The sequence below is a fragment of the Heptranchias perlo genome, chromosome 9 (assembly GCF_035084215.1).
Source record: "Heptranchias perlo isolate sHepPer1 chromosome 9, sHepPer1.hap1, whole genome shotgun sequence".
NCBI classification, from domain to species: Eukaryota; Metazoa; Chordata; class Chondrichthyes; order Hexanchiformes; family Hexanchidae; genus Heptranchias; species Heptranchias perlo.
In genome coordinates, this window is record NC_090333.1 from 61,913,019 (window position 1) to 62,057,197 (window position 144,179).

Sequence of the window (144,179 nt, forward strand, 5' to 3'; positions counted from 1 at the left end):
TCAAACATAAAGTTGCAAGGCCAAGCTTTGACCAGGCTCAGAAGTTTAACATCCAGGAGGGTAGTTAGCAATTATTTTGTTTATGTCAAGTAAGATTATTGTACGCAGGCTGCCGGACTTCGATGTAGGGAAGCGTAGCGTGTTCATTCTTTTTCTTAATTACACAAAGACAAGTTGTACCGATTGAATGAAGTGAATCTGATCATAACTGTTACTCTGTATGTTGACTTGCTGTTGAATAAAGTAGTTTAACGATTTGTATCTGGCCTTGTATGTATCTGGCCTTTGTATGTGCTCCTAACAAAAGTTTGTTAGGAGCACACAACCACCTCCACCACCTAGAAGGACAGGGACAGCAGGCGGGTGGGAACACCTCGAAATCACACACCATCCCGACTTGAACAAAGATCACCGTTCTTTCACCGTTGCTGGGTCAAAATCCTGGAACTCCAGACCTAACAGTAATTTGGAAATACCTTCACCACCTGGACTGCAGCAGTTCGAGAAGACCCATCATCAGCTTCTAAAGGGCAACTGGGGAAGGGCAATAAATGCCGGCCTTGCCAGCGACACCCAGACCCTGAGAATCAATAATTAAAAAATGAGGGCACATACGAAAGACAGGCTAGCCAGTTCATGTGTTAAAGGGTTACTTATCACAATGTGGTTGATTATAAATTGCCCTCTGAAATGGCCGAGCAAGCCACTCAGTTCGCTAAAGAAAGTCATAATAAGAATAAAACCGGACGGACCACTCGACATCGAACCACTAGGCACCGGGCACGACAAAGGCAAACTAAGCCCAGTCGACCCTGCAAAGTCCTCCTCACGAACATCTGGGGACTTGTGCCAAAATTAGGAGAGCTGTCCAACAGACTAGTCAAGCAACAGCCTGACATAGCCATACTCACAGAATCATACCTTTCAATCAACATCCCAGACTCTTCCATCACCATCCCTGGGTATGTCCTGTCCCACCGGCAGGACAGACCAACCAGAGGTGGTGGTACAGTGATATACAGTCAGGAGGGAGTGGCCCTGGGAGTCCACAACATTGACTCCAGACCCCATGAAATCTCATGGCATCAGGTCAAACATGGGCAAGGAAACCTCCTGCTGATTACCAACCATCTTCAGCTGCTTCATCAATGACCTTCCCTCCATCATAAGGTCAGAAATGGGGATGTTCGCTGATGACTGCACAGTGTTCAGTTCCATTCGCAACCCCTCAGATAATGAAGCAGTCCGAGCCTGCATGCAGCAAGACCTGGACAACATCCAGGCTTGGGCTGATAAGTGGCAAGTAACATTCGCGCCAGATAAGTGCCAGGCAATGACCATCTCCAACAAGAGAGAGTCTAACCACCTCCCCTTGACATTCAATGGCATTACCATCGCCGAATCCCCCACCATCAACATCGTGGGGGTCACCATTGACCAGAAACTTAACTGGACCAGCCATATAAATACTGTGGCTACGAGAGCAGGTCAGAGGCTGGGTATTCTGCGGCAAGTGACTCACCTCCTGACTCCCCAAAGCCTTTCCACCATCTACAAGGCACAAGTCAGGAGTGTGATGGAATACTCTCCACTTGCCTGGATGAGTGCAGCTCCAACAACACTCAAGAAGCTCGACACCATCCAAGATAAAGCAGCCCGCTTGATTGGCACCCCATCCACCACCCTAAACATTCACTCCCTTCACCACCGGCGCACTGTGGCTGCAGTGTGCACCATCCACAGGATGCACTGCAGCAACTCGCCAAGGCTTCTTCGACAGCACCTCCCAAACCCGCGACCTCTACCACCTAGAAGGACAAGGGCAGCAGGCGCATGGGAACAACACCACCTGTACGTTCCCCTCTAAGTCACACACCATCCCGACTTGGAAATATATCGCCGTTCCTTCATTGTCGCTGGGTCAAAATCCTGGAACTCCCTTCCTAACAGCACTGTGGGAGAACCGTCACCACACGGACTGCAGCGGTTTAAGAAGGCGGCTCACCACCACCTTCTCGAGGGCAATTAGGGATGGGCAATAAATGCCGGCCTTGCCAGCGACGCCCACATCCCATGAGCGAATAAAAAAAAAACCTACTGTCCTCCCTCAGCTGATGAATCAGTCCTCCTCCATGTTGAGCACCACTTGGAGGAAGCACTGAGGGTAGCAAGGGCACAGAATGTACTCTGGGTGGGGGACTTCGATGTCCATCACCAAGAGTGGCTCGGTAGCACCACAACTGACCGAGCTGGCCGAGTCCTGAAGGACATAGCTGCCAGACTGGGCCTGCGACAGGTGGTGAGCAAACCAACATGAGGGAAAAACCTACTTGACCTCGTCCTCACCAATCTAACTGTTGCAGATGCATCTGTCCATGACAGTATTGGTAGGAGTGACCACCGTACAGTCCTCGTGGAGATGAAGTCCCGTCTTCGCACTGAGGACACTATCCAACGTGTTGTGTGGCACTACCACCGTGCTAAATGGGATAGATTCAGAACAGATATACCAGCTCAAAACTGGGTATCCATGAGGCGCTGTGGGCCATCAGCAGCAGCAGAATTGTATCCCAGCACAATCTGTGACCTCATAGCCCAGCATATTCCTCACTCTACCATTACCAACAAGCCAGGGGATCAACCCTGGTTCAATAAGGAGTGTAGAAAAGCATGCCAGGAGCAGCCCCATGCATGCCTAAAAATGAGGTGCCAACCTGGTGAAGCTACAACTCAGGACTACATGCATGCTAAACAGCGGAAGCAACATGCTATATACAGAGCTAAGCGATTCCACAACCAACGGATCAGATCAAAGCTCTGCAGTCCTGCCACATCCAGTCGTGAATGGTGGTAGACAATTAAACAACTAATGGGAGGAGGAGGCTCTGTAAACATCCCCATCCTCAATGATGGTGGAGTTCAGCACGTGAGTGCAAAAGACAAGGCTGAAGCGTTTGCAACCATCTTCAGCCAGAAGTGCCGAGTGGATGATCCATCTTGGCCTCCTCCCGATATCCCCACCATCACAGAAGCCAGTCTTCAGCCAATTCGATTCATTCCATGCGATATCAAGAAACGGCTGAGTGCACTCGATACAGCAAAGGCTATGGGCCCTGACAACATCCCCGCTGTAGTGCTGAAGTCTTGTGCTCCAGAACTAGCTGTGCCTCTAGCCAAACTGTTCCAGTAAGTACATGAGTCAAATCCAGCACATAATAGACGTGGGAAATGCTAACAGGGTCAACTTGCTACTGACTAGGAGAAGGTATCGATGGTCGACCTTAAACTTGTAACAATGACATTAAGGCCAATATCAGGTGACACCAACATATTTAGTATTTTTCTCCTAAAAATCTATAGTTCAAAAAAGAACCTGGTTTCAGATTTTGACCTCATCTTTTAAAAGATATTTTGGAAAGATAATACCCAGATTGTGTGGCACACCTTTAGCCATTTCTCCTCAGTAACAGAGTGAAAAACAATACATTCAAATTCACCAAAAGCACAAAAAACCCTTCTCTTATTATCGAATCTGCTTCCACCACCCTGACCGACAGTGCATTCCAGAATATAACAACTTGCTACACAAAAAAAAAAATTCCTCATGTCGCCTCTGGCTCTGTTACCAATCACCTTAAATCTGTATCCTCTGCTTACCAACCCTTCTGCCACTAGAAACAATTTCTCCTTATTTACTCTATCAAAACTCATGAGTTTTAACATCTCTCAAATCTCCCTTAACCTTCTCTGCTGTAAGGAGAACAACCCTAGTTTCTCTGGTCCCTCCACATAACTGAAGTCCCACATACCATTCTAGTAAATCTCCTCTGCACCCTCTCTAAGGCCTCGACATCCTTCCTAAAGTGTGGTGCCTTGAATTGACCACAATACTCCAGCTGGGGCCTAATCAGAGTTTAATAAAGGATTCGCATAACTTCCTTGCTTTTGTACTTTATGCCTTTATTTATGAAGTCAAGTATGCCTTTTTAACAGCCTTCTCAACTCATCCTGTCGCCTTCAAGGACTTGTGTACATACATCCCCAGGTCTCTCTGTTCCTGCACTCCCTTTAAAATTGTAGCATTTAGTTTATATTGCCTCTCCTCATTCCTTGTACCAAAATGAATCACTTCTCTGCGTTAAATTGAATCTACCACATGTCTGCCCATCTCACCAGTCTGTCTATGTCCTCCTGAAGTCTGTTACTATCCTCCTCACTGTTTACTGCATTTCCGAGTTTCGTGTCATCTGCAAATTTTGAAATTATGTCCTGTATACCAAAGTCTAGGTCACTAATACAAAGAGCAGTGGTCCCAACACCAATCCCTCGGGACACCACTGCACATTTCCCTCCAGTCTGAAAAACAACCATTCGCCATAACACTCTGCTTTTGGCCCCTTAGCCAATTTCGAATCCATGCAGCCACTACCACTTTAATCCCATGGGCTTCAATTTCGAAGGGCACACGTTCAAACTAGCAAAAGGACTGCGGTCAGGAAGTTCTTCTTCACACACAAAACAGATGGAATGGAATTACAGTAGAGCAGTTGACAAAAGCCACTGGAATCATTTCAGAAACTGTCGGACGGCCTTCCTCCTATTTGTGACTTTGCAACTGAAAAGAAACCCTTACTTATTTCCTAGCCACAGGTTCAGGCTTGTACTGCCAGCAAACCACTTAGGGAGCTGGATACTCCAAAAAAAGGGATTCAAATTGCACAACACAGTTTTACTACTGCGCACCTGTGGTAGAATTTCCATAAGCCACACAATTGCTTAAGTTGCAGCTCCAGGTATGCATTCCATCAAATCTCTCAATAGGTGTCACCTATAAATTGCATTTTATGGTATATATATGTATTTAGCACATGTGCTGGTATTTAATATTGTGCTACGTCATTAATTCAGGTTAACCATATTAACAATTACCAAGGTATTCAGAATGTAATTACTTCTAAAGATGGTTATCGATTCAATAATATTTTTAAGCAATACTTGGACATTAGTGTTGAGTCTTGTTTCCAGGGTGTCTGTCATCCAGAAGCTGTATTTCAGTTGGCTTTCCTGGTTCTGCTGGTCTGAGGTTATGGTATGCTCCAAATTGTTCCCTTGTGTTTTGTGGTCACATCTCACTCAATGTTTCCTCTATGTGTCAGACTTGGCTCAGTGGGTAGCACTCTCACATCTAAGTTGGAAGGTTGTGGGTTCAAGCCCCACTCTAGAAACTTGAGCACATAATCTAGGCTGACACTCCAGTGCTGAAAAAGAAGTTCTGCACTGTAGGAGGTGCCATCTATCGGACGAGATGTTAAACCGAGGCCCCGTCTGCCCTCTCAGGCAGACGTAAAAGATCCCATGGCACTATTTTGAAGAAGAGCTGGGGAGCTCTCCCCAGTGTCCTGACCAACATTTATCTCTCAACCAACATCACTAAAACAGATGATCTGGTCATTTATCTCATTGCTGTGTGTAAATTGGCTGCTACATTACAGCAATGACTATAATTCAAAAGTACTTCATTGGCTATGAAGAACTTTGGGACATCCTGAGGTCGTGAAAGGTTAGGACTTTATTTCTCAATAAATATATCCCGCTGCACCCAATTCACATTATGCACTGGGAAGCTGCAAAATGCATTAACTTTATCCAAGCAGTAGCAAAGCTGCTTTGTGCAATTTTAATCCATTTTGGAGTTATATTACCATTTATTAATAGTAATTAATTCATCTGAGGACAGCAGCATTTTTACAAAACAGGATTTGAAATGAATACTAGTCTACTCGACCAAGGCCAACACATTCAGAAACAGAGCATTGGCATAGGGAGTGTTACTGATGAGGTAGATCACCACAGTGTATTTCAGTGTTCGAGCATGCACTGTGCGTCAACATAAAGAAAGCATCTTGTGCAGCCTTTTTACAACCTACTTCCACCTGTGCGCATAAACAACATCTTTAGTTTCTGTTACGTTGGTAGGCTTTTTTTTTAATATTACAAATCAATGACTTTTGTCACTAATCCATTCCACTGTCTAATGGTTTTCAGGCTACTTTTTTGATTTCTGACTAAGTTGCCACGTTTTTTTTCTCTCTTTGCTTAATTTCAGTTTCCCATTAGTTGGGATATGCCCATTTACTTCAGTAATAAGATGGTGGTGCTGTATTGTAGTCTAGCAGCCTGAAACAACCTATAGAGCTGGCCACGTTACTATCTACATAAAACACACACAGTTTTTCTCCCAATAAGTCCACTTACATCAATGCAGTCTCCATTTGCAGGGAGTGAGAGCCAGATCTGTAATGTAATCATAGCATGTTTTGAGATTCCTTTCATGAATTTAAAAGATGGGTCCTTAAAAAAAAAGCTTATTATAGGAAATCTATTTCTATGAAATAGCTATCATGATCTGAGAATTATTTAATATTGATGACTTCACTACTTGCAGCCTTTAAAAGACAGAGTTTCTCATCTGGTTGTATGAAATTGGGCTCAATGCATTTGCCAGTGCGTGAATCTTACATAGAATTACACAAAATGTACAGCACAGAAACAGGCCATTCGGCCCAATTGGTCCAGCCGGTGTTTATGCTCCACACGAGCCTCCTCCCATCCCTCTTCGTCTTACCCTATCAGCATATCCTTCTGTTTCTTTCTCCCTCATATGTTTGTCCAGCTTCCCCTTAAATGAATCTATGCTAGTCGCCTCCTTGTGGTAACGAGTTTCACATTCTAACCACTCTCTGGGGAAAGAAGTTTCTCTTGAATTACCTGAACTTTAGAAGCACAATACATGAAAACACTATGGGGCCACTATTATGGGTCCTTATTGCTGGTGAAGAAGGCTCTCTACTGCCAGTGCAAATCGGAAATTTTGCCACATAGCACCCATCGTTTTTGACCATTCATTTTAATAGTCAGAAAATGGTGGGCAGTATGCACTCAAATTTCTGATTTCTGCTGCAAGCAAAGCTTCCTGCCAGAATTGTAAACTTGTTAAATTACCCGGTATATCTATAATATATTAAAACCTTATGCCTGTGTGCACTCCCCGTCAACTTCTATGTCCACTTTTATACTGGAAAACCCGATGTATAACGGTCAGGTTACAATGACACACTCCCTCTGGTGGAGGGAGGGAAGTGCCACCACTGGCAGGAAGCTGCAATTACAGTGTGACATGTTTACATAGGCAGTTTCCATTATAAATGTGGACATAGGAATTTATAATGGAAATATGAAAATATGGACAGAATGTATGACTTTAAAATGGGGACTCAATTATGTCTGCACGTCTTGGTGTGTGAATTACCTTCCACCCTCGACCCGCACTTCACCTGAATACCACGCCTCGAGAGGCCATGTGCGACACGACGGGCAATATATTAGTTTCAGAAGGGAACATATATTGTATTGCACAGGTAATGCTTTCTGCAATAACTATTTCCATTTATCTTTCAAGAATGGATTAGCAAAAAAAAAACCCTGTAGTGACTACCACTTATACATGCACAGGTTTTTTTTGTTCCTCTCCACATTGAAGAGTCCATAAGCACAAGGGTAGGCAACATGGATTTGTTGTAATGGAATACGTGTGTGTGCGTGTGTGTGTGTGTGTGTGTGTTTGTTGAGCTCTATATCCTCCTTATCAGATTCTGACAAACAGCTGCAAATTAGTTTTTCCTGCAGTGCTCAACTTTTCTTCATACACCTGTGGTAGAGGTTGACTTGGGTTAGTTACAAACATCAGATACTGTACATTAGCAATATATAAAACACTCTTCTAGTCATGTGGCATAATGCATTTGGCGTCAACACGCACCAGGCTTCCCACATAACAGACTCCACTTCTCAGGCAGGCTTTGTAAAGAAAAGAACTTGCATTCATATATCGCCTTTCACAACCTCAGGACATCACAAAGCACCTTACAATCAATTAAGTATTTTTGAAGTGTAGTCACTGTTGTAATGTTGAGAGGTTCTTCCTTACAGAAACTTCAGCTGCTAAGTTCCACCCCTCTCCCCACCTGAAGCTACTTTCAGGCTAATTTTTGTAGTCAGTTCGTAGCAGGCATAGTGTAGAGTTCCACTTAAAGAAGATCTAAGATATACATTATTTCTTTACAAGCAGTTGTTGTTTAACATGAGGGCTGCAATAGCTATGCAAGTAGATACATCACCTGATGTAGTACTGAACATGTTAGAAAGTGCCTGCATGTGGACATGAGGTAAAGGACAGGATCAGACTCTGTTGTGATGCCCCCCTCTCCACCCCAAGTTGAATGGGCTGCTGACATTCACCAACTGGGCCACACATGACTACTTGAGCAAGGTACAAAAGAGCCCCAAGTTCTCCATAGAACATATGCCTAGGATGAATCAGTATCCTTGGGGGAGGAAGGGACAAAACTGGGAAAAAGGAACAAAATGGAATTAAAAACTTTTTCTCAGATTATTTTAAGGTTGAAAAGTTTCTGACAAAAAATGCCCAGTGATATTTTAGGTTATTAACTGGACCACAGGTTTTTCAATTAATGATAAAACACAACTTCCAATTATTTATTGATGTATTAAAGATCCAGGCACTTGAATAATTATTGGAATTAAGGGTCTGATTTTCAAAAGTTTGCAATTTTTCCACACTGCTGCTTTGCCAATAGCTGCAATCTTTCTCAAGGCCAGTACTTTCAAAGGACTTGCATTAAAACTGTGACATCCAGATCTGAAAATCCCTGCCAAAACACGAGGCACTCTATAACCAGCCACATTATTGAGGTCTGGACAACTGAGCAAAACCCGAGAAAAATATCTGAGGAATCTTCTCCTGGGTTGAGATAATGTTTCAACAACTGACCTTCCACTCTGCAACTTGGGTTTAACCAGGCAGATTGATGGGGTGAAGGTCCCCTCTATCTACTGACAAGTATGCGTATGCTACAGTCCTTTGAGAAGGAACTTGACAAGCTTCTGAGGAGGAGGAAAGATTAGGGGCCAAAGGGAACTGGCTAAGTATTTGAAAGGAAAGAATGTAAAAATATATGGTGAAAAGGCAGGGAAATTGGATTAGATCAGATAGCTCCAGTTTAAGAGCTAGTGTGAGCACAGGCACGATGGGGTTCATTGGTTAGTTAGGTTTATCTAATTAGCGGGTCATGGGTAAACATGGTCTTCTGGAGCTTGCTTGATTTTGGGATTGGATTTCCTGGAGCTTCACACAAAATGAGCCAGAGTTTTTTTTTCCACCTTTTTTTAAAAAGTTTCCCACAGTAAAGTTAATGCATTTGCAGTGCTGGGAAGAGTGGTGAACAAGGTTGTGTCTTCTAGTGGGAAGTGTCAGCATTGATGGCCTGACTTTTTTCTTGCCCATCTTTTCATATGTCTGCTGTAATTTCTACCAACTGGAGCTAATCCGATTTCTCTGCCCTTTCCCTGTATCCCTTTGTCGTCTCCCTTTTCAGGTGCTTATCGAATTGCCTCTTAAATGTTATAATTCCTCCCTTAACCACCATTTTTGGTAAAGCACGTCATGTTCTAATAACCTTCTGTTTGAAAAAAAAATCTTCTAGTTTCCCTTTTCATCCTTCTAGTAATATAATGAGTCTATGCACTCTTCTTACTGTTGTAATAACCAGTGGAAACAATCTTTCCCTATTTCACTTCTCAAAACCTTTCATAATCTCAAAAACCTTATAAGATCCTGTTTAGCTTTTTCTGTTGAAGTGAAACAAAAAACAATTTTTCAAGCCTTTCTTCATAACTATAACCTTTCATTCCTGGTATTATTCCAGTGAATCTTTGCTGTTGCCTTTCTATCACTTGCTCATGCGATAATCGAATGGTGGCCTAACCAATGTTGTGTACAAACAACACGACCTTGCGTTTATATTCAGCCCCGCTATATAATAAACCCAGAATTCCACTTGTTATTAATGGCCCCCAATATATGTAGCCTCACTCTTAATGACCTACGTATTGCTAGATCTCTGTTCCTTCACTCTTCAGAATCTTACCATTTAGGGTATACTTTCTTTCACTATTCCTTTTTCAAATAAATTACTTTCCATTTCCCTGAATAAAACTGCTTCTTGCCCAAATTACCACAGGATGCACTGCAGCAACTCGCCAAGGCTTCTTCGACAGCTCCTCCCAAACCCCCGACCTCTACCACCTAGAAGGACAAGAGCAGCAGGCACATGGGAACAACACCACCTGCACGTTCCCCTCCAAGTCACACACCATCCCGACTTGGAAATATATCGCCGTTCCTTCATCATCGCTGGGTCAAAATCCTGGAACTCCCTTCCTAACAGCACTGCGGGAGAACCTTCACCACATGGACTGCAGCGGTTCAAGAAGGCGGCTCACCACCACCTTCTCAAGGGTAATTAGGGATGGGCAATAAATGCCGGCCTCACCAGCGACGCCCACATCCCATGAACGAATTTTTTTTAAAAAATTCTCTGCATCTGCCACCTGTCTGCCCACTCTGCTAACCTGTCTGTGTCCTTCTGCAATCTCTTGCATTCTTATTCATAATTTGCTATGTCCTCTAATTTGATATATCAGCAAAGTTCGATATCATTCCTCTTGTGGCAAATCTAGAGCCCCCTGGATGTCAAGAAGCATTCAGGGTAAGATAAGGCAGAAAAAGAAAGCTTATGATAGACACCGGGAACTCAATACTATGGAAAGCTTAGAGGAGTATACAAAGTGCAGGGGTGAAGTTAAAAAGGAAATTAGGAAAGCAAAGAGAGGGCATGAAAAAATATTAGCAGGTAAAATCAAAGAAAACCCAAAGATGTTTTATAAATACATAAAGAGCAAGAGGATAACTAAGGAAAGAGTAGGGCCGATTAGAGACCAAAAAGGAGCCGGAAGATGTGGGTATGGTTCTTAATGAATACTTTGCATCTGTCTTCACAAAGGAGAGGGATGATACAGGGATTGAAGTTAAGGAGGAGGAGTGTGAAATATTGGATGGGAAAAACATAGTGAGAGAAGAAGTAGTAAGGGGATTAGCATCTTTGAAAGTGGATAAATCACCAGGGCCGGATGAAATATATCCCAGGCTGTTAAAAGAAACCAGGGAGGAAATAGCGGAGGCTTTAACAATCATTTTCCAAACTTCACTGGATACAGGCGTAGTACAGGAGGATTGGAGGACTGCTAATGTTGTACCGTTGTTTAAAAAGGGAGCAAAGGATAGACCGAGTAATTACAGGCCAGTCAGCCTAACCTCAGTGGTGGGCAAATTATTGGAATCAATTTTGAGGGACAGGATAAACTGTCACTTAGAAAGGCATGGACTAATCAAGGACAGTCAGCACGGATTTGTTAAGGGGAGGTCGTGTCTGATTAACTTGATTGAATTTTTCGAGGAGGTGACAAGGAGGATCAATGAGGGTAGCGTAATTGATGTAGTCTACATGGATTTTAGCAAGGCTTTTGACAAGGTCCCACATGGCAGATTGGTCAAAAAAGTAAAGGCCCATGGGATCCAAGGGAAAGTGGCAAATTGGATCCAAAATTGGCTCAGTGGCAGGAAGCAAAGGGTAATGGTCGACGGGTGTTTTTGTGACTGGATGGCTGTTTCTAGTGGGGTGCCACAGGGCTTGGTACTAGGTCCTTTGCTTTTTGTGGTTTTCATTAACAATTAGGACTTAAACATAGGGGGCATGATTAAGAAATTTGCGGATGACACAAAGATAGGCCGTGTGATTGATAGTGAGGAGGAAAGCTGTAGACTGCAGGAAAATATCAATGGACTGGTCAGATGGGCAGAAAAGTGGCAAATGGAGTTCAATCCAGAGAAGTGTGAGGTAATGCATTTGGGGAGAGCAAACAAGGCAAGGGAGTTCACAATAAATGGGAGGATACTAAAAGGTGTAGAGGAAGTGAGGGACCTTGGAGTGGATGTCCACAGATCCATGAAGGTAGCAGGACAGGTAGATAAGGTGGTTAAGAAGGCGTATGGAATGCTTTCTTTTATTAGCCGAGGCATAGAATATAAAAGCAGGGATGTTTTGCTGGAACTGTATAAAACACTAGTTAGGCCACAGCTTGAGTACTGTGCACAGTTCTGGTCACCACATCACAGGAAGGATGTAATTGCACTAGAGAGGGTGCAGAGGAGATTTCCGAGGATGTTGCCAGGACTGGAGAATTTTAGCTATGATGACAGATTGGATAGGCTGGGGTTGTTTTCCTTGGAACAGAGGAAGCTGAGGGGTGATTTGATTGAGGTGTACAAAATTATAAGGGGCCTAAATATAGTGGATAGGAAGTACCTATTTCCCTTAGCGGAGGGGTCAATAATCAGGGGGCAAAGATTTAAAGTGATTGGTAGAAGGATTAGAGCAGAAATGAGGAAAAATGTTTTCACCCAGTGGGTGGTGGGGGTCTGGAACTCATTGCCTGAGAGGGTGGCAGAGGCAGAAACCCTCAACTCATTAAAAAAAATACCTGGATGTGCACCTGAAGAGCCGTGATCTGCAGGGCTACGGACCAAATGTGGGAAAGTGGGATTAGGCTGGGTGGCTCGCTTCTCAGCTGGCGCGGACACGATGGGCCGAATGGCCTCCTTCTGTGCTGTAAATTTTCTATGATTTGTGCCTATGTCAAAGTCATTTCTATAAATGGAAAACAAAAGAGGTCCCCTCACTGCACAGATCCCTGGAGCACATCTGGTTGTAAAAAAACTTCCATTCACTCCTTCGCTTTGCTTTCTGTCCTCTAGCCATTTCTCTATCAATGCAACCACACGCCCTTTAATACCATGTACCTTAATTTTGTAACAAGTCTCTTATGTAGCACTTTATCAAATGCTTTTTTTGCAAATGGATATATACAGCATCCACCACATTCTTTTTATCTTTTCACTGAAATTTCTCAAAAAATTCTATTAAGTTCATCAAGCATTACTTGCCCTTTCTCGATCCATGCTAACTACCTTGATTAACCTATTTCGTTCCAAGTGTTCGTTAATTTCATCTTGTATTATGGACTACTGATAAGATAAAGTGATCTGTTATTCCCTGGTTGATTCCTTTCTTTAACAGGATAAAACATTTGCTACATGTTGTCCTTTGGCATAATTGTTGCTTCCATAGATTTTTGGAAAATTATGTTTAGTACCTCTCCTATTTCAGTGTTCTATCATGTCTACCACCTGAGCTGCTTGACCTTTGTCCCATTAACTTTTTAATATGGTTTCATTTTGAATGTTTTTTCTCCAGTAGAAGCTCTTCTGTATCCTCCTCAGATTCTCTCTACAGTCTCACTTTCTCTAAAAACTGACACAAAATATTTATTATGCTCTTATTGTCTTAAAGCAGACAACTCCTTTCTAAATTATCCTTTTTAATTCTTATGTGCTTATGATAAGCCCTTGCTGTTTCCCTTTATGTTGATCACTATCGTCTTTTATACTCTTTTACCTAATTAATCTTTTTTGTTTCCCTTATACACTTTTTATATTTGCCACTTCTAAACCATAAACTTTTGTTTCATCCCAATCTACCTTAGGATAGTTGAAGTCCCTCATTACGACAACTCATACATCTGCAAATCTCTTTAAATTGTCTACAAATCTGATCCTGAATTTATTTTTTACTATTCATTGGTCTACAGTGTACTCCCGATCTCATGGTGGTCAACAAAAGAGATATAATGACTGCTTGAAGAAGACTCTGAAACAGTGCAAAATGGACGTCCATAAGTAGGACAACTTGCTCAAGATAAGAAAGCATGATGAAAAACCATCCATGAAGACACCTCCTACTATGAGGCCTGTCGCATTGCTGATGCTGAAACACCAACTAAGTCCTGCCTGATAAAATAAGCTCCCCAGCCTGGTAAATCCGGAATCCAACGTTCACTCCATGGACGCTCATTCCCAGCAAAAGTCGGTCGCATCAGTCGTCAAAAAAACTCACTGCTGGAAATGAGATGATATTTTGGCTGTCTGCTTCGATAGCGAAAGATGAACAAACTCCCAATACGGTAACAATTATTTGTTAACTCAACCCAAACAGACTCTATCTGAACACCATCATCAATAAGAACTTTACTTTTTAAGGCTGTAATGGTGTCATTAATTAATTAATAAGGCCATTCCTCCTCTCTTTTACTTCGCTATCCATGCTGAAAATGTTTACGAGGAATATTTAGTTCAAACACTTACCCGGCTGAAACCAAATTACCACAAAGGTTACAATATTATGGGGGTGATTTTAAACCCCAAGAACGGGTGGGTTGGGGGCGGGTGGGAGCTGAAAATAGTTGTTTTTTGGGTTGCGATCGCAACCTGACTTTATTTCCGGGTTTAATGTCGGCACATAAAAGTACAGGCTTCCCACTGGGAATCCAAAGTCCGAAAATATTGCGGTTGTGACCCAAAAAAACAACTATTTTCAACTCCCACCCGCCCACAACCCACCCGTTCTTGGGGTTTAAAATCATCCCCTATGTCTTTCCATTCTAATTAGTGCCTTTGGTCCCCGAAATGTATTTCTCATGCTTTGCACATTCCAATATAAAACAATGCAGCACTCACCCTTCTAAGTATCTCAGTACCACATTCCCTTATATTTTTTCTTATTATATGCTTCTCATGTACCTCTTTCCTACCTCATCCCCCTTGAGCTTAAAATGTTAAATTGCTATAAACCTTCAATATACTTACTCTCAATTCTTCCCCCCGATATAATCAAAGATTTTCCCCTCCCCTCTGCCTCACTAGTTCAATCTCCTCCAGTTCCAACCCAGCTCCTGGTGAATATAAACTACAAAACTATCTTTAATTTGGCACTAATGGGCATTCTCACTCAGAACAGAGGCTGGCATGAGGCATGGAAAATATTACAATGGCGCAGTAAGAGTTGAAGCACGCCGTTAAGGCAAAGAAGAGGGAGCTTCATCACACTGCATCTAACCAAAGTAAACCTGATGTGGGGTTCCTTAATGTTGTCAGTCAGTACCTGAAATGGGACAGTATTCTTTCCAATCCCTGACCTTGCTAAGCACAACATTTGACTGCCCCACATAAACTCTGTAAACTGGACACATTTGGCCTCCTTCTCCCCAAAATATTGGAATGTAACACATGTAGCCTTGCACCCAATTGGTCGGGCACAATTCTGCAATTCCGATAAACATACAAATCACTAAAGGTGAAGTTTTTGTCCAATTCTGCAGGCACCACAGATGTAAAACTGCAGATGGTGTTGACATGTAAAGGTATGCAAGAGTGCCATTGACTTTAATGATAATGATGGAATAATTACATAATGGCACATTGACCTCATCCTGCACCTCACTGCTTCATCCCAACGATCAGCAGAAATTTTTTAAAAAGTGCAGCACAAATTGCATAGAGGAAAACTTGCTAACCTTAGCATTATAAATTAAGATAATAATTGAAGCTACATCTGGCCATTGAAGGGATATTTTGAGTTTATTTCTCTCCCACCCCCGCCCCAAGCACACAGTAATCTTTATAATCATAAGAAGTTTTTCTGTATCCAGGACCTATGCCAGATTGATACGGACATGATAACATTTGCATAGGAAAGGGCTGTTTTCCATTGTCATTTAAAATACAGTAAAAAGGGTCCCCTAAGTGGTTCTTGTGATACAATAATGACCAGAGGTGTCAGCTGTGGCTCAGTTGGTAGCACAATCACCTCAGAAGGTCGTGGATTCAAGTCCCACTCGATTCACTCCACGTGATATCAAGAAACGGCTCAGTGCACTGGATACAGCAAAGGCGATGGGCCCCGACAACATCCCGGCTGTAGCACTGAAGTCTTGTGCTCCAGAACGAGCTACGCTTCTTGCCAAGCTGTTCGAGTACAGCTATAACACTGGCATCTACCCGCCAAAGTGAAAAATTGCCCAGGTATGTCCTGTCCACAAAAAGCAGGACAAATCCAATCCGGCCAATTACCACCCCATCAGTCTACTCTCAATTATCAGCAAAGTGATGGAAGGTGTCGTCGACAGTGCTATCAAGCGGCACTTACTCACCAATAACCTGCTCACCGATGCTCAGTTTGGGTTCCGCCAGGACCACTCGGCTCCAGACATCATTATAGCCTTGGTCCAAATGTGGACAAAGAGCAGAATTCCAGAGGTGAGGTGAGAGTGACTGAGTGTGGCACCAAGGAGCCCTAGTAAAATTGAAGTCAATGGGAATCAGGGGGAAAACTCTCCAGTGGCTGGAGTCATACCTAGCACAAAGAAAGATAGTAGTGGTTGTTGGAGGCCAATCATCACAGTCCCAGGACATTGCTGCAGTCCCAGGACATTGCTGCAGGAGTTCCTCAGGGCAGTGTCCTTGGCCCAACCATCTTCAGCTGCTTCATCAATGACCTTCCCTTCATCATAAGGTCAGAAATGGGGATGTTCGCTGATGATTGCACAGTGTTCAGTTCCATTCACAACCCCTCAGATAATGAAGCAGTCCGTGCCCGCATGCAGCAAGACCTGGACAACATCCAGGCTTGGGCTGATAAGTGGCAAGTAACATTCACGCCAGACAAGTGCCAGGTAATGACCATCTCCAACAAGAGAGAGTCTAACCACCTCCCCTTGACATTCAACGGCATTACCATCACCGAATCCCCCACCATCAACATCCTGAGGATCACCATTGACCAGAAACTAAACTGGACCAGCCACATAAATACTGTGGCTACAAGAGAAGGTCAGAGGCTGGGTATTCTGTGGCGAGTGACTCACCTCCTGACTCCCCGAAGCCTTTCCACCATCTACAAGGCACAAGTCAGGAGTGTGATGGAATACTCTCCACTTGCCTGGATGAGTGCAGCTCCAACAACACTCAAGAAGCTCGACACCATCCAGGATAAAGCAGCCCGCTTGATTGGCACCCCATCCACCACCCTAAACATTCACTCCCTCCACCATCGGTGCACCGTGGCTGCAGTGTGTACCATCTACAGGATGCACTGCAGCAACTCGCCAAGGCTTCTTCGACAGCATCTCAAACCCCGACCTCTACCACCTAGAAGGACAAGGGCAGCAGGCACATGGGAACAATACCACCTGCACGTTCCCCTCCAAGTCACACACTGACTTGGAAATATATCGCCGTTCCTTCATCATCGCTGGGTCAAAATCTTGGAATTCCCGACCTAACAGTTCTGTGGGAGTACCATCACCACGCGGACTGCAGCGGTTCACGGCGGCAGCTCACCACCGCCTTGTTAATGACAATTAGGGATGGGCAATAAATGCTGGCCTTGCCAGTGACGGCCACATTCCATGAATCAATAAAAAAAAACTCCAGAGACTTGAGCACAAAATCTAGGCTAAAACTCTCGTGCAGACTGAGGGAGTGCTGCACTGTCGGAGGTGCCATTAACAGAGGCCCTGTATGCCCTCTCAGATGGACGTTAAAGATCCCATGGCACTATTTAGAAAAAGAGCAGGTGAGTTCTCCCCGGTGTCCTGGCCAATATTTATCCCTCAACCAACATCACTGAAACAAATTGGTCATTATCACATTGCTGTTTGTGGGATTTTGCTGTGTGCAACATTGGCTGCTGCGTTTCCTACATTACCTCATTGGCTTTAAAGTGCTTTAGGACGTCCTGAGGTCGTGAAAGGCACTACATAAATGCAAGTCTTTCCTTTCTTTCTTTAGTCTCATGTTTGATCCCTGGTTTGGGAAGATTCAGTTAATCTGAGCAAGGGCATTGGGAATTACTACAAATGACCATGGGCTTGGAAGAACAAAAACAAACACAGTCTGGGTTCCTGCCCCGAACGTTATCACAGCCTTGCACAAGAGTTTCCGTGATGGCCTGTTGGGCTGGAGGCTCCGCTCTTCCCCAAACAAGGCCTTCGGCATGAGAGGAGGCAGAGCCGGGGACAGTCTGGGAGTGAAATTGGTCTTTGGCAATAGCGCAAAATGGACAATGGTGAATCGGTAGTCTGATTTACACCCCGCCCGATATTCTTTACTATTGACTTCAGTGGAGAAAAAGAAAATCGGGCAGGGTGTAGAACAAGCTACCGATTCACCATCATCCATTTCACCCCCTCTGCGTGAGGAGTTCCTGCATCTCCGGCCCTTAGGGGGACCCAGTGTCATGCTGTTCTGGCCAGCCGAAGGGTGGAAGTGGGCCTCACCTGGGGATCCAGGATGGGAGCTTGACATAGTCCTGCGAAGATCAAGTACTACTTTTAAAATTTATTTTAACTTCAGCTTCTTTCCAAATGTATATAATCCTAGGCTAAAATGAAGGTCAAATTCAACCCATTCAACATTGATCTTAAAGCAATTTAAACGTCAGACTGTTGGCTTGCAGAGTAATATTTTATAATGCACTGATTACTTATACATTATTTGATCTCATCAGAATTGATTTAGATTGCATGTGAGATTTCTCCCATCTGAAAGTTATTTGAGTTCAGTGTTGACCTCATCATTCCCCCTCGTTCTGTCCCAAGTGCAGGTTAGCCATTCACAAACCAGCAACAATGATATAAAAAGATAGTCACTGTTGAACCAGTTAAGCTGCTCATTCCTCCGCCCCTGACCTCAGCCTAATGATGGCTTCAGACCTTTTCCCAGCTAATTCCCTTGTCAGTCTAACTCCCACACAATCATTCTTCTGCGAGAAAAAAGAGGCTTGGACTGGGAGGAACTGCATGCCTTCAATCTTCCAATGCAGCCAATGGAAGAAAAAAATGTCTCGCTTAAAGATTATCAGCTGAGCCAATGGTGTGCCTCTATGTGCTTCACGTGACTACATTTCCCCTGTCTTTCACATGGGTATTATATAGTTCAATTCAGTGCAGCAGATAGAAGCAATACTAGAGCACTGGGATGTCTGCACACAAGTGTCTGACTAAAGTGACTTTAAACTGAAGCTTGTTTCTTTGTATAATTAATGGAACTTCCTGGTCCCTTCTCACCTTGTACTAAAACTGAAAGAGGCACTGTACAGCTTTAAGAAGATTGATAAGAGTCTATTCTGGCAACTGAACTGTAAGTATTTCTTTTAATACACTTGCATTTTGAGGTAGCTTCACTGCACAGATCCAGAACGATTTGGCGTGTGCTGATTTCTGTTAAACGGCCAAATGCTTGCAAAATAAATATTTTGGAAGAACGTTTGAAGTTTGATGAAAACAGCTTACATACCGCAGAGTAACCTTAGATCACTTTTTTTGGGGGAAAAAAAAAGTCGGCAGCCTGAGGGAGCTGTCTGTCTGCTGACTGCAGCACAGACTCTTAAGCATAGGCAGCCCACTACATTATTCAGGGAGCAGGATCAGATGAAGTATGCTGCTTGTGATAACACATTCGCCGTGTCCAATCAGTTCCACTGTGAGCACTAAGTAGAACAAACTCAACTGACCCTTTGGCAAGGGGGTATGGCCCTGTCCAGCCAACTCAAAGAGTTCAGCTCGTACAATGAGTTGCTGAAAGGGCAGGAGCTTTCAGGGACACAGCTGCAGAGCTTTGAAATTCAAACAAAGGGCAAGCAGGAGGGAATTTTTTTTTTTGTTTACATTAATTAATCTTTCCTACATATTTCTACATACAGCACTGAGCAGTGCCCAATAAATCCTGAAGCAATCTGGACTTCTTTATACAGACAAGCTTAAATCCGTCTCCCATTCTTGGGAGGCTGCTCAGATGAAATCGAGTACATAAATTCATCTAACAAGGGAATATATTATGTATTTTTTTTCTGAGCCGAGTTCATTTTTTTCCCTTTTCTTTGTCTGCCATCATGTCATCTACGACTCCACCTCCCCCCCCGCCCCCCTCCCCTCACCACCACCACCACCCACTGTGAGCTGAGACACCTGAAGGCTAGACATAATGATCAACAGAGCTCTCGCCTGTCTGGACTGCAGCCAGCTTTTTTCTACAATCAAGGAGCCTGCACGCAAAGCATGACGAGTCTGTTCTGCTGCATCGAGAGATCGGCAACAGTGGCCTTCCATATGCTGCAGATAGTTAACTGTAAACGGGAACTGGCTTTTCCTTTGTTTTTTTTTTACACAAATTAATAAGTAATTTTTGAGGCACCCGCATTCATAGCAATGCCAACAAGCCCTCTCGATAGAACTACAGCTATAAACTTTGTACAGAGTTTGACCAGACCAGATGGCCGTGTGCCCTTTTATTATTTAGATGAGACTCTTCCTTTCAATAACATCATTCTTCCTGCTCATAAGGTCCTGCTTAAAATTTCCAGCAAATGGAATCAGCTGAGTATTTTCAATACTAATTGACCATATGCAGAGGAAGGGCCCGTGTGGCAATCAGTGGGACCATTGTAAGACTAACGGGATCAATCTGGTCTTTGTCTAGTTTGCAATAGCGAATGTTGAAAAATTGTACAAAAATTTAAATATTTTTGCAATCCTGACGTGCTTTATTTCAGGGCTGCCTCATTCCTGACAACTCATTTATATTAAAGCACTGTGCCGTCTGGGGCTGCTGCTGAGGAGAAAACTCATTGAACTAACTGATCAGTTCCAGACATTTCCATTCATTTGTTTCAGTATCGCTGCAATAAAATAAATTCCTCTGTCGTAACACGCTGCCTGCTATGGACATATAGCTTTCTACTTCATAACTTTTTCGCAGCTTTGAATTTTGTTTTTGATGGTGGGGGGAAGGAAGGGGAATAATTAATAAGTGCCAAAAACAAATAGTAATATTGAGTTAGGTGTGTGATCCGAGTGCCTTGCATGCAGCTCCCAAGCAAACTGATCTCAGTCATGCATGGGATGATTTATCTCAACTATTTGCATTTTTTTTTAAAAAAGCTGTCTCGAGTGGCGCATGGTTGACACTGTTTCAATAATAGGCCTTTAGAATTGCTGATACCTTGCTAAGTTAGCAGACATTCCACGCCACCATCTCCAGACAAAATACCTACTTCACTTGCCAGCATGACTGGGTCTTTGAAAGCAAATGACTTGCACCAAGGAAAGAATTTTACTTCTTCTATGGTGATCAACTGAATCGTGCTACAGCTGTGCTTAAGTGCACACAGACAATTTGGGTCTTCAAAGTCCTGGGCGCTTGCACGACTTATGGCCCTTTTAAAGCCTTACAATGCAAGTGTCCATTACCCGGACCCTTCCTTTATTACACCTTCCTCCTCTACCTGGATTTGAGTGCAAGTCAGACAGACAGATAGTCATTTGCCAGCAATAGGCCATGTTTGATTAAAGGGGGTGGGAGGGGTCGGGGCAAAGGTGCTTCATCCATTATGGAACGTAGCAGGGGAAATGTCACCAAAGGTAGCTGTAGTTTACATAACCTTCGAGCAGCCAGGTGTGTCTGAAGACATTGGGAAGAGACTGGACAAACAGGCTTCACTTCTCCCAAGATGGAAATTAAACAAAAGAGGTGCAACATATTTATCTATCTATCCATCTATGCGCCCTAAATAACTCCTGCAACAAGAGACAGCCTTAAATGATAAAAGTATCTGACAGCTGAAACAAATCATCACCACGCCCGAAGAGGAGCTGTGGCTTTTTCACTGTATTAGTTCTGCCGTCAAAGCACCAAAGAGCGTCTGCAACCTCTCCAGACTCCAGCTCCTAATAATGCAGATTTAGATCGGTTTGATGGAATTAGGAGGTAGTCATAACAAGGGATTCCTGTGAAATCTAATCTTTTTTTTAAGAAAAAGCACCGCCTATTAATGCTCGGAATCCTTCCAAAGCTGAACGCAAGAGGGGGTGAAAATGAGAAGCTGGTGGATAATTACGCTGCTGGTGATCTTAAGTATATTCTTTGGATTACCACGTCTGGAAAAGAAGAAAGGCGAGTGTCGCATGATGAATCCGCAGGGGTTGTCTGGACCTTTCATACAGTGCAAAGTCTGTGTAGTCAGTGCCCTAGCCAGGGTCAGCCTTTGCCCTCACACGCTCCTCCCTGTTCCAGGTGCAGCCACTTGCTGCTGCCTTTGCACGAACTGAGCAGGATTGTGATGATGTATGCACGAGTTTCAGCCGCTGAATGCTGGTGTGCGGGCCAAATTAGGGGTCTACATCTGTACAAACCCCTGCGCAAGCAACAACCTACAGCCAGGCTGAATGCATGATGCTGCCGTAGTCAAATCTGCATCGTGAAGTATCCCGCTGGCCTATTATCAGCCAGCATATCGAATATCATTTTACAATTAGCTTAAACCTTTTTGAGGACCCCAGGAGTTTTGCTGTGCCACAAATGGAATTTTAACCAGCTCATATTTTCTTTCAGCCAAGGAAAGACACGCTCATTGTCCTCAATATTTGCTTAATTCTGTTTCGTGAAAACTCAATGCTTTCAAAGTACATAAAATAATTTTATGAAGGATTTGTGGTTTTTTTATAAACCTTTTGAAACCCGAGACACAGTCCTCAAAGGGTTAAAGGCACCAAGCCACCCCACGGGAAGGGGGAGGCGACACAACATTAGCTCAGAATAGCACTAAGCTGTTACCATGGCAAATGTTCCGTTCAGTTAAATCAAACATGGCGCTGGAAGTGGGAGTCGTCGTCACTCACCAGCTTAGGTTGGACAGATTCAAATGGAAAATGTTCACCCAAAAAGCTGTGTTTGAGAGGATTGCATGTTTGCAGTATCTAGAAGAATCCTTGTTGCAAGAATTGTGGAGGAATTGCATTTTCACCAATAATTTTTTCACAAACATGCTACTATGTTTGTAAACAGAAATATCTGGCCAGACATTTTTAGGCAACGGACTGTCTTTTGGCTTACAGTTGAAGAACTACCGTAAGAGTTCAATAATGTAAGAAGTCCCACACTGCACACTACATTGTGGAGACGTGTCCAATTAAATAGACTTCTTCTCAACAGTCTGTAACGGGCCGTTACTATTTCCCATTAATCCAATGACTCATAAAAAATAGACCTGGGGAACTTGAAGAAGAAAATCAAATCAGGTTACACAGCATGGAACACATTCAGCATGAAGAGTTGATTGGCTAACTCAGTATTTTTTGGTCTTTTATTGCATTGCTTCCTATTTCCAACCATCGCCCCACCACCCCTCACCTGCTCCCCCGCCCCCCCCCCACACCCAATCCCATTCACAATAGTAATTTCATTCAGGCCATTTATCTGCACAGTTCTGGTCAATACATTTTTACCACAGATTTGATCATCAGCTTCTGATGCATTTCTTCATAAGAAATGTGTTCCCTGTAATGCATTTTGCCACCCTCTGTCTGAAAGACAAAGCTAAACCTCGCGACAATCAATAATTGAGCAGCCAGCAATTGAATTCTGTGAAGAGATGCATTTAAAATCAAAAGCCCAGACATGCTGTGAGCCTGACTGTCTGGTTGGATTGCAGCAGACATGCGGACCTGTCTGGAGAGCTTTGCTGAAAAGCTGTATCGCTCCATTTAAACCTAGCATGGGAGAATTCCTCCATCTCCTGTCTTAATCTCATCCCTTTTCAGCAAAAGCTGGATATTATTGCACTGTTGCTGAATCTGAAAACAAAAAAAACATACAGAAATGGGCAGCTACAAAACAAAATACTTACCTAAATCCATGGGGTAAAATCTCACTCTTCTGATCAGAATGTGTGGACACAGAATATTGCTGCACCAAGATCACAGCCATTCACCCATATCCGATATTATCAGCTACTGAACAACCCGCCATTGAACAGCCCATTTTGCCCAATTGTCCCATTTTAAGAATACCTGATTATTAACAATTTAGCTCAGTGGGTTTAGATTAAAAAAAACAAGCAAAAGAATTCCAACAGTAAGTCAAAATGCACTCATCCCTGATTTAAAAACCTAAACTGTTTTTGAGAATTCATTTGGAAACAAAAGTGCCCAGAAGCAGAATTTAATATTTTCCCCAATTTGAAGTGTCCCTTTTGCTGTTTTATGGCGTGGAAATATAAGATACTTTTTTTTTTGTTTAAAAAATAAATTGCTTGGTTGTGACCAAGGGGCATCCTGTAAAGCTAGACCTGTTTCATTTGCTGTGCATTAGTTCCACTCTTGGTCACGCAGGCTTTTCACCAGGGTCTCCGCCAGGGTATTCAGTTTCCTATTTGTGGATCATGATTTATATTTTATGAGGTTGTACATTACAAGGATCAACTTTTTTTTTTTAAGTGCCCCGAAGCTTTTTTGGCTAGAAGCAATCTTTTGGCTTTTAAGTTCCAGAACTGGCTGTGCAAGCACAGGCAGAGTCAGAAGTGTTTAGTTTTAAGGCAGGAAAAAGAACATAGTGGAATTGTGGGTTTTCTAAAGGAGTTGAGGAGTGCACCCAGTTAGATTGAAGAAAAGGTCAGTCAATGGGATTTTCAAACATCAATAAGTACCTGTTAATATACAGGATATAAATTCAGGACTGTTTCAACCTCTTCTTTTAATTTTTGCTCCCTTTGTCTTCTGAAGGTGTCAAATCATGTTTAACACATTCAGAAAAACACCAAGAGCCCTCTGGTGTATTTCCCAAATCACCATTCTTCATGAGGAAGCATGGGCATCGAGTGTTGGCGGCTGTTTGGTCAAGGAAGCATTGCAGTTCTCACATGCACACTTCCAGCAGGGGTTGCTGTTAGATAGTAATCGGGAGCACGGACCCCAAATGTTGTTTTGCCTCCCCCAGGACATTGAGGCCAATTGTGTGTTCCACCACCACTTCAGCTGAGGTCAAGGATTATGCCAGTGACCCTCCTAGCCTATTTGGCTTGGTATCACTACAGGTAGTGCGTTCCTCCACTGAGCCATTTGTGACAAATAACATGAATTGTAGCAGTTACACTTTTTCTCAAAGGGATTTATAATTATTGGAATCAGTGCATTTTTAAAAAAATGTATTCTGGAACTCTGAATGAACATGAATTAAATTTCCAGGGAAATTGGTAGTCAATGGGCTAAAGGTCAGGTGATCTCCTAGGTGAAAGGGCAGGGACGGGGAACATGAGGAGGTGGGAATGAGGACAAGTCCTTTCTACTCCAACCAGTTCACCTCAACGTTCAGCTCCACATCCAGGACCTGCACAGAAGATTTTCACCTCTCCCTAGTTCTGACACTGAACTTTCATCTTTTCCCATTCCCTCGCTTTCCGTTGTACTCTTCAACTGGGTGAAGGCAACAGTCTGAAATACAGAATTATTTCATTATATACTCTGGCAAAAAAAAGTAGTAAAAAGAGCGAGTGGAATAACCTTGGTAAATTGTCAAATAATCTTATGACGAAGAGTAAACCCTGATGCAGAAAGAATCGAACAGTTAAGAGAAAAAAATTCGACTCAGAGATGGACTTAATCATTTCTTATCTTATACTGCACCCTCTGTTTGACACCAGTATTTGTTAAAAAAAATTGCAGAGGTAAAAACACGATTAAACATGACAGAAACTGTACTAGTGAAACTGACGTCTTTGTACAGCCATTTTATCAGAAACAACAGGAAATGGGTTGCTGGAAGTTGGAAAATTAAACAAAACTGTACCATCTAAGCATCTTTTATGATTATGAAATAATTTCAAACTGTACAGTACAGGGTTCCTTTAACGACGAGCAGTGTCTTTGTGTTTAACAAATTGAGACTAAGCACTGTAACCCAGAGAGTCAGTGTGGATCTCATCCTTAAGATAATTGGTGTATGGAAGTGCCCAACTTGCCAGTCCATTCACACATTTAGAATTGTGGAAGAAATTTAAGCAATAGTATAGAATTACTACTCCCTGACTTTCATCAGTTTTCCTTCCGAAAGCACCAATAAAACCCGAGTTTGTTTTGTAGGAAGTCAACTTTAAAAAAAACTCCTCTAAAATGTACAGATTTTGATATTAAAGACAACCTAATGAGAAATTATTATGGAGAGAGTCTAAAGAAAATTGCTTAATTAATATGTTGGATTCTCAAATCTTTTACCCAAGACATCAATGTAGGAATAAAGTATTGAATGTCAACTGGGGACCAAGTCGGGTCATGGCTTTGATTCTGAGTGCTCTCAGATCTTTCTGCAATCTGCCAAACATCCTAAACTGCCATAACAAAGCAGTTATCATTCATAACAAAGACTTTTGGTCATTGGAGCCCAATATAATGTTTACTTTTTAAATTTACAGTGCTTTCAAATTTTCCTTTATAGATGATGTTTAATACACCCTATTGTTTTGTCTGAAATTAAATGTCTGCGAGGCTTCAGCCAACAGTTTTCTCACCCTCGTTGACAGTCATAAACACAGGGCACTGCAGAAATGCACTGCCATCTCCCACCTCAGTGGAGGAGCATAGGTCGATGTGTTATAGTATCCAAGCCAGACCATCGCAGAATCAATCAGTTAACAGATAAAGGCACATCCTCTTTCTGCTCTTCCTAGTATCTCTCATCAAATGTGGATGAACTTGGTTAGTCCGGCTCGTTAATACTGTGAATTATAAGTGGAGCTCCCTTGCTTTTCCTTGCACTGCGCAATAGCTGCCGATATGACCCATCTTCCAAACACAAAGCTGTTAAAAAAAAACGATTATGGGAGATTTACCAGCAGTGTAAGAGGGAAAAAAACCTGATAGTCATACCACTGCATTAGTATTGATTTCTGTCCATCAAAGCTTGTTCCATTTATTGTGAGAAAAAAGACTGGGTCACTTTGATTTAACTACAATGCCAGGTGCAAGGCCATTACCAAGACTTTTAAGATAAATTTGTACAGCAAATTTCTTAGATTCATGTTTGGAATTCTGACATTATCCTTGTACAACAATTAGAGATCCGAATTGAATTCCATCCCTTTGTGTATTTCAATGTTAATTTTACAGACGGCTATTTTCAATTACACAAATCGTTGCTTAGGCTAGAGGCGACCTTTTACTGGGGCTTTTGATTGTATTAAAGACACCGTGTAAATATAAGAAGTTGTTGAGAGAATGCAAGTGCACAGCCGGTTAATAACTTTGACTACATTAGTTAATACAAGTAAAAAAAACAAAGATTCCTCAGACTAGGAGTTTAAACTGTAATGGTACAAAGCTACCTTTCACTGGGTTGGAACAGTTGCTGAGATGAAAAATAAAAGAAGACTGTCAATAATGCATGAAACAACCCATGCTTTCTCTGCATAACAGCTTGTGGCTGAAAGGATAAATTTTACACAGTTCAGTGAGAACAGTAACATTGAGGAATTCTGATTTTTCAGCACTTTGCTTTCCCCTTTCGCATACTGTTTGCAGTTATTTGAAAACACATGTACATTCTTAATCCTTCAAGTACAGAATGTCCTTCACAGATTTCAGAATAGCCACATGTTTCCTATCATGCAACATCTGCAAGACTTGACTGTACACTTTCAATGTGGAATATTGCAAAGTTGAACCAGAAGAATGTATGGAACCAAAGGAAACTGTTCAGTCATGGTGTTCTATAAAGAAACTAAACATTGTTTTTTAAAAAAATTTTCCCCCTGTAGTCCTCGAAAGGTTAATAAAAATATACTTTGTGTCACAGTATAATAACTTCTTTCTTTCTCAGCCAGCTTTCTCATGAAGCAGAACGCCATGGATCTGCATAAAAATTGTTCCAATGTTTGACCTTTGACCAACTGAAAATGTGAGAAAGTTTTTGGGGCTGTACTGCAGTTTTTCATTTTAAATTTCACTATGTTCAGCCAAAACATACAGATACATAAAGTATCATATTGTTAGTCCCGTGTACTGCACGTAAACAGCCTAATAAAATAGATCCATTTAATTAATCCAAAGATGGACTAAATCCCAATGATATTTGCCTTGCTAAAATTATTATGTTGCATATTATCAATTCGACGAAGATCACAACTAACTTTGGCTAAATTTAGTCTAGATACGGAGAGGAAAGTTCCTGCTGACTATAGCCCGTCAACTCTTGAAATAGATTTCATCGACATGCTATATAGCATACATAGGCCTTTTTTTCATTCCAAGTGCCATTACACATCATGCTCTCAGTATTGCCATACTTAGTCCACATTTGCTCCTTGATTGCTTAGGATAGGTCCACTGACGATCTCCGTCAGTATTACAGGCTCAGGATAAATCAATAATGTATTTAGAATAGAACCTTAAGTACGATTAGGTAAACCAATGTTACACAGCATGCTTCCTTCTGACTATGGACTTGTTATTTATTTAAATTGTTAACCCAAGCCAATTGATCCTCAAACATTATGAGGGAGGGGACGCCATATTACCAAGTACATTCGTGTATCAGAACAGGTGTGGAATTAATTAACTAGCATCATATAACACTAGTTTAAACAATCATGTTCAAGATTTTAATCTGAAGATCATGATGGATTAAATTTATTTGACATGAGTAGAGGACTGAAACTAAACAAGACAAAGGTGTAAGGAATCTACCTCCTTCGTCAGGTGAACGATGTGAAAATGAAAACCTCGAAATTTTCACATCGTTCACCTGACGAAGGAGGAAGCCTCCGAAAGCTTGTGAATTTAAAATAAAATTGCTGGACTATAACTTGGTGTTGTAAAATTGTTTACAATTGTCAACCCCAGTCCATCACCGGCATCTCCACATAAGGAATCTAGGCAAAGACAGTGGAAAGTTTGGAATATCATATAGAATTTTACAGCACAGAAACGTGTCATTCAGCCCAACAGGTGGTGTTTAAGTTCCACTCAAGCTTCCTCCCACCTTACAAGAAAAATAAACAGAAGAAACAATCTGGAGCGTTCTGGGTATTAATCAATGCACCTGACTCATGACAAAATGCTTGTCTTCAAATTGGGACAGCAAGAGAGTAAGACTGAGGTCTCAGATAAGGAGTTCATGGATGTAAGAACTAAAATATTATCTTGAAATATATCAGTGCCCTAGGGGCACAAAAGAGCTAACCAGTCTTTGACTTTGAGCATCATCACACACCCTTGATCACTACTGGAATTTTATATGGTGATACATTAGTTTAAATCCTTCAAAGTTATCCCGTGCTATCAACGTGAATATGTATTTGTGCGAGTTGTTTTCATATTCAGCAAAGATGAAGTGGTGATTCCTGACATTGTCAAAGCACATAATGGAACAAAGTATCTCGCACTTCTGTAACATTTTTTAGGGTGGGTCTCATTTTCTATTTGCAGGTCCATATGATCACCTTGCTGATTAGTGTCTACTTAATACATTAAAGAGGTTTATTGGAATGTTTTTAGTTTAGTCTGACCAATTAATTGGAGTGATGACTACCCTTGATCATGACAGTTAATCGTGCCTTATTTGTATGTACTGGAGTGGCTAAAAAGTATGCTCAATTTTCTGTTTATGATAGTTCGTATGATTAATGACAGTTTAAAGATATATGGTGTAAAACTGCCCACTGCCTGGTAAACAAGTACAAAATACCAAAACACATGGAATTGAATAGCTAAAACCTTTAGATGTGACTAAATAGAATGCATGGACTTTGAGCATACTGTCTGGAAAATTGATGATTAGATTTGAAGATTGATGGACTTGACCTTGAGGCTTTTCCCTTAACCATTGAACTTATAATTCGTTTGGCAAGACAATACCTAAATGTCTATTGTTCCTTACCGATATGTGAAGAACTTCTGGTAGGAACAGTGCTGAATAGGCCAAGACAATCCGACTGGGGACAAGTACAAATGTGACCCTAAACAATGGGCTCACTTATATTTTAGAATGGGGGAAGCTTGAGGAAATCTAGTGACTGTAATTACACGCTGGACTTCAATTTGTGTGTTTTTTTAAAATATCAAATAGTTGTAAATATAGATGTATAAAGTTCTGCATGTATATAGTTGCAATTTTTTCTATCTTGTGAGTCTCCCTTCACCCCTTGCCCCTCTTGGCTTCCTGAACCCTCCAGCACAATCCAGAACTGAGCCATCATAGGTGCCAGACAACAGTGTGTGTGACAGCAATATTAGTTAAGGCACTTCATGCTCCATTCCACGGTGGTGTTATTTAAAATGTTATTTTTCAGTTTTTTATGCATTGATCTCTCCCAATTGGCATGTTGTCAATAAGGTGATGCCAGGTCTAACTCGCTAACATTATTTTTCTTAAGCTTCTCTGAAGTGTTTGTTAAAGGTGCTATGTAGATGCAAGTTTATATTACTGTTGGTTGTTGTTGATGATTGCTGTCCGTGATGGTTGTTGGAGGTGGTTATTGATGGTGGCTGTATGTGGCTGTTGATGGTGATTATTATTGGCGGTATTTAGTGTTGGAGGTGGTTATTGTTGATGGTTGTTAGTGGTTGTTGGTGGTGGTGGTTGTTGGTTGTGATGGTTGTAGGTGGTTGGTGGTTTGTGGTGATGGTTGTTGGTGATGTTGGCAGTGATGGTTGTTGGTTGGTGTTGATGGCGGTTGTTGGTTATGGTTGTTGTTGGTGTTAGCAGTGATGGTTGATGTTGGTGGTGATAGTGGAGAGGGTTGTTGGTGGTTGTTGTTGATGGTTGTTGGTGGTTGTTGTTGGTGGCGTTGGTGGTGATGGTTGGTGGTGTTGATGGTGTTGGTTGTTGTTGGTTGTTGTTGGCTGTGATTGTTGTTGGTGGTGGTGTTAGCGGTGATGGTTGTTGGTGATCATGGTTGTTGGCGTTGGTGATCATGGTTGTTGGCGGTGGTAATCCTGGTTGTTGGCGGTGGTGATCCTGGTTGTTGGCGGTGGTGATCATGTTGGCGGTGGTGATCATGTTGGCAGTGGTGATCATTTTGCTGGTGGTGGTGGTGATCATGTGGTTGTTGGTGGTGGTGATCATGTGGTTGTTGGTGGTGGTGATCATGTGGTTGTTGGTGGTGGTGATCATGTGGTTGGTGGTGGTGATCATGGTTGTTGGTGGTGATCATGGTTGTTGTTGGTGGTGATCGTGGTTGTTGGTGGTGATCATGGTTGTTGGTGGTGGTGATCATGGTTGTTGGTGGTGGTGATCATGGTTGTTGGTGGTGGTGATCATGGTTGTTGGTGGTGGTGATCATGGTGGTGGTGGTGATCATGTTGGTGGTGGTGATCATGTTGGTGGTGGTGATGTGGTTGTTGGTGGTGGTGATCATGGTTGTTGGTGGTGATCATGGTTGTTGGTGGTGATCATGGTTGTTGGTGGTGATCATGGTTGTTGGTGGTGATCATGTGGTTGTTGGTGATCATGTTTGTTGTTGGTGATCATGGTTGTTGGTGATCATGGTTGTTGGTGATCATGTGGTTGGTGATCATGTGGTTGGTGGTGGTGATCATGTTGGTGGTGATCATGTGGTTGTTGGTGGTGGTGATCATGTTTGTTGGTGGTGATCATGTTGGTGATCATGGTTGTTGGTGGTGATCATGTTGTTGGTGGTGATCATGGTTGTTGGTGGTGATCATGTTGTTGGTGGTGATCATGTTGGTGGTGATCATGTGGTTGTTGGTGATCATGGTGGTGATCATGTGGTTGTTGGTGGTGGTGATCATGGTTGGTGGTGGTGATCATGGTTGTTGATGGTGGTGATCATGTTGGCAGTGGTGATCATGTTGTTGGTGGTGGTGATCATGTGGTTGTTGGTGGTGGTGATCATGATTGTTGGTGGTGGTGATCATGGTTGTTGGTGGTGATCATGGTTGTTGGTGGTGATCATGGTTGGTGGTGATCATGGTTGGTGGTGATCATTTTGTTGTTGGTGATCATGGTTGTTGGTGATCATGGTTGTTGGTGATCATGGTTGTTGGTGGTGGTGATCATGGTTTTGGTGGTGGTGATCATGTTGGTGGTGGTGATCATGTTGGTGGTGGTGATCATGTTGGTGGTGGTGATCATGGTTGTTGGTGGTGGTGATCATGTTGGTGGTGGTGGTGATCATGTTGGTGGTGGTGATCATGGTTGTTGGTGGTGGTGATGGTGATGGTTGTTGGTGGTGGTGATGGTTGTTGGTGGTGGTGATCATGTTGGTGGTGATCATGTTGGTGGTGATCATGGTTGTTGGTGGTGGTGATCATGTTGGTGGTGATTGGTGGTGGCTGTTGGGGTTACATCTGTAAAGTAAGGACATCGTCTGGCACGTTTTCCATGTTTCATGTTTGCTACTGTGTCATATGGCAATATAATCATGTGCATGTTGGCACTATAATATTGTTACCAGTTTGACAAAAAGTATTTCAATTTTAGCTCTAAAAGTAACTTATAATAATTGGTAGTTTATTAATGTTCCAGGCCAAATACAAAAAATACTGTTCTTATGGTAAATTAAGCAAAATAGCACAAAGAAGAGCAATCTACTCTGCCCAGCATGTATCTATTTGCGAGAAAAAACTTTTTCCAGCATGTTTTATACAAATGAATGGATAAATCAATCCTTTCCACATGATATTAAACTGCATAGTCTCCGTAGTTACGTATACTATGTACAATTTTGGTCAGTTAAGTAAAGATATCATTTTTATCATAGCTGTAAAAAGATTTTGAAATATTAAAGAATGGCTTGGCTTGGTTTACATAAGCAAGTCTAACAATTTGGCTTAAACTGGTTAAAATATTGTTACAATTACTGAGAAGACGGGGCAGCCCATAAACTGCCAAGATTCATCCGTCACTATAATTAGGTTGCACCAGTTCTGCCAACAAGTGCCATGTAGATTTACAGAGTTTTAATTCCGTCTGACATACAGTTGGTTCAAGATAGTATATCGCTTTTAATATAGTTCAATATACTAACTCAAAACGAAGGGGAAGCTAGATAAGTACATGAGTGAGAAAGGAACAGAAGGTTATGCTGATTGGGTTAGATGAAGTAGGGTGGGAAGAGGCTCGTCTGGAGCATGAACACCAGTATGGAACAGTTGGGCCGAATGGCCTGTTTCTATGCTGTAATTTCCATGTAATTCAATGTAAAATCATTTGGGCACAGTCTATAATTTGAGCTGGTGCAATCTGACTGGAGTCAGTATATTGTGGGGCGAAACTGGCATGTACAGCTCAAGATCTTTCATCTAAATGGCCAGTTGCACCATCAGACCATAGCCATGGCCTGTAGACAGCTCAATACAAATCAACCCAAGTACTCAGAGCAACTGCCATTAGAGCCGCTCTGTGGTTACACATTATTTGATTTCTGATACTCACATGACTTTGAATGTTGTACATTTTCTTCCCTGTCCCCCCTCCCCCTCATTGGATCAAATGCTTGACTGATTTGGTTACATACCAGGATTTGTTTTTAAACCAGGAAAACTATTATCCGGTCATTACATGTCCAAGATTTGTGAATAGCCTTAAACAGAATACAACATGTATGTGAAATGATACAATGCAAATAAATGAAACCTCTGCTAAACACGGGCATGCTTCCATCATAGTCATAAGTTGTACAGTATAATCATGATGCTGGAGAAAAATCATATGGGGGAAGAGAAATCAAGACAACAACCATAAGAAAGACTTTTTGCCCAAGTAAGAAAAAAAATGGAATTTCTTTGAAAAACCGCTGGATTCAAGGAATTCCATAAATGTTTGTCAACATGCATTTAAGAATTATATAATTGTATCAATAAAATATTCATTTAACATACTTAATGAAATTTCATTTTCAAAATTTTGAGTTAAATCTCAAGTAGGCCTGTGAATAAGGACAGTCCAGTTGTAATTTGATCTCCTGGGGTTTCTTCAAACTGATGAGTGCCGAATTTCCTTTGCAGTGTTGAACAGATCACATAACAACTGCAAAAAGTGGTTTTCTGTAAATCACTGGCTATTGTAAAGTACTCTCAAATGGATTAAACCACAGGACATTTTTAGTTTGTATCATTCTGCTGCCAAAACGATGATCTAGGCTTCAAAGCTTTGGAAGTCCATATTCTCCTGATCAGATCACTTCTTGCTTACTTCATGGTGACTTCTATCACCAGACTGAAGAGGGCCAAGTACGACCTTCTTGAAACGGGTGTCTTTTGTGAAATTCTTTCATGGAATCATAAAAGTTACGCCAGTGTGCATTTTGGAAGGTTCTGAAAGTAGCTGATGAATCTGAAGTTAGCTGTGGAAGGTTATGTTATCTATGTCAGAGTAGAGTGGCTGAATGGTCTGGGATGAGTTTAAAGGTACTTATCATTAGCCTACTATTCACAGATTTCTATTGTGCATTCAACTAAGCTTTCAGCAGGCTATCGCTTAACAATTCTGGTTTAAAATTGCATTTCAAAACAGCAGCACACTTCCATTTTCCAAACTGCTCTGAAGACCATGAGTTGGGCTTGCATCACTAGTGGTTACAATTAGTCAGACAGGAGGAATTGAGCACATCGGCGCAGAATGGTAGACATGAATGGTTATTCCAAATATCTGATGTCATTTACATCAGTTACTAATTATTGGAGTAAGTCATTTCCCCATTTACTCTAATGTGAACCAAAGAGTCTCCCTTTCTAGTGGCAGGATATGAAAATAACCTTCCACTTTCCTCATCTGTCACACTGATTAATTAACACTGATTAATTAACAGCTCACTGTAATCTCCAAACTGAAGCAGCCTAAAGGAGGTGCCTACACTGTGGCAGAAAGTTCCAGGGGACTTGCTTCTGCCGTGATATGTTGGTGTGTGAAGTATAGAAGGAGGGATGGAGGTAAAGAAGGAAATAAATTTAAAGTTAAAGCTTTAAGTGCCGACCGAGGCACAGGATCAAGGTGAGGCCAGCAGGTTGGAGGATTTATATGTCAGCAAGCAGCAGTCAGAACCAAGCTGGTTCTCAGGTTATTCCCTACTTTTATTGGTTCGCTCTTGCTACTTTACTGCAGAAGACTGATTGACTCTTACAAGTTTTCTCAGAGGTTTCCAGATGTTTTCAGCGCTGGCTGTCTTAATTAAATTACACAGGAGATAACATTTCTGGATCAGTAAACCCATTAGTACTCCTACTATCTAAACAGATCTCGAGAGTTTCTGGAAATTATGATTCTGGAGTGACATCATCAATTCCCTTTTGCTCGCCCCTCGAATAGCGCCAAGTTGACAGAAATTTCAGGGTTGGGAGAACCTGACAAATGACTGCCTGTCCCCTCCTCCACCATCTCAGCAATACTGAGCTCTCGTCAAGACATGCCTGAGAGCTAACAGTGAGACAAAAGCAAATAGACTGAATTTTTCCATGAATACGAGTGCAATGTTGCCATTAAAATCCCACAGGAAGGAGGAAAGCAGGACAAATGTTTGAACAATAATGGCTGCTGAGAACTAAATGAAAACCACTTAACTGTTTTGGTCAGATTGAACACTTCAGGCGAGAATCAGTTTTCTTTTCTTAGAAAGATTTTGCTCCTCATTTACAAAAATCAACTGGCACATTTGGTGCGTGGAATATCATACATTTAAAGTTGTACATTATACAAATTACTAACACAATGGTGTGATTTGAGGCTTAGCTTCAAAAACCTACAGAGTTCAAAATGCCCATTTGTAACATTTATGGGACAATATTTTATTCATCATTTTAATACTGAAGATATTACAGAAATGTGTTCTGACACATAATTCCACTTGTTTGTCCTTCAGGCCACTCCAGTCTCTGTGATTTTAGGTCAGCAGTTAAGTCAAGCATGACAGCAACGTGACTGAGGACATCATTGTCAGTTCCACATCAAGGTAGGTGAGGCATATTATCCAGCATATTTGCCCTGGAGGCACAGGCACAGATTAGTGTGTTGTGTTGGAAAAATAGGAAATGATTGAGCTAAGCCATTTTTTCTGACCCAGATCTAAAGCCTCTTGCAACTGGAACGTAGAATTTTGCTACCTTCTTATTTACTGCACATCTGCTGTAATTGCTATTTACTGTAGCTTTAAACTGTCTGCCACAAAGCAGGTGATGAGAATCACGGGCGCCTTCAAAAAACCATTGGAGGTGTCTGGCATTCCAGAGGGAAAAAAAATCCACCTGCCTGGACTCTCGCCCATGCGATGTTCTTCCTATTTATAGCACGTAAAAACAAACCTTTCATTAGAATGTCTGGTTTAAACTTTTTGATCTCTTGTTCTCTTCCGAAGCACATTCTACGCAGCATTATTAAAAGGATTTTTTTTTTTTTACAGCCGTTTTTGATTGGACCCCAAGCTATGTAACTGTACTGACTGAAAGACAAAAGAACATTAGCCTCTAAGTATTCTGTCATTTGCTCCCCTGTCCCCCTCCTTCAAAAGGTGGTCTTTGTCTCGTCAAGTGTTTTCAGACTTGCTTTTATGTTGGTCTCTCCTACAGTAAATGTACTGCATATTTTAAGCTGTCACCATGATTAAAACAAAAATCAGCCTGTTAAGTGGTCAGACAGACAGAAACTTGAAGATTATAGGTACAGAGAATAAGAGATGCTGGCAGTCTGAAAGCTACCATTTTAATGATAGCCTTTCTGCGGTTGAAGCAGCTGAACCAGCTGTGAAAGATGGCAAAATTAAAGATGCTGCTGCTTAGCCTGCTATCTGGGAGCAGAGAATTACTGAGCCCAGTGAGCAAATCCTCTGTGTCCGATTTTAAGATGCAAGAAGTGTTCAGGGTCCCTTTTTACAAGCTTCACACCCTCCAGCTGCTTTACATCCTGTCTCTCCTCATTCACAAGGAGATTCCATTCGCCGTCTTCCCCCAGCTTTTTTTTGTCCTACTGATTTAACAGTAATTCTCAGCCTTTGACCACTGTTCCGTGCTGGGAGTTTCCAATCCTTAGCAAACAAAAGAGGATGTTTTAAAACATGAAAGGAAGAGGATGTGTAGACATCCACTTTACAATTGAGAGCCCCCTTTGGTCCAGGTTTCTAAGCATGTTCAAACAACTTTCCTCATAACGGCAGTTTCAGCAGGAACACACTGCTCAAATCAATCATCCTATCTCAACCTAAGCCCTAGCTACCTTTGTTTAATCAGGAGAGGCCTCTCTTCACCGATCCACGATTTTTCATACCAAGTAGCTTGTCAACCTTTCCTGAACCCAATCTTCTCCATGGTTCACAGAATGCAAACTAAGATAATGTGGCCTTCATTCATCAAAATGTGTTCCAATTGCTGCCTTCAAAAGGCAACTCTGACTGTGTACAAACAGACAATTTTAGTCTGCTTCAGGTTCATTTCATTGTTTTGTTTTGGTATTTACCCATTGTTTGTCAGAAAGCCGTTCAAATTGACTTTACAGTTGCCCTGGAGGTATGTAAAAGTGATTGGCTAAAAATGAACTTGTTTCTTGCATATTTGGGACTATATTCATAATAACACAAACAAATACTGAGACGTCTCTTTAAATATGCTGATTGTCACCGTCAGATGTTTAAATAAATGTAGGGACCGTATAATGTTCATTCATTGACTAATGTTCTTCCTGATCCTCAGTACTAAGGATGAGTGCAGATCTGGGCCAAAGTAGATCAAGTGTGGGCTAATCCAAATCTGGTTGGTTTGATTAAATTGGGATAAAAATAAGCTTTGCTCGGTTCCATCCTGGAGAAGGTTTGGTTCATTAATCTCATTAAATGCTAGACATTTTAGGTACTGGAAACATCGTTGATTCAGATTTGGCATTTTGTTTGGGATAATAACTAGTAGTTTACTCCTGGCCCCCAGTTAAATGAGTTTGGGTTTTGTTCAGAGTGGATTAAAATGAAAATCTTATCCAAGGCCAGTACATCATCTCTATTTAGTGCAACTCTTCGCATATTTTAATTTTCCCTATGATAATGCCTTTTATCTAAAGTTCTTAACACTACATACAAGCGGTAAGCAATATTTTGTTCCAGATATTTCAGATTCCTTTAAATAAAATCCAAAACAAATACTGAAGAGTTGGAGGCACAAGACATAGGGGTGCAAATACATTATTCTTTGAAAGCATGAGTGCAGATAACGCTATATAAAAACCAACAGCATTTTGGATTGTATAATCATTGAGTACAAGAGTGAAGAGGCAATGATAAATTTGTACAAAACATTGGTTAGGCTACAGTTAGACTATAGTGTGCAATTTGGGTGCCCGGTTAAAGGAAGGGCATTATGACCACACACAGCATACTATATAGCTGCATCAGGATGATGCCAGGGATGAGGATCTATAGAAGAAAGACTTGAGATATTAGGGCTATTTCCACCGGAGCCAAGAAGGCTAAGAGGAGATTTTAAAACTATGACATTTTCTGAAATGAATAGACTGAAGCTATTTCTTCTATTTGGGAAGTTGCTGAGGAAGGGTCATCAATTTAAAATTGTCACCAAGAGTGAGGTCAGGAGAAATGTATTTACGCAGGGCATTGTTAGGGCATGGAATGCTTTGCCACAGGGAGTAGTTGAGGCAGAGAGCAGATAAACGTTTGAAGTTGGAAGATGATACATAAGACAGAATGGGTAATGGGATTAGTGTTGGATTGCATTAAGCAAAGAACTTGCACAGACATGATAGCCTGAATGGTCTCCTTTTGTGCTGTAAACTTTTCAGGCTCTTTGGTTTTGTACTATTAGCATTCTGTTTAGCTTTATTTTTGTCAATTCATTAATTTCCAACCTCCACTAACATGACCTTCCACTAAGAGTGCAGGTAAGTGGAACTACAAAGATTCAACCCCAACACGATTGACATGAGTCAGCCAGTAGGAGGTATATATATTTGCGTGAGTGCGGTTATGGGTAATTAGGAATCCCGTCAGTTTTTCCCCCGTTTGGAATGCCCCCTAGCAGCAGGGAGCAGAGAATCACCGAAACTTATCACATTTTCGTTTGGCAAGTTGAAAGGTCAACCAGTCAGAGCTCAAGTCCATGACCACAGAGACCGGAGGTGAACATCGTAAATCTTCGCCACCAAGGTGCTCAACAAAACCAAACCTTTTAGCATTTTCGAATGTTGAGTCCCAGCCTGCAGCGTGCGTAGGCATCTGCATATGTACTGATGAGTCTCAAGTAAAATGACACCATTTGGAAAACTTCAGAATCTGATTAACTTGAAGTTGTGTTAAAACAATAACCGCTCAAAAATGGGGACTGCACCTAGACCTACCATGAAGAGAGGAAGTTACCTGACCTTTTCAGATTTTTATTTTTTAAAAAGTACTTCAGAATTAAGGCACATATGGTTGTACTCAAGATGTAATTTGGAATATCTTTTGAGTTTAAAGATTATTCTGGGGTGATTTAGGATGTTCACTTGGCTACTGTAATCAGCTATAATCCATCATAAGCAACTCATCAACAGTGGCTCAACAGATTCTATACCAAGGTACTCTAAGTACCTAAGCAACAGTGTAGCAAACTTAAATGCCTTGTGCAGTCAAGTATGTAGTGAACTTCCATTAATATATCTGTAACCTTATTATACACAACTTGGACCGGTTACTCTCAACCCTACAATAATTCCCAACTTAATCGCATTTCTTTACTCCAAATCTCAACTTTACATTGATATTCAGTTGCATTAATTCTCAACAACACTCAGCCAGGTGGTTTTTAAACTGGTTGACTAAATCCTTCTTTTTTTGGCTTCCTGTTGGACCTGTTTGAGTGAGAGACCGACAAGATTTGCTTATCTTTCGTCATTAGACACGAAGATTAGTTTTTAAATCAATCAGCATCGGATACGAGTGTGAATCTGAACAGTTTATTGTCACTGCTGTTTACCGATGCAATATTTCATGTAATGTTTGGGGGGTTTTTTTTGCAATCAATAATCAGCTAGTGCACTCATTTCTAAGCCATGGGTTTTTCTTTTTATGGATTGGAGCTTTTTTCCTCTCAAGTAAACTCTAAGGTTCTCTTAATGCATGACATTTCACTCAACTGTGAATTATAGTTTTTGAGAAATTCTTGTGACAGACACACATCTCTCCCTCTAATCCCTCTTTCAGCAGGCTTTACAGCTGCTGATGCTTAAAATAACAAAAGGAAGCCTGAGGCAGATAAACATGCATGTCCTTTATACCCCAAAAATTATAGGGTCGGTAGGGTATAAAATCCAATTACCGTAGTGACAGGAAACCAAGCTTTTTGGGCCAAAAAATAAGCCAATCCAAAGAAGATGCAGTGGTGTCTATCTAGAAATGATTTTTTAGTTAAGGGTTTAACTTGGTGCTTGCTGGCTAGAAGTGAGCCTTGTGGTGCTGCACATTCAGTGCCAGTACAGCTCAATCTTGAGCACTACACCAGTGTCAAATAAACAGTATTGATGCTGCTGATGTCTCATCATCTGTAGTGGGACCACCTGGAAGAGACGGCCTTCCATCTGTATTGAGAGTGCCACACTGTCAGAGGTGCTGTCTTTCAGATGAGACATTAAACCGAGGCCCCATCTTCCCTCTCAGGTGGACATAAAAAGTCCTATAGCACAAATCGAAGAAGAGCAGGGAAGCTCTCCCCGGTGTCCTGGCCAATATTTATCCCTCAACCAACATTCCTAAAGTAGATTATGTGGCCATTTATCTCATTGCTGTTTGCAGGACCCTTGCTGTGTGCTAATGGCTGCTACATTTCCCTACATTACAACAACGACTACACTTCAAAATACGTACTTAATTGGCAGTGAAGCACTTTGAGACATCCTGAGGTTGTGCAAGGTGCTATATAAATGCAAATTCTTTTTTCATTCCCACAATCACAGGAAATCTGAAAGCAATGCAGAGCTCAGTTCTTAAAGCTTAGAGTTAAATAGAACTCGGGCAGTCCACTGAACCATTCTTACATATATTATGATGGAAAGAAGCTGACTCTCTAGATGTTTCACTGACAGTTAGAGTCCATTGAGCAAAGCTATGTGCCCATGTTTAAGTATCCAGGATGAAGCTCTGCTTTTTTGATTCAAGAGTTGCATCACAGGTAGTCTAACCATGGCTGTTGGCCTTCACCACTCTCAGGAAGGCTTCTGAAATGGAATAATATACTTGGGCCATTAAAGAAAATTTAGAGGAACAAGTAATGTTCTGGTGATTGCTGGTAACTTCACAGTCGCCCAATGTGAGAATTCGTACCAAAGGAAATACCAATGGGATTAATCATTTAATCGGCCGCGTCATGTAAAGCGCTTGGGACCTTTTATTTAATAAAAGCCTGGCCAATCAATGCTGAGAGTATAAGTAGTTACTGTATTGGACTCAACGACACTGCATTCACATTCTTCTTTCATTTCTAAGAAAGCCTTTCTGAACTCATTCACCCCTGCTGTGCTCATGAGATATGGATCTTTCACACTGCAGAACAACAGAACCAGTGTAGTATATTGTACAGTACTGAAAGAAGTATAACGTTCCGCCTTTTTTGTGTAACTGGCTGTAAGAGTGAAAATTTGCGAAGGGAATGCTGGACTAATTATTTCATGGCCGTGTTGTGGGTAAAGCACGGACTTAGAAACCGAGGATGAGTTTTACCACCAGTTTAAAATCAAACAAATAAAAATTTTCTCTAATGGACTATTTTTTATTGAGGCAGTGCATACTGGTAAATTCATTCCAGGAAAACTATTCGCTGTGCCTGACAAGGTGAAAGGAACTGAATTAACATCAGTTGAGGTGCAGTTATTAACCTAAAGTGCTTCAACAATCTGATTTCAATGTTATATGTTAATTAAGCTTCTTCGCACTGTGGGCTCAGAATCTCTTCAACCGATTACCCCAGTGCAGTCATTAGTGCTCAAAACTTAAATATTATTTTTAAAAATCAAAAAGAATTAACGAAATTAACAGTAATTCCTTGTAACTGTTGGATTTATAAAGGTTCCTTCATGATCACAATTGCAGTTTCAGATTGAACAAGAACATATATAATGATTCTTTGCAGATTATATCAATTTAATCACAAGTATGAAAGCTTCAGCAAGTCATAGGTATCACATGGGATGCCTGGTTCATTTGAAACCCTCAAGACGGTGGGGAGGGGGATTTCTGCTAAAAATTCCGTTCGTTATAATTTGGTGATTTCAAAAAGGGGAAGAAATCCCACAGAGAGTGGCCCACAATAATCTTTTTTTTAAAATTGGAAAGAAGAAATTAACCAGTTTCTGGTAAGCCTTTCAGTGGAAATAGACATGACCTTTTACTTTGTCACATGCCAGTGGTTATTAAGTCACCATTTGATGCCATGTGGAAACAGAAGCACCCATGTTCTTTGTGAACACAAACATATTCTTCATTATAAAAATTGAATTTAACCTAAAGTATTTCAACTAACTGCAAATATTGAGATAAATGTAGGCACATAAAGAAGTCAGTGGATGTCATTTAACAGTTCCCAGTAATGGTGGTCACTCATGACCTGGATATTGGCATCAAATATTAATGGCTGAAAGGGGAGAACATTCTGGAGGAGGAAAGCAAGAAGTTGTTAGCTTCACCCAATAGCTGTCGGTATTTGCTGGTAATATACAAAGATAAATGGTCCTTATTTTTTTAAGGAAAAGTCCAAATGTGGTTTCTTTCAAAAATTCACTGATTCTGCTGTCAGGTGTTTTTTGCATGTGAATAGGATTGCCAAGCAACCACTGTAAGGTTTATTTACTTATCATATCTGGTTATTAAGTTAATGTTTAAAAAGTAATATTTTCAAAGGAATGTTACGTACTCAAAATAGCTGAAAGGTGTTGGAGGAACTACTAAAGCCTATGACTGATGTGAAAGGATTTTTTTTAAACATGCAGCTTTCTTTTAAGCAGACATGTTATGGGTTACGAATACAGTAATAGTGACCAGCTTGTCCATTCCTGTTTTACAACTGTAGCAGTGTGTATGTGCGCGAGTGGGAGAGAGTGAGAGAGATGCAAACCATTGTACCTTCACATTCCTCTGTAGAAATCCATTTCAGTCACAGTTCCCTTCATGGATAACCCCCTTTGAAAAATGCTTTACATATATAGTTCCAAGGGCAGTATTATACAGGTACATTGTACTTTTAAACCACAGGCATCCATATATCAGTGTATATATGACACTTTGATGCAGTACTGAAGGAGTGCTGCACTGTCAGAGCTGGCATTTTTCAAATAAGACACTAAACCACGACCCTGTCTCCCTGCTCAATTAGAAGTAAAAATTCCCATGGCACTATTGGAAGAAGTGCAGGGAATTCTCCAAGTGTCCTGGGGGATGATTCAACTCCCAACAATTTGCCAGATCGCTCGACATTATTTTAGTACCATGATTGTCCTTTAAACATACAGATCAGTGGATACTGTACAAAATAAGTCTGCCTTATAGCATCATGAACATACCATTCACCTGTAGAGTGAATCTCAAACCAAACACGGGGTAAAATGCTGCAAGTCAGACAATGGCACCACAGAAAGGATTTGTAGCTTCAGTCATCAGTGATGACACAACAAGCGATGACAGTTGTGTATCTCCTGATCTGGAACACTAAACCTTCGAGTATACTAATGTTAACAGATATGTTTCTTATGAGGCAAATGCTGAGTTTTAAAATTGCAGCTCATCCACGCTATTATCTCTCACAAAAATAAGGAACTGATTTTGAGCAAATTGCCAATTAACTCCTATAAATCAAATCCTATATGTTAAACCACGAGACACCACTTTTATCAAAGCAGTACAGAAGCTATGTGTTTCACTGGGGTTATTATCACTAATGAGTTATGACATCATTCACATTCATTTATTAAAAGGAATAATTCCCACCCTATTAACAACTTCCTCACAAAAGAACACAGAATGATGATTTAAAAGACAGATATGGCATTCACAATAGTTGGCTGCTTGCGTCAACCGTTTGAAATGGAGCAAAACTTAAAACTGTGCTGCAACTTATCCCAGAAAATTAGAAAGGGGTTCACATGAAACAGTGCACCTGCAACTGAACATGTATAATGGCAAATAAATGGCTTTAGAATAGTTTCAACAAGTACTTAGTGGGCACGGGGCAGCCTATTGGCATCCATCACTGGCTCGCAAATGTAAGATTAAATTACATAGACAGTCTTGTAAGTTTGCCAGAAAGCTCTTATGTGTTCAGTGTACAGTAATTACCAACATTACCTCTAATAAATGTGATATGATAACATCAGGACTCAAGTAAGGTTTTATATGATCTAATCCCATGGCCATTCTGAAAAGATCTTACACTAAGACATATTCAAACAAGGTATCAAATGATATTCCCAGAAGAACAGCCTGGACTCAAACTTTTCATGCTGAATGTGCCGTTTTTTGTGGATTCTCCAGCCTGAGCAATATTCCCATGGCTGGGGTATCAAAATCTGAAGCTCAAAAAATATTAACCTATATTAATAATGGCCCATAAATTGTTTGGAGCAGCGATCCAGCCGTGCTCACTGCTCATTAGAATTAAATTCACCCAATAAGTTACCGTGTTCTTTTTGGCAGCAACTTCCTTGAAATGTGAGTTCAAATAACATCAACATTCTTTCCCGCTCTGTGAGTGGTGAAAGGATCGCTAAGGCCCCTCAACCAATCAGCTTGAAGCAAGTCACGCCGTGAGAACCAGGAAGTGAAGTTCATTCACAAACAGCGCAGACTAAAAACCTGGATGTTCCCGATAAGGTATTATAAAATGACATAAAGAAAGCGAAAGAGAGAGAATATAAGATTAAAAGACTGAGATTAAAGAGACAGAAGGAAAAAGTAAAAACATTTATTAATTTAATTTTTTAAAAATGTCCAAAAACTATTAAAATCAGGAGTACTGAGACTCCACATTTCTAAAAGTTAATTTTTAGTGCCAGACTGGTTGTTTGGCAGACTTACCATGCTGTTAAAACTTAGTTTAGACTTTAAAAACGGAGCGTACCTGTTTTGTGGTGAGATTAGTTAGTTTCAAGCTAGGCAGAAGAACAAGTTGGCGCTGGTCCATTGATTCTATTGGTTGCAGCCGGCGATGTCCCTTTAAGGTGCAGCGGTCAGATCGCCGGCGAACCAGCAAGAGCAAGTTCTGGATTTCCACCTTTACTCACGTCCGGTCTCCGGAACTTGCTCTTCAATTTCGCCACGATTAACGGTGAGTGCTGTTAGGCAATTTCCGGCCTAATATTTACAATTGATTGGAAATTTATATCAAAAAGCTGGCCTTGCCATATATGCTTTTGTCTTCTAGTTATTTTAACATACAATAGATAATTATTAAAGGCAACAATTAAATCAAAATTGGTTATTTAGCAGAAAAAGACTCAATTCAACATGCAGACCCCAAAGAAGCAAAGCATATTATATTACTCAGACTAATATGTATGTTTCATTATTCTATTCTGTGAGAACATTTTCGATAAGCAACCAACACTGGAACAGAAATGAATCTACTATAAAAGTGGTTATGACCTAATATGTCTGTGGAACTTAAGTGCTCCCCTGATACAGCAGCAGAAAAAAAAACTGATGACTCTTTAGTACTGCACTCAAAGCTATAAAATGTTTGCTTAGAGACAGTTCTCAGAGAAAGAGCTTGCAGACATTGCTTATTTATCATTATAACTTAAACAGAATGCATGTGGTTTCCATACAAGAAGCCACATCACTATCCTTAAATAGGCTGAATGCCAGGCGATGGGATAAGATAAATGGAAATCTTATTTTAATCAGGGACACTTTCTATACAGTCACAATCAGAGGCCGAGAATCTCAGTCATGATGGCTTGGTTAAAGAAGTTGGTCGCACACTTGCCTGAGTCCTGAGGTGCTGGGTTCAAGCCCCACTACAGATGTCACCACATAATCAAGTACTGAAGGAGTGCTGCATTGTCAGAGTTGGCTTTTTTCAGACAAGACGTTAAACCGTGGCCCTGTCTCCCTGTCCAGCTGGAAGTAAAAGATTCCATTGCACTACTGGAAGAAGAGCAGAGACTTCTCCCAGTGTCCTGTGAGATTTCTTCCTCAACCAACACACAAAAAACAGATTACCTGGTCTTCATTCATTTGTTGTTTGTGGAACCTTGCTGTGTGCAAATTAGCTGCTGTATTTGCCTACACAATGACAGTGACTACACTTCAATCGTAATTCATTGGCCATAAAGTGCTTTGAGATGTCCTGAGGATGTATATGAATACAAGTTCTTTGTTTCTTAATGGGTAGAATTGGTAGTAGAATTCTGGAATTCTCTCCCCCAGAAGCTTAGGGATGCTGGGACAATTGGAGCTTTCAAGACTGAGATCAATAGATTTTTGTTAGGTAAAGTTATCAAGGGATACAGAGCAAAGGCAAGTAAATGGAGTTGAGTACAGATCAGCCAAGATCTATTTGAATGGAGCAGGCTCGAGAGGCTGAAAGGCCTACTCCTGTTCCTATGTTCCTAATGCTGAAGGACTAGCTAATATTGGCCCAGAAATTGCTTTAAAAAGAACGGTGAGCTCAACAGCGCTCACCGTTGTTAGTGGCGAAATCAAGGAGCAAGTTCCGGCATTCGTACATGTGCAGTGAAATGTGGAAATCCGGAACTTGCTCCTCCTGGTTTGCTGGCAGTATGGCAGCTTCGCCTTAGAGAGATATCACCGGCTGCAATCAGTGGAATCAATGGACCAGCAGCAACTTGCTCTTCTACTCAGCTGGATAGTAACTAATGTCGCCACAAAGCAGGTACGCTTAAAAATACCAGGCCTAAACTAAGTTTTAACAGCATGGTAAGTCTTAGACTGCCAAACAACTAAAAATTAACTTTTAAAAATGTGGAGTCTCATTATTTTAATAGTTTTACTTTAATAGCTTTTGGTCTTTTAAAACAAAATTAAATTAAATTTCTTTACTTTTCCTTCTGTCTCTTTTATTCAATTCGATTATTTCTTACCCTCTCTTTTTTCACTACCTATAACTGTTCTTACAAATTATTCTAGTGTTGTACATTTCACTTCCTGGATTTTACATTCCAGCGTGCAGAAACTGTTCGCAGCTTGTCAAAAATGCTGCAATCTGATTGGTGGAGGGGAGAGAGTGATCCCCTCGCTTCTCCCATGGGTCCTAGCTTCCCTGGAATTAACGCTGGCCTCTCCTCTGCTTCTTATTAGAGGAAACGCCTGCAGTAAAGTTTGGGAGTTAGTATAAATCCATGGAGTTGTGAGCAATGTTGGTTTGCCGCTAGGAGCAATTTCTGGGCCTTTAATATGTGATTAAAATAAATAAACAAATAACCTAAGGCGGTATGACTCTTAAAAATTTTTAAAAAAATAACCCAATAAAAGGTGGTATTCATTTAACAGGGAAAATATGATAAATGGGATGATTGAATTTTCATTAGAGTATGTAGTTTAACATATCCAGAAGGAGCCAGTTGACAGAGCAGCGCATTGTTTAACTAAAATTGGAAAGAAATGATTCACGCCTACTTTATATCTTAGTTTGGTCAGTATGATTTTAAATTAATCAGGGAATTGTCACAAGAGAAATAATTTACAGTGTGAACAGAAGCAAAGAAAATGAGTGCACGTGATGAGCTTAGCTTAAAATAACTTTTCATTATCTGACAGACATAATTATTCAGTGACAGAACTGCAGAGTCTGTGACAACAACAATACCTATTTAATTTACTGTCAAATCACAGGCACCAATTTGATCAGGCATCTAAGTGGGGACTGCAAGCTCGGTCATACTACTTCCAGTCTAATGTCCTTCTACTTTGCAGTCCTAATAATGGTACTTAAATTGCACACTTGTAGATGTTTTGTAGTCACAATAAAACCTCAGCATATTCTCCGGTCTCTCAATGCAGTCTATCTGTGCAGCACCAACCCTCTCATCTTTTCTTACTCCTCAGCTGCCTTCAACTAATAAAATCTTCAAGGTATCTCAGTGGAATAGAAACTTCTATGTCTCTCTTTTGGCCAATATCACAGCACTGTATATGTCTTATTTTAATTTCGGTAAAGTTTTTTTTTACATTTCGGTTGAACAGGTTTGAGGAATATAAAAAAGCCAAAGCAGCTTTTGAAAATATTTACTTTTGAATCCCCCCATGGAATTGTTTTATAATGTGGGCCCTAGTAAGCTGTCTGTCCCTCTCCAAGCAGAGATATTGCCTCCCAAAAGGATTTTCCCCTTGCTTGAACCCATTCTCTCCGCTCAACAGAGTGCCTCTCTGATCCTTCACCTTGCCTCAGGATCAAACCCCATCTGTAACTGGGTATCAGTTCCTCTCTCTTCTAGACTCCATTCAAAAGGGTCTGTGTCTCTTTCGCTGTCTCCTTCCCCAAAATAGGGCTGGTCTCTGTTTGTCTTTTACTCTCTCTTACATTTCAAATGGATGTGTCACTGCCGCCTTACTCAATCATATCTTAAAAAGGATCTCTCTCCCTTCTCCACCTCCACTCCCTCTCCCTCCTCCACCTCCACTCCCTCTCCCTTCTCCACCTCCACTCCCTCTCCCTTCTCCACCTCCACTCCCTCTCCCTCCGACAGTGTCCATCTCTTTCACTCTCCTTTTCCCATTGCCAGTGCCACAGTACTGTTGAAATAAATAGTGTTGGGAGTTAATATCAGAGGTGGACTCCTGTGCACATCTTTCTTCCACTTTTCATTTATTTATTTTTACTTTCCTGTTTTCTATTCCTTCTTACTGTTCTGTTTCACCTCTCTTTCAGCTGTTTGCTTTCACAATACTTTCCCCAACCCATTTTTTGCAGCATTTCCACTCATGTGTGAATAGACTCTGTGGGTTGCAAGGAAAAAGCACATAGAGGTCATGAAAGAACAGTTCATAGTGAGTCTTATTGGTAAGATGCTCCCAGGCATGTAAAGCTGGGCAATGGGGCTGGGATGCAGACAAACTCCAGCAAATGGATTTCTGGGCAAGCTTGAGGGGGTGGGGGGGGGAGGGTGGAGGAGAAGGGAGGTAAGATGGCTGCATGGTGTCCCCTAACCAGTTCCTCTGCTAAAGCTGGGGTGGCTCCTCAGAATTTTAGTCTTAGGATGCTGATGGACAAATGTAACACATTTAGGCCAGTTCTTACCAGGCGAAGGGAATACCTCGAGTCCAGGAAGTTCAGAGGCCCAGTAGAATGTGTTGTGCTATTTGTGGAAGTATGGTGAGATCGGGAGAAAGAGAGGAAGTTGTTGGAACCAAGTTTATATGCGATGTGATAAATTTTGTTTTATCAGGGATATAGTGAAGAGTAAGGAACTGTCATGGTGGCTGTATCTTGGGGATTTTTTTTTGCTGCAATGAGATTGAATAAAAATTTATCGGTAGAATGCGATTGAGTAGGACGTTCTTTTAGGTGGAATTCACTGGGGAGTTTGGGGAGATAAATTTTACGTAATGAGTGGCGAATAATGAAAGTATGACAAAAATTGAAAGAAAAAAATTAAACAACAGTGAGGAAGGAAATTGGACAGATAGGCTAAATGGTTATGACATGGACAATGGTCACAACAGAGACAAGAAAACTTTAAAGATTCTAAACTCACTGAAACCTGAAAACTTTAGAGCTTTGTCCAAGCTGAATTTGGGAATTGTTAGGCCAGATTTTGGTTTGGGGGGTGGGGGGGGGGGGGGTGGAAAATTGGATAGGGCCTATTATTGGGCGCGGGTAGCGTGATCTGCTATTACCCCATGCCCAGTGGACCCTGCGCAGGCAGCACGAGACTTTCATGAGACCTGAGGACATACTTTCAAGCAGCATTCCGAATCAGCATTGACATGAGGATTCAATGAAATTCGCACTATCCATCTGCAGGGGGAGCCCTACTCTCTTAAAGGCAGGCTGTCTCTTTAAAGGTAGCTGGTACTTGTTATTTGCTGAAAATAACAGTCTGCTGTCTGCACGGAGTCTGAACGGAGATCAAACATTGCACATGCCAAACATAGATGCAGCTCCCGTCCCTATGTTTACAAACTGATGAGTTATGTTAAAACATTGAATAAAGGTTGTGCACTACTAATTCCCACTTCCTCCAACCTTCATGCCAGGCCTCACCAATCTGCCGATCTGAGTTTGTGCTAGACCTGCGAAAGCGCATGCACCAAGGTTCTCTGCTGATGCACTAGAGGCCTTGGTGCAAGAGGTGGACAGAAGAAGGTAAATCCTATATCTCTGTTTGGGGGGCGGGGAAAGAGGCCCTCCAGACATATACCCAAAGCCAGTGGGGACGAAGTCAATGCCAGGCACAGAGCATCGTGAATATGGATGCAGTGCAGGAAGAAATTCAATGCTTTGACACAAGTGGTCAAGGTGAGTGAGGTGAACTGTCAAATTGGGTCTACTACCAACTACACCACTAGCTGCATCCACTGCTCCACGCACTACACCCCCATCATCCACATACCAACAAACTCTTTCCATCAGTACTCAACTCTTCCACAAATGCTTTCTCTCACTCTTACACATTTCCACTGTTGCAAGCCACCCATCCACTACTCACAGGCCACACACACTGGCAGCTATTCAACCATGACAAGCACATCACCCAGACACACGTCCCGCTTTCTTGTGGGAAAAGGTGGCGCGCATCAGGAGGCAGCAAGTGGCAGTGGCATTTAGCCCCTCGAGCCTGTTCCACCATTCACCGAGATCATGGTTGATCTGTGACCTAACTCTATATACCTGCCTTAGCCCCATATCCCTTAATACCCTTGGTTCACAGAAATCTATCAATCTCAGATTTAGAATTCACAATTGAGCTAGCATCAATTCCGTTTGCAGAAGAGTTTTCCAACCTTCTCCCACCCTTTGCATGTAGAAGCATTTCCTAACTTCACTCCTGCTCTAAATGTTAGGCTATGTTCCCTAGTCCTAGTATTCAAGCATAGGAGACCTCCAAAAACAAATGTCTTGGCAGCCAGAAGCAATAATCCAACCACTAACCTGTAAATCCTGCATGGTTGGGGTTAAGACTGTACGTTCTAAAGTCCCAAAATGGTTTCTATCACTTTAAATCAGTGTTGCACATCGATTGTACCCATTTTCTCCTTACTTTACATGCTTCCGAGGTTTGGTATTTGCACATGTGCTAACTCCTATACCAAGATGGCGTCCGGAGCACTTCACGCTGGAAATGTAGCGCTACACAACCCTGTGTCTCTAGCAGGGTTTGGGAATGATACATATACACAATATAATTTCCATTGCAGGATGGCAACTTGTAGTCCCACGACCTCTGCATAAAACCTTTAAACCATTAACCAAGGTCATCTTTCATTTCAGCCATCAGCACTGTGACCTTCATCAATTTTTAATTCTCCTACATGCTGCTGAAGCAGGAGGATTTAAGTTCTGGTATTGTCTTTCTGTGGAGAGTTTCTGGTCACATCAGCAACTCAAAATTCCTTTTACATTGAACTTGATAAATTAGTTTCCATCCAAGCCCGTGCTCTGAAAAGTAATTTCCTTCAACAAAGACAATTCTTTTCAGAAATGGAAGCACTTTAGAGAAATCTAAACATGGTCATTCTTGCCAGAATTTTCAAAGTGAACTTTACATCTCCAGTTTAATCAAGCTGGTATGTAGACTTATCATTTGGAACCAGTTTTTAAAAAAGTAAGACAATCTGAAAGAAGATGACCCATGCCATCTTGGTTTGAGTACCAAGTCAATAATTTGGGAAATCTTTGGATTCAGATCCAATTTACCATGAAGAACTTAGGTCTACATTGTATTGTTCCTTTTGAAAAATGACTTTGGTTCTCGGCAAATTCATGATGGTATCCTTAGTTATCTGTTTTTAGTCTTCCCTCAATAACTTTAGAACACTTGTACATTTGCACCAAATCTAACATTTCACAATGTGTCATCACTGTGCAAGTGACTAATCTCCAGGAATTCAAGTTGCCCGCCTCTGGCAGATTAGTTTCTAATGCCAATAAATCTTTTAGGGGATATATACAAAATGTGATGGGTGGATTTCTCTTAACAGTGTGTTTATTCCTTGTAAAAATGGGATGATTCTGGTGTAATGTCAAATTGTAGATTAAACTGTTATTAAACTCACTAGCTCTGAATTTCCTTCAAGGTTCAACCAGACTCTCATTATAATTCTGGTGGGAGTCCAGTGGACTTACTGGATAAAGGCAGGAGCCTGGTTAAGCTGGTTTCTAGCCAACTTCATGAATTCCCAGTTGGCCTCATCAGAGGTGGAATCTCTGCCTGCCACTCTGAAGACCATTGACTTTGTAGAGCCAGGGGCGGACAATCTGTAGTTCTTGTTTCCCTGGTTCAAAAGGAACCCGGTGCGACATTGGAGGCCAGTACTTTGAGAGAGATGAGGAAAACAAGCCTCCAGAAGCACTCCAGGCCCAAGGAAGGGATACAAACTAAACCCCCGAAGAACAGGATTGGTGATATTTTTGAAAAAAAATTGAATCAGCCCCTTTAAACAGGAGGCCAAGGGGTGGGGGGCTCCATTTGTCTGACACCTTGTCCCACCCCATGTGTTGGATTTTCCAGCTATATGGGCTGGGTAGGCATGAGGGATATGCCCATAATGCCATGGGTGCCTATTGGCCCTATATAAATTAGATGTCCTCTAGCTGGCCCACAAACCTTCAATGGGGTCATGCTGGAGGGCACTGAGATCATGGCACACAGATTTTTAGGGTCACTAAAGCCAAATGCAAGATCATTAACATCCTGATAAAAGACTGCAAAAGTAATTATCTCCCCCTCTCTAAGAAATGGTCAATCATGGCAACAGTGCAAGAAACTAACCTAAATATGGGAAGTTGTATATACAGCATTATTAAAAACACAACAGTACACTGGAAAATGTAATGCAATCTTTGGGTTAGATGACTTCTATAAACAGCTCAAGCTTTTGTTGATCGGGTTAGATGAAGAAGAGTGAGAGGAGGCTCTAGTGAAGCATAAATACCAGCATGGACCTGTTGGGCCGAATGGCTTGTTTGTGTGCTGTACATTCTATGAAATACTATGTAATTTTCTCTTATCGTTTGTGACATTATCTGACCCCCTCAATTCTGTTACAGCTTCGTAATATTCTGCAAGCCAACCAGTATTCTGAGTTTATTGTAAGCTCAGTACCTTGAAAAGCGTTGATAGATTTACACCAGATTTACTGAGCAGAGAGATACAGCTCTGACACTTTACTAAAGAGAGAGAGAGAAACATTCTGTTTGTATTGACCAGGTTTGGACAGATTAAAATATTGATGGAAATACGATTTTTCAATCAGTTCTGGTCTAGATGAAAATCAGCCCAATTACTGGAAATTTGAGCGAACTATTATCTCAAACTCTAACTGAAGACAATAAAATTTCAGTCAGTAATTCCATCAAATTTTACCCTTCTCAGAACATTTCTTACATTCTACTTTTTCTTTCTTAGAGAAGACATTTTCCTCTCTCTAAATTTTTCCAAGGACTTCAATTATTTTTTCCTCAGCCAAATCTAGACCTGGCAGAGAAGAAGCATGTAGGGAAGCCATAGAGAGACTGTGAGGGCCACCATTGGTTCCTGAGCCATTTAGTGACAACCACTGCCTTGCAATCTGTAATAGTGTTACTAGGAATAATCAGTGAGCATAGTGCCTATGCAGTAGTTAATCAGCCATTCTCCTCTGAGGTACTTTGTAGGCACTTCCTCCTGCTTTTTACACTACATTGCATTGTTTCTGGTTTTTCGAATTTGATTAAATCAGTTATCAGCAAAAGTTGTAGAATTTACTGTAATATATTTTCAAATACAAGATTTGTAAAAGGTACAACAAGAGTCCGATAAGCCCCGATGATTGAGCGTCAATAGGCCCAGGGCTATAGGAGAACGATGAGGCTTCAGCACTTCCTGATTGGCTTGTAATAAAATTTGTGGTTTTAGGCCCATTACAAGCTTTCTGTGAGCTTGTAATATTACAATACCAAAGGTCACTGTTTAAGCACACATCAATGGTTTTGCAATACAAATCAAAGGCATCACAATGAAAATGTTACTTTATGCTCTCAGTTACATGTGCACTGCACGATTTATTAATATACGAAACAATGCACATCAACACTTTTACTAGGGACAAGTTGAAGATTTATTTGAATGGTTTACAACATGAAAATTAATTTCTGGAAGAAACTTATGAAGAAAACAAATTTCAACTTGAGTGCACAACATCTGCCAAAGCTCGAGTTTTGTCTTTGACAAAGAAAACTCAAGTGATGGAATTTGTTGGTTGCTTATTCAGTGCTCCAAGGACTATTGGAAACCATATCTGATGGATCATTGAGCTAACGATAGCAAAACTATATAAATTGGTAGTATGTTATACACAGACAGTGCTCTGCGCTATACATTACAGAACTAGGTGATGCGCCACAACTGAAAGCAACTGGTAAGTGTTAAAGTGACTATTGGGCTTTAGGATTGAAATGTGCCTTGCTTTTGTGGCTGATCTAAGATCTGTTATGCCAGTTGCTAGTTATCTGTAGACTGCATGAATGAAAATAAAGAGCTCCCAAAATCTTGTTTACACTGAACTGGCTGAAGCCATTTCTGTACTGGGGAGAGAATTCAAGATGCGTAAAATTCTCTCACGCAATTGGAACCAGTTATCAAACATCACCATCAGCCAACGGCAATTCTGAAGAATTCAGTGCCTTCCCTGCTGTCAGACCTCATTGTATTTAGTCATAATGCACCCTTTTCTTACAATGACTGCATCTGAATCATTCCATTCCAGAACGATAAAAGTCTAAACATGTCTGCCGTGTTTCATTCATGTGGAACATGGCCAGGGTCTATGATAATAACAGCATTAGTTCTATTTGAGATATTTTTCTGGAAGTACTGTACGCACGGTATGTTTTCTGTATGTTATTACTGGTATTACTGTGTGATTAACATTCCTTCAATGGCCACCAAAACATTTCACCTCTTTGTTCCGAATGGTCTAGAATTTCAAACATTATATTGCAGAATTGTCCTGCCAGAGACAAATGTTTCAATCTTGCCTCACCCAGAATATTGAGTTAACTGAAACACTTCAATTTTACATTCTTCACCCTACCCCATAAGAAATGTCACATGACCACATTTTATTTCAGAATTTCAAAAAAAACTTCAGGGGAATGAAAGACGATGCAACTTCTCAGAGAAATGTGCATCAAACCTCCCTACCACGGCACAAAATACAAAATGTGCATCTGCTGGGAGAGTGGCGATACCAAAGGAAATCGAATCAAAGTGCAAACGCAGTAACCAATAACCCCAATTTCAAAGTTCATTATTGGTTTTCCGAAAAATTGGTAATTCTGACTCTTGCCCTGATCTGTGATGGAACACTTTAGTATCCTTGTGCATGTAAGAAAGGACAAAAGCAGAAAGGACTTTTAATTCTCCCAGTGAAATACGCTGGGGGTGAAATTGGTCTTGGTGGTCGTGCAAAACAGGCGATAGCCAATTGGCAGTCCATTTTACACCCCGCCTTTTCCATTTAAGACCATTCGGACGTGTCGTATAACAGGCGGCAAAAGTGTTTCCGTCTGATTTGCGTCCCCATCCATTTCCAATTTCTCCCCCACTTCATTCACCCTTTGAATGAATACGTTTGGTCATATTCAAAACACAGCATAAGCACATGGGGCTACCCAATTGCCTGACTGCCAACAGATAGATGTAAACTGTGGTGCACAGCTCCGAGCACCAATGGAGCTATTTCTGCCTGTTTCTAATAATATGAGGCACAGCTGTGGTGAAACATTTTTTTCAGAAGAGGAATAAGCCTGATATAGTCTACCCATTCCAATCTGTGAGCATCATACACTGCAAGTGATGGAGTGGCACGGTCAATGGCTGTGGAGAAACTCATGGTTTACTCTGTGCCACCCTCATATTTACCAGACCAAGTGGTTCGTGCAAGGATTTAAGTGCCTGGAACTTCCACAGGGTTTCCCGCGATCTCCCACTGTAACTTTGGCGGAAGATTGACGGAAATCTCGTAGAAAGATGTTTTGGTTGAAGAACTGAAGAAGGAAATAAATGCTCGGAAGTACATTGATTCCACCTCAAAAATAACATCTTTAAAAAGTTATCAGCCTATTTTTTTTAAACAAGTTCCTGATGTTTGTGATAGCCACACATCCAAGAATTAAGATTTAGGACATTAACCATGCATTTTTACACTGTAACTTCATCGCACACAAATCAATTCCTTTTGTCTACACACTCCTCTTTTCTGCTTGTATTTTATATTCCATTAAGGAGTCAGGTTTCCATATTTCTCAAATAGCATTGTAAACACATGTTCTCTTCATGATGTACTTCTTCCCATGATATTCAGGGTGAGGCACAATTGAAACGTTGGTCTTTGGCAGGACAATTCTGCAATATAATGTTGAAATTCTACACCATTCAAAACAAAGGATCACTTTGTGAAATGGTTTGGTGACTATTGAAGTGATAATAAATGATTTCTAGAAGACACTGTGAAGAATATTTTCTCATGCAGAAACTACGACTGATCTGTTTGTCCTTAAGTAAAAAGAAAAGGTGAGAAAAGACTGTCATACCCATCACTACTCACTCTATTTAAACACCATCCAACAACAACTTACATTTATATAGTGCCTTTAACGTAGTAAAATGTACCAAGGCACTTCACAGGAGTGTAGTCAAACAAACTGTGGTCCAGGTGTGGTGAGACCGCACCTGGAATACTGCATACAGTTTTGGTGTCCATACTTAAGAAAAGACATACTTGCTCTCGAGGCAGTACAAAGAAGGTTCACTCGGTTAATCCCGGGGATGAGGAGGTGGACATATGAGGAGAGGTTGAGTAGATTGGGACTCTACTCATTGGAGTTCAGAAGAATGAGAGGCAATCTTATTGAAACATATAAGATTGTGAAGGGGCTTGATCGGGTGGATGCGGTAAGGATGTTCCCAAGGATGGGTGAAACTAGAACGAGGGGGCATAATCTTAGAATAAGGGGCTGCTCTTTCAAAACTGAGATGAGGAGAAACTTCTTCACTCAGAGGGTAGTAGGTCTGTGGAATTTGCTGCCCCAGGAAGCTGTGGAAGCTACATCATTAAATAAATTTAAAACAGAAATAGACAGTTTCCTAGAAGTAAAGGGAATTCGGGGTTACGGGGAGCGGGCAGGAAATTGGACATGAATTTAGATTTGAGGTTAGGATCAGATCAGCCATGATCTTATTGAATGGCGGAGCAGGCTCGAGGGGCCGATTGGCCTACTCCTGCTCCTATTTCTTATTAAAAATCGACACCGATTCAAAGAAGGAGGTATTTGGAGAGGTGACCAAAAGCTTGGTCAAAGAGGTAGGTTTTAAGGAGCATCTTAAAGGAGGAGAGAGAGGTGGTGAGGCAGAGAGGTTTAGGGAGGGAATACCAGAGCTTAGGGCCTAGATGACTGAAGGCATGGCCGCCAACGGCAGGGCGAAGGAAGTGGGGGATGCACAAGAGGCCAGAATTGGAGGAACCCAGAGTTCTTGGAGGGTTGTAGGTCTGGAGGAAGTTACAGAGACAACCCCTACCACTAGTAATGCTAACACCAGAGGGGGAAAGCCCATGGTTTAAAATGATTAAGAACCTAAAGAGCAGAGATGGTGCAGCGATGCAGCATGAAGGAGTGGCCACAGAGCAATGGCATGCAAGAACATAAGAAATAGGAGCTTAAGTAGGCCATATGGCCCCTCGAGCCTGCTCTGCCATTCAATAAGATCATGACTGATCTTCTAACTCAACTCCACTTTTCCGCCCGATCCCCATATCCCTTGATTCCCTTAGTTTCCAAAAATCTATCAATCTGAGTTTTGAATATACTCAACAACTGAGCATCCACAGCCCTCTGGGGTAGAGAATTCCAAAGATTCACGACCCTCTGATTGAAGAAATCTTTCCTCATCATGGTCCTAAATGGCCGACCCCTTATCCTCATAGTTCTAGACTCTCTAGCCAGAGGAAACAGCCTCTCAGCATCTACCCTGTCAAGCCCTCTAAGAATCTTATATGTTTCAATGAGATCATCTCTCATTCTTCTAAACTCCAGAGAGTATAGGCCCATTCTACTCAACCTCTCCTCATAGGACAACCCTCTCATCCCAGGAATCAATCAAGTCTGCCCCCCCCCACCACCCCGACAACGTTGCTGAGTTGCTGATCTCCACTGAGCTGATACGAGGGGATGCCGAGCAGAGGCCAGCTGCCTCCCATGTAAGAGAGGGGAAGTCAGGAGAAGAATCATTCCTGAACTGCGGACGCATGTTTCCTACTGGCCAAGTTAGAGCAGCATTGGCAGAAGCCTGGGACCAGATCACCTGCCTGGCCTCTTGTATACAGATGGTAAACAACCCAAGGAGAAGATTAAAATAAATGCTCAAATATCCTGAAAAGGACTATTACACAATGTGACCTCGGCACACAGCAGGCTTTATTGTTAAATTTTTTTTTCATTAACATTTTCTGTTATTTATGTAAAATTATACCTAAATGCTGAGGAATAGAAGAATGCAGAAACATCACATTCCATTTTAATGGAAGTCCTTTGTAAACCACACTTCACCTCTAAGCTTAATGACAACATCTCGTGTAAACGTTGGTAAAGTCTACATTTCTCTTTGTTTGCCTGGCAACCCAAAATTATTTTAAAAGACCTCCATAAAGCACAATGTGGGGTCCTGCTTCGACTGACTCAAGATCTTTTCTGTGTGTATTCAGATTCAGAAATTTGGTTAGGTTAACTCATTTGAATTTTGAATTTCCATTCCTTCAGTCTATTGGTGCTGCATTGGTCCTTTTTTCAGTGCAGCTATACCTGTTCTCAAAAAAAGCCTGAGGCACATCTACTAATCTTCCATCACTCTCATTCAAGTGCAAGACACAAAAAGGATGTGAATTTGTACATTTCCAGCAAGGAAATCACATTGAAGTTGCATTTGAACCTAGGCCAACAATCGGTATTCAAGGGAAGGCCACCCTTCCCCCCCAGCAATTCTTGTAAGAAAAACAGTGAGTAAGGGAGTTACTTTTTAGAAAGCCCAGGTACATTTCCAGGTAAAGACAGGGATTAGACTGAACATAATGTTCTTCCATCAAAAAGTGAAATGACATGCTTATTATTTCATAACACAAGGGAGTGAATTACCACGGGGGTTCTCCCGCTTCTCCGCAGTAATTTCAGCAGAAGAGCTACAGAAACCCCAGAGATATAGTACAAAAACAGACTGTGTGGCTCTCCTGCCAAAGTACAGTGAACAAGAGAGGACCTGCACAGAAATAAACCCCCAAGAACTTACAGAACCAGAAAAAAATCATTAGGGCCAAACAAGCCCGTCTCTTTCTCATAAATATCAACCCCTACCTACCTATCTTGGTATCAAACCCTTCCATCTTCACACATGCAGATGTAATTGCTTCTTCAATTCACGTATATCATTTGTTTCAACAGCTTTATTTGGTAACTTATTCCACAACGTTGCATATAACAAGTAATTCTGCCAGAGTCACCTTTTTATTCCAACTATAACTTGTGACCCTGGGATTTGAGTTTCTCACCATCGTGAACAATTAGACTGGATCAATTGTGTCAATCACCTTCATATTCTTAAAGCCTTTAGAAACTTCACCAGATCCCCAGTAGTTTCTGCATTGATATTACAAATGGTTTTCCGAACACTGGGGCATGTAAATTATCAAATTACCCCAAGGCATCAATAATTTCCCTTCATTATTAATGGGAACTAAGGTTCCTTGCTCTTGTTCCAATATCACTTCAACAGTACAGTATTCTCATGGCAGAACTCAGCCCAGTCTCGCCTTAGTTAAAAAGTTAGGAAAATTAGAAGGAGACTGAAATAAGATACACAAGATCTTCAGTCACATGATCTGTACAACTTACAACAGCACGTTGATGATTGAGGAAATTTACTCTGCCTACTTGAGAGAGAACTAATCCAAATCAAGATTCCAGATAAGTGGACATATCCTCACCTAGCTGCACTAAATGCTATGGCTGGTGAAGGGTTGGAACAATTCTTGTCTTGCATCTGTTTACTACACTTACAAAATGACTGGAATGGTGTGTCCGTGGGAGCACACCGAAAACTGTTCTTCATTGGGAAAGTGAATGTTTGGGAATAAATATTTTCTTAATATGTTGATAGGGTGAAATGAAGTAAGGTGGGAGGAGGCTTGTGTGGAGCATAAACAGCAGCATAGACCAGTTGGGCCGAATGGCCTGTTTCTGTGCAATACTAATATTTAGAGAAAATGTTCAACTGGTTATTTATTTATTGAAGTGATTAGTTGGACATGACAAAAGGCCCTGCCGCTGAATACAAGTAAAGGCAGCAGTGTTGGCGATGCGAGGTGATGTAATCATTTTGGCCTGTCCCATGGGAGGACTCATAAAACAAAGGTTCAGACTTCGGAAAGGTTCCGCTCCAGCAGCAATGCTCCAACGGTGGCCAGGAGGCCATTTGAGCACGGGCCGTTTCTGGATGTCTCAGGGGTTAAGCATGCCCAACAATTCTCCCAACGAAATGAGACAATCCCTTTACAAAGTGCCTGTAGAACAGTAGTTAGGCATTTGATTCATGTGCGTGGTACTTGGTGCTTGGTTTCTGTTCGTGGCAGCAATCCAACCATGCGTATGTGTGAGGAGTGTTGCCAGTTCTCAGGCTAGGCTGCTATGTTGGGACCATCCCAATCTTTGAATAGACCAAAAAAAAATTACAAGCGTCTGCTTCAATCCCAGGCTTCCCATTAGATATTCCATGAAGCAGCATTAGTCAGGGCTCGGAAAGTATCCACTCACTCTCATGACTATGTCCAGAGTACTGGAGAGGCTCAAAAAGGGGCAAAGTAAGAGAATACAAGTTCCAGAAAGCTGTCACACTCATATCTTGGTTTTAGTAGTTGATGACCTATCATTGTCAGCCATGAAATAAAATTTATATTTCACAGGTGAATTGTAGTTAGCTTCACAGTAGAATACAAGTCATGTTTCACAGATTGCCATGATATATTCACTTCACACCAAAAAAAATTCTTCTACAAAATATTGTCTTTAAAAGTCCACATTGTCATGTAACTACAAATCCATCGGCATAAATGGCCAATAAGGACAATTATGGCCCGGAACTATTTTAATTGTCCCAGAGCCACCTTTAAATTCCAAATCCTTGCTGGTTAAAAAACAATTTGGCTGTCCGGTAAACTACCGATTTGCTGCCTTGCTCCTTTTCATTATAAATCATAACCTTCCCTCAGGTGCTGAATAAAAAACTTGACTGCACAGCCTTTCTGCTAACAAGAACTAGTTATACAAATACAAACTTTGAATTTTTTTTTTGTGCTGAAGCTGGGGGATTCTGGGTTCAGGCATCCATTGTCAACATCAAGCCATTTCCGCTCCCAGATTGGATAGAACTCAACTAATAAAGCTCCCTCTCCTCTGCTTCAAGAGGGTCCCTCAGCCCCAACCTCAGAAGTACACCTCTGCTGCACAAACATCTAATTTTTTGTCCCACTTCCAACCATCCTTAGGCCTGTCGAAGTCATAATGCCTCTTAGTGCTGAATCAGAGGTATCTTTGTCCACTAGGAATAAGTTTGAGACTGGCCAAACTTATTTCTCATAGGACCCTTATAGCAGGCCAAGAGAGGAGACTTTTATCCCTTCAATTTGGATGAATTTGAATCTAGGTCCCGTAGGTAAAAGGCTCATGTCTAATCTGCTGCACCATCCAGCTCCCTGAAGCAATTTTGTTTTAAGTCCTTCCTGAATGTATATTATGTTCACGGTTTGCCATTCACCCAGGCAAGTTACCCTTACTGAATCAAAAAATAACTCTTAAAAATGAACCCCGAGATTCCTACAGCCCTAGTTTAACAGGTTAACACAATTGAAATAGGGGACAAAGGAATCTGATGCAAATTCATGAATGTGTTCATCTGCTTATGTTGCTCAGCGCGATTTCACTGCAAATATTTTCAGAACAGATTCAGAAATGCCAGTACAGAAGGATGTCATTCAGTTCTATGTGCCAGTGCAAGCTCCACATTGGAGCTAACTACCCTAAACCCATTTCCACACGCTTTCCCCATAAACTCGAGGATTTTTCTTCAAGTATTCATCTAATTCCTCCTTAAATGTTGTGATTGTCTCACCATCAATAGCTACTTGTAATGCATTCCATATTCAAATAAGCCTTTACATGAAAAAAAATTTCAACCTCTCTATTTTTGCTTTCATTACTAATCCTAATTTTATAACTCCTCCGTAAATCACCAACTCCTGGAAATAACATTTCACTACTTATCTTCTCATCATCTTGAGCACTTCGATTATGTCAGTCCTTAATCTTCTCAGCTGCAGCGAATGCAACACTAACTGTAGCGGCAGAATTGATCATTTCTGCACTCAAATTCTCTCGCACACTTCATCATCTTTACCATTTAATGGAAATTAGTGTCAATTCCTCTTAAGAGCAAGACATGGTAACAAGAAACAGTGTTCGTGGTATAGTTCCGTTTCTGAAGCAGTCCGCACAGGAACCACCATGATCTCAGTTGCCAGGTGCAGTACACAAAAGCAAATTTTAGTTCAACTACAGTGCACTTTTTTGCAATGTTGATATTTTCTCTTGGTTCAAACCTTGATAACAGTCAACACAATTGGCAATAGGATAATTGGGTCACTGTGTCACTGTGCACATCTCCATTTATAAGCACTGTAGTATCTTGAGAGAGACTTTACCAGGTGGTAATACTTCTGTAACAAGAATCTCTCAGTTGAATTACACACTCAACATATAGGGAAAAGGTTGATAAATTATTTTACACCTTCATTTTGCACTGTTGCTAAAGGAGGAAGAAACAAGCTTGCTGTAAGAATGGAGTTACATTAAAATCAACTATCAGATATACAACAAACTTGATCTCACTTTGAACCTGTTTTTAAGTGGAGTCACCTGTAACTCAAACTGTTGCTAACACTTCACCATTAGCCCTACTCCTGTCCAGAATTAGACATTTCTACAATTTTCAAAGACAAAATTATTGTTTTTAAGTCAACTCTAAAATTGTTCGTTTCAACATCCTGAGAACTGCTCTAAATAAAGATGGAATTATCCAGAGATGTGTTATTTCTAAAGGAGTTTGGTTGCTTTAGCAAAGCAATTTATACAATCTATGGAAGGGAGTGATGGAACTATTTGTGATCATTTTTCTCAATAATCTATTTTATGTATTGGTGCCATTCACTGTTTCAAAAATAAGTTACATTAGTATGATAGGCTCATAAATCAAAGCCGACAGAATATTCGAAAGAGTGCAGTTATGTATGTACCATTAGAAAGATTATATTGCACTTCTAGCCTCTCCGTCCTACCTTCCACTTTAGAATGCAGTACCGAAGGGAACATCTATTGTAAAGCTGTGAATTTTGTGGATTTATTTGGATTAATTCCACTCATAAATCTATATGATTTTAATCTGTTCTCATCACCGTAGCTGGGTTTAGGTTATCTGAAACCAGTAATTGTCTAATGCAGTACAGGAAGTGGGACAAGGCACAGTTGGAAACTGAAACCATGAAAAGTTTAATGTCATTAGCTAAGAATGGATCAACTAAGGGGGTCTAAAATTATCAAATGCAGCAACCCACAGACACTTGAAACTTCCGTGAGTCTCCATTTTCAGTCTGCTGCAATCCCACACCTAGTAAATGACTCCAGGCTGTAGACAGTCAGTGTTTGATGGTATCGGCTGCAGCTGAGCCCTTGTTGCTGTGTTTTTTTATTTTGCTGCAGACACACTGTCTCGGATTTGCTTGAAGTGCCTCTGGAGGGCTGCCCATGTGGAGCCAGTACATCCCCGAGGCCATGCAGTTTGACTTGGCTGTCAGTCCCATCACCTGAGCGCTGTCACAGTTGCAAAGAAGCAGAAAGGTCTCTGGGAACAGGCACACGTACAAGAGCCTACAGAGAACACATCTGCTGTGCCTTCTGCTATTTGAGCCTTTTCTAAAATGAGTCACCAATGACTTAGTTTAGTAATTTATCATCACAGACAGATCCTCCTTGCACCTCATGCAGCACTGCAACTTCAAACACAATAGGTTGAGTTATCGGGACCTTTGATCCACATCCACAGTTGTGAAAGTGTAAAGTACAAGGGTCGATTTTAATCCTACCCACCCGGCGGGTGGGCAGTTAAAAACGAGGAGGTTACTTACCCACTCAAATCGTGAACGTTTGCAATGTTGACCTGCAGGCTTTTATGGCAGATGAGGTACCTGCCTAAAGCAGGCTGGGGCCTCATAAATCTATGCAAATCGGGGTCCTCTTACGTCAATAGGACCTCGATGCAATTTTAACCAAAGCCCGGGCAGGAAAGCAGCGGCGGCATTCCCTCTAGGCAGAAGCTGGTCTAAAGACAAAAGAGGTCCTTTTCTTGTAAGACCAATACTTTCCTCAGGGCCCCACAAGGAAAGTTGCGGCCTCCTCAGTCCCAGACTCCACCCTCTTCCTTCCCACGAGACCCACCACTTACCTGGAAGCCGTCGGGCAGCCAAGGGCACTCTGCATCCTCTCAACCCCTGCTCCGGGTGGGAAGGGGACTATGACATTTAAATGAGGCCTGGTGGTTGAAATCTCTGTGACCTCCTGCTGTCTCTACTGGGTGGGAAGTCAACTTGCTGGAAACTAGCACCAATTAAAATCTGCCACATAAACTTGGATATCAACGAGCTCCGTTTAGGTTGAACATTCACTAGCTACAGTACAGAATTCCTGATCCTCATCCTACCATTTAGCCATCTCCATATTTTCCATCAAGTCACTAAGGGAAGAAATGATCGTACACTACATATTGTGACATTACCTTTTGTGAAATAAAACCATGACGCTGATTAATATGTTCTGGTGGATTCAAAACCACATTAATTAATTAACGTAGCATTTAGGTGGCAGCTTCCTAACATATATAGGTTTACATGAACATAACATAGATAAGAATACCAGAAGGCTACCATGTTATGGTTTGGTTTACTGAACCTCAAAAAGATTTAAAACCTATTTGCAGCAAATTCACCTGTACAATATCATATATTTATATCCTTAAACTAGGAAAAGGGAGAGGTAGGAATACTGCCCTCAGTGCAATGCAGTGCAAGTGATTTGCAGTACCTGTCACAGACTACAAGACTAGCATTACAACTATTTTGCTTTTATGGGCCAACATAGATTAGTGTGGAGGATTATTTGAATGAATTCTAAATGCCTCTTATATTGAATCAATGTGTAATAAAACTCACATTAATGGCAACCTATCAAATTATTACTTGCCTTTACATGATCGGGAGCTGATACCTGTAATAAGCAAGCAATTTTCAAGAGTGGAAGAAGCACATCTTCCACATCCAAGCTCTATAAGTTAAAATCCATGTTGACTTTCCCAATAAATAATCACACTGATGCTACTCGTCATTATTACAATGCTGACAGACAGGACAATCAATTTTAAGCATCATTACTCAGCTGGTTTCTTCCTGAGCCTATGAAAGAGATGGCATGTGAGGCTGAGCAACATGGATGATTCGCATTGGGTTTTTGCTACTTTTTCATCCTGATGAAGACCTTTGCACTGAAGAACTAATTTCACACAAACACCCAACAAGAAACAGTAAAAAGAACTCACCTCCCCATTAATGTATCCGCTGAAGCATTTAGTGTAATTTAATACTTGCGGACCAAAGTTTAATGATAATTGAGGGTGTTTTCTGAGAAAATTCTGAAAAGTTTTCACATTAGGTAAACAGAGATAAAATGCAACTTATTTTAAAATACATATCTAGATGGATGAATTTTTTTTTACAAATCTAGAACGCCCAACTTATTAGGAAAATTGAGTTTTGGGAAGAATTCTCCAACAAGCAGAGATGGGTAATTCTCTGCCCCTCATCCCGTGCCACCTTATAAAGATAAATGGTAGGACCTCTTCTGGTTGGATCCCGAGTACTTCAGGACAATAATCTTCAGCTTTATTTGATGCATTCCAGAATGATCATATCACTGAACATCTGTGTAGCATGCAGATAGGAAAGATTAAAATCAAGTGACCACTGCACGAGAAATGTGGCATTGCTGTGTCTCAAAGCGATACATAGAAAAACTGGATTTGTTGCTCGGTGACTAATAACATTCATGCATTACTTGGAATGGCAACACTGCTGAATAGAGTGCGGCCATTTTAAAACAAATTCATTGCCAATATACTATTAGCACAAAATGCTGAAAGATGCTAATCGCTGAAACATTGATTCCTGTACGAAATTTCTCCTCTTTTTGCCTTTCAGAGATCGAAGGAAAAGATAGGCCGCAAGTGGAATGAGATCGTACAGTGGAACAGCCTGAAATGAGCCAAAGCAACTGTGAAAATAGATGAAAAAGGTACTTTTTAATGTATTTTTTTACTCTTCAATATTAGTTGGCTCTTCAGAGTAAATCGAAAAAAGATCCATTGTAAATCTTTTTTAAATCACAGTGTTTTTGTTTAAAGTACAGATTCATCCCCATCCATTTGATACAAGGCTGACGGGGGAAGTAATCACTTCCTGCAAATTGGAAAAAAAGTGAACAGAGTGCCTCAGGGGTGTAAAACTGGATCATTGAATTCTTCATTGAGCTCTCACTTGGACAGTTAATTTCACTACTCTTAACTAGATCATCTGTGGAACAGTTTGAACTTTGATAGCACCCTGCATGTAACAAAATGTGGAGATGCCGGTGATGGACTGGGGTTGACAATTGTAAACAATTTTACAACACCAAGTTATAGTCCAGCAAAATAAAATTGCTGGACTATAACTTGGTGTTGTAAAATTGTTTACAAATGTAACAAAATGGTTCAAGGTCTTTAACAGGGCACCTGTGCAGGAAGAAGGAGAGAAACGGTGAATCAAAAAGTTAGGTTTTGGAAGAAACTTTAGAAGGTGGAGAGGAGGAGGTGTGGGCAGGGAATGAGGGAGAAAGAGAGACAAGTGAGAGAAAGAGAAAGAAAGAAAGGAAGGACTAGGGGAGTGAGAAGAACTGGGGTAGGGAAAAAATAGGAGAGAAACCCCTGAAGGGGTATCAGCTCTCTAGGAGCAGAGCAATGAGGAGGAAATAATATCCTCTGCTGATGATGGCAGCCACAGAATTATCCACAGTTCAGATCATGTTACCGGTTCCATTCCCAAACACAGGACAGGGCAGCAATAGATGAGGAAAGTAAGAGTGAGTGAGAAACTAGAACGGGCAAAAATTAGGATGCCATCAGTTTATAAATCATATAATTGCATACTAATCTAAAAAAAAATATACAAAGTGATTACAGATTAAACAATGAAATTCCTTTGTGCCTGAGTTTTGCCATCAATTGCCATTCTGGCACCAAGCCTTCTTGAATTTTCAAAATAGGAACATCTGGTGCATCATGCAACATCTGGTATTTTGTTTTTCACTATATTACCAACAACAAATGTTTTTTTAACCTTTGAAGTATTATTATAGAGTACTTTCTTTACATTATTTCTTTCCACTTTTTTCCTGAATTGAACATACAAAATTTACCACATCTGATGCACACGAACGTGCTCACAGAATGGATGGTTCATCCTCTTACTAAAAAAAAAAGCTATTGGTGAGATTTATCCTCAATTTTTAAGTGTCTGTTTTCACGTTGCTCAGCCCCAAATCTGTTTTAAATGTAATAATTAAACTTGGTCAGCAAAAACATGTTTCTCACGTTTAAAAATTGATTTTTTTTTGTATCTAAGACACAAGACTATTATTTACAGATAGAGCTCTCTTTTGATCAATCAGATTAACCTACACCTTGTGACAAGTTCTCCCCCATTTCGTCAATCAATTTAAAGCCACATTAAACTTTGCAAAGCTGATATCATAGTACGTGATCGCACCAAGGCAGTTGGTAAATAAAAGTGTTAGCAACTGAATCGGTTTAATGGCATGACATGGGGCACTAATGCTGTATGGTAATTTGAATTCCCTCGCCTCCATTAGTTTTGGAGCATGACGGAGGGACAGGGCTGAAGCAAAAATCCCCTTCAATGGAGTTTGGGTCCAGAATGGCAATAGTTAGTAATAGTTAGAGTTGGCTTCAGCTTCCTTTGGGCTAGGAAGGGGGAATTTAGCCGGGGTTGTCCACTTCTGAATGTGATCCAATGAATCCTGCTGGATAGTGCACGTGTGTGGATATCGGGCAAGGACAGGATTGGGCTCAGCTGTCATTCTCTCTGTGGTTGAATTGGCTGAAAACACTCAGAGTGAAGCTCAAAGTGAAGGTCCACACATGTAGAATGGGGACTTGGGTCGGGTACCACAAAGCCAGATATCAGCAGAGGTCCACACCTCACACCTCGACGGAAGAAGGGGTGGAGAAAGGGAAATTGGCAAAACAAATAAATTAGCAGCTTCTGCTATCTCAGCCTCCCAGACGTAGTGATTTTAGCATGGGAAATGGGAGTTTAAGTAGTAACACTAGATAATACACATTCCTCTCCAGCACCCCAGCATATTAATAGTGGTACCATGAAGGAACAGAAGTAAATTTCAGTTTCATTGAAATATTATCCAGCAGCACACTACTTCATATCACAGCATCGAATGTTTTAGTGCAATGTATTACAAATTCTAACACAATTGCCATTTAAACTGATTTGCGGATTGAAGATGAAATCTATTGTCTTAAGAAATCAAAACATGTTAAGCTTCTGAACTTAAAAAGAGCAAACACTTTAAAATAAGACAAAGCGGCATTCATCGTTGGAAACAATAAGACATTACTTTTTGCTTGAATAAATTGAAAGAAAAGACTTTGGGCTGGCTTGTGAGACAGTTCGTCAGGAGGTATTGTTAACTATGGTGTGTTGAGAGCAAAGTAAATTGTAGACATCATTCTGCACAAATGTATTGGGAAATTGCTTTGTTTGTAATACATACAGACATACAAAATTGACAGGCAGGACAAGACCAATTGGTCCATCAAGCCTGCCCCACACTATGATGGTTGGAACATCATGGATAAACACTTCCCTCCCCCCTCACACCCACCCCCGCAGCCATGTAATCTCGTGGGAGAGGCAAAAAACAGAAAAAAGCCATCTAATATTTTCCTTTATCTTTCAATTGTGGATTCTTTCATAACAATCTGTGTGCGTGTTTATTGCAAGAAGTAGAAGAATAATCTGTACCGTATACTTATCTCCACCCCAATGATACAAATTGATCAATGCAAAGACCAGGATAAGTAAAGGATTAGCTCATTACTTGACTCATTATGGAAGTAGGATACAGCAAGTAATATGGGCTCCAAGTTGGGTCTAGTATAGACCTTATCCCATCGAAGATTTTATATAGATTCTTACCCCCATAAAAAGGGCTCTCGCATACAACAAACTGAACTATACTGTCACCTTTCTAATGCTGTTACAGTACCAAAAATAGATCCATCACCTTTCTAATGTGTCTAACATCTCGAAAGATCATTTAGTAACTGTAAAAAATGATCACTAAGATAAGCTAAAAGAGCACTGTCTGGTAAAGACTGATCCACGTGAAACACTTCAACTAAAACATCATTGTATAACAGGCCAACATATAATTAATGCCAACATTTGAAAAAATTTGTTAGAGTAACAACTCCATCCCAAAAAAGTTCACTGTTGCATTCATCTATGCTTCAGTCCCATCTGCCTCTTCTGTTTGTTGACATGGACATTGACGATCCCAAGGCACTATTTGAAGATCAGGGAATTATTTCAGTATTCTCACAGTAGCTTCAGTATCCTCCCTCAACCAACACTACCAAAACATTCACATTAACTAATCATTATTCCCACTGCTGTTTGTTGGATCATGCCACGCACAAAATGACCTTGCCACATTTGCCAACATAACAACCAGCCCTGCACTTCAAAGCAATTCATTGTATGTGAAACATTTCGAGCCATGATAAGGCATTATTTCTATGCAGGTCTTCTTTCTTTTTTTTTTAAATGGTCAGGCTAGAGCAGGCAGCATTTCTCTTGAAAAAACACAACCCAGCCCATCAACGTAAACATTCAGCGGAGTTTACAGATGAGCTATTGTCACATGCTGAAGTACTTGATTTACTCCAAATCCCCTACTGCCACGATACTGTCTCTTTAAATACAATTGTGGCAGAGAAGAAAGAAAAAATCTGTGTTCCTGAGTCACTATTTCCTTATCATGTTGAGGTTTGAAATTTAGGGATAAAAATTCCGATGGTGCTGCTCCTTGGCACAAATCAGGAAACCGCATTGCAAAATTGTGCACTCTTAGACCACAATATTCAGTCCACTAAAATGCCTGGGCAGAAAATCACAAGCTAGGAGTGCAATATGGGCTCCTGGTATGCACCAAGGAGAAGCTCATTGGAATTTTTACCCCATCGATTTTAAACTCTCCAAAATCCACTCACAGCAAATTACCAAAAAAGATCAGCATTACAGTAGAACGGATGAAAATCTATTATGAATGCTTTTATTTAAAATGGAAATAACTGCACAAAATGCATCAGCTTAGACATTTCATTGCTGCATTGTGTTTATTGTTTAAGTGCATAGACACGGCACTTTGTCTCCGATAGCCTGAAATTGAATGTATTTTTGAGAAAGGCTGAGGCAAGCAGCCAACTGGTTATACAACAGAATTTGTAATGATCCTCCTACAGACAATGGAAATGTTCATCCACTGTACTTGGGCCTACAGTAAGCTTCCTACAAGAGAAAATGTGAGTCAGTGGTGAGTTGCTCATAGACAAAACCTCATCTGCACGCATGTTTCTATTTCAAAATCAATTTGAATCACAGGATTATCGTAAAGTACCTGTGCTTACAATAGGTTACACTTTAAAAACCCCTCACCTGGAGCCAGTGCTGCATCCAACCTTAAACTACTAAGCTACACCATTAAATGCATCTCTGTACTTCAAATCTCATCTCAGTACATAGTGCATAACCATCAACTTTTGGATGAAACGTTAAACCAAGGCCACGTTTGCCCTCTCTTGTGGACGTAAAAGATCCCATGGCACTATTTTGAAGAAGAGCAGGGTAGTTCTCCTCAGTGTCCTGGCCAATATTTATCCCTCAATCAACATAATTAAAAAATGGACTCTGGTCATTATCACGTTACTGTTTGTGGGATCGTGCTGTGCACAAATTGGCTGCTGCATTTCCTACATTACAACAGTGACAACATTTCAAAAGTACTTCATTGGTTGTAAAGCACTTTGGGACGTCCTGAGGTTGTGAAAGGCGCTATAGAAATGCAAGTTCTTTCTTTTTTTCTTTCTATATTCAGCTTTCATAAATGTGCGGTCATTTGTTTGCTTCTATTCAGATGATGATTGCAGCTAAGTGCATCCCGCCTCAATTAGCACATGTCCCTTGGGGACCAAGCATTCCACATGTCACAATGAGGTGTAAGCCATAATTAGTGTCCCCTATCAAGAATAAAAGATAATCAGGGCAGTCCAACCTAGGGTCATAAATAGAAGATAGTCACGAATAAAATCCAATAAGCAATTCAGGAGAAACTTCTCTACCCAGAGAGTGGTCAGAATGTGGAACTCGTTACCACAAAGAGCACTTGATGCGACTAGAATTGATGCATTTAAGGGAAAGCTAGATAAACACTTGAGGGAGAAAGGAATAGAAGGATATTCTGATAGGGTTAGATGAAGTAGGGTAGGAGGAGGCTCTTGTGGAGCACAAACACTGGCACAGAGCAGTTGGGCTGAATGGCCTGTTTCTGTGCTGTAAATTCTATGTAATGTAACCACACAATTTGAAAAGCCAAGGTAGATCGGCCTGACAGCAGAGCTGGCCATTAAAGCAAAGGTGGATGCAAAGTGAAAGAGGCGTCAACCCCATCACAAATCATCTGTTACTTTTGTATTGTAAGTACGAGAAAGTGCCTCACTAATGCAGTCTCAGGCCTCGGCATCATCCTGCACAACAGCCTTCAAAACGGCAGCAGAAGTGATTCAAAGAGCAAGGACACATGACCAAAAGCTTTGAAGATATTTATCACTTTGGTCTGTGCATGTGATTTGAAATTGAAGTTAGAGCTTCAGGTGGTAGTGTAGTTATAATTATAGTTGGGTCTCGCACACACAAAGTACACATTATAGAATGAAGCACTGAATCAACAGTTCTCCTACCACCCAGTAAATATTAAATAGGTCATTTTCATCTCTTTCTGCTGTGCATTCACGCTAGAGCTTTATCAGTCATTGGGCTAGAAACAACCTCATTCGGTGCACTGAAGCCTAAAGAGGCCTTTTCACCTTAAGGGAGAGGAGCAAGAAAATAATGGGTGTACAAACCATTTGAAAACCCATGTGGGGTGGAAATGAGTAAACTTTACACTGATATCATACTAACCCTTCTGTAAAAGAGTGCTACAGATTAAGTAAAATACTACACAGCAAAGTCGGAGGAATAGAACCAAACTCTGCACAGTGGCAAAAATGCATTTGTGCAGGCAGAAGAATTTTTAACATGATACAAAAGGCATTAAATTTAGCTCCTGGGCTTCTGCTCAGTGATGAACATCACAGCCTTGGTCGTTTGGAGGAGGAAGGGGAAGCTGGTGGCGGAAGAATCTCATCAGGCATCAAACGCACCTCCCGGTGGGTAGACTATGGAGCATCTCTGATTGCGTCCACCTGACTTGCTGTGGGCTGGATTGACCCATTCTCCCAACCAGAGGAAAATAGGGGTGGGTCCAAAACTGGCAATCTCAACCCTGATGGAAAGCTTGAATCAGTCCAGATGGCTTCATTTAGATGACAATGCCGTAGATACTAATCAGCCAGTAATGCTTACGGCTTCTGTTTTTATTTTTTGCAGACTGGCAAAAGAAGAGGGGAAAACAATGCACTTTTTGACGTTATGCAACGACTATAGCTCAACGCCTGATATTTTCAGAGTAGGTTTTAGATTGTAGTATGGGAAATTGACTACATTATTTCAAAAAATATTTTTAAAATGTTTGGAATTTTAATTTTGTCATGCAGAGGGCACAGCATGTTTTGGCTTTTACAGACTGAATTCCCCACTTGAAAATCCAAGCAGTTTCTCTATTTGAGTGTTACATAGAATTACATAGAATTTACAGCACAGAAACAGGCCATTCGGCCCAACAGGTCTATGCCGGTGTTTATGCTCCACACGAGCCTCCTCCCACTTTACTTCATCTCACCCTATCAACATATCCTTCTATTCCTTTCTCCGATTTATTTATTTTTGGATTATGCCTCTATGAGGTACTTTGAGATGCTTTTTTACGTGAAAGGCGTTGTTATTGTTGATCTACACATCATTACAGATCCGGTTTAGTTTCAGTTCTCTTTCCACCGACTTTCCATTCATTCTCCAGTGTTATGTACATCATTATAAAGTCCCAGTGTCAGCACATGATTCATGTGTACGTTGTAGAAACTGACACGACAACTAATGCATCGAGGAACAAGCTACACCGATTAGGTTGGTTTGGTCCAAGTTTGGTTCACTTCTCTGAGTGACTGAAAGCTTGAACTCTGGATTCAGCATCATTTGGTGCATTGGAGCCTAAAGAGACCTTTCCACCCGAAGGGACGGGAGCAAGAAAATAATGGGTGTACGAACCATTTGAAAACACTGTCAGAATAGTGAACGATTCGCTATTAGAGCATCATCCTTCATACACAGCAGAGTGTAGTATAGTTTAAATTTTCCAGGGAAGTGAAATCAGAACCGTTGCTATTTTTACTTCATAGAATTGGTCTTAATGTAAACATGCAGGTAAAATATGGTCATTGCTCTCGACACTTTTTATACAATAACATTTCAACATGAGGTGTGGGGTTTACCAGTACTGCTCATTTTCTGGAATCTAATCCAGACTGACAGCTGAGATGAAAGTATCCTCTCTCTAATGGCTGCTAAGAGCCCTGGCTGAAATGAGGTTTCGGCATCTTTAAACCAGGCCCCCCCACAATGGGCACGAGTCTGTACTCAAACCACCCTCAGAGTCGGCACAGTTGGCAAGAGATTTGTGCTTTCACTCCAGGGCCATAAGGATAGTCAGCATGGGGAATGCAAAAAAAAGTCCCTTTGCTGTGGTGTCATGTGGTGCCTTTCGGAGGCTCAGATTTAGAAACATTGTCGGTGGTGGTGGGAATGCCAGGAGAAGCTCTGCATTGTAACCAAGCCAGTCTTTCACCAGGCCTGGCAATGCTTCATATCTTCATAATATCATTTTGGCACCTTGTTACTGTTAACATTAACATACACAATACATATACAAATGTTTGTAATTCTTATTTCAAACCAAGTGCTGTGCAGTCAGGATTATGTCACAAACCTTCATTTCCAACCACATACAAAAATCAGTGCCGACAAATGCACTAACAGACTTTTCTACTGCTATTTTTAAGGCCTGTTCTCGTCCTGTAGGCTGCAGGGGAATTTACGTTGTTATCAGAGCAGCCTCTTTTTTTTCTGATGTCACACAAAGGATTACAAGGTACCCAGTGCAAAAGGTGATGGTGGCAGCGTTCTTGTTTTACAATGACGAAGATAGTTATCGAGTCTTTGATCCGTCCTTCCTCTCTTCCTCCCCAGTAAAACTAGATTCTGGGATCTTCTTATGTTACCATAATGGACCAAACCACATCATGCAGCCACATAAGATGTTAGGAACTGTACTATTATCCTTTGTAAAGGTTAGGAGAACAGATACTTCAAGAGAATTTCAAAAACAACAGGGAAGATTTAATTTGCATGCTATGTATAACAAACCAAAAATACCGAATAACTGTGTTTATAATTTCATTACACAGAATGGATCTTCCCCTTTATTCTTGGAATAATATTCTGAGAAATGGTCCATGAGTTGTGACTGTCAGTTGAAACAAACACAGTAAATAACATGAAAAACACTTTTGAAAGATGAACAAGAAATCACTAAAGAATCATCATCAACAGGATGAAGTACCAGCATCATGATTTAAATTTGCCTTCCTCAATAGTCCTCTTTTGATCTGTTAGATAGTTAGCATTATATTCCAAAGAAAACACTGTGATTCACACAAAGTCAGATACTTGTATCATTTAACATTTCAATGGTGCTCAATTAGAAGGTCCAACTGCTGCTTTGCTCTTCAGTTTGAGTTTGTTCCAGTTTCATCACGCAGCTTGACAGGTTTAATTTCAATACAGATTTCCATGTTCAGGCATTGAGCGTGCTCTGTAACATCTTACAGTAGCAATTAGTCTAATCTCGCAGATCAAAGGAAGCAGACTGCTGGAGAGAGAAAGCCCAGGGTGCAGTTAATGATGGGCAGTAAATCTACTTCAGAAATTACTCTTCCGTCAGAATCTAATTCTTTGTACTTTGAAGTCATGTTCCTTTGCAAAACTGGTTGGTACCCTTCATTTTATTCCATTAAGGAGTTTCAGTGTCATTCCCTGAGCATCTGAATCAAGTAGACAATTTCCACCACTTAAAAGAATATTGATGAATATTTTCTCTACATCTGCTTGGAGTTGAACAAGTTATTTTAAGGTTGGTTAAGGTACCTCAAGGTTTTTGATGAATGCTACTATTTCAGTAAAGAGGTGTCACTTTTGGTCCAGCAATGTTTTAACCCCTTTATTATTGATTATTTTGACTCAAGTGTCAGTGATATCATTTCCAAAATGTTCCTTTATTGGAGGGATGGAAGATGGTATTGACTTAAAGCTGTCCCTCATCTCTTTCATACATTTATTTGTTTCATTTTTTGGGGTGGGGCGGGAGGGGGGGGCGAAACCATACATCATTTTGTAGGAAATATTAAGGATCAAGTATTAATAAGAACATAAGAACATAAGAAATAGGAGCAGGAGTAGGCCAATCGGCCCCTCGAGCCTGCTCCGCCATTCAATAAGATCATGGCTGATCTGGTCCTAACCTCAAATCTAAAATCATGTCCAATTTCCTGCCCGCTCCCCATAACCCCTAATTCCCTTTACTTCTAGGAAACTGTCTATTTCTGTTTTAAATTTATTTAATGATGTAGCTTCCACAGCTTCCTGGGGCAGCAAATTCCACAGACCTACCACCCTCTGAGTGAAGAAGTTTCTCCTCATCTCAGTTTTGAAAGAGCAGCCCCTTATTCTAAGATTATGCCCCCTCGTTCTAGTTTCACCCATCCTTGGGAACATCCTTACCGCATCCACCCAATCAAGCCCCTTCACAATCTTATATGTTTCAATAAGATCGCCTCTCATTCTTCTGAACTCCAATGAGTAGAGTCCCAATCTACTCAACCTCTCCTCATATGTCCGCCCCCTCATCCCCGGGATTAACCGAGTGAACCTTCTTTGTACTGCCTCGAGAGCAAGTATGTCTTTTCTTAAGTATGGAGACCAAAACTGTATGCAGTATTCCAGGTGCGGTCTCACCAATACCTTATATAACTGCAGCAATACCTCCCTGTTTTTATATTCTATCCCCCTAGCAATAAAAGCCAACATTCCGTTGGCCTTCTTGATCACCTGCTGCACCTGCATACTAACCTTTTGATTTTCTTGCACGAGGACCCCCAGTTCCCTTTGTACTGCAGTACTTTCCAGTTTCTCGCCATTGAGATAATAACTTGCTCTCCGATTTTTCCTGCCAAAGTGCATAACCTCACATTTTCCAATATTGTATTGCATCTGCCAAATCTCCGCCCACTCACCCAGCCTGTCTATATCCCCTTGTAGATTTTTTATGTCCTCCTCACTCTCTACTTTCCCTCCCATCTTTGTATCATCTGCAAACTTTGATATGTTACACTCGGTCCCCTCCTCCAAATCGTTAATATAGATTGTAAAGAGTTGGGGACCCAGCACCGACCCCTGCGGAACACCACTGGCTACTGGTTGCCAGTCCGAGAATGTACCATTTATCCCAACTCTCTGCTTCCTGTTAGATAACCAATCCTCCACCCATGCCAGAATATTACCCCCAATCCAGTGATTCTTTATCTTGAGCAATAATCTTTTATGTGGCACCTTGTCGAATGCCTTCTACATCCACTGGTTCCCCTTTATCCACTCTGTACGTTATATCCTCAAAGAACTCAAGCAAATTTGTCAGACATGACTTCCCCTTCGTAAAGCCATGCTGACTTTGTCCTATTAAATTATGTTTATCCAAATGTTCCGCTACTGTCTCCTTAATAATAGATCCAAAATTTTACCCACCACAGATGTTAGGCTAACTGGTCTATAATTTCCAGCCTTCTGCCTACTACCCTTTTTAAATAACGGTGTTACATTAGCAGTTTTCCAATCTGCCGGGACCTTTGCCGAGTCCAGAGAATTTTGGAAAATTATTACCAAAGCATCCACAATCCCTACTGCCACTTCCCTCAAGACCCTGGGATGGAAGCCATCAGGTCCAGGGGATTTATCCGCCTTGAGTCCCATTTATTTACTGAGTACCAATTCCTTAGTGATTTTAATCGTATTTAGCTCCTCGCCCCCTAGAGCCCCCTGTTTGTCCACTGTTGGGATATTCTTAGTGTCCTCTACCGTAAAGACTGAAACAAAATATTTGTTCAGCATTTTTGCCATCTCCATGTTTCCCACTATTAATTTCCCGGTCTCATCCTCTAAGGGACCTACGTTTGCCTTAGCCACCCTTTTTCTTTTTATATAACAACCCTATTAAACCCAATGTACAACCATGAGGCTGTGCAATCTCATATTGTTAATACATCCCCTGTGATATCATTACCCTCCCGTCAATGTATCTTAACCACTGCGTAAAGATTTAGGTGTACAGGGGAATCTCACTGAAGGGCAATTGGTGTATAACTGTAGCAAGTCGACTACTAGGCCAGAATGAAGTTATGTATAGTAAACATATTTGTAACATTCAGTTAACATTTCCCTGCTAAAATCATGAAACTTGTTGATCTGTAAGCCTTAATACTACTTTACCAATAATTCGGAACCAAAGTAAAACCCTTCAAGTTGGGGTAGTTTCTGTTCTCTGCTAGTTTTTACGTTTTTAAAATTACTTTGCCACTTCTGTACGTTAAGTAGCTACTAAAATATGAAACAGTGCCACCGATTGATAGCATAACCTAATCACCATTATTTTTTAAATTCAACACTAGCACTATCCCAGAAACTAGGACACTTACAGAATCTCACCACTTAGAAAGGAGGCCATTCAGCCCATCATGCCTGTGTCAGCTCTTTGAAAGAACTATCCAATTAGTCCTTCTTCCCTGCTCTTTCCCCAGAGTCCTACAAATTTTTTCACTTCAACTATTTATCCAATTCCCTTTTGAAAGTTACTATTGAATCTGATTCCACCACCCTTTCAGGTAGTGTTTTAACTTTTAAGGTATGTTCCTTGCGTACAAAAGAAAAATACTAAAAGGAACACACAAAAAAACACGTTTTTTTTTTTAAGATGGAGCAATATTGTTTCTATTGCGAATATCAAAAGCCTTTTATTTAATGTTTGGGTGGTTACTGAGCCCACTGACTTCCCACATGGAAACCAGCTCATCTTAAACCAGCCCTTTATGATTCACCTACACAGCCGGCATATAAAAGCTTTCTACTTCACTGTACCGCAACTCAAGCACATCTGAAGCCCATTTAAAGTCCCGAGCGTGCTTACTTTACAGCACAGTATCTCAGCAAAGTCTCCTGTTAATGCACTAAAGAGTTTAATGCCATCACAGCAGGATCATCGACAGAGAGGATGAGCATGTAATGGAGGTTTGTTCAGCTTTCCTTAAAATATATTGCTGTATCTTCTAATGGATCCTGTATACCATTCAATTGATTGATTGAACTTAGTCGCTAATTTTTTTTTTTAGCAGCTAACTGATGGATCTTATTGAGATATGAGTAAGCTTTGTGTAAATGTTAACGCATTGGGTATTTAATTAGCTGAAGCTGGGTAGAATTACTAGACATTTTCTATTGGTTTTTTTTTCACATTTTTAAAATCCTAATGAAAGCTTAACCAACATCTGAAGAGTTTTGTGTTATGAACTTGCTGAAACTTGATAAAATTGTTGAAGTGACTGAAGTAATGCAATACGTTCTGCAGGAGATGGGTGTGTAGCCCTTTGGGCAGTGACTGTGGTCGAATGTGGCGCCTGAGTAGGGAACTGTTCACCTAACCGGTTTAGGGAGAAATGACTAGATAAGGAATATGAGGGATGTGAAAGAAAAAAACGTCAATTTTCAATTTAATATTCACTCATGGGCAGCGACTTGGTTGCGATTGGCCACATTAAAATATAGTCCCTGTGTTACAGGATCGCAACGCAGGGAATGCAACCTTGTGGTGTTCTCTTTAAAAGGGTGGAAACACTGGTAGGTGCAGTTCCGTGCAGATCTCATTTCTCTTTAAACACGCAGGGGTCAAATCAGTCCCTTCTCCCAACTAGTTATCTACAGATTATGTAGTAGACTTAAACAAAACGGAGAGAGAAAGAGGAGACTCTCCCACCCCTGCCATTAGAAAATCGATTGTCTGGGTCGGGAACCGAACCCGTGACTTTCTGTGCTGAACTGGGCGATGTCGACTGTGGTACCAGTAGGAAGTCTACGATTAGCCTCAGCCTCCCGCTGGACATCTGATGATGATAAGATCGGGCCGGGCTACGATGCCCGCCACGGTCGAATAGCTCAACACTCACTTGATAAGCTGACCCGTAAAGAAAGACCACTTAGGCAGAGTAATCAGAAGGTGCCTGCAACCATGGAGCCAATAAAGCAGCTGGGACCTAAGCCTTTGGAAGAGGAAGGAGCTGGGGGAAGAAAATTGGGAGTTTGGGGTGGGGGGGGGGGGGGGATTGGAATTAAGTGCATGGCTTGTACGTCAAGGTGCACAGCAAATGACAAATTAACACTTTTCATTTAAAGCATTCAAATTCAAACGACGGACACATCAGCTGTCACAACATTCACAGAAACGATTGTGTAGGTTTTAATTTTCATTCTTGAACAGATTTTGAAGAAATACACACAGAAAATATCCTATTCTGAATTAGAGCTGAACAGAATACGAGTGTTTGTCAAATCAACATGAACTTAGTCAAGATTTACTTGCGTCTGGCACATGATCCAAACAGAACTGCTGATGTATTGATTTAACTCTATATTGACCAAAAAACAGATTTTAATTCAGTTATCAGAAATGAAGGATAAAAAAAAGCTGTAACCGGAGATAACTGTCCATTGGGGTAACTGAGCTCACATCTGTATTGCTGGCAAATGATTAGCACATGTCCTTTTAGCTACAAACTGTTACATAAGAACATAAGAACATAAGAAATTGGAGCAGGAGTAGGCCAATCGGCCCCTCGAGCCTGCTCCGCCATTCAATAAGATCATGGCTGATCTGATCCCAACCACAAATCTAAAGAACACAAGAAGTCGGAGCAGGACCCGGCCACATAGCCCCTGGGCCCTCTCCGCCACCCACAGGGCATTGACCGATCCGAACTCAGCTTCATGTCCAATTTCCTGCCCGCTCCCCATAACCCCTAATTCCCTTTACTTCTAGGAAACTGTCTATTTCTGTTTTAAATTTATCTAATGATGTAGCTTCCACAGCTTCCTGGGGCAGCAAATTCCACAGACCTACCACCCTCTGAGTGAAGAAGTTTCTCCTCATCTCAGTTTTGAAAGAGCAGCCCCTTATTCTAAGATTATGCCCCCTAGTTCTAGTTTCACCCATCTTTGGGAACATCCTTACTGCATCCACCCGATCAAGACCCTTCACAATCTTATATGTTTCAATAAGATCGCCTCTCATTCTTCTGAACTCCAATGAGTAGAGTCCCAATCTACTCAACCTCTCCTCATATGTCCGCCCCCTCATCCCCGGGATTAACCGAGTGAACCTTCTTTGTACTGCCTCGAGAGCAAGTATGTCTTTTCTTAAGTATGGAGACCAAAACTGTATGCAGTATTCCAGGTGCGGTCTCACCAATACCTTATATAACTGCAGCAATACCTCCTTGTTTTTATATTCTATCCCCCTAGCAATAAAAGCCAACATTCCGTTGGCTTTCTTGATCACCTGCTGCACCTGCATACCAACTTTTTGATTTTCTTGCACTAGGACCCCCAGATCCCTTTGTACTGCAGTACTTTCCAGTCTCTCGCCATTAAGAAAATAACTTGCTCTCTGATTTTTCCTGCCAAAGTGCATAACCTCACATTTTCCAATATTATATTGCATCTGCCAAATCTCCGCCCACTCACCCAGCCTGTCTATATCCCCTTGCAGGTTTTTTATGTCCTCCTCACTCTCTACTTTCCCTCCCATCTTTGTATCATCTGCAAATTTTGATATGTTGCACTCGGTCCCCTCCTCCAAATCGTTAATATAGATTGTAAAGAGTTGGGGACCCAGCACCGACCCCTGTGGAACACCACTGGTTACTGGTTGCCAGTCCGAAAATGAACCATTTATCCCAACTCTCTGCTTCCTGTTCGATAACCAATCCTCCACCCATGCCAGAATATTACCCCCAATCCCGTGATTTTTTATCTTAAGTAATAATCTTTTATGTGGCACCTTGTCGAATGCCTTCTGGAAGTCTAAATACACTATGTCCACTGGTTCCCCTTTATCCACCCTATACGTTATATCCTCGAAGAACTCAAGCAAATTTGTCAGACATGACTTCCCCTTCATAAAGCCATGCTGACTTTGTCCTATTAAATTATGCTTATCTAAATGTTCCGTTACTGTCTCCTTAATAATAGACTCCAAAATTTTACCCACCACAGATGTTAAGCTAACTGGCCTATAATTTCCAGCCTTCTGCCTACTACCCTTTTTAAATAACGGTGTTACATTAGCAGTTTTCCAATCTGCCGGGACCTCTCCTGAGTCCAGGGAATTTTGGAAAACTATCACCAAAGCATCCACAATCCCTACTGCCACTTCCCTCAAGACCCTAGGATGGAAGCCATCAGGTCCAGGGGATTTATCCGCCTTGAGTCCCATTATTTTACTGAGTACCATCTCCTGAGTGATTTTAATCGTATTTAGCTCCTCCCCCCCGAGAGTCCCCTGTTTGTCCAGTGTTGGGATATTCTTAGTGTCCTCTACTGTAAAGACTGAAACTAAATATTTGTTCAGCATTTTTGCCATCTCCATGTTTCCCACCATTAATTTCCCGGTCTCATCCTCTAAGGGACCTATGTTTGCCTTAGCCACCCTTTTTCTTTTTATATAACTATAGAAACTCTTGCTATCTGTTTTTATATTTTTTGCTAATTTCTTTTCATAATCTAACTTCCCTTTCTTAATCAATCCTTTAGTTACTTTTTGCTGTCTTTTGAAGAATTCCCAATCTTCTATCCTCCCACTAAGTTTGGCTACCTTATATGTCCTTGTTTTTAGTCGGATACTATCCTTGATTTCTTTACTTAGCCACGGATGGCTGTCATTTCTTTTACACCCTTTTTTCCTCAGTGGAATATATTTATTTTGAAAGTTGTAAAATAACTCCCTAAATGAACACCACTGCTCATGTACCGTCTTACCCTTTAATCTATTTTCCCAGTCCACTTTAATCAATTCCGCTCTCATACCATCATAGTCTCCTTTATTCAAGCTCAGTACGCTTGTTTGAGAATCAACCTTCTCACCCTCTAATTGGATATGGAATTCAACCATGTTGTGGTCGCTCGTTCCAAGGGGATCCTTAACTAGGACATTATTAATTAATCCTGACTCATTACACAGGACCAGGTCCAAGGTTGCCTGCCCCCTTGTAGGATCAGTTACATACTGCTCAAGAAATCCATCCCTGATGCACTCAATGAACTCGTCCTCAAGGCTGCTCTGCCCAATTTGATTTGTCCAGTTAATATGATAATTAAAATCCCCCATAATTATGGCTGTTCCCTTATTACATGCCCCGACTATCTCCTGATTAATACTTCTTCCAGCAGAGTTGCAACTATTAGGAGGCCTATATACTACGCCCACTAATGTTTTTTTTCCCTTATTATTCCTTATCTCCACCCAAACTGTTTCATTATCTTGATGCTTTGTCCCAATATCATTTCTCTGTATTACAGTGATTCCTTCCTTTATTAACATAGCCACCCCACCTCCCCTTCCTTCCTGCCTGTCCTTCCTGATTGTTAAATACCCTGGCATATTTAATTCCCAGTCGTTGTCACCCTGCAGCCATGTTTCTGTAATGGCCACAAGATCATACCCATACGTAGTTATTTGTGCCGTTAACTCGTCCATTTTATTACGAATGCTACGTGCATTCAGATAAAGAACTTTCAAATCTGTTTTGTGTCGCTTAGTTCCTGCTTTTTCCTTTTTTAACACTTTACCTATTACTCCATACCTTCTGTCCCTTCCTGTTACGCTTTCCTCTCTCTCCCTGCTCAGGTTCCCAACCCCCTGCCACTTTAGTTTAAACCCTCCCCAACAGCACTAGCAAACACTCCTCCTAGGACAGCGGTCCCGGCCCTGCCCAGGTGCAGACCATCCGGTTTGTACTGGTCCCACCTCCCCCAGAACCGTTTCCAGTGTCCCAGGAATTTGAATCCCTCCCCCTTGCACCATTCCTCTAGCCACGTATTCATTTGAAATATCCTCCTATTTCTACTCTGACTAGCACGTGGCACTGGCAGCAATCCTGAGATTACTACCTTTGAGGTCCTATTTTTTAATTTACCTCCTAACTCCCTATATTCTGCTTTTAGGACCTCATCCCCTTTTTTACCTATATCGTTGGTGCCTATGTGCACCACGACAGCTGGCTGTTCGCCCTCCCCCTCCAAAATGTTCTGTAGCCGCTCCGAGACATCCTTGATCCTTGCACCAGGGAGGCAACACACCATCCTGGAGTCTCGGTTGCGGCCGCAGAAACGCCTGTCTATTCCCCTTACAATTGAGTCCCCTATCACTATAGCTCTGCCACTCTTTTTCCTCCCAGCCTGTGCAGCAGAGCTACCCGTGGTGCCAGGAAGTTGGCTGCTGCTGCCTTCCCCTGATAAGTCATCCCCCCCAACAGCATCCAAAGTGGCATATCTGTTTGAGAGGGGGATGGCCACAGGGGACCCCTGCACTACCTGCCTGCATCTCTTACTCTTCCTGGTGGTCACCCATTCACTTCCTGCCTGTATACCCTTTACAGTAAGTATGCGGCAGCCTGGGAACACTGGATTTTTTCCCCTGTAGTAGTAAAATGTTCCCACCTCAATCAGAGCATTTGCAATGCTATAGTGAAGCAAAGTTGCATGAATCTGGGTAGGGCATTTAAAAATAATCACATTACAATATGGAACATATTAACTCAAACGACCCTCCTGGCTGCTGGACTGCATAATCCTAAAATAGCACAACCACATTAAGTACAAACCTGGCTTTCTTGAGTGTGGGTGGAATGTGTCTTGTTAATGTAGCTTCGAGCTTCTTTATGTGGGGTGTTCTCATGGAAATACATCAGTCAAGATGCTCCCAAACGAACATGGCATTGAATGAACCGTTTTTTTAAAAAAAAGAATTAAATGTTGGCACTTTCAAAATTGAAAACATTTAACATTAGGCTGGCCCAGGACCACTATAGGAGAGAACTGACTTCCAACCAGAAAATTCAGAGTGTTCAAGTCACTGACTCAATGATATTTGAACTCTTTGTGCATCATTGGTTGGGTTTTCCAAGTCCTTAGCCAGACCACGCTGGGGAGTGGGGACAAGGGGGAAAAAAACTGGCAGGACCACATCTTTCTCACAGCAGCACATTACTCCTCGTCTTGTTTCCAGAACATTCCTGCTGGCAGTCCTGGAGAACACCATGGTCAAATCTATCTTGTCCTCCCAGCAAAGAGAAGGAATAAGAAATAAAATGATTATTTTTTTTTAAAACTGGTTGATCTGGAAGGGAAAATGCTAATCCTGTTGTCTGAGCTGCAGCTGTGGTTGTGACCCAGAAGATTAACTGAAGAAATGACCTAAGCTCTTAATAATTAAAGAGTAAAAGAGACCATGTTGATCCATGCAGGTACACAGATGCAATCAGGGATAGAAATTATGATTTCCCACCCCTCCCCACCCACCCGTCCCCGGGAATAAATCTCATCTTCTGTTCAGTCAGAGCAGCAAATTTAGGTCAGGATATTTGAGCTCTGCAATGCCAGACAATCCAGGAGGAGATGCTCTATTTCACACACTCGCCCTCTAGACGGACTAGTTAAGACAGTTACCTCAATTTGGGACAGGTCACTGGCCATTCCCATGACAGATGCCTTTAGCAGTTCAAGGCCCCCGTGGATATCAGTGACAAACACAAACTGATCCCAGATTCACTTCTGTCACTTCTAGTTTGATGTCAGATTGTAAGCAGTGGAGGGGGGAGGCAGGGTTGGGGGAGTTCAGTGCGGGACTTAATGCCTGGGCAGTTGCTGAGAGCTAGAAAAGCTCTTTAATTTACGAATGACCCACTTATCGAACATTACCACTGGTTGGAAGAAAAGGACTGAAAATCCTTTCTTATCATTATTATCCTTATTATCTTTAGGGTTCATGAATCCTATGCACCAAGAAACAAATAAGTGCTTGTGTTTTAAGAGGACTTATTTTTATTTTGTTGCTTTTTGTAAGAAGAATTATTTGAATTTTGCTTTGGGTGTATTTCTGTAATATCATCCAAGAAAGCATTTTGTGTGTCCAATTTTAACCAATTTAAAATTAGAATACAAAGTCTCAATCCCTCATCTGTTTGCAAACAGGGCACCAATACTAACTAACAGTGTGTGGTTAGAATATGCATCTGATACAAGTGTATTTGCATTCTATTTGATCCAAGAAAAAAAATTAAGCCTATTCACAGTTTAAAAAAAAATCTGGAATCACACCAAAACATTTAAAGACAGGTTAGTATTTCCCATTTTATAACATATCATTCCACAGTTAATCACTAGATGACTGTAGTTTTTCACATTACTAATTATACTGCTGATTTCACAGAGACTATGGTTATAGGTTTCCTTGGTTTAGAACTTTAAACTCAGTCCGTGTATATACATTCGTCAAAACAAATCCACATCGTAGATCAAAATGCAACTTCCGAGTACACTCACTCAGACTACCTGTTACCCACTTCTTCCATACATTGGCTTCGAGATTCATTTCATACCTCCTAAGAAGACACATAATTATTAGTAATTAGTATGACGTAGCATGTTTTCTGGGGCTTTGATGCGGTGCGGGTTTTCCAATCATCTGGCCTCCAAGCAAGTGTCTGAAGGTCAGTTGAGCTGATTCAAACAAGGACTGAAACTTGACCTGCCGCAGAAGCCACAGTTGCCGGTACTCGCAAGAGATAGAGTTCAGTTGGAGCCATGGTGGTGAGCTGTGGGAATGAATCATTGGCTTTGCTACAATTGATTCCACTGATCAAAAAAAACCCTCAAATCATTAGCTGTTTCAACCTACAACTTTTAGCTTCCTCACAGGCTTGATTTGACATCTGCTCCGTAAGACTAAAAGATAACTAAAAAAAAGAAAGCTTTTACCACTTGAGGGCCACAAGATAATCATTGTTCATTGAGATGTCCTGCAAGAGTTTTTTTTTTAAATGTTGTTGAGAAAATAGTTTAGAGTATCACAGTATCTTGATTAACATGATGCTGCAAATTCCGTGCCTGCTATTTGCCTACAAGCAAACTGCCTTTTTCCAATAAAAACACCTTCACGGTGGCCATCTTTACCCATTATCATGGCCCACAGTCAACCAGATATCGCCATAATACCAGAAGATCACACCCTTGGCTAACCCAGCATCCATGTTGTAATCTATATATAGGTTTCCAAATAAGTTAAAAGCAATATACTGCAGTTGCAGGAAATCTGAAACAGCAACAGAAAATGACGGAAAATCGGCGTCTGTGGAGAGGAACAGACAAGTACGTTTCTGGTGCGGACTCTTCTTCAAAACAGCCAAGGGTTTCCAAAGATATTGACTGGGCTGCTGTGTGTTACAAGCATTTTCTGGGAGGTTTTTTAAGCTTTCAAAATGTTTCAATTACTGCAAAGTTGACCCACTCAGATTTCATTTCTTTATCTCCTCAGATTTCTACTGCAACCCTTATTCTTGACCACATAGGGTGGAGGGCTGTTGAGAGTGGACTTCTTTGCGGCCATGATCAACGCTATCCCTTGACTGGCCAGCAGGAGGTGCACTTCTGCAGACTGGGACTAGGAAGCAGACCTTCACCAGGAGGTCCATGTTTAACAGTAAGTAGTTCTATGTATTCAGTACTAGACATTCCTCGCAGCTTCTAAGAACTTTGGCTGCCCTGGAGCTCTAGCCTACATTAGGCATTATGCCACTAACACATACGTACAGGCTTCTCTCCAGATTCACAACACTATAAATTTCAATATCAGGGCACCTCTGCTTATACATTATATAAAATAGGTTAAACCAATCCTTCAGTTCAGCGAAATGTTTCAAAGTTCTGATTTCCACTGTAACCATTTGTTAAATCTAAGAGCTTACATGTTTAACATGCAAAATAGACAATCGGGCCCATTCCAAATTGGTTGTTCACAAAGACTTTCAACAAATTTCCACATCTTGAAAATCGCTCCCTCTCTTCCCCCATAAACGCTTTAATTTTGACGCTGACCAGGAAGGGCGATAATTCAATTTTGACAGAGTTACTTACTGCTTTCAACATATCTTTTAAGGACCATTTGGTGTCTGAGAGATCTTGGTTATGTTTTAATTGATTTGAAAGTCAGCCACTGATGCATTGTACCTAAATCTTCCTAGAAAAACAAGAAAGGGAAATTGCATTTTAAATCATCAACATGGCAGCTGCACCCATGCCAGACATGAACCTTTGGGTTACACGGTACGAGCAGCAGCCCCGTATTTCTCTCCCACGTGGAAAGCAACATTTACAGATAGCTACTTAAAGTTATGTTTCACCCCAATAGTTAAGGAGAGTATCCCTGTGTTTGTTGGATTTAAAGCCCCTATTCTGGCTGGAAGGAAGCAGACAAATCAAATCCTACTGTGATGACATCTTCGCCAAGCACTGACATCTTCTATTAGCCTCTGCACATGAACATTAGCGTTGGAACAGTGTCAAAGAGAAGATACCATTGAAATAAATGTGCCAGGCTCTGGTATTCCAAGTAAGGCCCTCGCCAATAGTGGGTCAACCCAGCACCTTTAAAAAGTCAAAATCTTTTTTTTTTAAATTAATTTAACCCCCCTTAAAGTAGGCATGTCATGTACAAAAGCATGTTGATAATTATTGTGAATCAGTTTTGCTTATTTTTCAGCAAACATTTAAGAATATATTAATTGTGTCAACTTGATCACAAGTTTTAAGTCAGAAGGCTGTGGATTCAAGCCCTTCTCCAGAGACCTTGAGTACATAACCTAGGTTGACGGTCCAGTGCAGCGCTGAGGGAGTACTGCACTGTCTGAGGTGCTGTCTGCCCTTTCAGGGGTGGGGGAGCAGGGCAGTGTAGGAAGGGGTGTGAAAGATCGTGTGGCACTATTAGAAGAGCAGAGCGTTCTGGTATCCTGGCCAACATTCCTCCCAACTACCACCACTCAAAACAGATTGACTGGCCATTTATCTGTGTGAGGGAAATGCTACCTGGCAATTGCCTGATGCATTTGCCAACAGAACAAAAGTAGTTAAGCATCAAAAGTAATTCATGAGACATGAAGCGCTTTGGAGCATCTTGAAGATGAGATAAGGCACCATTTAAAAGCAAGTTCTTTCCATCTATATTTGTGTTATTGCCGAGTTCATTTTTTTTAAAAAAAAAGGATTGATGCAGAGAATTCAGGCAGAACGTACATCTTCAAGGTTCTAGGTTGGGCTATATGCTGAGGAACTGCAAGGAAAAATTTATAGACCATAAGTGAACTGCCTTATTAACAGATGGGTGACAAAACTGTGAGCGAGTTGTGGTCAGCATCACTGGTAAGATGACAGTTCATATCCCACGGATCCTCTTGCGCACTATGTCTACATTTTATTTACATCTAACTTTAAACACAGAGTATGGTGATATGTTGGATTGCAGAAGGGATCCTGGGAATATCATTGAATTCTTTCCTCTCCTACTGCCTTCTGTATTCCATGACATAATCTCCTCAGCATGTTTCATGGATTGGCATCGTCACTCGCAGTAAGTGGTTTTCAAAGAGCTCTAGATCCCTGCCTGCCCAGCCCTGTTCTATTATTGTTCAGGGAATACTGTAGATTTCTTTTTAAAATGAAACATTATTTCAGTTTTTTGTTTTGCTTTTCAAATGAAATTGAACATCTTCCTATCTCCAGCAATTCAAAATAAAATAAAATGAAACAAACAAATATTTGCAACTCTGCAGCAACACTTAACACAAGAGACATTTTTCACGCACTTTTGTTTTATTATGATTTAAGCCTTGAAGTAACCACTATAACATTTCCCTTGTGTCTGGGTCACCCTAACCTTAAAGTCCATGTTGTGCAAGCTACAGCCCCAGCAATTCCTTTATAATTATACACAGAGCACAAACTAGATGAGTGGAAAATTGAGATCATCCCTCATAACAACCAAAATGGATGTAAACAACCCACTGCTTCAGTGCTATGTTGTGCTTTTCATATACTGCTCCTTATGGTCTTGTACAGTAATCTACACATGCACACATATACATGTACACACACACTTTTACAATGTACTATGTAAGAAAGGTGTAGTTACAGGGCATTTCATTGAACGCTAATGGTACTTTGCACAAAGTCAACATACTGGCCAGCTAGCTGCCATCTATGTCACAAATCCACCATGGAAGTCATTCTATTCTCTTTAAACTTCAATCCAATCCCCAGACAGATAAAGCAATTTTCTCCCACTTATTTTGCACTTAAAACCTGTTGGAAGTTTTTCTGTACTTAGCTGGACTGAGATGTGAAAAGACAACGTCCCCTTTGTTTACTTTTTGCTTGCTGCATGCACAGAGAATTTACAATTATTTAAACAGATGCCAAGTCGTAACGTAGAACCCAGAACCAGAGTCTGTCACACTAACCTACTTTACCATAAACAGGCTGTAATCACACAAAACAGCATAATTCACTAGTGCTGTGATCACCCTGTATTCCATCTAACCACAGAGAGCCAAGTTGATGAAAACTGCTGTGCATTAAATATTCTATATGGATTCTGGCTTTGTATGTACATTTTAAATACATCCTTTCAACGTCTGTATGATTAATCATCTGTTTCCTTTGTGCAGATTCCAGACTTATATCCACAGGCAATGCAGTGTATTATTCAAAAAGCATGCCATTTGAAAAGGAATTTCTTTGTAAGATGCTTTTCTTGCTGTCACCATTGTACATTTAATTGCCTTTTCTACCAAACTTTCCATTCTCAATAGCTGGATTTTTTTGGGGGGTGAAAAATATCTCTCAGTGAACGCAATCAATCATTGCCTCCTCACAGCTGCAACGACATTGTTAACACTTTAAAGATTATAATAGCAAGAGGTTTTTTTGCACCAAAACAGATTTCATAAATCCTAAAACAAGTTATTCAACTGCAGAAGAAATCGACAGAGGTTCTGTATATTCTCCTGGCTCTGAATTCTCACTGTTTTTGCAGATGTTAACTGATTAGACACCTTTGCTTCAGAAAACTGCAAAGGAACTGCACTCCGCAGACCAAGAATGATTTGGCCTCCTTTGCTAAAAGTCTCACAAATCCAGGATTTTTCCCATTTTAAATTCTATTTAATTTACTGGTGGTTTCAGGGAACATTCAACGCTGTCGGTGAGTTTGATGCTATTGGAGAAACCATCGACCGTTGATTGTACCTTGTAGCCAACCTCCTCCACCTGCCTTTGGGCTAGTTCAGGCCGTGTGGATTGGTCCAAAGTCTATTTGTTATGACAGATACTAACACGATCATTATAGATAATTTCAGGGAATGTGAAAAACAAGTCCCAGCAAAGGTCACAATCAACATTCATTGCTGTCGGTGGGTTTAACTATGTGGTAAAGCTCGCTGAACAATGAATGCAACTGTGGCCCAGATTTTAGCAACGGCGCCAATAGAATCGACATTGGACAAGGCAGAACTACGATAGCCAGTGATCCAAGGATGGGTTTGTACAAAGAAATTAGCCTTATTTAGACTTTACATTCTGGAATGTGTAGATAAGACATCAAAATCAATCTGTAATCTATTCATAAATTACCATGAATCATGTGATGATCAAACCCCTGTCTGGAATTGATAGACTATTTTCTGGGCATTGCAGCTTTAACACTGAAACCTGAATTTTTTTTTTTAAGTACTGTGCAGACTTCCTGAAAGCCTTGGTCTGTGCGACTGAGATACTCTGTTCAGTTAAGAAGTGTTGATAACAAAAGAGTAGTAAGAACACATCCCAAAGTGTACACATACCATTGTGAAAATGGCCGACTTGACAATCTTTCCAAATACTTCACCATTGAAAAGATAATAATTCCTGTTTGTTATAAGACAGATGTCATAAATTGGGATGGCTATTTGCCAGATGACTGTGTAGAAATAGCTGAATCCGCCTAAAGCAAACAAAGGTTCATTCAAGGAATTGAACTAAACATAGTATCTAAATAGTTGATCCCAGTTAGACCAGATCACAATCCTTTCCTTTCCGATCCGAGCCGTTTACGTCAGCTTTTGCCCGGCTCATGCTGAACTTGGTCTCTGCCCTCATGGTTGGTGTTCAATTCAGCTGTTGTGTCTGGCTTGCTCCCAGCTCACAAAGAGTCCAACCTCTTCTGTTTTCCACACCTCTCTAGTAATGTCGCATATAGTATTGGACGACCATTCCCGATGCCTCAAGAATTCCAGCTCACTTTGCAGAACGTACCACATCTTTTACTAAATGTTTTCTTTCACTGAGCTATATATTTTCATATGATAAAAATGTTACGGAAAATAAACTATGGATTTGTCTTAAAAAAAACTCTCCAGCTTCCCTTATTCTATCCATATGCCAGATGGCACTGTCATACACATCAGATGATGATAATGAAATGTTTGTGGTAACTTTTTAAATAGGCATACTGATAAAGAAAATGTGCTTTGCTGGTATTTGGAATAGTTTTAGGGTCTAGCTGCCAAAACAAATATTTAAAGTGTCAAACTGTATGATAGCACATTCAGCAGAGCTTACTCTGGGCTATTAGATCTGAGATACAATCGGGCAATCTTTCTAAATCTGGAATCATGTGAATCGCAATTTCATATTGTTTTGTTTTTCTATTAATGCGTGATGACTAACTGAAATAAATTCCATAAAACACGGCCGAGCTTACATTTCCCTGTCCTTTCCTGAAGATTGTTACTCTCAGTATTGTAAAGGGCTTTGGAATGTCCTGAGGTCATGAAAGGCGCTATATAAATGCAAGTCTTTCTTTTTTCCTTCTTTAGAAGAGTACAGCCCCCCAGGTTCCAGCAGCCACTCAGGTTCCAGCAGCCTTGAGATCTAGGACCTCATGCAGATGGAAATCAAGTGATCATAAATTCACTTGAAGCATAAGAAAATGAATCAGTTTGTTGGCTTACGTTTTGTGCCATTTTCAAAACTGTGAATCAAAAATGATGTTTTATTGTAAGCACCAGAGGCAGTTATGTGCAAAATGGAGAGATTTAACCGCTTTCTCGAACTTCATTAACACTTGGGTTTTCCCTGCTCATTCTCTGTGAACTGCTTTTATGATCATCCTTTTTGTAAAGCTTGCACTGTGGAAGAACGCTAAATTGTACATTAACTGTCAAGAGTCTGCCATTTTAATCCATCTTCTAATTTTTTAAGATTTTGTATATCAGTCAGAATTCCTATAAGATTGGAACAATTTATGGAATTCATTTAATTTTAACGACATTAAAAGAGATCAGATTTTAATTGGTTGATTGGGTGCAATGTTATTGTGAGCGTGATATGTTAATTTTCTTTTTTCTGTCTCCATTTTCCTGTGCTCCTAAAGGTGTTGTCTCACTCAGCTCTCTTTAGAATCATAGAATGGTTACAGCACGGAAGGAGGCCATTCAGCCTGTCGAGTCTGTGCCGGCTCTCTGCAAGAGCAATCCAGCTCGTTTCACTCCCCTGCCCTTTCCCTGTAGCCCTGCAAGTTTTTTCCCTTCAAGTACTAATCCAATTCCCTTTTGAAGGCCATAATTGAATCTGCCTCCACCACCCTTTCAGGCAGTGCATTCTAGATCACAACCACTCGCTGTGTAAAAAAGATTTTTCTCATGCCGTCTTTGGTTCTTTTGCCAATCACCTTGGGCTCAATTTTAAACTTAAATTACGGATGCATTGGGGGCGAGGGGGCGGGGGCTGCAAAAATGGCAAAAGTGCTGAGCAGGTTCAGAAGCTGGCTCCAACCCGCCGACTTCCGAGTTTCCCACAAACACACCTGTGTGCACGCAGGCATCCCGAATCTGGAAGTCCTGCCGGGATGATAGTTAAAGAACCAAATGTACCTCATTGAGGTACTCAAGGCACTTTACTGTGACATATTAGGTAGTTAGATCGATTTTTAAACATACCTGGGTGGCTTTCCCACGGCTTCTGATTCACGCCTGGTGAAACCAGGTGTGAAGGGCCGGATCAGGCAAAAATAAACAAAATAAATTAAATAAAAAACCATTGCACGAAATTAAAACACAAAATCAACCTACCTTTCCACCCTGCTCCGACGTCTCCCCCTCCAATGTCCCTCTCAGATCTTTCCCTTTCCACCCCCACCCCCTGCGATCGTCAGTTCCATCGCCGGGTGATGTCTCACGCTCTCTCTCTCTTTCTCTCCTCCTGCCCTCCGGCGTTGCAGCTCCTGTCAGCAGCCAGCCTGTCAATCAGGCTGGCTGCCGGGCGCAAAACCCGGAAAGACCTTTAATCACCATCAATTACATTGCGATCACGTCAGAAACGGTAAATTTTTCTTCAAATTCGCGTTTGCCACGCGCACCTTCACCACCGCCCTCCCCCACCCACTGCCAACCTGCCACCATTTCAAAATTGAGCCCATTAAATCTATGTCCTCTGGGTCTTGGCCCTTCTGCCAATGGAAACAATTTCTCTCTATCTACTCATTTAAAGTGAATGTTCTCGGCCTTTATGGCTCGAAGACTTTACTTGGGACAAGGGAGTGAGATATAAAATGCTTGCTGCTTAAAATCAAAGTCGCAACAAAAACTACATTCGCTGGCTTTAGTTTATTTTGTGTAAACGTTTGATTGATCAATCAGATTTTTATCCTTTATTTCCTAAAATGAAAATTATTCTTTTATTTTAATAATTTTTTAATTTTTTTAGTATCTCACTCAAGTGCCCATTAATAATGCCTTGACTTTAAGGCTTAGATTTTCCAATTTTAGTGGCGAGAGTAACTCATTTAAAATGAATGGGTTACCATCGGTGATACAATTGGAAAATCTAGGCCTGGTTGTCAGCAGACCATCCAATTGTGGAGAACCTTGCAGCATAGCCCAATCCCATCCTAACCAGTGTCCAGACACTTGGGTTTCCAGTTGGGAGTGGGAACACTGGGCAATTTTCAATTCCCAAACCGAGTGACATTGCCGCCAACTACAACGTGCCACCCGCTGGCCTGGTTGAGGTCAAATAACTCAGCCCCAGACTGGGGATTAAACCCGAATGTTCTCTGCCTTTATGGCTCAAAGACTTTACTTGGCACAAGGGAGTGAGATATAAAATGCTTGCCGCTTAAAATCAAAGTCGCAACAAAAACTACATTCGCTGGCTCTAGGTTATTTTGTGTAAACATTTGATTGATCAATAAGATTTTTATCCTTTATTTCCTAAAATGAAAATTATTTTTTCATCACATTCTTAAAACCTTCATTATGCAACAAAATATTTCAATTGTTTTCACAAATCATTTTCGATCAATTCTACTTTCTATTTGTTTGAATGACGTGGATTTGTTTTAAGTAACCATTGAATTGCATATATTTCCATTTATTTATATTGAAACTAATATAAAGTTTTACCGACTGACAATTTGGAACAAAGACAGTTGGCTAATTAGTTGTCTTCTCCATTAGTAGAAAAATAATCCAGCACAATAATAATAAAACAAAAATAATCAGCTTTTGGATACTGCAAAGCAATCAAAGTCTGACACAGGTAAAATGCCCATTACTACCTTAAGTTATCTAAAGGCAGGAGCAGTACTTGTACCCATACTTGTGACTGGATCCACTGTTCATCCACAATCCCAGACTGGGAAATATCGAGTCATCTCCAGAGCACAGCGTAGCTTGAAGCAAACAAAGTTAGGAGTGGTACAACTGCAATTCCATAAGGTACGATAAAGTTTGAAGCATTAGCAGAGAGAACACATCGGTGTTATTCAGGATTGTTCCATCTGCTGTAACGTTTCGTGGTAGAGAAGAATTTATTTCTAAAAAATCTTCATTACCATTTTAAAAATATTTCTATTTTACTGAAAGGTAGTAAACATATGTTGAAGTACACCAGCCTTCAGAGTCAGCGGGTGATTGGATTTAATGGTACATGCACTGTTAAAACGTGGTCTTGCAGCCCATCATCACCATTCACCATGCTCACCGAAGCACGGCTAGTTTTAGGTGTGAAAATGGCAAAATGTGGACTATTAACTGTGTGAACAGGTCGCATTTTCCAGTATTACAAAAGTAAATGAAAGGTCAGAATAACGAGACTGCAACAACCTAATGTCTCCATGTTCTTGATTAAGCTGAAATGGAACAGCAAAGTTATTGAGTTATTTGTCCTGCGAACTGACACACTTACTTCAAGGGATTCTTTTTGTGGTGTACTCATAATTCAGTGTGACCAAGGCTAAAAAATGCTTACAGTCAGCAGCATATCATACACCATTTAATTTCTAAACATCAAGTGCAAATCTTATACAAAAAGAAACTCTCTGAAAATGTACATCACTATATTACCATAGAGATAGAGCAAGAAAGATCGTGCATCGAGTACATATATCACACTTCAGGCATCACAGTTCAAAGTGAAAAAACTAAGAAATGAAGGCAGTTATTTCATGCTGTTTTTTTCTGATGTAGAGCTGGAAATTGACAATCCCCTCCCAATCTGCAAACTTCCTCACCAACAATTGAACTTCTAGTTGGTCTCAGAATTTAGACGATGCAGACTCTGTGACCTTAAAGGGGCAGGCTATCTTAAAAGTAGCTCCAGATTAGCAGCAGAGTAACAGATTACTCATTACATGGTATGACATTCTTTTGTCATACAAGCAGCATATCATCCAACTTACAGTGAGCAATGCCACGAGAAATCTGCTAGTGTATCATTATAGCTTTTTAGTCTTTTAAAAATTATATTAATTAATTGAATAGGGTGTGACATGCAGTTTGTTAAAGCTCTCAGTGTCAGATCTAATTGCTGCCAGAATTATTGATTCTTATCTACTATCTAGCTACAGTATAGCACAGTCCTCCACAGCAGTGGCAGCTGGCATGTGTACAGAATTATTGATGCAAAAACAATGACAAGCTTTTCTTGGAAATCAGTCCAATTTTTTTTCGCATTACATTTAAAAAGTCACATATTGGGAAAAAAAATTGGGAGACAGAACATATAAGAAAACTCCAGTACCTTTACTGTGGGAGGTTGTCTGAGAGAGTCTGATCTTTGAGCAAGTCTGTTTTCTTCTGGGTAAACGCTTCAGCCTGTAAGTTGCTGCTTAATAAGAAACGATTCCCTCGGATCAGAGAATCTATCGCACTCACATCCTGGATCACAGGCAGTATCATTCTGCCTACTTTACACTCGAGACTTTTAGTTTGAAAATGCAGTAAATCATACAAGGCAGCACAATCAGCTGAGCGCGGTAAACCCCACTCACCAGTCACATGTACAGAAAGCAGCCATTCTTCAGAACAAAGTAAGAACTGAAGGATTTGTCTTTAACATTAATTTAACCAGTCAGAAAATCGTGCACAGAACATGCCCAAAGTTCTGACGTGCGCTCCCGATGGGCAAAACTCCTCCCGTCCGAGGCGTGAAGTCAGAAAATTGCCCCTTAAGTGTTGACCTCCAGCCTTAAGCCACAAGTTCTTGCCCCTTCGCAGAAGAAGGGATGAGGGAGAGGAGCCAAGGTAGGCACTGTATGTATGCAAACTACACATTTTTAATCACATAAAATAAACATTGGCCAACTGGATGCCTTTTGAAAGACAAGCCTCTTTAAAAATATATGGAGTGCTATGGCTTAAAAAAAAAGAGGAAAGCAAGAATTAAATAAGACAGAAATTCCAACTGGAATTCAAATCACAAACATGATAAACATTAACTTCTTTCATTTGTTTTTACATTTGAGTTCCCCAAGTTTATCTTCTTCCAGCCCAGTTACAACCAATCATCCTCCTTCAGTCAGCAGGATGAGCTGGTCTGTTATTTTAAGCAATGAGCTTCTTCTGGTCACCAAGAGCTGGCTGGCAGGAGCTATAATTCAAACTAAAGAGGTCAAACAGATTGCAATCACTCTCCCGCCCTTCCCCCCCTCTCCCCCCCCTCCCTCTAAATGGAGCACTTACTTCTGTGTGTTATTTAATCTAGAGGCACTGATCTGAGTCCAGACAAAACAGACCCAGCTCAAAGATACACAAGTTCAAGTGCAAGGCGGCCCAAAGACTTGAACTCCCAGCATTATATCTGGGAGTCAAACATTCATGACTGAGCTGCCAGCTTGAAATAATTCATCTCAGCAACTCATTGTTAAACATGTTCAGGCAACGGAATGATGCGGAGTCGAGGTTCAAAATTGGCTGAGACTGGATTAGATAACTTCTATTCCTTTAAACTATTCAACTTTGGTGACTGAATTCAGTGTAGATTTTATAATGGTACAAAAAGCACTGTTTCACTGAAAACAGGCCAACTCCTATAATCCATTGTAAAGGCCATTACGCCTACAGAAAGGAATTTAATATGTAGGATAACCGTGCAGATTCTTAATGTCCTGGATTTGCTTTACCACTTACTGCTGGAATGTGACCCGAACTCCCACTGAAACACAGCAGACGAGAAGTCGAAGAGTCACGTTTCATAGTTGTGCAGTTTCTTGTTTGAACTTTGCATGCGCCTGCCATTCAGGAATTTTCCTACAGATAGGCGACAGCAATCTGTCGGGGTAGTTGTAAAAGACAATACAGTTGCAGACTGACTGCAAGTGCAACTCTCGGTTGACAGTGCTCACCAAAAGTTAGCTAACTCTCTGAACAACGCAGCACGGATTCTTTGCCCTTGCCTTTTAAGAATTTCATCACTGGGAGGAAGTTCTTTGCTAACACAGACAGTTGGACCTTAATGAACGATAAGCACCAGCCACGCAACCGAGGGAACAGATCTGTGTCTGGTTCTGCCCCGAGGCATGTGTCTGCCAAAGTAATAAAGACAGCCCTAGCAGAAGCACATCTGGCAGATGCCTGCTTCTTTGCATTTTGCTTTATCTGTGAGCATTTGCCCCTCTCGTATTTTGCACAAGATTATACGGCCCTGCAGAAACGTCCCCTCCTTCATCCGTTCTGTAATTGCTAAGGCAAGTGTTTACTAACTATAATCCGGTCACTTGTGTAAATAATCCGCAGCGAGATACAGCAGCCTGGTAAATGCTGCTGGGTGTACTTCCGAGGGCGAAGAATTAACGGTCAGAGGAAGTGCTCAACACCTGCAGCGCGGCAAAGGATTCCTTATACAAAGGGCATATTGAGCAAGACAGATTTAAAGAGACAGAGCCCCTTTGTGTGGCCGCATAAGTTGCACATTGTTAAAAAGGGTCAGACCTCAAGCCCACATGGCAGTCTTGCCTTTTTCACCATTCTTCATTAAAAAAAAAGACAAATTCAATGAAATAAGCTCGAGGAACCAAGCAGTGACTGAGATAAGGTAATGACTCCCCAGAATGCCTGTGGATAATAATTATGTCGCAGCATTGCTGTTAAATATTCATTGTTTGGAGGGCTTTTACTGGTACATTTTCCATGGAAAAACCACAAGTATGGAGTGCATTCTAGGGAAGGGATTATAGTACAACAGACACTATAGGGGAAAGTTTAACCCCCCAGTATGGCGGGAGAGGATTGGGTTGGGGGGCGGGGATGGCGGTTAAATTCTTAAAAATCTGAAACCCGCCGTGAACGTGCCCAATTCCGGTTTAACCGGGGCGGGTTGGGGGGTGGGGGAACGGGTGAGTAACCTGCTCACGAGAGGTGGGTCAGTAATTTAAATCCGTTGATGAGGCTGCGTGCCTCAGATTTTAGCAGCCATTTACATTTAATGGCTGTGGGCCAGATTTCCCAGGGCTGGAGAAACCCGGCAACTAAAGGGAGGCGAGAATGGCCGGATCCAGCAGTTAAATGCTTTTTATAGCACTGCCTGTGAGCCGGGAGGAGCAGGAGTGCTCCTTCCCCCAGCCCCCCCAAGCTAACCTGCCGCGATCGGCCTCCCTCCCTGCGATCTCCGGACCGACCCCCGATCTCCAACCACCCCCCCCCCCCCCCCAACAACGATATCCCCCCCCCCAAATCTCTTCCCAACCTCGTGATCTCGTCTCCCCCCCACAATCTCTTCCCTCCTCTCCGTTCCCCGGCTGCCAACATCCCACCTTACAGCCAGCTAGCCTCCCCGTCATTAAATTCGGCAGGACCTCCGCGTTCCATACTTTCGGCTTTTCCAGCCGTCACAAGTCCTCCCTGCTTCCTCACCAACTCCCTATAAATATCGAGGCCTATGTTTATGCCTTCACCAAATTCATGTGCAATTTTATGGTGCACCATCAATATGAATCTTCGACAATCATCTCTGTGTATATAATTTACATTGGAGTCGATTTTCACCCGCCAAAATCCACGATAATGGGGCAGTAAAGGCATTAAGTTGGAGTCGCCAGGCTTACCGGCCTCAGTAACCCCGACTATCGGCCCGCTGTGGCCTTCAAGGTCCTACCGCTGGGCAGCCAAAGCAGCTGCCTGTTTCAGGCATAGAGTCATAGAGTCATAGAGTTATACAGCACGGATAGAGGCCCTTCGGCCCATCGTGTCCGCGCCGGCCATCAGCCCTGTCTACTCTAATCCCATATGCCAGCATTTGGTCCGTAGCCTTGTATGCTATGGCATTTCAAGTGCTCATCCAAATGCAGTAGGCCCCCTTTTAATATGACATACCTAGGACCCCAACTGCCATTTTAGGATAGAACTGGTTGTGCACATTCTGACCATCCCACTGGCGACAGAGCTGAAGAGGCCCTGCAGAGGTAAGTTCTAAATTATTTTTGTGAGGCAGAAGGAGCAGGTGTCCTGGGCAGATGCTTGAAACCCCCTTTAGTCCCCAGTGAGCAAAGCAGGCTGTGCCCGGCTCAGAATTCTTCAGCCACCCCTTCGATCGCCAACGACGGATAGGTATTAAATAAAAATAAGCCTATATGTGGAGCTAGGAGGAACAAGAATGCAAATAGGCCAAGGCTAATCTCTGCCCCAAGATGGAGAAGAAGCTGCACCATTAAATTCCCCAGATTATTTCCCCTTCCCCTCAAATGAAAGAATATATCCTCAACACAGACCTTAAAACAGAATCTCCTGTTCACGATTCTCCAGGGGAGAGATTCCTGCTCCATACTGCTCTAGTCGTTTGTGGCTCAGGGCCCTACTAATGTAATCTATACGATTGCTGGAAAAAGGGATTAGATTTTTCTTGAAATTGAAGCTCTAGATTTCTTGGAGGCACTCTGAGCATCTCCTTGTGATCTTTGCTCCCAGCCTCTGAGTGTAATTGTAACCAGCCCTCAGTAAAGGCTGTTGCAAAATCCAGGGCCAACTCTCAGATTGCCCCATAATTGACCCATCAGGTTTCCCTAACTGACGCTATAGTCTGCCTATGTTCCGGCTTCTGTAGACTTTCCCCATGGCTACGACTTCAAACTTCCCGACACGGTCAAACTTTCAATGCTTCGGACTTCCTACAGTAAGGCACTGTAGGATTGTTGGATAAAGATAGTCTGGGCTTCCCCATAGTTAACACCCCTGATGTCCCCAACTTCCTGCGATAATGCTCATTTTTCCCCCAGTGGACACTCGAAGGCTAAACCTGGCAGACGTTCAGCACTTTTATGCATTTTTGAGTCACCATTTTGTTCCAACTGGAAACCCTTATGAGATTCAGTTATTTATACAGCAAGGAATGTTTCATCAGTGAAGTCTCTCACTGGCAAGAATGTCATTGCTGACACTACAGCAGCATGCGATCCTCGGCCCAGTTGCTGCCTCACAATGATTGATGGGTTACAGGAATTTGCACTGCTGCTGTTGAATGGAATATTACACAAAAAAAGACACTTTGTGTTGTGCAGTCCAGTTCAATGATGTCAAAGAATACCAAATAAAATGTAGTTTTATGGTACAAATAAATTACAACACGCTGAGCAATTAGATATGACAGATATCCCACTCATGAGAATGAGCTCAGTGACTTTTATCCATGGGTAATTAGGGCATCACAGTTCCATGTACATGAAGGTCTATTTGAAAAATCACCAATTCTGCTGAAGGCCAAAATTGAGCTTTTTAAACAAATATTTATTCCAGTCCTGCGTCACCAAGCCAAGTTGCGACTGGCTCAGTTCTTCCGCCCAGATCTTGATTCATGACTAATGGAGAATGGAATACAGTTGTCTTTCAGTTTATACTATACAAGAGTTAAAAGAAAATCAACCTTCATCCTGATTTATTAGCTTATTGCGAAGATGTTTATGAACCAATTTTTGAAGTGTTTTACAATAAAATGCTGCTGTTATTTCACTCTGTCTCCCATTGGATCATTTTGGGTGAATATTTCTCAGGACTATTGCATGAGGAACCAATAGATGCTCTGTCTGTCTCTAAAGAAACAGGCATTATAAAAGTATCTTTCTATTTGGATGTCATTCCACAGGTTCTGAAGTATCCCTCTGCCACATTTAAAATATCATACCATACAACCTTGATTTCCACTCTTCATGAAGCAAATGCTCTTTGTTTCTCTTTCCCAACCCTTTTCTGCTGTTCTCTGAAATGAATGGTCAATCTGGCAGGCCGAACCCCTACTCCAGTGTAGTGTATTAAGTGTAGATCATCAGATTCCCTTTGTATCTTAAATTAACACCAACCTGTTACTCATTACAGCCTTGGATTAACACATTTAATGGCCATTTGGTTATTGCGCTCAAGAATGACTCTGAGTAACGTCTTCACTATTCATACCATTCCTTCAGCCTGACTTTCAAAAGTGAAACACAACGATGTGTTTCTTCAGTCCCAGCCATTCTAACTTTACCCAATCGATTCACGGACATCCTGCGTTGTTGTCCCAGCTGCTTGAATGGAGAACGTTTAAAAATAGCACAGTGCAGCCTAGTGGACAAAGTGCAGTGTTCACGAGGAACATCAATGAACATCAAAATCTACTGTAGGTCCTATACTTCAAAGGCTGCCATCCAGCTGCACAAATACATTCAAACCAAGGAAATAACTTCAAATTAACTTGGTGGGGATCTTTCGAAAAGAATCTGGGGGCTTTTTCTTCTGTGCAAACATAATTACTGAAACAACAAAGCGCTGTATTCTAAATATATATTAAATAGTTTCAGACCGGTTGCACACTGCCCAGCATCTCGAAATGTATTTCTGACTGAAGTGATACATGCGTGAATGTTTCAAAGAACTTTACTGTAATCATCATGACTCTACGACCACAAGCCTTTGCAGTACAGCTCGGAGAGACTTTTAGCCAGAATTCTCTGGCCAGTCTGATTCTTCGGGAGTTGTGAAATTCAGTGTTAGTGGATATGCAAGATCGTCCCACAAAAAAAATAAAAATCAGGAACATTGCTTCGGTGAAAAGGGGAGGGGTGGGGACAAACAAGGAGAGAAATGGCAGCCTCCCAGATTCCTAAGCGACTGACTGTCCCCCTTGTGTAGTGGTATAAACACAGTTACATTGTGGATTCACACCTGGTAAAAATGCGGGGTAGAATTTCATTGAGAAAGGCCATAGGGTGGCTGGTGCGAAATGGATACACAGGAACAATAGTGGGATGGCCTATTGTGATTGGAGCTGAGGCGCATTGTTGGGACGAAGGAGAAAAAGCTTTACTCTTATGCTATGCCTGATCTGGGAGTGCTTGATGCTGACACCGAGTGGCTGAAATGGAAAACATTTCCAGTGGTAACATGCCTCATTTTGATGCGCACAAACAGCGTATATAAAAAATAATTTCATTCTGTGTACTCCTGACGACAGGAAGTGGATTGAGACTACCCCAATATATTTAACTTGACACCCTCACAGCCAATAGGGAGAGGAAACTTCCATCACATCAGTCTGGGTTGCAATCAAACCAGGTTCCAGTACCAATAAGGGCTGCAATTTAATCCACTTCACCAACTAGTCGGCATTTTCAAAGACTTTTCCAGTATTCCGCCAACCCCATATCTCAATCTGTATGCAAGCTTAGTTATGAGCTGATTTTTCTCAAAAACATGTTCAAGCATCAGAGTCCAGCAAATGGAGAGGAAAAAAAAGCATTAAAAAAAAGAAAATCCAAGCCTAGAACCAAAAATTGCAGAGACACACACAACATGGCTGCACTTTCCATCCATCTATGTTGGGAAGGGACTGCAGACAGTACACGGTAGTACAGAATTTGGTGGTATAATAAATCCCATTCTGATCAGTTTTCTGCCGTGAGCCTTTGCCCCTCTGTTCCTACAATCTATTCCAATGCAAAATTACAATTAAACATAGATGTTTTGGTCATAAATTCATATAAATTGCCAAAGAGCTACAAACAACAGATTTAATTATCAAAACTGAAAGAAAACCATGAAACTAAACCTTAAGTGTAAATCACTTGACGATTGTTTTTTTTGCAAAGAAAAATTAACATGGGTTCCTGCTGAAGAAATAGTTTGCGCTGCTAATAACAGGGTCTTCATGGATTTGGGCCAAAAGCTGAACTTACTGAACAGGTTTGGGCCAATCCAAAACCAATCATACTCTGCCCTTTTAAGAAGAGCTCTTTAAAGTGTACGACCCCTTCGTGTAAGATTAAATCAGTAGCAGTGAAGTAGCTTTAGAGGTTCTTAGCTCGAAATGAACTCAACGAAACCCATTGAATCTGGCACGGAGCTAAACTATGACCATACTTGCAACACAGTGCAACGCTGAAAAAGTACCTCTCTATAAAACTGCCTTTTGTAGCCGTAAAACAAGAGCAGCGATTGTGATGGGTATGTAGCAGAGATGGCGTACTTAGGAATCTTCCACAGCTGCACGCAATTCGTGCCCAGATTAACTTGAGCATCAACAATCCCCTCCCATCCTCCCCTGAAGGTCATGACCTCTGCTGGGGTGTGGTACTACAAGTATTGACAGCCCCACGGCACCCCACAAAGTGGCCATCCTTCGCATTCGCCAGATAGGCAGTGAATGCTGGCAGGCTATTTGAGCATGAGAGACCTCACAGCCACGCCTGAACCTGATCTCTCCTGATATTCACATAAGAATCATAGAATGGTTGCAGCTCTGAAGGAGGCAATTCGGCCCACCGAGTCCATGCCGGCTCTATGCAAGAGCAATCCAGCTAGTCCCACTCACCCATCCTATCCCCGTAGCCCTGCAAATGTTTTCCTTTCAAGTACTTATCCAGTTCCCTTTTGAAGGCCATGTTTGAATCTGCCTCCACCATCCCCCTCGGGCAGTGCATTCCAGATCCTAACCACTCGCTGTGTAAAAAAGTTTTTCCTCATGTCGCCTTTGGTTCTTTTGCCAATCACCTTAAATCTATGTCTTCTGGTTCTTGACCCTTCCACCAATGGGAACAGTTTCTCTCTATCTACTCTGTCTAGACCCTTCATGATTTTAAATACCTCTATCAAATCTCCTCGCAACTGTCTCTGTTCCAAGGAGAACAAGCCCAGCTTCTCCAGTCTATCCACGTAACTGAAGTCCCTCATCCCTGGAATCATTCTAGTAAATGAAGCACTTTCCAGCAATCAGGAAAGGGAACCCTCATTGATTAGTTTTCCCTTCCAAAGCCCAGGGGTGCTGAGGGTCTCCCCACATCTAAATCAGTCTGGGGATCAAATCCAGGAGCTTCTGAACGACATGGTGAAACATCATTTCACAGGGTACAGGTGCACCAAACCTTCAGAGGTGCTGAGCTTAGGCAATTTTCTTTTATTCTCCCTGCGGGTACAGCTGATTCTTTACTGCTCCACTGTACTTGGAAGTCGATTGAATACCTGGCGAAACTTTTAACTCATTAAACAAGCTCAGATTCAACCTGGCCCAAACAAACCCGAGTCAAGTTCTGTTGGATAAGCTTCCTCAGCCTGCAGCACACCAGCTCCTATAATTTCAGCCCATCACTGACATTATGAGGTAACATTGCAATGACAACTGCAAAGGGAAGAGATAAAGGGTTACACCCAATGAAGTAAATGGAAAAGAAAATTGGGCGGAGTTGCCGATATGCTAGTGCCCAATTTGTGCTACCACCTAATAGCCATTTTACCCCCATAGACCTTCATAGGTGAGCTACCAAAACGAGTGATAGGGCCCCACAAGGTATTGAAGCCAGATTAATAATATTGAATGAGGCAGATGGCCGACAACCCTCTGTCCTCATTAATAACATCACTAAAATTGAGACTCATTATGTCACAGAGGGATGGCGCCACAAAAATGTCTGCTCCAAGGCCATGTCTATTCATCAGTCTTCATGCAAAAGCAGGGAAACAAGGGGCAACAGATACCTTGGTAGCTGTACAGATACCTCCCTTCATAAGATGTATGATTAGGAGACAATTTGGTAGAATATACTTGTCCTTGGAAACTAAGGCCTTAAAGTTCAGATGGGTGCATTTTTGGCCATGCCGGGGGCGCAGGCTTCAGACCCTGCGCTGGAATGGTGAGGCTCAAAGGGCCCCCCCTGACATTGGGCCTTCGGCCTCATAATGGAGCCGGCGAGGCGCAGCAGCCAGTTGGCAAAGAGAAGTGCAAGATCCAGCTGCTGCTAGTGTCGCAGCGGCCCTCAGGTAAGTGGGTCTGGGGGATCAGGCCCGGGACTGGGGCAGGGGATCAAGGAGGCAGGTGAGCCCAGTGAAGGGGAGGAGGTCGGAGGTCAGGAGCGGTGGCGATCTTTCATTAATTGTGCTGTCGTGGGAAGCACTCCTGCTCTTCCAGGCTCCACATTCAGGTAAATTAATGGGAAAAAAAACAACTTACTTTGTGAGTCACAGGTGATCCCAAGGGCTGGTTTCCCTGATTGCAGCCAGTATTGGCGAGGGCTGCATCAGGACAAACCAATCTGGAAGAGGGGGCCTCAAACAGTAGTTAGGCCCCTTATTTGCATATACAAAGGACCCAACGCCTGCTTCAGGCATGGGTAAAGGACGCCTATTTCTCTCTATCCCAATGATAGGCGACGCACTTTCGCCCAGAAATGCATGGGCGCTTCCTGCCCGCCATACTGGGGGCTTAGTAGGCTATTTAGCGCTCGAGAAACAGACGCTCATTTGGCTGAATATTTGTTTTTATTTTTAAAACAGGTATAACGGCTAAAGACTTGTAGTAAAAACCCTTTTTAAAAACTTTCAAAAACATGAAAACCCAAAAATCCAACTTGTGATTTCAGGCTCCAGTAAACGCACAATTGCCTCGAGGCACAGACTCCGCTCTCCCTAACCACAGGCTAGTGATCTTAAATGCTGTCATACGTTAACCATTAACAACATAACTTACATCAGTTGTAGGCATTCCATTAGCTATGTTGGCCCATTTGACCTTAATTTAACCTCAGCACCATGGGTGATATGCTCCAATTTAACCAAGAACAAGATTATAAACAAAAGGCTAACCAAAGTTCAGGTGAAAAATAGGTCAAAAGTGGCCTGGATAAGATTGAAAGCGCACAAAACATAAAGTATCTTGTACATACTCTCACAGGACAAGATTCTAAAAAATACATCAAATAATCCAAAATGACATTCCAACACTTGCATCTTACAATAGGTCAAAATTTTGATGGCAGAATTCTATGGCACTGCATAATAGACTTTATACCACGATACTAAATAGAGATGGCACAAAATAAGTTGCCGTTATACACTACCCCTTAGCAGTGATGCTAATGTTCAACACTCAGGACAGTCAGGGGAAGGAAACCTCCCATTAAAGCAAACATCCAGCATAGTCAACAGCATTTCATTTCATATCCAGGATTGCCCCACAACCAGCTCGGTGATGTCAGACCAGAGACCGTATACCTGAATGTCAGAAGCACTGTTGGCTACACACCTTCCCTATTCATTCGCAGAGAGCAGCACTTGTGCAATTACTCACAATCAGCCAGGCTTTGGACTAGTCTTAAATCCTTCACCCAGCATGCTACCCATCAAACACACCTGAGGGAGAAGTTAAACCACAGCGATTGATTGAATAAAACTCTGTCCTGCTGTTTATTTAGTGACCCAGAAATTGTATTCTGCAGGACCACAAACAATCGCTCAAACACATATACCATTTTATTATGTGTTACCTGGTGGACGTATCCTGTGCATTGTTGTGCTACTAAACATACTTACTGGATAAGTTTTCCTGAAAAATTCTTGTAGTTCAGCTTTAATATGCAGCATAATAGCACTGTGTTCCTGGAGAGATACTTTGTGGACTATTTGGTAAATTAAGCAATACTATTCCAGTGCTCCTGGATTTATTTGGGAAATTCCAGTGAGTTTAGAAATCCCATTTTATCAAACACAAGAGCCTCACACATTATACTGTGCACCTTTGGCCCTCTATAAGAACTGATTTTATTGAGGCGTACAAGATCGTGAAGTGTGGAGAAGATAAATCCGGAGCATCACTTCAAGTTAAATTGCGAGAGTCAGACAAAGGCTCCCAGGTTTAAATGAGTAAAAGGCCAATTTAGACGTATCTGGAAGTTTTTCTTCATACAAGAGTGGTCAACACATGGATTGGACTCCTGAATAAAGGGGTGGTGGCAATATCCATGGAATCATACAAGATCCAATTCAATGCTGCAATGGGGTGGGGGCTGTGGTGGAGACTTCAGGGCTATGATGAATCAAATGGCCTTTCTCTTTATTAGTGATCTTGTTTCATAGGTGACAAACAGAATTTTAAAATACATTAAAGAAAGAAAGAACTTGCATTTATATAGCACCTTTCACAACCTTAGGACATCCCAAAGCACTTCACAGCCAATAAAATGCTTTTTTTGAAGTGTAGTCACTGTTATAATGAAGGATACAGGCTATTTACACATAGTAAGATCCCACAAACAGCAATGAGATAATGACCAGATAATCTGTTTTAGTGATGTTGGTTGAGAGATCTCTAAATATGGACCAGGAGACCGGGGAAAACTTCCTCTGCTCTTCTTTGAATTAGTGCCATGGGATCTTATGTCCACTTGAGTGGGCAGGCCATGATTTAACATCTCATTCGAAAGATGCAAGAGAAAAGCCGAGTACTGCAAATGCATACAGTAACTCGTGCAGATCTCCGTGAATTTTCAGTGCGGTACTGAAGGAATGCTGCATTGTTGGAGGTGCTGTCTTCCGGATGAGATGTTAAGCCAATGTTTGTCATGGCACAATTTAAATTGGAGCAAGGAGATCTGATGTCCTGGCCAACATTTCTCCCTCGACCAACACCACCATGAACAAACTAACTGTTCATTCATCTCGTTTGCTCTTTGTGGGATTGTGTGTGTAAATTGGCTGCTGAGTTCACCTACATAACAATCGCTGCCTTTCAAAACTAATTCATTGGATGTGAAGTGTTTTGGGACGTCTCGAGAACATGATAACGTGTTACATAGTGCAAGTTCCTTCCTACTGACTAACTGGAATGCCAGTGAAATTTATGTTAACTGCCCCATCATTTCATGACTAACATTCAAATGTTCAGGGCAATCTAGCAGATCACCTGAGAACTTTTAAACTCTGTAGATTAAAAAAATGTGCTTTCTTTTATATACTGCAGCCAGAGTGAAGCTGAAGTGGAACAAGACAAACTCTTGGAGTTGGCTTCGCACCCAAAGCCAAATCTTGAATTCATACTGATTTGGCTGCAATTACACGGAATATTTTGTGTCATTGTTAACCCAAAACATATTCACATTAGTGCCATTTGAAAATCAAAAATTCAATTTACAAATGCCCAACTCAAGTGTATAAGCTTTCCTTGACTGCCAGGAAGTACACTGGGGGGAGTTTTAACTCCCTCTGACTGGTGGAAACCAGGCAGCAGGACAGTTTGAATGGAGCAGGAGGCCTGATCCCTCCAAGTGCAATTTCCAATTGCAGGCAGCAAGGACACCTGCCCAAAGCCAGCCGGGCCCTTCTTTAAATACGCAGACCGGGTCCCGATTTCATCGGTCTTGATTGCCATTTTAACATTGGCTGAGTGGGGAAGCCGTTGTGACTTTCCGGACAGGCTGAATCTAGCGGGAGGAGGATCAGCAGGAGAAAAGGCCCCATCCAGGTAAGTTTGTTTCTTCTCTTCATGAGGTCAATAGGATCAGGAGTGCTCCTTCGGGCCCCAAAGCAGATGTGTAGGCCTCCCCTGGCTGGTCTTCTCCTTTCCCCCCTCCATTTCCCAAACCATGAACCAATCCAGAACCCCCGTTCCATACAACAAACCCCCCACCTCACCCCCATTCCCACAAACATTGGCTCGACCAGTGATCTCCGAGCCACCCAATTTTAATGTCCAGGCAGTTGCTTCCCACCGATTTCCTGCCCTTTTTGGTCAGAAAATTGGCCAGTGGCAATGTTAATAAGGCACGGCTGTGAAAATTGGCTGGGCCTCCCACTGCTGCTCCCAGACAGGTCGACCATTCACCCATCCGGGAGTTAAAATTCCCTCCATCAGTACCCCATGGAGCAACAAGGATTAAGTGTACTCTCCAATGGTTACATGTATGCTTACCATGAAATCAGCAAAAAACATGGGTGGGTCCCTCCGTCTCCACTACACCAACAGAGTCCATGTAAGAGCAAGGGAACATGCTCACTAGCCTGGCTATTGAGTGTAGCGTAAAGGCTGATCACCACCACAAAACACAAAAAATCAAAAGCACAGCGAATCCCTCCCCAATCAAAATACAAAGCAAAAGCATTTTAAAACCTCCTTTGTTGCAGCAACACCAGCCACAGAGATCAATGAAAAAGTCATGTCTTGTTTTTTTACACGTGTATGACCATTTCATTTTAAAAGAGGCACGTGGTACCTATCCCAAAACAATACAAATTGAACCCAAAGTCAAGATTTCACCAATGGATTGAAACATTCCTTCTTCGGACTTTAATGGCTGTCAACTTTGATTCAACATCACTCACTCTAATGCGGAACGTAATATGGCAGCAACTGGTGTCAATTTAGTTGCAAGGATAGGCGACATCACAAATGGAAATGTCAAGAGAATGCAGAATGGACTATTCCCCTCACTTATGAATTGGCATGCCATTAGGACAAGAGTTGAAGGAGCCTTGCCTGGCATTCGATCTGTGCTGTCAGACTAGGAAATACTCGATGTGGACCTTCACACTTGGTGCATAAGGTCGTGATAGAGTTTTCGATTCCCAGCATGGACAAGTCTCAAGTTGATGAGAAAGAACAAAAATTCTTTGCTCTTCTCCATCCCTCCCACACACACAAAAACAGCAAAATATCACTGCCTTTTTTTATAAACTCTGTGCATGAGTCTTTTAGCAACATGGCTGAATGAATCATGACATCAAATGAAGCCTGCATGTCACCTTGGTGTCAAAATAATCAATTAACATTGACAATATGTCAAGGATGCCTTTGATTATAATAACATGAAATCAAAATACATTCAGCAGCTCAATAGCGATGAATCTCAACACTCTTTTCTCTGATAGTGTGGACTATCAGAACATATTTGAAACATTTTGCAATTCCTGTCAAGGAGAGGAGAAAACTCTTTCTATGGTGCTATTTTAAGAGAAGTGTGATTCCTATCTGTGTTCTTGCCTTTTTCCACCTCAACACTGGATTTTACCCCAAATTGATGAACAAAACATCTGATGAAAGAAAAACTTGTATTTATATAGCACCTTTCACAACCTCAGGACATTACAGCCATTGAAGTACTTTTGAAGTGCAGTTACTGTTGTAATGTAGGAAACGCAGCTGCCAATTTGCGCACAGCAAGGTCCCACAAAACAGCAATGTGATAAATGACCAGATAATCTGTTTTTTTTTTAAAAGTGATGTTGGTTGAGGGATATATATTGGCCAGAACACTGGGTAGAACTCCTCTGCTGTTTCCCCATAGCCCTGCAAATTTCTCCTTTTCAAGTATATATCAGATACCCCTTTGAAAGTTAGAAATGAATCTGATTTCACTGCCCTTTCAGGTTGTGCATTCTAGATCATAATAACTCGCTGCGTCAAAAAATAATTCTCATTTCCCCTCTGATTTTTTTTGCCATTTACCTTAAATCGGTGACCTGTGATTACCGACCGTCCTACCAGAGGAAACAGTTTCTCCTTATTTTCACCAACAAAACCCTTCATAATTTTGAACATCTCTATTTAATCTCCCCATAACCTTCTCTGCTCTAAGGAGGACAACCCCAGCTTCTCCAATCTCTCCACATAACTGAAGTCCCTTATCCCTGGTACTGTTCTAGTAAATCTTCTCTGCACCCTCTCCAAGGTCTGGACATCATTCCTGAAGTGTGGTGCCCAGAACTGAACACAATACTGCAGCTGGGGCCTAACCAATAATTTATAAAGGTTTAGCAGAACTTGCTTTTGTACTCTAGGTCTTCATATATAAAGCCCAGGATCCCATATCAACTTGTCCTGCTACTTTCAAAGATTTGTGTATGTGCACCCCCAGGTCTCTCTGTTCCTGCATCCTCTTTAAAATTGTACTACTTAGTTTATATTGCCTCTCCTCAATCTTCCTTCCAAAATGCATCACTTCACACGGAGATATTTCACAGCACTATTTTTTCTTTCACACAATAGATCATACTTATTCTGGCTCTTTTTTAAACTATGAGGTTGTTGCAACTAATTTAATGTAATATTTAATGTAACAAAGCTACTCCTAATAATAAACAAAAACACAAGATGTTACATTGTATAAAGTACTCCTCCAATCAGTGATTTTTGCTGAGCTTGATCACATCCATTACAAAACAATAAAATGCAAAACCCCTGCAAACATACCTTGACATGCATAGGCTTTAGTGGAGGACTCTTAGTGCCTAGATTTATATCCTATAGAAACATAGAAAATAGGAGCAAGAGTAGGCCATTCGGCCCTTCGGGCCTGTTCCACCATTCAAAATGATCATGGCTGATCGTCTAACTCAGTACCGTTCCCGCTTTTTCCCCATATCCCTTGATCCCTTTAGCATTAAGAAATATATCTATCTCCTTCTTGAATACATCTAATGACTTGGCCTCCACTGCCTCCCGTGGTGGAGAATTCCACAGGTTCACCACCCTCGGAGTGAAGAAATTTCTCCTCATCTTGGTTCTAAATGGCATACCCCGTATCCTGAGACTGTGACCCCTGGTTCTGGACTCCCCAGCCATCGGGAACATCCTCCCTGCATCTAGTCTGTCTAGTTCTGTTAGAATTTTATATGTTTTGATGAGATCACCTCTCATTCTTCTAAACTCTAGTGAATATAGGCCTAGTCGACCCAATCTCTCCTCATACGTCAGTCCTGCCATCCCAGGAATCAGTCTGGTAAACCTTCGTTGCACTCCCTCCATGGCAAGGACATCCTTCCTCAGATAAGGAGACCAAAACTGCACACAATTCTCCAGATGTGGTCTCACCAAGGCCCTGCACAACTGTAGTAAGGCATCCCTGTTCCTGTACTCAAATCCTCTTGCAATGAACGCCAACATACCATTTGCCTTCCTAACTGCTTGCTGCACCTGAATGCTCGCTTTCAGCGACTGGTGTACAAGGACACCCAGCTCTCGTTGCACCTCCCCTTTTCCCAATCTATCACCATTCAGATAATAATCTGCCTTTCTGTTTTTACAACCAAAGTGGATAACCTCACATTTATCCATGTTATACTGCATCTGCTATGTTCTTGCCCACTCACCCAATTTGTCTAAATCACATTGGAGCCTCTTTGCATCCTCCTCACAGCTCACATTCCACCCCAGTTTTGTGTCGTCTGCAAACTTGGAAATGTTACATTCAGTTCCCTCATCCAAATCATTGATATATATTGTGAATAGCTGGGGCCCAAGCACTGATCCCTGCGGTACCCCACTAGTCACTGCCTGCCACCCGGAAAAAGACCCGTTTATTCCTACTCTCTGTTTCCTGTCTGTCAACCAATTCTCAATCCATGCCAGTATATTCCCCCCAATCCCATGTGCTTTAATTTTCCACACTAACCTCATGTGTGGGACCTTATCAAAAGCCTTCTGAAAATCCAAATACACCACATCCACTGGTTCTCCCCTATCTATTCTACTAGTTACATCCTCAAAAAACTAGATTTGTTAAGCATGATTTTCCTTTCATAAACCCATGCTGACTTTGTCCAATCCCGTTAATGCCCTCCAAGTGTTCTGTTATCACATCTTTTATAATAGACTCTAGCATTTTTCCCACTACTGATGTTAGGCTAACTCGTCTGTAATTCCCTGTTTTTTTTCTCTCCCTCCATTTTTAAAAAGTGGGGTTACATTTGCCACCCTCCAATCTGTAGGAACTGTTCGAGTCTATAGAATTTTGGAAGATGACCACCAATGCATCCACTATTTCCAGGGCCACTTCCTTTAGTACTCTGGGATGTAGATTATTAGGCCCTGGGGGTTTGTCAGTCTTTAGCCCCATTAATTTCCCTAGCACTATTCTTTTACTAATACTGGTTTCTTTCAGTTTCTCCCTCTCACTAGACCCTTAGTTCCCTAACATTTCTGGCAGGTTATTTGTGTCCTCCTTTGTGAAGACAGAACCAAAGTATGTATTTAATTGCTCTGCCATTTCTTTGTTCCCCATTATAATTTCCCCCATTTCTGACTGTAAGGGACCTACATTTGTTTTCACTAATCTTTTTCTTTTGATCTTTTTCTAGAAGCTTTTACAGTCAGTTTTAATGTTCCCTGCTAGTTTACTCTCATACTCTATTTTTCCCCTCTTAATCAATCTCTTTGTCCTCATTTGCTGAATTCTGAACTGCTCCCAATCCTCAGGCTTGCCGCTTTTTCTGGCAATTTTATATGTCTCCTCTTTGGATCTAATACTATCCCTAATTTCTTTTGTAAGCCATGGTTCAGCCACCTTTCAGACAGGAATGAATAATTGTTGTAATTCCTGCACACGTTCTTTAAATATTAGCCATTGCCTATCCACCGTCATCCCTTTTAGTAAAGTTCCCCAATCTATCCTAGCCAACTCACACTTCATACTTTCGTAATTTCCTTTATTTAGATTCAGGACCCTAGTTTCGGATTCAACTACTTCACTCTCCATCTTAATGAGGAATTCTATCATGTTATGGTCGCTCTTCCCTAAGGGACCCCGCACAAAAAATAAGATTGTTAATTAATCCTTTCTCATTCACAATACCCAGTCTAGAATCGCCTGTTCTCTAGTTGGTTCCTCAACGTATTGGTCTAGAAAACCATCACGTACACACTCCAGGAATTCCTCCCCCACAGTATTATTGCTAATTTGGTTTGACCAATCTATATGCAGATTAAAGTCACCCATGATTATAGTTGTACCCTTCTTGCATGCGTCTCTAATTTCCTGTTTAATGCCCTCCCCTACATCCCCACTGCTGTTTGGGGGCCTATAGAACCCCCACCAACGTTTTCTGCCCCTTGGTGTTTCTTAGCTCCACCCATACAGATTCCACATCATGATTTTCCGAGCCAATATCCTTCCTCACTATTGCTTTGATCTCATCCTTTACTAACAACGCTACCCCACCTCCTTTCCCTTTTTGTCTGTCCTTCCTAAATATTGAATACCCCTGAATGTTCAGTTCCCATCCTTGGTCACCCTGCAGCCATGTCTCCGTAATCACAACTATATCATACCCGTTACTATCTATTAATTCATCTACCTTATTGAGAACGCTACGTGCATTAAGACACAATGCCTTTAGCCTTGTCTTTTTAAGATTGCTAATCATCTTCGTTTTATTTTGCATTATGATCCTATTTGTTTAATCGCCCTTGTTTTCTCTGCCTTCCACTATTGCTTCTTCCCTTTCTGCCTTTTATTTCTATCCTTGTTTCCCCCTCCTCTGTCTCCCTGCTCGGGTTCCCATCCCCCTGCCATTCTAGTTTAAAACTTCCCCAACAGCACTAGCAAACACCCCCACGAGGACATCGGTCCCGGTCCTGATCGGGTGTAACCCATCCCGCTTGTATAGGTCCCACTTTCCCCAGAACTGGTTCCAATGTCCCAGGAATCTAAATCCCTCCCTCCTACACCATCCCTGCAGCCACGCATTCATCTGGTCTATTCTCCTGTTCCTATACTCACTAGAACGTGGCACTGGTAGTAATCCTGAGATCACTACCCTTGAGGTCCTGCTTTTTAATTTATCTCCTAGCTCCTTAAATATACCCAAACATAATTCAGAAAACGCATGAACGGACAGATGCACAATAAAAAACATTGCTGCGAGTTTTCTCCAAATTCAGTTCAAGAATTTGTTGTCTGTAAATTCAGCCATACTGAAAACTGTGCATGTTTGAAATAAAGTTAGATATAGTTAATGTATATATTTTGCTGAATAAATTCAATCTCCTTTCAACTTTCTAGTATTATAAGCTATATAAATGGACTGTCTCAGGTCCTAGCCTTTATCCTGTTCAGCTCCTATTCACCTTTACTCACAAATAACCAATAATCTGAGCAGGACCACCAATTGACCTGATGACATCAATGCTCAATGACATCATCATGCTTGACCGTGTACAAACATGGTTTTCTTGCTTGCAAGCAAGAAATAGTTAACACTGTATCTGACTAATGTTAGGAGTATTGGAATTCAAACACCAGTTGACACCCACTTTCTTAATTTGCACATGAAGATTAGCCACTTGAGCAAGGTACCAGCGAGTGTATCCCTGCATGCATCAGCATTTGCAGGAGAGGCAGGAGATTAAGAAGTGGGTTGCAAGAATATAAAAAATAGAATTTAAGTACATTAAATTACTACTAGAAATGGCAGCTGTTGTATTGCACCTTGAGAACATTTGATTATAAGTACCCTTTCAGTTCCAATGCTTCTTCTAACAATTTACTAAGTCATTATTTTTCTCGTTACTGATTTTTGAATTAAATGCATCAAATTAGTTATTTGAAGTACCACCAATTTCACCCTCCATTTGTGGTATGAGTTGACTTCTTTTATTGCCTTTGAGAGAATAGTCATAAAGTCTTTCTTCCGAGTGAAAGATCACCCGTCGTTTACCCCCTGTAAATTAAACGTTGTGTTTTGTTGACATTAAAACCTAGACCTCTGCAGAGAAGTATGTTCAACCACCATCTCATTTGAACTGGCCTTTGTAGAAGCCGCTTTTTAGTAATTCATGACTTTTGATTTTCAGTAAATGTTACTGACCCACGGGGGGAAATCATGTTCCACTGATGCCCACATAGTTTATCTGCTTCAAGTTCCTTTGTTCACTGAGATAAACCCACGTGTTTCAATTTGGCTGATTTGGATTGATATGTTTCCAGGTTTGACTTATTTGGTCTACTATCTTATTTACTGTAATTGAGGTTTTGCATTTAAAAAAATATATTTTGTGATGTAAGCATACTAATAAGCTATAATGTAAGGTCCAGAATCAAGACATAAGTTACATTTGGCTCTTCACAGTAATCTCACTGTCAATACTCGATTGTGATTCAGTGGGCTACACAATAAGAAAACTATGGCGCCTGGTCCTGTGGAGGATAACCAGTAACATGGACTGGCTGGGCCAAACAGCCTGTTTCTTTTTACTTTCTATGTAATTCTATGTCAAATGAAAGTTATTACATGCCAAAGAACAGCCTAAAGCACCATTGGCCAGTATGTGCATATCTAGTTGGACATGAGTAATTACTGGGAGAGGGGACAGAATAGTCATGAATGACAGCATGTCCTCAAATTATGATGTGGAGATGCCGGTGATGGACTGGGGTGGACAAATGTAAGGAGTCTTACAACACCAGGTTATAGTCCAACAGCTTTATTTGAAATCACAAGCTTTCGGAGCTTTGCTCCTTCGTCAGGTGAGTGTAGGAGCAAAGCTCCGAAAGCTTGTGATTTCAAATAAAGCTGTTGGACTATAACCTGGTGTTGTACGACTCCTTACATTATGCTTTAGGACAAACTCTACTCCCAGAGAAACTGGTAAGATATCCACAATACAAGTAAGAACAGTAAAGCATTTGTTGTAAAGAAACTCTCAAGAGTGATAAATATCTTCAGAGCCCTTGGACCAGTGATGAAGTGCTCCCTAAAATCTAAAGGAAATTATTGAGGGAATAAGATGAGGCAGCAATTAATATTATTATTACCACAGAGGCTGTACCCAAGGATTGAAGGACAGCTAATATAATTTTGATCTTCATACGATGGAGTGACACTGTCCAAAACATAAACAGAAGCTCGTCTAACGCCCATGCAGGCTGCTATCAAAGCTCATCAAAGAAGCACAGTGGATATAAAGTCTGTAGGTTTACAGTAGAGACAGGCTTAATTATCCCTCTGCATAAGAAATAACACAATAAAGTCAGCTACACTAAACTGTAATGTAAACATGATCAGATACCACGCCCCTGAACATTAACCTTTACTTGTCGATTTGTTGCTGACCTCTCTGGCCTATCTGTCTCTATCTGATGGCTTCCGATGAACTCCTCAATTTTAACACGACATCCTGAGGTCAGGGCAAAAGAAATTTAAACATGCATCTCAAACTCCTTCCAAATATAAGCACAAATAAAATCTATAAGATGATTCTTTTGAATTGAATGGCTAAACCCCCTCCCATAACATCTGGCCAGGCACAGTGGGGTGGATTTTCAACAATAATTATGTATCTTTTGTAAATTCTCAGCTCAGCCATTAGGCGGATGCTTCATCTCAGCCAAGTGTTTCACTTTGGCAATCAGAAGTGTCACAATGCAAGTCATCCTGCATGACGCTGGGTGAGGTGTTGCCATGGCATCGAGTTGCCATGGTATTGAGTTTATCTGCCCACTCTCAATTGGAGGTGGTCAAAGGCAATTTACCTCAAATAAGTTGGGGGGGGGGTGGGGGGGGGGGCGAAGAGAAGACACAGAGCACGTTATTTATCTGCACTCGCTCATTTTAATTATGAAAACTCAGTGCGTTGACCGGTAACTTCTTTAATAGGAAGCAGTGCCGGGGACATCAAGGGCTGTTTAGAATAACCAATGAAGAAACTGCCTTGTGTAGGTGTACTCAGCCTGTTCTCGTGGCAAATCTGTGCAAAAAGCACAAATCTACAGCTGAACCATAAGAAAGATTTTTTTCACATTCTCACATAATAATTCACCATCAGCAGTAGCAACTTTTAATTAGGGTGAGTTAACATTCTGACAGCTCTCCAATATTGACTGCACTCAAAAAACATTTTGAATTTATACAATAGCTACAGTGAATGTATACAGTATCTGTGCTGAATTTCTATAGTATCTACATGAATTTACACAGTACCTGCACTGAATTTATACAGTATTTACACAATACCTACACTGAATTCTAGTTTTACAGTATCAGAAGTGGCATCATCCTGTCTCTATAAAGAGCAAATTGCATTAAGGTATTACCATTACATTGGGTAACACTAATTTAGAACAGTCAAACAGTTTGTAATAGCTATCATACTACTATTTTGCCAACCAAATGATCTAGATACAAATAAAAGGGGAAACATTTAGCGAGTTACATTGAGTCTACAGAACAGAAACAGGCCATTCGGCCCAACTGGTCTATGCCAGTGGTTATGCTCGTGTTTGTACACGAGCCTCCTCCCTCCCTACTTCATCTAACCCTACCAGCATACCCTTCTATTCCTTTCTCCCTCATGTGTTTATCTAGCTTCCCCTTAAATGCATCTATTTGCTTCAACTACTCCTTGTGGTAGCACATTCCACATTCTTACCACTTTCTGAGTAAAGAGGTTTCTCCTGAATTCCTTATTGGTGACTATCTTATATTTACGGCCTCTTGTTCTGGTCTCCCCCACAAGTAGAAACATTTTCTCTATGTCTACCCTATCAAACCCTTTCATAATCTTAAAGACCTCTGTCAGGTCACCCCCTTAGCCTTTTCTTTTCTAGAGAAAAAGAGCCCCAGCCCATTCAACCTTTCCTGATAAGTATATCCTCTCAGTTCTGGTATCGTTCTTGTGAATCTTGTTTGCACTTTCTCCAGTGCCTCTATATCCTTTCTATAATATGGAGACCAGAACTGTGCACAGTACTCCAAGTGTGGTCTAACCAAGGTTCTATACATGTTTAACAAAATTCTCTGCTTTTCAATTCTATCCCTCTGGAAATGAATCCTCATGCTTGGTTTGCCTTTTTTATAGGCTTATTAACGTGCGTCACTACTTTTAGTGATTTATGTATTCTTAAATGAAGAAGCAGATTAAAAAGGTGCAAGCTGTCATGGGTGTGGAGTTAAGCTTTTTTGATTGAAGAAAATCCCTGAGTATTTAACATCAGCTTGTTTTAGCAGCAGAATCCATTGCTATGTGAGTTTTGTTGAAAAAAACAACTGTGGTACTATACCAAATCCACAATGAGCTAAACTTGCTGCTTGGAATTTTGATTCCAAAACAGTAATGCTGGCAATATTTAGGAAAATGGAAATGGATACCAGTTTAAAGAACACAACACAGATTCTTTGCTGTGATTATGAAATCAGTAAAGGTTTGGCGGTTTGAAATATGCCAGACAAATCTTTAAAAAAAAATCACCATCAAAAAGGTGTTCAGATAATTCTTATTAATTTGTTTACAAACACTACATAAGGTAAATTGCGACAAACTATCAATTCTATTAATTAGATCTAGAAATATGACTAGCGGTCACCTTGACTAAGTGCCACACCAAACACAATCACGTCCTATATATAGGGGTGGTTGGATGGATGGGTCTCTGGTCTGAGGAAACATTAACCACTACACAACCAGACCTTTGATTTCACTGGATCCACAATTTGACCAGATTTATTTGACAGGAATGCTGATTCATATAGGGAATTTTTTTCTTGGAACGATGGAATTTATAAGTCCCTGGGGTATAAGTTTAAAGTTATTGACTGGTGCACAACAGAGTCAGGGATAGTGAAGTCATTGGGCTTGACTTTAAAAATACTAAAAGCATTTCATACCTCCCTGGGCCAAAATTACCATGTGTGAATCACCGTTTAAAGGCAAAACCATAGCACAACAAGACCACAGCACACAAGAATCTCAGGAGTGTTCAAACAGTTAATGAACATAGTAATAGGCCACATATCAATCTCTCTGAATACAAAGAAAATGCTTTTAATTTTGAGTTTGTTCAGCATATTCAAATGGATAATGTGCTGTGAGGTAGCATATCAGCTACTCTTTACACGTAAACGTGGTATGAATTAATAAAGAGCAAATATACATGGAACACAAGGACAAGGAATGGCTTATTCTAAGAGAAGCCTCTGACAGCAGCTGAGCAACACCTAGTGCCCCCTTCTCTATCAATTGCAACAGAAAGTGTTAGTTCTCATGAGATTGGAGTGCTGCATGGATAACCTGGCATGTTAATCGCATTATCTGTTTTGTACAATGTATTTGCACCTGACATTGGGCCTCGGGCCTCATTTAAATGAGTCGAAGAGGCTTTGAATTTTGGGCCACTGCACCATAAGCAGCAGCCCCCAGATATGTTGTTAAGGGTCGGGGGGGGGGGGGGCGGAGATTTGGACATTGGGGTGGGGCGGGGAAACGAGGCAACAGTCCGGATGGACGGACCAGGGCGGGGTGGGGGGGGGGCGACAGAGAGGGCTCAAAGTAGCGGTCGGGGTGTGGGGGGGGGGGGGGGGGGAAACGAGGTGGATGGCAGCAACCCACTATTTTAATGTGGCCTGGCACTGGCTGCCTCAGGGCAATCCAGGCTTGGGCCCTGGACGCCTATTTTTTCACCTATACTAACATGGCGGGTGGCGCACTTCCAACTCGAAATGACCGCGTGCTTCCTGCCTGCCGTATTGGAGGCCTAGACGCCCAGTTAGTGCCCAAACAAAATGGTGCAGGACCATTGAATTTCTAGGCTATCAGCTTTATTCACAGAGCAAGAAGCCAGTGGATCACAAGTTGCAACCAAACACCACCACACAACAATCATGTCTCCATATGAAACAGCACAGATACATGTACTACAAATGAATCACATGATGATGAGGGGGAAGCTCAGGCTGAGGTATAGGTGAGGAAAGGGTAGCAGTGATGGTGGGTGGTGGGAACGAGTGTGGAAGCCCAGCGTGCCGAGTCGCGACACTGCTTTTTATGGGGCCTACTTTCAAGCGCAATCTGGTGCAGCAGTGGGCCATCGCTAAGCAGATATTTGCTTCTGTTATGGTCTGGCTACCTCCCAACATTCTGTTTTTGTGCTCACGGCTAAAGGCAGCTTCCATAGACAGGGCCATGCTGTCTATGACCCAAAATTTATAACCTTACACATGTCACTGCATAGGTTAGCAACTATCATTTACACAGTGACTTTGCACAGCAGTTCCACATGGTTTGCCATCACACAACGCTGTCAGAGCTTAGAGCTCAGGGGAGACTACCAATCAAATGTATGAGAAGAAACTCACACAGAAGCAATGAAGTAGCAGCACAAGGTTAAACTCACACACAAATGATTTCTCAATCTAAAATAACAAAGCTGCAGAATGTTTAAATGATCCCCATTGATGGCCTTATATTGGCACACACCTTTTCACCTGTGAAGTTCTATCTCACCGCTGTGAAGCGAGAATGTGGTTGAATTGAGAACACTGGACATTCTGGGGCAGCTGCCCAGATACAGCTCTTGCCCCCTTCGTCCTGGATGTCAGTTTCTCTGAAGAAGCCCTCAGTTCTCGATCAGCAAGGCCAGTAATTATATTAATTATTTCTATCACCCAATTAGATGGGGATGTGACTAGCAGCCCCGTCACTATCTCAGTGCAGTCAAAGTTATTATTTCTGAAACATAAACTGCCTTTTCCCTCAAGCATTTCCCTGATGGGCCAACCATTACAAGTAACTAGTACACTTCCTCTTGCAGTGGCAAACTTGCATACTACACTTCAAAGCGATGAGAATTTTTGATGCAAGATATATTAATTGGAGAGGTTGGACTGGTTATCACTCCTGATACCCCTAGTCGCTGCTGTTTGTAGGACCTTGCTGTGTGCAAATTGAGCTGCCGTGTTTCCCTCCATTACAACAGTGACTACACTTCAGAAGTAATTTGTTGGCTTTGAAGTGCTTTCGGATATCCTAAGGTTTCAAAAGGCACTAGTTCTGTCTCTGTCTTAATACAGAAATATTCTATGATAGAACACAGGACAGAGACCGCATCCATCAGAGCATTGGAAGGTGGCATGGATATTGTGGCTAATAAAATGAAACAAGCATTGGTTATGTGCCTCCTGTGTGCTCTCCTCTTCCTTGGAAAAATACTCACCAATGGCATCTGTACCCATATTCCTGAGCAGAAACCTCCCTTGTGCTATTTCATTTTCACAGCTGTAATTATGTTTCAAAACCTTCCCCTTTACGATCACTAACTCAATCTGACCTGAAGTAAAATACTCACTCTTCAACTTGACTACAGCTGCAGACTGTCAATGACTTTTAACAAGGCGGAAACAAATACAAATTAGCCCTTTTTCTCACTTTCTCCAGTCTTGGTTCTCCTTTTTGAAAGTGCAGAGACTAAACCAAGGAATTTTATCATTAACACTTTCTCATTTTATCCCAAGATTGCACCATTTTGTTATTCGCAGCTACTTTCTATGCTAAGAACACGGGTATATCAGGGGCCTCGTGATTTAAGGAGACCATTTGTTTTTTTTTTGAAAGGATAAATTCATTTCAAATGATAGTCATCAAGTGTCTGCATTCGGAGAGACACAAGGTTGATTATGACTTTGTTCCCAGTGCCCACTGGAGGTCACTGCTGCATACACGAACAGCGACATAAGTGTTATGATAGAAAGGGCAGGAAAGGTTACAAGATGTTCAGATACGTAGAAAATTGCAAAGTAAACTCAAATTTAGTGCTTTTTATCTTTTCTTTTAAAAAAGTATTTTTTTGGAGTTCTTTGATTTGACTTACAATGATATATTAAAATTACTGTAAGAATAATGCTATCAACTAAATTAGACTCACAATGCCAAAGGCTCTCCCTGGTGTTTTCTTTTGATTCCACAAGCAGACTGCCTCTTCCCTCTGGGTGCCTGTTGTTGGTTGACACTGCTTCCCTCTAATTCGTAAAGCTATCTCAGTGGACTATCATTTTTGCTGTCATGTCGATTCCAGCAATGGGATTAGCAACATGTTGAGTAACTCAAAGCTGTCAGACTGTGCTATGGCAAGTCAACCATAATGTGAGAATACTATTACAGATACGGCACAGGCTATTAAATTGGGGCGATTAATGCCAAATCTGTGACTGGCTAAAACAGCACTGTAAATTTGGAACTCCTCATTACAGTCAACAATAGTGCTGGCATTATTCGGCGTTAATGATCTTTTTATCGCCTGGTTACTCACAATGGTTCCTGCATTTTTAGCTCCGTAGAGTTGCTTTGCACTGAGTGGAAAGCAGTCTTTCAATAGTGTAGGATAGTGTACCATGACAGGCTAAATGGCTTGGCATAAGTATGGAGTATGATGGGATAGTTGGCATATAATGTGAAGGAACAAAGTGTGTGCATGCGATGGAGCACGAAGAGTTAGCTGAACTCGGCCAGCAGGGAAGCTGAGATAAAACAGAGCAAGGACAGCTGGTGTAAAATGTAGCCAACTGTTTAAGTATATCCATCTTGAATAAGTGTTAGATAAGGCCAGAATAAGTGCTAGACAATTTTACGATTAGGTTTGAATAATCATAAGATGGACAATTTGAAGAGATAGTGCCAGAGTTAAAGTAAGCAACTAAATACAACATTATATAGGAAAATACTGAGAGGTTAGTTCAGTACAACACTGTAAGGAGTGCAGGATTCAGCAACTTTGAGGACTGGTAAAAGATAAGGCTTACTCGACACCGCTTCCGGCCAAAACCAGTCATGTGACATCTGCTTAGTCAATATGAGTGAAAGTTGCAGGTAAAGAAACTATCAGCAGGTGTGTTTCAAGAAAGATATAAATATTTAATGTAAACCTGTCAGGTGACCTCAACGTGAGGCTCCACCTTGACTGGCGAGCTCCTAGCCCCCGACGAGTCTCCTGCTGGTCAGGTGGATACACGTATTACTTACTTGCATTACTCAGGTGTGCTGTCCAATAAAACCTCTGTCAAGTTGATCGGACTCCTGGGTCACAAGCCTTTATTCACAGACTGCGGATCACTTTGCAACAAATAATTATGCTGTTCATTTAAATCAGTGTTAACGCCCAAGTATAACTGTAAAAACCTCAAGTTTATCATTGTTATTAGATGAGAGGTTCCAGGGATTTTAACCATGCCTGTTTCCGTTTCTGCACTTAATTTCACCTCATACCTGTTAATTGTATCCATGTGATTTATATCAATTAGTGTTAATTGTATTCAGGTGGTGTCTATCAATTGGAACTCTCTTGCATCTGTATATGAGAGCGCTTATCTAGGGTGTGGTGTGGATCTCTGTGACTAAAGGCTTGGAAGCAGCTGTAGACTAGAATCTAGTATTCGATCCTTCACCACCTGACTATCCAGCTTGTAACAATACTAATGTGAAAAAAAAACACGCTCATCTTCACATTCATATTGCCCAGTTTAATGGGACCATTTGTTTATAGAGAGAGCTGTTTGTTTAGGTGCCAATGAATCTCCTGACACATCGTTCGGGGTTTACGTGAAGGGGAAGTACACATAATTCAACGTACTTCCCCCTGTACTATTATTTTATAATTGAAAAAGCATCTCAAATGGTGGGAGCAATATTATTTTGTGGGACTGTGATCATGAAGATCTAACAGTGCAGGTCTGATGTGGATTCTTAACTCAGACTCTGTCAGCAAAGAATTACATCAACTAAATAGGATTGGCATCCTACATGTTCCTGGATGAAGAAGTGGCCAGCCATTCTATCATTCTGTATTAGCCAAGCACTGTGAAACAGCAGGATATTTTTGATAAAGCATGCAAATGTGTACCAGGGGTTAACACTTGGTACTGAAGAGACTAACCTGTGGAATACTTTTCCTCTTTCATGGGAATGAATGGATAAAGAGAGCATTTTAGTTATGATTGTTGCCATATAGTACACATATATTACACTAAAGGAAACTATATTCTGAATTGTTGCATCGTTCCAAATGTTGCAAGAGGAAGTTAGCATACACTTACTATCTCCCTGTTGTCCCCATCACATGTGCTTAATGAATAAGCAAAGTTGCCCACAGTCCATGCCAGGGAAGAGAGACCTCACTATGTCACCAGCTAAAAGTTGCATCTGGCCAGTGGTTTTAGTACATAAAACAAGAGAGGACTGTAAGGCACTGTGAAAGACATCTCTTGTAACATTTTGGACCATGCACCAATTCAGACAAATACAGTTCTCCTTTATAGTTCTAAATCCCCCTTTTTGCTTTCATTATTGTACCAAGCTGGATTGACATTGAATGTTGAGCTGTATATGCTGACGATAAAGTCATTGCTTACATAAGGCTTCAGTAACTGCAAGCTAGGCTGAGTTGCGAACATCCAGCCCATGCAGAACCCTAGCAACAAGCTCTATGGGTACTGTTTCTAGCAAATCAGAGCGCTTTCCTCAATGCTGCAGGTTCTAATACATGGATGCATTATTTCAATACAATTGATGTAGTTACTTGAACCTAGACCAAATTGACAAAAAAAAACTGTTCTTAATGGTGTTCTGTACACGAACTAATGTCTCTCAGTCACTTTGATGGCAGCACTCCCCATTTCTCATTGCACTACACATCACAGCAGACATTTTAAGGTGGAAAACACAGAAATAATTGGTGACAGAGAAACAACCAGTGAGAATATAAGTATCTCCTTTTAGAACATTTAAAATCATATGGCAGTTCATTAGGGTACAGTTGCATTTTAAGCAATAGGCTCCTTCAAACTACATCAGTACTTAGTTGAATGGTCAAAGCATTTTGAACCTGCTTGTATCAATGAGTGAGATCTGCAGCAGAAAGCCAGCTGGATGCATACATTAACATGAATATAGGTCTTCAACTACAAGTACCAATAGAAGGAGATGGGCACTGCAGTACAATACAACTATGGACACTGAAGAATCGATTTTAACCCTGCCTGCCCAGTAGGAACGATGCAGGCGGGAGGCATGTGCCATTTTCCCGCCTTCCCCCTCCCACACCAACTAAGTTACCCCAAATTGAGCATGGGCGGGCCGACTGTTCCAGGCAGGAGAGGGCTTACTTGGCATGGAAAGGTCATGACCCAATGACGTCATCAGCGAAGCCTGGCCAGGGGCAGCAGAGTGGCCAGAGAGGTCAAGGTAAGTTTTATTTAAGAGAATGTTTGTTAGGATTTCTTGTGGGCCAGAAGGGGAAGGAGCTCTCCTCCGGGCTCCGCACGGAATCAGTGGGCCACCCCAGATCCGACCTTCCCTCTCGCTCCTACCACCGGCGGCTCCATATGCAAATCTACCTTCCCAGAACTAACCTTATGCCGGTCATCTTCAGCTGCTTCATCAATGACCTTCCCTCCATCATAAGATTAGAAATGAGGATGTTCGCTGACGATTGCACAGTGTTCAGTTCCATTCGCAACCCCTCAGATAATGAAGCAGTCCATGCCCGCATGCAGCAAGACCTGGACATCATCCAGGCTTGGGCTCATAAGTGGCAAGTAACATTCGCACCAGATAAGGACCATCTCCAACAAGAGAGAATCTAACCCACCTCCCCTTGACATTCAACGGCATTACCATCGCCGAATCCCCCACCATCAACATTCTGGGCATCACCATTGACCAGAAACTGAACTGGACCAGCCACATAAATACTGTGGCTACAAGAGCAAGTCAGAGGCTGGGTATTCTGCGGCGAGTGACTCACCTCCTGACTCCCCAAAGCCTTTCCACCATCGACAAGGCACAAGTCAGGAATGTGACGGAATACTCTCCACTTGCCTGGATGAGTGCAGCTCCAACACCACTCAAGAAGCTCGACACCATCCAGGACAAAGCAGCCCGCTTGATTGGCACCCCATCCACCACCCTAAACATTCACTCCCTTCACCACCGACGCACAGTGGCTGCAGTGTGTACCATCCACAGGATGCACTGCAGCAACTCGCCAAGGCTTCTTTGACAGAACCTCCCAAACCCACGACCTCTACCACCTGGAAGGACAAGGGCAGCAGGCACATGGGAACAACACCACCTGCACGTTCCCCTCCAAGTCACACACCATCCCGACTTGGAAATATATCACCGTTCCTTCATCGTCGCTGGGTCAAAATCCTGGCGCTCCCTTCCTAACAGCACTGTGGGAGAACCTTCACCACACGGACTGCAGCGGTTCAAGAAGGTGGCTCACCACCACCTTCTCAAGGGCAATTAGGGATGGGCAATAAATGCCGGCCTCACCAGCGACGCCCACATCCCATGAATGAATTTTTAAAAATGGTTTCCTCGGGTCTACGGCCTCCCACCCGATCTCCTGCTCACCAGCTCTTACCTCTTTCCCACCGGCTTTGGGCAAGAGACAGTGCAGACAAATGTAAATGAGGCCCGGGAATTAAAATCTTCCCAGCCTCACACGTCGAGTCCCGCTCTGCGAATGTGCTCAGAGTTAAAATCATTGGCGAGAGTGTGAACTGCCCGATTAGGCCACCCACTGTGAACTAAAGCCACAGTAGAATATTCCATGATTGAAAGAGCAAGTAAATGAGTACAGATAGAGCTGAAGATACCAGCTAAACATGTCTATCCTGAAATGGATTCTGGACTCAAATCAGTGACCATCACTGCATCTGCCTCTTGGTAAGATTGATTTCACAGATAGAATTACAGAAAATAACACACACAGCCTGCACAAGATGTTGGATTAGGCAACAGGACCAGAGATGATTGGAGCTTTTCAATTCAGGAGTGCAAGAAGTCCAAGTGTGGATGCCGCAGAGAAGGACAACATGGTACTTATAGGTCCAAGTCTGTTGTCACAAAGCAGAGACCAGAAATAAAAGCACTGGACAGATTAAAAGTAGTTCCTTTCAGAGACTGCTGGTTGAGGAAAAGCACAAGGGGATTGAAAAACTCAACCTCCTGCTGCTCAGGAGCCCTGGTAGTTTAGATGGGATAATGGCTCAACAGGTGACATAATTTACAAAATGTGGCAAAATGTCCAAGAGCCCAGGAAAAAGGAAGCAGTCTGCTGTCAGTGGCATAAAGAATTAGTTACTTCCACCAGAGGGAGCTCCTGGCTCAGGCAAGACAAGACCAAATTGGTTTTGACTTCTTTTCATGGACTCAAATCTCTGATGAAAAATCGTTCATCCATTTATAAAAGTTGTTTGACGACAAGACAAGCGCACAAGACCCAACATTTTACAAAAGCACATATACTCGTCATCTTGCACTTCACAATCTGGCATTGTGGTACTTATAATACAGCTAAGGGACCGTACATTAACATGAAACAACATGCATTTATATGGTGCCTCTCACATAGAAAACCTAACATGGCACTTGACAGAGGCGCAATCAGACAAAAATAGAAGCCGAACCCAAGGAGATATTAGGAGAGGTGACCAAAAGCTTGGTCAAAGAGTTGGGCTTTAAGGAGGGTACACAATTCCCATGTGGTCCTCAGTAAACTGGTTACCTCTGGGCTTCCAATCACAGCCTGCCTGGCTGGGGGATGTTGTCTGAGCTGGGATTCAGTGCCAATCCCTTCCCTTTTCTTGAAACAAAATGGGATGCTATTGAGACACGTGATCCCATGCAAGTGAAAATGACATTAAAACAGAAGAATTTCTTTCATAATTCTCCCCTCCCCCTCCTTCCTGAGGCAATGACCCTGGCCATTACTTGAAATCCATCTCCAGCTTCATAATTATGATCAGAACCTCACCATATGGGGTGCAGACCCAAATTCCATCACTCCATTGAACGGCATTCCTGAGTGGGACAAAACAAAAACTTGGTGAATAACAATAATCTAGAGCTGGGGTGTCTAAACTGCAAAGCAGAAGCTTTGGCAATCCAGCCTACAAAGCAGAGGCAACTCAAGTTTCCAATTGCACTTATCTTCCTTAATCATTGGCTGTCCTATTTTAATTTCATGTGTATGGGCTTTTCCTAGTGCTGTTGCCTCATTGGTGGCTAAATCCTAAATCAGGATGTCAAGATCGGTTAGTGTCAGCAGCTTGAGACATATGCAAATCATTAGGAATATTCATTTAAACCTTATTATGTGGCATGCGAGGCTCCATAGAACACACCTAAACGGCCCACAGAAACAAGGAGGTGGGAGATCTCACATCTACAATCTGAACAGCAAAAACAACTGTTCAAAAATGACCACAGGCCACTAAACTGGGATAAGGATCTGGTTGCCCATGGTTACAAATGATCAAGGTATCCAGTTCACTAATGGCTAAAAATGGCTCACTTCTCAACGCTACAGTTAGGGGAAATTGGGTCCCAGCAGTCTGTTCCCATCAGATTTTATGTATATTTTATCAGTTGTCAGCCATGTTGACAATGAGTGTAAGGACTATGTTCAAATTCCACAGGCCTTGAAGCAGACTCCTCTCCTGTTAAGCTTGTTGGTAAAACTTACAAGGAAACCACACCTGAAAACAAGCACTGTTTCGGGAAATGTTAAACAGTTTCCATTTCTTCACTCGGGATTCAATCGTCACAAAACAAAATACTTGCTTTATTCCCCAGTCTAAAATAGAGACCATTTCTGGTTACTCCAAAATTGATTGTGGCGACATTCCAAATTGTCTTCATCCTAACAAAAAGGATCACAAGTTCACGCAACAGAGCCTCAGTCACTTGAATTTCCTGACATGGTTGCACAAGCCTTTTGGGTTTTTAAGTCAGGCCTTTAGATCAACTGCCACAGATAACTGAGTGAACTTTCAGCTCTGGGGGAATGCAAAGTGACAAAAAAGGACTTGTACTGGAACCACACGATACATGATTATAGAGCCCCACTGATCACAATTCTAGACAAGTCTGTAACTTTCAAGACCCCAGGGCAAAGACAAGTGACATCGGTTTGAGAGAACATGATAAAGCGCAGAGTAAAATAAAAGTCACTAGTGAGAGAAATACACCTTAAAAGCTTTGAATCTTGACACAAATTGAAAGAGGACATGCAGCTTCGAAGCAGCAATAGGAGGCTGATGAAAATACCCCACAATGGCATGAATAGAAACTAATGTTATAATACAATAGTCACTGATGCTAGGTCATCAGAGCAGTTTTTATTATCATCTATTTTATCTTTAGAACAGGAGATGTGTTGCTGCTGCAATATGTGGAAGCTTGTGGACATTTTTGTCCAGGGCGAGTACATCTACAGTAAGTGTCTGGACTTGAGGAACTTCGGCTCCGAGTTGAGGAGCTGGAGTCCGAGCTGCAGACATTGCGAGACATCGGGGAGGGAGAAAGCTACCTGGACCTTTTGATCCAGGAGGCAGCCACACCCCTCAGATTAAATACTTTAGAATTGAAATGTAGTCAGGGACAGGAGGGTGTGACTGTGAGTTAGGCAGGTACGGGGATCCAGGAGGTGGTATTGCAGGAGCCTCAGGCCCTGCGCTTGTCCAATAAATTTGAGGTTCTTACAACCCTTGTGGACAAGTGCAGGTACTGCGGGGAGGACGAGCAAACTGACCACAGCACCATGGTACAGGAAGCCGTTCAAGTGGAGGGAGTATAGTTAGGGGGACAGACACTGTTCTCTGCGGCCAGGAGCATGAGTCCCGAAGGCTATATTGCCAACCCATTGCCAGGGTTAAGGACATCTCCTCCAGGCTGGAGAAGAACTTGGAGTGGGAGGGGGACCATCCAGTTGTCGTGTTCCACGTAGATGGAGAGAGTTTGGGCAGCTAGGGACTAAATTAAAAAGCAGAACCACAATAGTAATAATCTCTGGATTATTACCTGAGCCACGAGCAAATTGGCATAGGGTCAATAAGATCAGAGAGATGAATGCGTGGCTCAAAGATTGGTGTGGGAGAAGTGGGTTTCGATTCGTGGGGCACTGACACCAGTACTAGGGAAAGGGAGAGCTGTTCCGTTGGGACGGGCTTCACCTGAACCATGCTGGGACCAAAGTTCTAGCAAATCGAATAACGAGGGAGGCAGATAGGGCTTTAAACTAAATAAATGGCAGGGGGGGGGGGACCCGCTGGAGAGAAATCTAGAATGTTAAAGAGAGAAGACAAAGAAGCAGTGCAGGAAGCTGATTGGGGTAAGTAGTACCAGATTGCGTCAGGAAGGGACAGAGCATACAAACAAAAGACAACAAATAGGGTCCGGGTAAGAAAAGATGGTAAAGACAAATAGGGCCATAGTACAAAAAAATGTTAAGATGTCTAAAAATGTTAAAAAGATAAATCTAAAGACACTGTATCTGAATGCACGAAGCATTCGTAATAAGTTAGATGAATTAACAGCGCAAGAAGATGTAAACTGATATGATATAATGGCAATTACAGAGACATGGCTGCAGGGTGACTAAGGCTGGGAGCTGAATATCCAAAGGTATTCGATATGCAGGAAGGACAGGCAAAAAGCAAAAGGAGGTGGGGTGGCGTTGTTAGTAAAGGATGAAATCAGAGCAATAGTGAGAAAGGATAGTGGCTCAGAAAAATCAAGATGTAGAATCAGTCTGGGTGGAGTTAAGAAGCACCAAGGGGCTGAAAACACTGGTGGGAGTTGTCTATAGGCCTCCAAACAGTAGTGGTAATGTAGGAGATGGCATCAAACAGGAAAGTAGAGATGCATGTAACAAGGGTACTACAGTAATCATGGGTAACTTTAATCTATATATAGACTGGCCAAACCAAATTAGCAATAATACTGTGGAGGATGAATTCCTGGAGTATGTACAAGATGGTTTTTTGGACCAGTACGTTGAGGAGCCAACCAGGGAGCAGGGAGTCCTAGATTGGGTATTGTGCAATGAGAAGGGGTTAATTAATAATCTTGTTGTGCGGGGTCCTTTAGGGAAGAGCGACCATGACATGATAGATGGACAGTGAAGTAGTCTAAACCGAAACTAGGGTCCTAAATCTAAACAAAGGAAACTACAAAGGTATGAGGAATGAGTTGGCTATGATAGATTGGGGAGCTTCATTAAAATACATGACGGTGGATAGGCAGTGGCTAACATTTAAGGAATGAATGCATGAATTGCAACAATTATACATTCCTTTCTAATGCAAAAACACAAAAGGAAAAGTGGCCCAACCATGGCTAACAAAAGAAATTAAGGATAGTATTAGATCCAAAGAGGAGTCATATAAAGTTGCCAGAAAAAGTAGCAAGCCTGAGGATTAGGAACCGTTTAGAATTCAGCAAAAAAGGATCAAGAGATTGATTAAGAAAGGAAAAAGAGAGTATGAGAGTAAACTTGCAAGGAACATAAAAGTGGACTGTAAAAGCTTCTACAAGTATGTAAAAAGAAAAAAATTAGTGAAGACAAATGTAGGTCCCTTACAGTCGGAAACGGGAGAATTTATAATGGGGAACAGGGAAATGGCAGAACAATTAAACAAATACTTTGGGTCTGTCTTCATGGAAGAGGACACACATAACTTCCCAGAAATACTAGGGAACAAAGGGTCTAGTGAGAAGGAGGAATTAAAGGAAATTAGTATCAGTAAAAAAAAAGTGCTGGAGAAATTAATGGGACTGAAAGCTGATAAATCCCCAGGGCCTGATAATCTACATCCCAGAGTACTAAAAGAGGTCGCCATGGAAATAGTGGATGCATTAGTTGTCATCTTCCAAAATTCTATAGATTATGGAACAGTTCCTGCAGATTGGAGGGTGGCAAATGTAACCCCACTATTTAAAAAAGGAGGGAGAGAAACCAGGGAACTACAGACCAGTTAGCCTAACATCAATAGTAGGGAAAATGCTAGAGTCTATTATAAAGGATGTGATAACAGGGCACTTAGAAAATATCAACGGGATTAGACAAAATCAACATGGATTTATGAAAGGGAAATCATGTTTGACAAACCTACTGGAGTTTTTTGAGGATGTAACTGGTAGGATAGATAAGGAAGAACCAGTGGATGTGGTTTATTTGGATTTTCAGAAGGCCTTTGATAAAGTCCCACATAAGAGGTTAGTGTTCAAAATTAAAACACATGGGCTTGGTGGTAATATACAAGCATGGATTGAAAATTGGTTAACAAACAGGAAACAGAGTAGGAATAAATGGGTCTTTTTTGGGGTGGCAGGCAGTGACTAGTGGGGTACCGCAGGGATCAGTGCTTGGGCCCCAGCTGTTCACAATATATATCAATAATTTGGATGAGGGAACCAAATGTAATATTTCCAAGTTTGCTGACGACACAAAACTAGGTGGGTTCGTGAGTTGTGAGGAGGATGCAAAGAGGCTTCAAGGCGATTTAGACAAGTTGAGTGAGTGGGCAAATACATGGCAGATGCAGTATAACATTGATAAATGTGAAGTTATCCACTACGGAAGGAAAAACAGAAAGGCAGAGTATTATTTAAATAGTGATAGATTGGGAAATGTTGATTTACAAAGGGACCTGGGTGTCCTTGTACACCAGTCACTGAAAGCAAACATGCAGGTACAGCAAGCAGTTAGGAAGGCAAATGGTATGTTGGCCTTCATTGCAAGAGGATTTGAGTACAGGAGCAAGGACATCTTACTGCAGTTATACAGGGCCTTGGCGAGACCACACCTGGAATATTGTGTGCAGTTTTGGTCTCCTTACCTAAGAAAGGATATATTTGCCTTAGAGGGAGTGCAACGAAGATTCACTAGACTGATTCCTCGGATGGCAGGAGAGATTGGGTCGACTCGGTCAATATTCACTTGAGTTTAGAAGAATGAGAGGGGTTCTCATTGAAACATATAAAATTCTGACAGGGCTAAACAGACTGGATGCAGGGAGGATGTTTCCCCTGGCTGGGGGGTCATAGTCTCAGGATACAGGGTAGGGCATTTTAGGACTCAGATGAGGAGAAATTTCTTCACTCAGAGGGTGGTGAACCTGTGGAATTCTCCAGCACAGAAAGCTGTGGAGGCCAAGTCACTGAATATATTTAAGAGGGAGCTAGATAGATTTCTAGACACAAAAGGCATCAAGGGGTATTCGGAGAAAGCAGGAACATGGTATTGAGATCGAGGATCAGCCATGATCATATTGAATGATGGAGCAGGCTCGAAGGGCCGAATGGCCTACTCCTGCTCCTATTTTCTATGTTTATATTTTACTCATTGTGATAAAACATGGTAGATAAGGGTCTGTCTATGGATGTTATTTATATGGACTTCCAGAAGGCATTCGACAAGGTTCCATATAAGAGCCTGTTAACAAAAATTAGAGCGCAAGTAATTGGAGGCAACCTATTGGCTTCGATAGGGAGTTGGTTAGGTGGTAGGAGACAGAGAGTAGGGATAATAGGTATGTATTCAAATTGGCAGGATGTGACTAGTGGTATCCCCCAGGGATCTGCACTGGGGCCTCAGCTTTTCACTATATTTATAAATGACTTGGTTGATGGAAAGAGAGGCACATATCTAAGTTTGCTGATGACACTAAGTTAAGTGGCACAGTAAATAGTGTAGATGGGAACAGAAAGTTGCAAAGGGACATTGATAGATTAAGTGAGTGGACAAAACTGTGGCAGATGGAGTTCAATGTGGGGAAATTGTGAGGTCATCCTCTTTGGACCTAAGAAAGGTAGATCAGCGTAAATTCTAAATGAAAATGGCGAGAAGTTAGGAAATGTGGAAGGGCAGAGAGATTTAGGGGTCCAAGTACAGAAATCACAAAAATCTAGTGGACAGCTACAAAAAATAAATAAAAAGGCCAATGGAATGATGGCCTTTATCTCAAGAGGGCTGGAATACAAAGGGAGGAAGTTATGTTACAGCTGTGCAGAGCTCTGTTCAGACCCTATCTGGAGTACCGCGTTCAGTTCTGGGCACTGCACCTCAGGAAGGATATATTGGTCTTGGAGGGGGTGCAGCACAGATTAACCAGAATGATACTGGGGTTAAATTCTGAGGACTGGTTGCATAGGCTAGGCATGTATTCCATTGAATATAGAAGATTAAAGGGTGATCTAATTGAGGAGTTCAAGATGATCAAAGGGGTTGATCGTTTTTCTCTACCTATCCTATATCCTCTGGGGGGCAGGAGTCCAGAACAAGGGGGCATAACCTTAAAATTAGAGCTAGGCCATTCAGGGGTGATGTCAGAAAGCACTTTTTCACACAAAAGGTAGTGGAAATCTGGAACTCTCTCTCCCAAAAAAGTGGTTGAGGCTAGGGGTCAATTGAAAATTTCAAAGTGAAGATTGATAGATTTTTGTTAGGCAAGTGTATTAAGGGTTACGGAACAAAGGCAGGTAGATGGAGTTAAGATCAGCCATGATCTAACTGAATGGCGGAACAGGCTTGAGGGTCTGAATGGCCTACTCCTGTTCCTATGTTCATTGCAAGTAAGAAAACAAAAAGGTGTTTTGAAGTGGATGAACTCTCAATATGACTTGACTTTCAACCTTAGAGAAAAATGTACCACCACTTATGTTGGGTGATTGATTGGCACAATCTGCTGACACTGTCCAGATACTTTCTATCGATAACATATTAAAGTCGTCTGTCTGCATACACTTCCAATCAATGTTTTCCATTATGAATTCCTATGCCTACATTTATCGTACTCGGTACAGCACAGGAGGCGGCCATTCGGCCCATCGCGCCTGTGCTGGCTCTTTGAAAGTGTTACCCATTTAGTCCCATTCCCCTGCTCTTTCCCCATAGCCCTGTAAATTTTTTCCCTTCAAGTATTTATCAAATTCCCTTTGGAAAGTTACTATTGAATCTGCTTCCACCACCCTTTCAGGCAGTGCATTCCAGATCATTATAACTCGCTGAGTTAAAAAAATGTTTCCTCTTGGCACCTCTGGCTCATTTGCCGATCACCTTAAATCTGTGCTCTCTGGTTACTGACCCTTCTACCACTGGAAACAGTTTCTCCTTATTTACTCTGACAAAATTATTCGTGATTTCGAACACCTCTATCAAATCTCCCCTCAACCTTCACTGTTCTAAAGAACAACCCCAGCTTCTCCAGTCTCTCCACATAACTGAAGCCCCTCGTCCCTGGCACCATTCTAGTAAATCTCTTCTGCACCCTCTCTAAGGCCTTGACATCCTTCCTAAAGTGAGTGCCTTCCTAATTTATGATGAAACTGTCTCTGTAAATTTGCTTCTATGAAATTATACCCTTTTACATGGATAGTTTCCATTATGAAAAGATGGGCTTAGGAATTCATAATGATAATAGAAAAATAAGGACAGAATGTATGACCTAAAATTGATAATGAATTACACACTGGTTCCACTATCCCTCACCCCTCATATTTCACAATCGCATGATTTAATGTATTCATTGAATTGTCTTGTGTGTGTTTTAATGTCTTCATTAAATGCCAGGAATTTCCTCGGGGATTTGTCTGCTCAGTCCCCTTAACTTTTACAGAAGTTCAACAGAAACCCGACTTATGTGTGTAAATGGAGTGTCCGCCAAAGTTATGGAACAGGAGAAGCCCTGATGAAATTCCCAGCACAAGTTGTTACTTGAAGGCCTCAGCCTCTACCAAAAACCTAGGCTTGGGGTTGATATTTTTGCCCAGAGCTGTGACACTGTGATCTGAATTTAGAATTGTGATGTCTGACCATATGCACGTCCTAATTTCCCAGGGTACATTAGCACTTTCCAGTCGGTTATACTGAGAAACATTCTTTCTTTAGCTTCCAGCAGTTTCTGCTCAAAAGTTTTTTTAAAAAAATATTTGAAAAGCTGGAGGACAAATTTCAAAAGCTTTACTGAAATACAATTATTGAGTTTTTTTTGAAAAGCTGTGTGAGTGTGAGAGATAAAAATGGCCTTTATATCTAGAGGACTAGAGTACAAGGGGGCAGAAGTTATGCTGCAGCTATACAAAACCCTGGTCAGACCGCACCTGGAGTACTGTGAGCAGTTCTGGGCACCGCACCTTCGGAAGGACATATTGGCCTTGGAGGGAGTGCAGCGTAGGTTTACTAGAATGATACCCAGATTATACACCATAGTTATATGATTATACACCATAGTTTCATGTTCTGTAAACTTTAAAGAGTGAGAAAGAGTGAAGGAGGGGTGAGGGGAGCCTTTCTTAATGTAACATTAGATCAATTTTCAAAAATACCAGTCGGACTTTGCTATTAACTCACCTGTATTTTGTTGCCAGTTAGAAAAGGTTAATGTTAGTGGCTTACAACAGTAATGAAGAAAATAATAGCACTAAAGAGTGACAAATCCCCAGGACCAGATGGTTTCCATCCCAGGGTTTTAAAGGAAGTAGGTGAGCACATTGCAGATGCCCTAACTATAATCTTTCAAAGTTCTCTAGATTCAGGAACTGTCCCTCTAGATTGGAAAATTGCACATGTCACTCCGCTTTTTAAGAAAGGAGAGAGAGGGAAACCAGGGAATTATAGACCAGTTAGCCTCACATCTGTTGTGGGGAAAATGCTGGAGTCCATAATTAAGGATAGGGTGACTGAACACCTCGAGAATTTTCAGTTAATCAGAGAGAGCCAGCATGGATTTGTGAAAGGTAGGTCGTGCCTGACAAACCTGATTGAATTTTTTGAAGAGGTGACTAAAGTAGTGGACAGGGGAATGTCAATGCATGTTATTGATATGGACTTCCAGAAGGCATTTGATAAGGTCCCACATAAGAGACTGTTAGCTAAGGTAGAAGCCCATGGAATCGAGGGAAAAGTACAGACTTGGTTAGGAAGTTGGCTGAGCGAAAGGCGACAGAGAGTAGGGATAATGGGTAGGTACTTACATTGGCAGGATGTGACTAGTGGAGTCCCGCAGGGATCTGTCTTGGGGCCTCAATTATTCACAATATTTATTAACAACTTAGATGAAGGCATAGAAAGTCACATATCTAAGTTTGCCGATGACACAAAGATTGGTGGCATTGTAAGCAGTGTAGATGAAAACATAAAATTACAAAGGGATATTGATAGATTAGGTGAATGGGCAAAACTGTGGCAAATGGAATTCAATGTAGACAAATGTGAGGTCATCCACTTTGGATCCAAAAAGGATAGAACAGGGTACTTTCTAAATGGTAAAAAGTTAAAAACTGTGGATGTCCAAAGGGACTTAGGGGTACAGGTACGTAAATCATTGAAGTGTCATGAACAGGTGCAGAAAATAATCAATAAGGCTAATGGAATGCTGGCCTTTATATCTAGAGGACGAGAGTACAATGGGGCAGAAGTTATGCTGCAGCCATACAAAACCCTGGTTAGACCGCACCTGGAGTACTGTGAGCAGTTCTGGGCACTGCACTTACGGAAGGACATATTGGCCTTGGAGGGAGTGCAGCGTAGGTTTACTAGAATGATACCCGGACTTCAAGGGTTAAGTTATGAGGAGAGATTACACAAATTGGGGTTGTATTCTTTGGAGTTTCGAAGGTTAAGGGGTGATCTGATCGAAGTTTATAAGATATTAAGGGGAAGAGATAGGGTGGATAGAGAGAAACTATTTCCGCTGTGGGGATTCTAGGAGTAGGGGGCACAGTCTAAAAATTAGAGCCAGACCTTTCAGTAGCGAGATTAGAAAACATTTCTACACACAAAGGGTGGTAGAAGTTTGGAACTCTCTTTCGCAAACGGCAATTGATACTAGCTCAATTGCTAAATTAAAATCTGAGATAGATAGCTTTTTGGCAACCAAAGGTATTAAGGGATATGGGCCTAAGGCATGTACATGAAGTTAGATCACAGATCAGCCATGATCTCATCAAATGGCGGAGCAGGCACGAGGGGCCGAATGGCCTACTCCTGTTCCTATGTTCTATGTTCCTACAGCTGAAAGGCAAGACTCAACTTTCCAAAACCAATGAGGAAGAGGGAGAAAAAACGCCATAGAGAATGATAGCAAGAGAAAATTGGCAGTTTTTTTCCTCATTTCAATTAGATTTCATTTTTTCAAAAAAGCATTGAATTTTAGAAGCAAATAAAGCCTCTGAGGGGAACAGATAGGAAAGTGGGGGGAAGGATGGAAACTGGTTGAGGGCGAGGGGACCTCTGACCTCTTGCCACCTGCCCTGGGTGCGAACAAGTGGGAGGGGACGAAGGATTAAGGGTGAGGTGAATGACAGTGGAACGAGAGAGAGGGGAGCATAAAGGGGTTGAGTGCATAATTCAAAAGGGAAGATTTAGGGTAGTGATGGGAGTGAGGGTGTGGTAGGAAGAGAAGAGTATCAGGAAGATGAAAGGATAGGGGATAATATGGAAGCAATTCAGTGGTGTGGGGGGGGGGGCGGAAAGAGTATGAGTGATTGGTGGAGGGGATGGGAGGGGAGCCACATCTTCTCTGTGACCCACACCCAAATACAGCCTGTAACCACTGATGGCACTTTTTTCCCTTCCTTCCTGGTTGGAGTTGATAAGGCAGGGAAATGAAAAAGACAGAGAAACAAAAAGAACAACGAAGGGCAGATAAGTAGAAAAGAGAGAGAGAGAGAGAGAGAGAGAAAGAAACCACAACATGAAGATAGCAGAGAAAGGTAAGAAAGAGAGTAGTGACTTATTGTGTGCAACACTATAGGAGATCAAGTACATCTGCACATACTTCCTGTCAACTTTTTCCATGATAAATTCTTAAGTCCACATTTATAATGGGAACAGTCTATGTAAACTGGTCACGCTGCAATTATACCCTTCTGCCAGTGGAAGTACTGCAATGGCACCACTAGCTAGAGGGTGTAATTACAATATGACAACTTGCTTACACAGTTTTCATTCGAAACATTGATATAGGAATTTAGAATGGAAATATAAAAATATGGACTGAATGTATGACTTTAAAATGGGGACTGATTATATCTGTGCACCCTGATCTAATTATCCCTGGCCTTTAGCCCCACATCACCTGACGACTACACTTGGTCTCAACTCCCTGTCTGAAATGGCACGGGAGGTCGACTTCTACGTACTGGGCTGGAATTGCTGGAACGAGGCATCTCACAGCTTATCCGGTTAGTTAGACCTTTTCCTGCACCCTTCAGATCAAAATGTTTTTGCCCTGTAAGTTGCTGGAAGTGCGAGCTGATAATGGCATGGCGAGGGCAACAGGGCATCTGTGAACTCGGTGAACGAAGGGACCAATAATGTATCTGCTTCACACATGAAATTAAGGATTGAGAAATAAACAGAGGAAGGACTGAGAAGTGTGATCAGCTGGATAGCCAGGTGGTGAAGGATAGAATAAGAGAGTCTGGTCTTCAGTTGCTTCCAAGCCTTTATTCACAGAGATCCACATTACCACCCACACCTAGCTCTCTTATAAATGGATACAAGAGAGCCCCAATTGATACACACCACCTGAATACATTGAAAAACACTAACTGATATAAATCACATGGATACAACTAACAAAAAGGAGGGTGAATTAGAATGGGTGAATTCAATGTCAAATCAGGTACAGAAAAATAAATAAAGAGAAAAAGAAAGATTGGATTAAGAGAGAGAGAAAAAGACAAAGGAAAAGTCAGAAAAAAATATTAAATTTGGACATTTTTAAAATCTTCTGAAGGAATGAAATTCCACACTTAAAATTAACATAAGAAATAGGAACAGGAGTCGGCCATATGGCCCCTGGAGCCTGCTGCACCATTCAATCAGATCATGGCTGATCTTTGATCTCAACTTCACTTTCCAGCCATGTACCCATATCGCTTGATTCCCTTCGGGTCCAAAAATCTATCGCTCTCAATCTTGAATATACTCAACAACTGGACATGCACAGCCCTCTGAGGTAGAGAATTCAAAAGATTCACAACCCTCCGAGTGAAGAAATTCCTCATCTCAGTCCTAAATGGCCAACCCCTTATCTCGAGACTATGACCCCTAGTTCTAGACTCTCCAGCCAGGGGAAACAGCCTCTCAGCATCTACCCTGTCAAGCCTCTAAGAATTTTATATGTCTCATTCTTCTAAACTCCAGAGAATACAGACCCATTCTACTCAACCTCTCCTCATAAGATAACCCTCTCATCCCAGGAATCAATCTAGTGAACCTTTGTTGCACCCACTCTTTTGGCAAGCGTATCCTTCTTCAGGTAAGGAGACCAAAACTGTACACAGTACTCCAGGTGTGGTCTCACCAGAGCCCTATATAATTCCTCACTCTTATACTCCAACCCTCTTGCAATAAAGGCTAATGTACCATTTGCCTTCCTAATTGCTTGCTGTACCTGCATGTTAACTTTCTGTGATTTGTGTACAAGGACACCCAAATCCCTCTGAATACCAACATTACTTAGTCTCTCACCTTTTAAAAAATATTCTGCTTTTCTATTCTTCCTACCAAAGTGGATAATTTCACATTTCCCCACATTATACTCCATCTGCCACCTTCTCGCCCACTCACTTAACCCGTCTATTCCCCTTTGCAGACTCTGTGTCCTTCTCACAGCTTACTTTCCCACCTAGCTTTGTATCGTCAGCAAACTTGGATACATTACACTCGGTCCCTTCATCTAAGTCATTAATATAGATTGTAAATAGCTGAGCCCATGCACCGATCCTTGCGGCACCCCACTAGTTACAACTTGCCTACCCGAAAATGACACGTTTATTCCTACTCTGTTTTCAGTCCGTTAACCAATCCTCAATCCATGCTAATATATTATCCCCAATCTCATGAGCTCTAATCTTATATAACAACCGCTTGCGAGGCACCTTATTGAAAGCCTTTTGAAAATCCAAATATACAACATCCTCTGGTTCCCTCTTATCTATTCCGCTAGTTACATCTTCAAAAAACTCGTAATAGATTTGTCAAACATGATTTTCTTTTCATAAAACTGTGTTGGCTCTGCCTAATCATATGATGATATTTTTAAGTGCCCTGTTACTACGTCCTTAATAATAGATTCTAGCATTTTCCCTATGACTGATGTCAGGCTAACTGGCCTGTAGATCCCTGTTTTCTCTAGCCCTCCTTTCTTGAAAAGCGGGGTTACATTTGCTACCTTCCAATCCATGGGGACCATTCTAGAATCTAGGGAATTCTGGATTCTACAACGGTCTCTCACCTTTTAAAAAATATTCTTCTTTTCTACTCTTCCTACCAATCTAAGTCATTAATATAGACTGTAAATTGCTGAGGCCCAAGCACTGCTCCTTGCGGCACCCCACTAGTTACAACCTGCCTTTTAAAACCCTTGGATGTAGGCCATCAGGTCCAGGGGATTTGTCGGCTTTTGTCCCATTAATTTCTCCAGTACTTTTTCTTTACTGATCTTAATTACTTCAAGTTCCTCACTCTCATTAGACCCTCGGTTCCACGCTATTTCCAGTATGTTTTTTGTGTCTTCTACTGTGAAGACAGATACAAAATATTTGTTTAACATCTCTGCCATTTCCTTATTCCCCATTATAATTTCTCCTGTGTCTGCCTCTAAGGGACCCACCCATTTACTTTTGCTACTCTCTTCCTTTTTACATACTTGTAGAAGCTCTTACAATCTGTTTTTATATTTCTTGCTAGTTTACTCTCATTTTATTTTCTTCCTCTATCACTTTCTTGGCCATCCTTTGCTGATTTCAAAAACCCTCCCAATCCTCAGGCTTATTACTCATTTTTGGCAACATTGTCAGCCTCTTCTTTTAATCTAATATTATCCTTAACTTTTCTAGTTAGCCACGGTTGGATCACATTTCCCGTGGAGGGTTTATTCCTCAAGGTAATGTATATTCATGATGAATTATTTCTTTAAATGTCCACCATTGCTTGTCCACCATCATATATTTTAATCTAATTTCCCAATCTACCTCAGCCAAGTCGCCCCTCATCGTAATTGGCTTTGTTTAAATTTAGGACCCTAGTTTCAGACTTAACTACATCACCCTCAAACTGTGCACTTTCTGGGCCTGAGAGGTTGATTAGCAGTTATTATGATGCCTTTAAAAGGGTACTTACATTATTAATTACTAGACATAATTTTCTGTGGTGAGTTTAATGTGCAATTAATGAGCAAATGCAGCAACTTCATGAAACTCACGGGGAGGTTAAGGATGAGATGACGTTTTCATGAAGCATTTCAAATCATCCAGCAGCTGTGGCAATTCACAATTGACGGGGTCTCTCTTCCTTGCCACAAGTTGCTGGCCGATTTGCACGTTAATAACGGCGTGTGTTGTTCACATGCCATTATTTTTTCAGCAAATTCCGGCCCATTATTTCTGCATCAAGTTTCTCAATGCCCATTTTAAATCATTCTGCCTTACATTGAGTGCTTCAACAGTACTTGTGGTTATTTGCAAAAAGGAAGTTAAACACAATCTTGTAAAAATTCAAATTATCATTTAAAAAAAAATTCCTTTAAATAGCTTCTCCATTCTTAATTGGATCAACAGAATTGAACAAATGATAACATATCTAGAAATACTATTTGAACATATTTTCTTACAACAAAAATACCATCCTCCTAAACCTTAATTTGCAGCTCAACTCCTCATTTTCTTTGATTGTCTGAACTACAGATATCTGTCACAACTGCATGCTGTGTTGGCTGCGCAGCTGTTTGATGGTCCCCGAGGGGTTTCTGGCCACTTGGGAAC

General features: G+C 41.5%; 1 long non-coding RNA gene across 2 annotated transcripts; it reads left to right on the forward strand.

Moving 5' to 3' along the window:
- Positions 1-18,812: 18,812 nt before the first annotated feature.
- On the forward strand, positions 18,813-92,844 carry LOC137325042 (uncharacterized). Of its 2 annotated transcripts, XR_010963788.1 has the most exons (6): positions 18,813-19,012; positions 35,517-35,606; positions 66,177-66,270; positions 72,762-72,840; positions 87,016-87,180; positions 92,387-92,844. It is a non-coding gene; the product is annotated as an uncharacterized lncRNA (long non-coding RNA). The 2 variants fall into 2 exon arrangements; XR_010963787.1 differs by lacking the exon at positions 72,762-72,840.
- The last annotated feature ends 51,335 nt before the right edge of the window (positions 92,845-144,179 follow it).